General features: G+C 41.8%; 1 protein-coding gene, 1 long non-coding RNA gene and 2 other non-coding genes across 13 annotated transcripts; 2 read left to right on the top strand and 2 right to left on the bottom strand.

Moving 5' to 3' along the window:
* Positions 1-32,814: 32,814 nt before the first annotated feature.
* On the bottom strand, positions 32,815-100,645 carry ZFX (zinc finger protein X-linked). Of its 10 annotated transcripts, none has more exons than XM_077988319.1 (10): positions 99,924-100,338; positions 97,923-98,032; positions 96,892-97,002; positions 75,380-75,465; positions 68,752-69,330; positions 41,354-41,503; positions 40,978-41,121; positions 40,459-40,611; positions 39,792-39,932; positions 32,815-38,684 (listed from the first exon to the last, which is right to left on the bottom strand). In XM_077988319.1, the coding sequence occupies exons 4-10, from the start codon at positions 75,435-75,437 to the stop codon at positions 37,501-37,503; spliced, it is 2,409 nt and encodes an 802-aa protein (XP_077844445.1). In that variant the 5' UTR covers positions 75,438-75,465; positions 96,892-97,002; positions 97,923-98,032; positions 99,924-100,338; the 3' UTR covers positions 32,815-37,500. The 10 variants fall into 10 exon arrangements, with proteins under 10 accessions (XP_077844445.1, XP_077844450.1, XP_077844446.1 ...); XM_077988324.1 differs by lacking the exon at positions 97,923-98,032 and adding an exon at positions 74,453-74,569; XM_077988320.1 differs by lacking the exons at positions 97,923-98,032; positions 99,924-100,338 and adding an exon at positions 100,462-100,642.
* On the top strand, positions 100,064-103,516 carry LOC144338493 (uncharacterized). Its single transcript, XR_013412709.1, has 3 exons — positions 100,064-100,163; positions 100,894-100,984; positions 103,289-103,516. It is a non-coding gene; the product is annotated as an uncharacterized LOC144338493 (long non-coding RNA).
* A 15,453-nt stretch (positions 103,517-118,969) lies between these two features.
* On the bottom strand, positions 118,970-119,102 carry LOC114675219 (small nucleolar RNA SNORA68). The gene has a single exon (XR_003726308.1). It is a non-coding gene; the product is annotated as a small nucleolar RNA SNORA68 (small nucleolar RNA).
* Positions 119,103-130,994: 11,892 nt separating this feature from the next.
* LOC114675196 (U6 spliceosomal RNA) lies at positions 130,995-131,105 on the top strand. Its single transcript, XR_003726289.1, has one exon. It is a non-coding gene; the product is annotated as a U6 spliceosomal RNA (small nuclear RNA).
* Positions 131,106-144,179: the final 13,074 nt, after the last annotated feature.

Raw genomic sequence — 144,179 nt, 5'->3', positions numbered from 1 at the left:
TATACACAGACTCCCCAGGGAGGTAAAACTTAACTCCCCACACCTTAAGTACAGGTTGTGCTTAGAGTTTTACTTCCAATGAGGACAGTATTAAAAGACGGGTGGAAAATAACAGCGGAGAAACTTCATAAGCATCATCTTGGCCAGGTGATCAAGGTTAATGTAATCTGTGACAAGTCACATTGATAGCATGTGTCCTTGATGTGATGAGGGCCCATCGCCTCTACGGCCTCCTTCCTAAAAACCTGTAACCTTAGTCTAACCATGAGAAAAATATCAGACAAGCTTAATTTGAGGAAGAGTCTGTAAACTACATGACCAGTACTCCTCAAAACAGTCAAGGTCACGAAAAATAGGTGAAGTGTGAGGAACTGTTGCAGTCCAGAGGAGGCTAAGACGTGATGACTGTACATAACATATCTGGGAGGGATCCTGGAACAGAGAAAAGACGTTGAGGGAAGCTAATGAAATATGAATAAAGTCAAGAATTTAATAATATCAGTATTGGATTATTAGTTGCAACAAATGTACCATAATGTCAGATGTTAACAATAGGCAAGACTGAAGGCAGGGTATATGGGAACTCTCTGTACTATCTTTGCAGCTTGAACTTTCTGTACTATCTTTGCAATTTTTCTGTCAATCTGAAACTATTCTCTTTGGGAAGCCAAGGTGGGTGGATCACTTGAGGTCAGGACTTTGAGACTAGCCTGGCCAACATGATGAAACCCCCATCTCTACTGAAAATACAGAAATTAGCTGGGTGTAGGAGCACATGCCTGTAATCCCAGCTTCTTGGGAGGCTGAGGCAGGAGAATTGCTTGAACCCTGGAGGCAGAGGTTGCAGTGAGCCAAGATCATCCCACTGCACTCCAGCCTGGGCAACAGAGTGAGACTCCATCTCTTTTTTTTTCTTTTTTTTTTTTTTTTTTGAGACGGAGTCTTGCTCTGTCGCCCAGGCTGGAGTGCAGTGGCGGGATCTCGGCTCACTGCAAGCTCCGCCTCCCAGGTTCATGCCATTCTCCTGCCTCAGCCTCCCGAGTAGCTGGGACTACAGGCGCCCGCCACCTCGCCCGGCTAGTTTTTTTGTATTTTTTTAGTAGAGACGGGGTTTCACCGTGTTAGCCAGGATGGTCTCGATCTCCTGACCTCGTGATCCGCCCGTCTCGGCCTCCCAAAGTGCTGGGATTACAGGCTTGAGCCACCGCGCCCGGCCGAGACTCCATCTCAAAAGTAAAATAAACTCTTCTAAAATCAAAAGTTTACTTTATTTAAAAAAAAGATGACCCCAAATACTTGGAAAAACAAACATACTTTTGTATAAAAAGATGACCCCAAATACTTGGAAAAACAAAATAGAACTTCTAGAAATAAAAAAACAGTAAGCAAAACTGAAAATTCAATGGATAGGTTTAACAGTAAATAACACAGAGATGAAGAAAGAATAGCCAATTGGAAGATGGTTCAGAAAACATTATCCAGAATTTAGCATACAGACAAAATATGAAGGAGAAGTTAACATGGGAAATGATGTGAGAAGTCTAACATACATGTAGTTGGAGTTCCAGAAGGAAGAGAGAGCAAGAATTAGGTAGAGGCATATTTTCAAGTGATAGAAGCTGAGATAAAAGACATTGATCCGTATATTCCAAAAGCCCAATGCATCACAAATAGGACTTTCTAAAGGAAATCCATACCTAACACATCACATCAAAACTGAAGAAAAAAAATCTTTAAAAGTAAAAATTTAAAAACAGTCATGAAAGATATATTACCTACAAAGAAGAAACAGTGGACTTTTTGACAAAAATAATGAAAACATAATTTCAGTGAGCTCAAAGAAAATAACAATCTATACTTAGTGAAAATGTCCTTCAAGAATAAATGAGAAGGCCAGGCGTGGTGGCTCACGCCTGTAATCCCAGCACTTTGGGAGGCCGAGGTGGGTGGATCACCTGAGGTCAGGAGTTCAAGACCAGCCTGGCCAACATGGTGAAACCCCGTCTCTACTAAAAATATAAAAATTAGCCAGGGTGTGGTAGTGCCTGCCTGTAATCCCAGCTACTCGGGAGGCTGAGAATAAATGAGAAAAAGAAGAAAATTAGACAATAGAAGTAGAACCACAGAGATTCAGATGAGGTTATTAGATTTCAATTTAAAAAGTACTGTGGTTAATATGTTCAAAGACTTAAAATATTTAGGCTGGGCATGGTGGCTCACGCCTGTAATCCCAGCACTTTGGGAGGCCAAGGCAGGTGAATCACTTGAGGTCAGGAGTTCGAGACCAGCCTGGCCAACATGGTGAAACCTCCTGTCTATGAAAAACACAAAAATTATCCAGGCGTGGTGGCGAACGCACGTAGTCCCAGCTACTCGGGAGGCTGAGGCACGAGAATCACTTGAGCCCGGAAGGCAGTGGTTGCAATGAGCTGATATCACGCCACTGCACTTCAGCCTGGGCAACAGAGCAAGACTCCACCTCAAAAAAAATTTTTTGGCAAAAAATTAGAAACTGTTAAAAGAACCAAATGGAAATTGAGAACAAAAAAATACAGTAACTGAAATTAACTTGATCGATAGGTTTGACAGTATATTATACACAGCTAACGAAATAATTGATGAACTGGAAGATAGATGAAGAGAAAAAAAAATGCATGACAAAGTACAGAAGGAAAAAAAGAAGAAAACAGTGTAAGAAACATAGGTTACAATGACTAGATCTAACAAAGGGTAATTGGAGTTCCAGCGGGAAAGAAGAGATAAATTGGAACAAAGGCAATATTTTGGAGATATGGCTGACAATTTTCTAAAACAAATGAAAGATGAGCCATATATTTAAGAATCAATATTAATCTAAAGCAGGATAAATACAAATAAAGCCACAGCTAGGTGCATCACAGTCAAACTGCTAAAAATGAAGAAAAAATCTTAAGACACATACACACACACGCACACAATTACCTTCAAAGGAGCAATAGGACAGCTAGTTTCCCAACAGAACAAGTTCGAAGAAAATAAAATGAGATCTTCAAAGTGTTGAGAGAAAACAACTGCCTATCCCAAATTATATATTCACTGGAAATAACCTTCAAAATTGAAGGTGAGAGAAAAATATTTTCAGACAAAAGGCTGACAAAATTCCTTAAAGGAAATACTAAAAGGTATCCTTCAGGCAGAAAGAAGGTGATCCCAGATGAAAATTTGTATTTGCAGGAAGGAATGAAGAGAAACTGAAATTGTAAATATGTGGGCTGTTCTAAATTAATACTGACAGTATAATACAATAAAAATAATGTCAGCCAGGCGCAGTGGCTCACACCTGTAATCCCAGCACTTTGGGAGGCCGAGGCAGGCGGATCACAAAGTCAGGAGATCGAGACCATCTTGGCTAACATAGTGAAACCTCATCTCTACTAAAAATACAAAAAATTAGCCAGGCGTGGTGGTGGGTACCTGTAGTCCCAGCTACTCGGGAGGCTGAGGCAGGAGAATGGCGTGAACCCGGGAGGCGGAGCTTGCAGTGAGCTGAGATCGCGCCACTGCACTCCAGCCTGGGCGACAGAGCGAGACTCCGTCTCAAAAAAAGAAAATAATGTCTTGTGAGGCTTAATATACACTGCTATAATGGCATAAAGGTCAGGAGAGGGTATAAATGAAGTGTTCTAGAGTCCTTGCATTGTCTGGGAAGTAGGCAAAAATGCCAGTTAACATTAGACTTTAACGAATCAAAAATGCATGTTGCAATCTGTCTTACAACTACAGCCCATCAGTTTTACTCCTGGGTACATGACCAAGAAAAATGTGTGAGCATGTGCACCAAAAGAGAAGTGTAAGAATGTTCCTAGCAGCGGTATTCGACATACCCCCAGATGTCGACAGAGAAAAATAAGTTGTAGTAGATTCATCCAATGGAACAAAACAGAATCAGGGAGTTCCAGAAAGTCTCCATGGTTTGACAATCTTTCCCAGCACTGCCTCTGGAATGAATAGACTTGCTTCACTCCGTTTAGGATTAAAGGATTAAAAGTTCCGGAGGAGTGAGTCACCCTCACATACTTTCGGCAACATGCTGGCACCTTGGCTCTGTTGATGAGATTAGAGGAAGAATCTGGAAGATGTTGCCTTCAGGGGCCTCTTCATTTCTGTAGTGGGAGTTCTGCTAGATCCTCGATTTATCATTCCACCAAGATGGTGCACGCCTAGGGAACTGGCCAGAGGTAATCAGGCGTGCTGTCAGGAAGGATGAACGGATGTGGGTGGTACCGCCTTCCCCCACAAAACAGTCCATCCCTTCGGACGTAGCTTCCCATACATATACTTTCCAAAATTCTGTTGCCTCAAATAGTGTGATTTTTTTCCCCTTACAACATAAAATGGACTCAAATTTCCCAAAGAGAGACACACCAAAGTCTCCTCCATTTCTGCACCCAACTCCAAGATACAGATCTTTGGATCAGACCTGTGCCTCTTCTAATCCCATCACAATTCTGTAACCTATGGTCTAAATAGCAAGTTTATCCATATTGAGGAAAAAGGAGCCAAAGAGATGACAAATTCTTTAAAACGTATAAACATATATATTTGGCAAGGAAGAAAATTCGAGGATCAGCAACAGTCTTTATGTTTGCAAGCAGCTATGAGGCTCCTGTCCTCCCTCGTGCAATCCAAATTCCTCTTCCCTTGCTGGTGTGAGGTGTCCCAAGCTTTACTTCCTGAGGGTCTATGCCCTTGTTAGTCCTGCCTGTTTGGGTATTCAGTGGTATTCCATTAACTGTTACCTAGTGACGCCCCCTGAGTTCCAGCCATCCTCTGTCCTGCCCCCATGGTGCAACGGCAACCTATTTTGATTTTACACTGATTGGAGGCCATCAGTCCAGCCAATGTCCTAACCCTGTTGTCATTGCCTTCACACAGTGGTGTGAGCGAGCACTTTGTGGACTGCACAGCCCCAGTGGCTCTCTCTAGATTAGTGACCTTGCTGAAAGCAGTGACTCCTCCTCACCCCAGAGGGAGAGGCTGTATGTGATCTCAGTTTCTCACAGTCTTCCCCCAGTACCATCAACAATGGCAGCTTATGTTCTCAGAACTGGTATGCAACTCCCCCAGGTAGTTGGCACCAAGGCTAAAATCAATTCCCCATCCCCCTGTCCCCACACAGACACACACAACTCCTCTCATAAGAGCTCTGTAAAAAAGGGGAGGACCTGCCAATTAATATATGAAAAGATTGTCAACCTCACTAATAACCAGGGGAATGCAAACTAAAACAACAAGAAATCATTTTCACCTGCCAGACTGGAAAAATATGACATTTTGGCAAAGATTGGGGCAAACAGGCAATTTCATTACTGCAGGACGTATAAATTGGCACGGTTATTTTGGTGAGCAATTTGGGAGTGTCTCTAAGACTTAAAAATGTTCACGTGACTTCCTCTCCCCAACATTTCCTCTCTTCGGTGTCTTCCCTAGAAAAGGACACTCTGACATGGACAAGCAGGGGGTGTTCACTGTAGCATCGTGTAGAAAAATGAAAATCTGGAAACAACCTAGAAGTCATCAGTGGGAAAATAAGTTTTCATTTTTTATAGCTAAGAATTAACTAGATCCACATGTATCAACAGAGATTTCAAAACTGAATGAGATGGTTGAGTGGAAAAACGTGAGGAATGAAAAAAGTGAATGATATGGAAGGAGAGTATCATTGTTGCAAAAACAAACACGTGTGTTTATGTAATTTATTTTTTTTATGTCTGGAAAGACTTACTCCAAACTCATAACTGAGGGTGGGAGGAGAGGGACCTAGATCAAGTTATTGTCAAAGAGGACTCTATTTATAACATACTTATTTTCATAAGGAGAAGGTATTTATGTTATATTCTTGCAACAGAAAATTAATGATAAAAAATAATACATGTTACTCTGGAAAGTGTACCTAAACTTCAAACACTCACTCACATGGTATATGATTAAGATTTACCTTTTGTGACATCCCCTTTGCAGGACTACAGACTGAGTGGCCCCAGAAGCTTCCAGAAGTATTCCCCTGGGAACACAAGGTCTAACAGGCTAAACAGGCAAGCACAGTAGAAAGTTTTTACTGAGGCTTATGAAGCCAAATTCAAACAGGAAACTTCTAAAGCTTTTGAAAATCCATCAGAATTAGTTTGGGCCCCTGAATTAGTTACCTACTGCTGCATAACAAATTATCCTAAAACGTAATGGCTCAAAATGACACATTTCTTTTCTCACAGTTTCTATGCTGCAGGAATCAGGGTCTCTCCCAGGGCTGCAATCAGAATGTTCACTGGGGCTGCTGGCTCATCTGAGGGTTTCACAAGGGAAGGATCTGTTTGCAAATTCACTCACGTGGTTGTTGGCCAGATTCCGTTTCTCACAAGCTGTTGGACTAAGGGCCTTGGTTCCTCTGAGGAAGTCAGTTTCTTGCTGGTTGTTGGCCAGAAGCTGCTCTCAGTTCCCGGCCATGTGAACCTCTGCATGGGGTGGTTGACAGCATGGTAGCTGGCTTCCTCAGAACAAGCACGCAAGAGGCAGGCATCAGAGAGAGACAGTTTGCAATCAAGACAGAAGCCACAGTCTTGGCCAGGCACGGTGGCTCATGCCTGTAATCCCAGCACTTTGGAAAGCCGAGATGGGTGGATCACTTGAGGCCTGGAGTTCAAGACCAGCCTGGCCAACGTGGCAAAACCCTGTCTTTACAAAAAAAAAAAATACAAAAATGAACCGGGAGCGGTGGCATGTGCCTATAGTCCCAGCTATTAGGGAGGATGACTTGAGCCCAGGAGGTCGAGGCTGCAGTGAGCTGTGACCATGCCACTGCACTGCAGACTGGGCGACAGAGCACGACTGTGTCTCAAAAAAAAAAAAAAAAAAAAAAAAACCAGTCACAGTGTTTTGTAACCTAATCTCAGATGGGATATCCCATCGTTTTTGTCCTATTCTGTTCATTAGAAGCAAGTCACTAATGAGCCCGCACTCAGGGGATCCAGGTCAGAAGCTGCCTGTCATAGCCTCACGGGAATTGTGTTCCGTTGCAGCTGTTAACATGGGGCTAGTGGGATAGGGGGAAGGGAAGGGAGGGAATACTCCAAAAGAGTCCTGAAAGAGAATTTCTGTCGTTGTCAGAGAAAATATTAGTATATCCAGTAGGTGGCACCCATTGCTGTGAACAAGGGTCCCCATCCCCTTGAGAATAGCATCTAACACAACAGACTCTGGGAATAAAGATTTCAGCAGTCAATCAAATATTCTTGTTAATAGGGAATTTTTGCATATTATGCAATTGTTCTTTTAAAAGTTAATGATTCATTTCTGTTCTGTTACCATTCGAAGTGATTTATATGATTTTCTTTTTTACATTTTCTTGTGGATTTTGGCGCGTATGGTGGCAAATTCTATCATAAGGACATGTAAAGTTTTTGCATGGAAGCCAGGGTGTTTCACTAAGGGTCCCTTAAGTTAGCATCACAACTGATCGATTCAACATGTGATCATTTGTGCCTAACAAAATATACTTCCACAAGACATGGCTGTGCCATTCACGATGCACCAATTCATAACTTTTAAACCTTTCTTCATATGGTTAAAATATCTAGGTTGTTAGAAATATTAAAGATCATCTAGCAGTGCTTTTCTACCTATCGTATGTGACTTATTCGTGGATCAAAATAACTTGGAGGATTTTGATAAGTAAATTTATATCACAATTTTTCTTGGTAAATGGTAAAATGTACATAACCTAAAATATATCACTGTAATTGCTTTAAGTATACAATTCTGTAGCATTACGTATATTTAAAATGTTGTTTAGATCAGGCGCGGTGGCTCACGCCTGTAATCCCAGCACTTTGGGAGGCCAAGGCGGGCGGATCACCTGAGGTCAGGAGTTCAAGACCAGCCTGGCCAACATGGTGAAACCCCGTCTCTACAAAAATTAGCCAGGCATAATGGAGGGCGCCTGTAATCCCAGCTACTCAGGAGTCTGAGATGGGAGAATTGCTTGAACCTGGGAGGCAGAGGTTGCAGTGAGCCGAGATAGCGCCATTGTACTCCAGCCTGGGCAACAGAGTAAGACTTCATCTCAAAAAAAAAAAAAAAGTTGTTTAAATAGATACAACTATTTCCAGAGCTTTTTCATCATCCCAAGCAAAAACTGTAGCATAGGCAATAGCTTCCCATTCTTTCTTTCCTCAGCCCCTGGTAACCTCTGTCCTTCTCACTGTCTCTACGAATTTGCCTATTCCAGATGTTTCATATAAGTGGATAATATATTATTTGTCCTTTTACATCTGGTATGTTTCATTTAACACAGCATTTTCAAGGTTCATGTTGTAACGTGTATCAGAACTTTAGTTCCTGTTTTCAATTCTTTGGGGTATATACCTCAGAGTGGAAATATCGGATCATATGGTAATTTTTTTTTTTTTTTTTTTTAAACAGTCTTGCTCTGTCGCCTAGACTGGAGTGCAGTGGCACGATCTCAGCTCACTGCAACATCCACCTCCTGGGTTCAAGTGATTCTCCTGCCTCAGCCTCCCGAGTAGCTGGGACTACAGGCATGTGCCGCCACGCTTGGCTAATTTTTGTATTTTTAGTAGAGGCAGGATTTCACCATGTTGGTCAGGCTGGTCTCGAACTCCTGACCTCAAATGATCCACCCACCTTGGCCTCCCAAAGTGCTGGGATTACAGGTGTGAGCCACCGTGCCTGGCCGGATCATATGGTAATTCTATGTTTAACTTTTTAAAAACCACCATATTGTTTTCCATAGCTGCTACACCATTTTACATTCCTACCAGCAATATACAAGGGTTCCAATTTCTCCACATCCCCATAACACTTGTTATTTTCCGTTTTTTTAATAATAACCATCCTGGTGGGTATGAAGTAGCATCTCATTATGGTTTTAATTTGCATTTACCTAATGACTAATGATGTTGAGCATCTTTTCATGTGCTTTTGGTCCATGTGTAAGTCTTCTTTGGAGAAATGTCTATTTAAGTCCTTTGCCCATTTAAAAATTGGGTCATTTGCTTGTTCTTGAGTTGTAGGAGCTCTTTATATTTTTTGGATATTAAACCTTCATCATATGTATGATTTGCAAATACTTTCCCCCATTTCACGGGTCATCTTTTCACTTTCTTGATAGTGTCCTCTGAAACATGCAAGCTTTTAATTTCGTTGAAGTTCAATTTGTCTATTTTTTCTTCTGTTTCTTGTGCTTTTAGTGCCATATTTAGATAAATGAATGTCTTCATGAAATACAATAGAAAAATCACAATGTGGCCAGGCACAGTGGCTCATGCTTGTAATCCCAGAACTTGGAGAGGCCAAGGTGGGTGGGTCACTTGAGCTCAAGAGTTCGAGACCAGCCTGGGCAACATGGGGAAACCCTGTCTCTACAAAAAAATACAAAAATTAGAAAGGTGTGATGGTGTGCACCTGTAGTTCCAGCTACTCAGGAGGTTGAGGTGGCAGAGGTAGGAGGATCACTTGTGCCTGGGAGGCAGAGGCTGCGGTGAGCTATAATTACGCAACTGCACTCCAGCCTGGGCGACAGAGGAGACCCTGACTCAAAAACAAAATCAGACCGGGTGTGGTGGCTCACTGTGACTGTAATCCCAGCACTTTGGGAGGCCGAGGCGGGCATATCACCTGAGGTCAGGAGTTCAAGACCAGCTTGGCCAACATGGTGAAACCGTCTCTATTAAAAATAAAAAAATTAACTGGGCATAGTGGCAGGCGCCTGTAGTCCCAGCTACTCAGGAGGCTGAGGCAAGAGAATCACTTGAACCCAGGAGGCAGAGGCTGTAGTGAGCCGAGATTGTACCACTGCACTCCAGCCTGGGCAACAGAGTGGGACTCTATCTCAAAAAAAAAAAAAAAAAAAAAAAAAATTCACAATGCCTTACACATAGGGTAAACATTGTTTAATGAAACTCTTGTCTCAGTTACACGTGTGTATCATGAATGAACGTCTATGTAAAACGTATTTCTTCTTACAGGTCACAATGAACATGTTTTGAAATTCATCAGTGTAGAGTAATTTCCTATCACATACTTAAATATTCTCCATCTTCCTTCTACTTAAACATAGAAGCCTGTCACAGTGTGGAGCTTGCTCCCTTCCAAGGTAGCCTCCTGGCATTTAGATACAAATTTCAAATGGATCACAGGCACCTAAATCCCTTCCAAATGACTGAAATCACAGGAAAAAAACATTTTAAAATTATTTATGTATAATACCACTAGAAAGCCAAACACTGCAAACCAAAACATTTGAGGAACTCTTGAAGGAAAAATATAAGGTGAGAACAAACCCAAGAGGAAACTGAGGAGAGAGACTGGAAAAATTGGGGAGCAATAGATGGAGTGTGTGGGGGTCATGGGACAATCTTCCGGGTGGTTAATTTGAAGACTACATGTGGAATTCTTTCTCTCTCTCTCTCTCTCCCCCCCTGTCCCTTCTCCCCCTCCCATTTTCTCTAAGGGCTTGTGCTTACTCTTTGCCTAAAACTGTCCCCGGGGCCACCATTCCCCACTCTACTCAACCCCATAATCCTCAAAACAAGCTTTACCATCAGAGCCAGCATCCGTAGCCACACAAGCAGAAGTTCTCACACAGCAACACCAGCGCACAGACAAAAAACACAGAATACCCAAAGAAATCCATTGACATGAAAGACAGGCACCAAGCTGAACCAACACAAGACAGCTTATGGAGAGACAGTTTTGTGTGTTTTTTTTCTTTCCACTCCACCTTGAGGAGCCCGCCACATCTCAAGATAGAGGTGATAAGAGGGCTTTTTAAAAACGTTAACTGATCACACCTGTAATCCCAGCATTTTGGGAGGCCAAGATGGGAGGATCACTTGAGGCCAGGAGTTCAAAACAGCCTGGGCAGCATAGTGAGACCCCATCTCAAAAAAAAAGACTAAATGTTGAGAAGGAGACATGAACTCTTTCAGCATAATTAAGTTCAAAATATACACCAACAGGAAGTTTTCCTTCACAGAAATGTCTGATTGCTTTATAACTATTTCACCCACAAGTCACAGCATCACAATGAACTCTTCCACTGTCGACTTCCACCTTCAGGACCCTACAGGTTTCTCCCCCTCACCCCTATCCAAGAAGGAAAGTGGATGGAGTACAATGTAACCAACAGTCCATGACAGAAGAGGAGACAGGAAGATGAAAGAGGATAAAAGATAAAAAGACTAAGGAATATGGGGAAAGGGACAAAGATGGAAAGGAAATGGTTCAAGGAGGCCACTCTCAAATGGCTGAAGGACTGGACACAGGTACCTAAGATGAGTTGAATGCATGAGGGCAAACTTTCCAAGATCTTCTTTAGACTCCATATGGCACAGAAGATGAAGGAAAGAACCAACTTTGTGTGTTTCCTTGGCTGAGGATGTGGGCATGCTACACGTTTTACCCTCTAATCACCCAGAAAACTTTGCTTTTTCCCAAGTAGAAGACAAAGACAGGAAAAGGTCATGCAGGGGATAGTTATTGACTGTCCTGTCCCTTCTCCAACAAAGCAAGAGGCATAGGGCCTGGGTTACATTTGGAGTGCCGTAAACCATCTTTGGGATTTAAGGTCTGATACTCGGATGGACTTCAGATTAAAAGTTGCATGCTGGTTGGGTGTCGTGGCTCACTCCTATAATCCCAACACTTTGAGAGGCTGAGGAAGGAGGATCACTTGGGCCCAGGAGTTCAAGACCAGCCTGGGCAACATGGTGAAACTCCACCTCTACAAACAAAATAATAAAAAATTAGCTGGGCATGGTGGTGCACACCTGTAGTCCCAGCCACTCGGGAGGCTGAGGCAGGCAGATCGCTTGAACCCGGGAGGTCAACAAGGCTGTGGTTAGCTGTGATCTCACCACTGCACTGTAGCCTGGGCAACACAGTGGGACCCTGACTTATAAAAAAAAAAAAAAAAAAAAAAAAAAAAAAAAAAAAAACCTTTCACGCTAAACCTGCACCAGAAAACATTTTCACCATGTTTCACTAACAATGATGTCAAAAAACAGGAGCTGCCCAGCTCAAGCCATGATAATTCTGACATTAACCCCAGATAGCCCGAGAGAGAGACATTGTGAAGTCTGGTATCAGAGTGGTACATCTGGGGAGAATATGCTGTTTGAATTGTATATACCAGAGAGAAAATCAAACATATGTGATATTATGTAAGTCTACCAAATTGAGAAAATCCATTATCTTTTTAAAACCTAATCTTGGCCAGGCGTGGTGGCTCACGCCTGTAATCCTGGCTACAAGCGCCCGCCACCATGCCAGGCTAATTTTTTTGTATTTTTAGTAGAGACGGGGTTTCACCATGTTAGCCAGGATGATCTCAATCTCCTGACCTCGTGATCCACCCATCTCGGCCTCCCAAAGTGCTGGGATTACAGGTGTGAGCCACCACGCCTCGCCCCTTATTTATATTTTTTTGAGACAGAATATCATTCTGTCACCCGGGCTGGAGTGCAGTGGCATGATCCAGGCTCACTGCAGCCTTGACTTTCTGGGGTCAAGTGATCCTCCCACCTCAGCCTCCCAATTAGGTGGACCACAGGTGCAGACCACAGGTGCACACCACCACACCTGGCTAATTTTTGTATTTTTAGTAAAGACGGGGTTTCGCTATGTTGCCCAGGCTGGTCTCAAAATCCTGATATCAAGTGATCCACCCGCCTTGGCCTCCCAAAGTGCTGGGACTATAGTCGTGAGCCACTGCATTTGGCAAGAAGACCAGTTTAAGAAATTGAAGTTGCTTCTGGATGGGGGACAGGGGATCCATGACCAACATGCCTGCATATCACTCAGGGTCCTATTGGGCTCCACCAGTGCCATCAGCTCCCTGGGACTTAGCAGCCTCTGTGAGGCTTGTGACCACATAGGCTTACCAGAAACAAATTAGTAAGAAGTACCTCTTAAGGTACCAGATCGGAAGGCTTGATCTGTGATTAGAGGTGCCAATGAAATGGTAAACGGGTGAAAGCCCCAAGAAGTGAATATCAATTAAGTGACTCCCGTGTGAGAGTTGTTCATGAACCTTAGGTCACCAAAATTGGTTTTGGTTTTGATTTTTGAGGGCTGCCTTATACCCCCAGAGAGAATAGCAGAATGGACAACTGCTGAAATTCATAGGCCCAATTTATCAGCACAGGTTGGTGAGAAAGGAGAAAGGGCACCCCTATTCAGATTGGAAGAATGACCACAGCAGGCATCTACTGGGGAAGAAGCCAGCAAGGCTAGAAGAACCAGAGGCACCAGGAGCAGCAGCTCTCAACCTCGGCTGCACAGAGTCACCTGGGGAGCTTTTTATACTGATGCCTTCCCCTCAAGAGATTCACCTTCAGTTGGCCTGGCCTGAGTCCTGCAAAGAGGAACTTTGAAAGGATCCCAGGTGAGTCTAGCATGCAGCTAGAGCTGAGAACCTCTGATGTAGATGAAGGGCCTATAATCCTAATTTATACTCAAGATGTATTCAGTTATCTTGGACTTCATCATGATCTTCAGAATTCTCAGAGTTGGTACAGCTGATCTGAGGGAGAGGACAAGATTACCGTATCTGTTCTCCAAAAGCAAGCTTACATGATGTATTAGTCTGTTTTCCACTACTGATAAAGACATACCCAAGACTGGGTAGTTCATAAAGAAAAAGAGGTTTGATGGACTCACAGTGCCACAATCATGGCAGAAGGTGAAAGGCACGTCTTACATGGCAGCAGACGAGAGAAATAAGAGCCAAGCAAAAGGGGTTTCCCTTTGCAAAACCATCAGATCTCGGGAGACTTATTCACTACCACGAGAACAGTGTGGGGGAAACTGCCCCCATGATTCAATTATCTCCAATTATGTCCCTCCCACAACACGTGGCAATTATGGGAGCTACAAATCAAGATGAGATTTGGGTGGGGACACAGCCAAACCATATCACATGATAAAGCTCAGATGGAGGATTCTGGTAGAGATCTGTGTGAGAGAAGTGATTCCAAATACAAGATGTACCCAGGATGAGCAAGATCCTAGTGGTTTGCATGAGCAAGGTCTGAAACCTGAATAGGGCCTCCCTCCCAAAAGTTCATTTACAAGACTGCACCCACTAATTTACTTTCAGCTGAACAGAATGAGTTAGAAGTGGGGTAGCACAGGTCGGGTACGGTGGCTCACACCTGTAATCCCAGCACTTTGGGAGGCCGAGGCGGCCAGATCACGAGGTCAGGAATTTGAGACCAGCCTGGCCAACATGGTGAAACCCCACCTCTACTAAAAATACAAAAATTAGCCAGGCGTGGTGGCACGTGCCTGTAATCCCAGCTACTCAGGAGGCTGAGGCAGGAGAATTGCTTGAACCCAGGATGCGGAGGTTGCAGTGAGCTGAGATCACGCCACTGCACTCCAGTCTGGGCGACAGAACAAGACTCCGTCTCAAAAAAAAAAAAAAAAGTTGGGCAGCACTGAGTTTTTGGCTATTCATACCCTGGCATTTTGGAAACCCAGACACATGCAAAATGAAACCTAAAGGGCTAGCTCCAAACATTGGGAGGTTCTATGTGTCCTGGGTTTGCTTCAAGCCGCAAAGAAAGAAGGTCATGCAGCAGCAGTCTACAAACACGAAGATAATCGCTTGGTGAGCATATCCTCATTTTCGTATTACGTAGGGCAGAAACTGTGGCAGGTCTGCCACTCCCTGGCTCTGAAGTTTGTGAGAAGGAATCATGATGAATTCAGTCAAGCTCGACCTGGCAGGACCTCCAGGATTTCAAAAAAATAAGTAATTAAACTCACCCCAAAAGGAAAAGGATCAAGATTGAACTGGAAGAAAACTCATCTCTGGGTGCTTACCATCAAATACCAGGATTCCGTTTAGAGAGACTTTCAAATACTTCCTTGGGAAAAGCCTAACAGGGACAAAAATTCACAATCTTCCCTCACTATCTTCAGTTTCTAAGGGAGAAAAATTCTTCATGTTACAGCTCCTAGGTTTCCTTTGATGTGGAGAATCCACAAGGAGAAATTTTTTAAAAAGGAAATAAGGCCAGATGCGGTGGCTCCTGCCTGTAATACCAGCACTTTGGTTGGGAGGCTGAGGCAGGCAGATCGCTTGAGCCCAGGAGTTCGAGACCAGCCTAGGCAACATGGCAAAACCCCGTCTCTACAAAAAAAAAAAAAAAAAACAGATGTGGTCGTGCACACCTGTATTCCCAGCAACCCGGGAGGCTGAGGTGGGAGGATCACTTGAGCCCAGGAGGCAGAGGTTGCAGTGAGCCATGATCATGCCACTGCACTCCAGCCTTGGTGACAGAGCCAGACCCCGTCTCAAAAAAATAAATAAAAAGAACCTAGAGATTCCAAGTTGGAAAAAGATGGGCAAAAAGGAAAAAATAGAAGCTGTATGCACTAGATATTAGAGGGGACTTGGGGAGGGCTGAAAAGTGCTAGTGGGAGAGATTTTCAGAGCTCTGCTGCCAGAGGTGTAGGGTATATTTGGAGAGAAGAAATATTTAAGATGTTAGGCATTAAAAATACATTTCCTCTTTGGCTCTTCTCAAGAAACAAAATGCTGCAAATTACTTGTCATGAATTTTAGCTGCTGACCTAGATTTCTTTGGATGGATGCCTTGCAATAAATGGATTACATAAGGTCCTGATTTACATTAAAATTATTAGGGGTGTATATGGAAAACAGAAGATGACTTAAAATCCATTATAATTAATATCTGGAGAAAGATTAAAGAGGCGATCACATTCATAAAACAAGAACTGGCTGTGAAGAAACCAGTGAAAGATTAGAAAATTAAAAATTGAATACCAAAAAACGCTAGCTGGAGAACAAGTTTTTCTGAGTGATTTTTAAAAACACAGTGCAGGCTGAGCATGGTGGCTCATGCCTGTAATTGCAGAACTTTGGGAGGCTGAGATGGGTGGATCACCTGAGGTTATGGGGTTCAAGACCAGACTGACCAACATAGTGAAACCTCATCTCTACTAAATATATAAAATTAGCCAGGCATAGTGGCACATGCCTGTAATCCCAGCTACTTGGGAGGCTGAAGCAGAAGAATCACTCAAACCTGGGAGGCGGAGGTTGCAGTGAGCCAAGATCACGCCATCACACTCCTAGCCTGGGCAATAAGAACAAAACTCCATCTCAAAAAAGAGAAAAAAAAAAAAAACCACAGTGCAAAAGGGGAACAAAGGAGACAAAAATGTCCAAGAAAACTTAGAAAACAAAGATCCAGAAGTATCAACATTGATCTAATGCAAGTTTCAGAGGAGCTGAAGAGAGGGGAGAAAATCATTTTTTAAACAAGATGAAAATTATCCAGAGGTAAAAACAAGACACCAGTTTTCATATTTAAAGAATGCAAGGAAGGTCAAGTTTTAAAAATATATCTGGACCTATCATGGGGAAATATCAGGACACCAAGAATAAAGAATAAAATTTGTAAAGTTACCAAAGAGAAAAGACATACTGCTTCAAAATAAACAGAATAAGATTATGCTTAGAAGTCTCATCAGTGCCTCTAAATGTAGTAAGAAATGCACTAATATAGCTGCAACTGTCAAGAGTGAGAACGGAAGAAAGACGTATTCAGACATGCAAGGACTTAAAATTTATCTTCTTAAACCCTTTTCAGGAATTTAGAGGATGTGTTCCAGCATGTGACTATGTAAGCCTAGAAAGAGAAAGATATAATGTTAAAGAAATAGTAAATATAACTAGGAAAATAATAAGTAATTCAAGGATAGCAGCTGCACAAATCAACCTGGAGAGAAATCAAGTCAGTTGGAACAGGGGAAGGAGGATCCCAGAGAAAAATTTTTGTGAATAAAATCCAACCAACTAAATCCTGAATCAAAATAAACAGCTCAAAAACAGCACTGTAATGGTGAAATGGCTGGCGGTGAACAGTGTAACCATATACATTTAGAACTACCACTAAACAACTCTGTAAATTATGACTGTAGAATAGAATGCCAATTCCAAACACTTTGATGAAGTAAAATAACCAACAACAAAAAAAAATGAAAGGTAGGTTTTCTATTTCAGGCAGAAGTAGACTAACTTTTTGCATACCAACTCTCTCACTAAGTACAATCAGAAAAACTAGATAAGATGCTTAAGAGTGCAATGAGGACATGAGAGCGAAGATAGAAAATAGATGAGAAACATACAAAGATGAAACCAACATTCACTGCTGCTTTTCCCTCGAGACATCTACTGATTTAAAACACACACACGCAGCTGAAAAGCTGAGCAGAAAGCGATGACTCATATATACCGAGGAGCTGTGCAGTGCTTCCAACAGTCTCAAAGGGATAGGGAGGAAATTAGACTTTAGAGTCCACCAAGGAAGAGACCCTCATAAACACTCCATGCTTTCAGCTGGAATATCTGAAGGGCCAAATATTTGGAAAACTGGTGAATCAGAAGTGAAGAAGCCCTCAAAAAGACTTATTCCCAGATTCAAATCAGCTCAATCCCCGAGTAGATTAAGGAGAACTGGCCCACTTTCAACTGACAGCCAGAAGCTAAATTAAAACTATTCTACAAGAAAATAACACTGTAGGCAGGGCGTGGTGGCTCACACCTGTAATCCCAGCACTTTGGGAGACCAAGACAGGCAGATCACCTGAGGTCAGGAGTTCGAGACCAGCCTGACCAACATGGTGAAACCCCATGTCTACTAAAAATACCAAAAAAAAAAAAAAAAAAAAAAAAGCCAGGCAAGGTGGCATGTGCCTGTAGTCCCAGCTGCTCGTGAGGCTGAGGTAGGAGATAATCTGATAATTGCTTGAACCTGGGAGGCAGAGGTTGCAGTGAGCAGAGATCGCACCACTGAACTCCAACCTGGGTGATGGAGCAACACTGTCTCAAAAAGAAAAAAATACAGGGAATCAAATTATGTCTATAATTTTACATATGCAATATCAAACATTCAATGAAAAACTTTTAGGAGGATTCTGGCCAAGATCAACTAAAAGGATTACCTTTATCCTCCCATCCAAAACAACCAAACAGATGGGGGGGGGGGCGGGGAAATGAAACAATAGGTTACAAGACACTGAACGTTAAAGCAACAGTAACAGTCACGGAGAGAGCTTGGAAACAAACAAGGTAAGCCCTAAAACTGCCCCGCATTACTGCCTTGAAAGAGTTTCCAGGTCACGGTGTGGGGAAGGAGAACCCAAGCATAGCCTAACAAACAGCCTGAGTTGAGGAGACAGACTGAAAATCTGGGGTGACAAAGCAGCTAGAATCTGCAGGAACGAGTACCAGAGAGGAGGAAGCTGCAAAGACAGAAAACTCCAGATATCTGCAGAGGGTTCCCCTTGAGTATTCAACAGAGTACTAATCAGTGCAAGCATGTTTGGAAACTACCCAAGGCCAGGGAATGAACCAATTGAGATTAGAGGGAACGGTGCTGAGAATTTCACAGGGCCAAGTGGAAATGGACTGTTGCCACTAACGAGACTGGAAAACCTCAAAACGCACAGGGAATTTGGTAGAGTACGCAGAAGAGTCTTGGGTCAGTTGTGGGGATAATTAATCCTAGACTAAAGGATCCTGGTCCTGCCTAACAGATTTTAAAAGCAAGACTTGAAAGGATCAAACTGTTTCCAAGTAACTTAACTGTGTCCCAGAATAAAGCTCAAGAATGTTTATGGGAATAAAAATTATCAAACATTCAACAAGGTAAAATTCATAACGTCTGGTATCCAATCCAAAATTATTAGGCACAGGCCAGGTGTGCGCATTGCAATGAGCCACGACTGCGCCACTGCACTCCAGCCTGGGTGACAGAGCAAGACCTTGTCTCAAAAAAAAAAAAAAAAAATTACTAGGCATGGAAAGAAGGAAAATACAACCCAAAATAGGGGCGTGGGTGGGTAATAAATCAATCAAAACCAACCCCTAAATGAACGGATGTTAGAATTAGTAGACAGGAACATTAAGAGTATTTCATATGTTCAAAAAGTTAAGACATGGAAGATTTCTTTTAAAGACCCAAATCAAACTTCAAGAGATGAGAATTACAATGTCCAAGATGAAACATACTGGCTAGAATTAATAGCAGATTAATAATAGCCAAAACTTTTACAAGATAAAAACTAGAATATTTGCAAATCATATACCCAACAAAGGATTTGTCTCCAGATAATAAAGAAACTCATAACAGTAAAAAACCAACAAGCCTATTGAAAACGGGCAAAATGTATTAAACCAAAATGATATGTGATAGTAAGTGAGCATATGAAAAGATGCCCAGCATTACTAGTCATTAGGGAAATGCACATTAAAATGGCTAAAAAAGCCCAGGCACAGTGGCTCATGCCTGTAATCCCAGCACTTTGGGAGGTCAAGGCAGGTGGATCATCTGAGCTCAGGAGTTCGAGACCAGCCTGGGCAATATGGTGAAACCCTGTCTCTAAAAGAAATACAAAAAAATTAGCCAAGCATGGTGGCACATGCCTGTAGACCCAGCTACTCGGGAGGCTGAGGCAGGGAGGATCACTTGAACCCAGGAGGCAGAGATTTTGGTGAGCTGGATCATGCCACTGCACTCCAGCTTGGGTAACAGAGTGAGACCCTCTTTCCAAAAAAAAAAAGGCTAAGAAAGAAAACTGACAATACCAAGTGCTGACAAGGATGCAGAACCACTGGAACTCTTATGTATTTCTGATGAGAATACAATATGGTACAGCTGCTCTAGGAAATATTTTGACAGTTTCTTTGTGTGTGTGGTTTTTTTTTTTTTTTTTTTTTTTTTTTTTTTTTTTTTTTGAGGCGGAGTCTCACTCTGTCGCCCAGGTTGGAGTGCAGTGGCCAGATCTCAGCTCACTGCAAGCTCCACCTCCCGGGTTTACGCCATTCTTTTGCCTCAGCCTCCCGAGTAGCTGGGACTACAGGCACCCGCCACCTCGCCTGGCTAGTTTTTTGTATTTTTTAGTAGAGACGGGGTTTCACCAGGTTAGCCAGGATGGTCTCGATCTCCTGACCTCATGATCCGCCCGTCTCGGCCTCCCAAAGTGCTGGGATTACAGGCTTGAGTCACCGCGCCCAGCCCAACAGTTTCTTAAAAAGTTGAACATACACTTACCACACTACCCAGCCATCCCACTTCCATTTATTTACCCTGCATAAATGAAAACTTATGTGCACAAAAACCTTTACATGAATGTTTATAGTAGCTCAAACCATAATTGCGAAAAAATGGAAACCCAAATGCCTTTTTTTACTTTTTTAAAAAATGTTTTAATTTTTAATTTTTGTGGGTACACAGTAGGTGTATATATTTGTGGGGTACATGAGATGTCTTGATACAGGCATGCAATGTGAAATAAGCACATCATGGAGAATGGGGCATCCATCCCCTCAAGACTTTATCCTTTAAGTTACAGACAACCCAATTATACTCTTTTAATTATTTCAAAATGTACCATTAAGTTATTGTTAACTATAGTCACCCTGTTATGCAGTCAAATTGTATGTCTTATGCATTCCTTCTAACTATCTATTTTTCATACCTATTAACCATCCCACCTTCCTCCCAATCCCCCCACTTCCCATTCCCAGCCTCTGGTAACCATCCTTCTATTCTCTATGTCCATGAGTTCAATTGTTTTGATTTTTAGATCTTACAAATAAGTAAGAACATGCAATGTTTGTCTTTCTGTGCCTGGATTATTTCACTTAACATAGTGATCTCCACTTCCACCCATGTTGCTGCAAATGATTTCATTTCTTTTTTATGGCTGAATAGTACTCCATTGTCTATATGTACCACATTTTCTTCATCCATTCATCTGTTGATGGACACTTAGGTTGCTTCCAAATCTTAGCTGTTCTGAACAGTGCTGCAACAAACATTGGAGTGCAGATATCTCTTTGATGTACAGATTTCCTTTCTTTTGGGTATGTACCCAGCAGTGGGACTGCTGGATCATATGGTAGAGATCCATTGCTGGATCTCTATTTTTGGTCTTTTGAGGAACTTCCAAACTGTTCTCCATGGTGGTTGTACTAATTTACATTCCCACCAACAGTGTATGAGGGTTCCCTTTTCTCCGTGTCCTCACCAGCATGTGTTATTTTGCCTTTCTTTTGAATATAAGCTTTTTTTTTTTTTTTTTTTTTTTTTTTTTTTTTTTTTTTTGAGATGGAGTTTCACTCTTGTTGCCCTGGCTGGAGTGCAATGGCGTGATCTCGGCTAATCACAACCTCCACCTCCGGGTTCAAGTGATTCTCCTGCCTCAGCCTCCCGAGTAGTGAGGATTACAGGCGCCTGCCACTACGCCCGGCTAATTTTGTATTTTTAGTAGAGACAGGGTTTCTCCATGTTGGTCAGGCTCGTCTCAAACTCCTGACCTCAGGTGATCCACCCACCTCAGCATCCCAAAGTGCTGGGATTTCAGGCGTGAGCCACCGCATCTGGCCGAATATAAGCCATTTTAACTGGGGTGAGATAACATCTCATTGCAGTTTTTATTTGCATTTCTCTGATGATCAGTGATATTGAGCACCTTTTCATATGCCTGTCTGCCATTTGTATGTCTTCTTTTGAGAAATGTCTATTCAAATCTTTTGCCCATTTTTTGATAGGATTATTAGACTTTTTCCTATAGAGTTGTTTGAGCTCCTTATATATTCTGGCTATTAATCCCTTGTCACATGGGTAGTTTGCAAATATTTTCTCCCATTCTGTGGGTTGTCTCTTCACTTTGCTGATTGTTTCCTTTGCTGTGCAGAAGCTTTTTATGTGACCAAATGCCTTTCAATGGGTGAACGAATAAACAGTTGTGGTATAGCCTTATAATGGACTACTACTGAACAATAAGAAGGAACAGACTATTGATACATGCAACAGCATGAATGAATCTTAATGACACTACACTGAATGAAAGAAGCCACCCTCAAAGATTATATACTGCATGATTTCATTGATGTGACATTCTGGGAAAGGGAAAATGATTGTGATGAAGAATAGATGACTGTTTGCCAGGGCTTAAATGTGGGATGAGGGTATAATGACTAAGAGACAGCCTAAGAGAGATTTTGGGGATGATGGAATTCTGTATCCAGTTTGTGGTAAAGGTTATATAAATCTATACATTTGTTAAAACTCATAGAACTTTACACCAAAACAAGCATCAATTTTACTATGTGTTATCTTTTAAATACAGACCTGTACGCCAGATAGGTCAATTTTACTCTTCATTATTTAAAAGTAAAATAGAAACACAATGAGATATCACAACATACACCCTAAAATGGCGAAAATTTTTAAAAGACTGATCATAAAAAGTGCTGGTGAGGATGTAGAGCAACTGCAACTCTTAACACTGCTGGTGGAATTATAAAATAGTACAACTATGTAGGAAAGTTTGGCTATGTCTAAAATGTTAATTATATACCTACCACACAAACCAGTCATTCCACCTACTCCCAAAGAATTGAAAACATATGTCCACACAAATATATAAATGTTCATGGCAGTTTTATGTGTAATAGCCCAAAACTGTGAACAATCCAAATGGCTATCAAGAGGTGAATGGGAAGATTGTACTGTATCCATACAATGGAATAATACTCAGCAATTAAAAGGAATAAACTATTGATATATGCAGCAATAGAGATGAATCTCAAAATAATGGTTCTGAGTGCAAGAAACAAGACTGAGAAGGGAAAAAAAAGGAGTAGCAGAGTTAAGAGATGATATGTACCCCATAATGAAATTACTGAACTAGAAGGTAGGTCAAAAGAAACTATCCAGAATGAAGCATGGAGAGACCTAAAACATGGAAAATATGTTTTTGTTTGTTTGTTTTCTTTTGGGATGGAGTCTCGCTCTGTCGCCCAGGCTGGAGTGCAGTAGCATGATCTTGGCTCACTGCAAGCCCCGCCTCCCGGGTTCACGCCATTCTCCTGCCTCAGCCTCCCATGTCGCTGGGACTACAGGCGCCCGCCACCTCGCCCGGCTAATTTTTTGTATTTTTAGTAGAGACGGGATTTCACTGTGTTAGCCAGGATGGTCTCAATCTCCTGATCTCATGATCTGCCTGCCTCGGCCTCCCAAAGTGCTTGGATTACAGGCATGAGCCACCACGCCAGACCAGAAAATATGTTTTTAAAAGTGCAGAAGACATACAGGATACAATGTGAAGACCTAACAAATATTTGTCCTTTTTTTTTTCTTTTTTTGAGACAGGGTCTCACTCTGTCGCCCACGCTGGGGTGCAGTGATGCAATCACGGCTTACTGCAGACTTGATTTCCTGGGCTCAAGTGATCTTTCCATCCTCATACACTGCTGATGGGAATGTAAAATCATGCAACTGTTTTGGAAAATAGTTTGGCAATTGCTAAAAATGTTAAAAGTCAAGGTACCATATGAGTCAGCAACTTCACCTCTAGGTTCATGGCCAAGAGAAGTGAAAACATGTATACACAAAAACTTGTACACAAATACTTATAGCAGCACTATTCATAATAGCCAAAAGGTGAGACAACTCAAATGTCCATCAACTGATAGAAGAATGGATAAACAAAATATGGTATATCCATACAGTGGAATATTATTTAGCCATTAAAAGGAACAAAGCACTGAGACATGCTACAACATGGATGACACTTGAAAACATTGTGCTAAGTGAAAAAAGCCAGTCAAAAGCAGCATATATTGTATGATTCCATTTATATGAAGTGACCAGCATAGCAAACCTATAGAGACTAAAGGTAAACTAGTGGATGCCAGAGGCTGGGAGGAAGTGGGGAGTGGGAAGTGACTGCTTATGGGTATGAAATTTCTTTTTTTTTAAATTTTTTATTTTGAGATGGAGTTTTGCTCTTCTCACCCAGGCTGGAGTGCAGTGGCGCGATCTCGGCTCACTGCAACCTCCACCTCCCAGGTTCAAGTGATTCTCCTGCCTCAGCCTCCTGAGTAGCTGGGATTACAGATGCCTGCCACCACACCTGGCTAATTTTTTGTATTTTTAGTAGAGACGGGGTTTCGCCATGTTGGGCAGGCTGGTCTCCAACTCCTGACCTCAGGTGATTTGCCCGCCTCGGCATCCCAAAGTGCTGGGATTACAGATATGAGCCACTGCACCCGGCACTGGGTATGAAGTTTCTTTTGAGAGTGATGACATATTCTAAACTTAGATCATGTTGATGGTTGGACAATTCTGTGAATATACTAAAATTTGAATTGTATACCTTAAATGGTTGGATTTTATGGTGTGTGAATTATATCTCAGTAAAGATTGTTTTAAAAAGCCATGATGGGGCCAGGTGCACTAGCTCATGCCTGTAATCCCAGCACTTTGGGAGGCTGAAGCAGGCCGGGAGGCCGGGAGTTCGAGACCAGCCTGGCCAACATGATAAAACCCCGTCTCTACTAAAAACACAAAACTTAGCTGGGCCTGGCGGTGCGTGCCTGTAGTCCCAGCTACTCGGAAGGCTGAGGAAGGAGAATCACTTGAACCCGGGAAGTGGAGGTTGCAGTGAGCTGAGATTACACCACTGCACTCCAGCCTGGGGAACAGAGTGAGACTCCGTCCTCCCCTGCCTCCCAAAAAAAGTTATGGGGCACAGTTACAGAGAAAGACAAATGACAAATGGAACAAAACAGAGATCCTAGAAGCAGATTCACATACATAGGAATATTTTACATATCACAGAGCTGGCTCTGCAAATTAGTGGGCAAGTATTCACTTTTTTCAATAAAGAGTTGAACTGTATGAAGTTGAAGTTGAAAAAAGTTAAAGTGAATACTTAACTCACACTATATCCTAAAACTGATTCGATGTGGATTAAAGACACAAGTATGAAAAGTCAAACTACAGAGCTTTAAAAAACTGGTATCAGAGAATAACTTCATTACTATCAGGAAGAATTTCTTAAGACACACAAAGTATTAGTCATAAGGAAAAGATACCAATTTTACCATGTTATAATGATGAACTTATGTTAATCAAAAGACATAATACAGTAAAATGGCAAGCCATAGACCAAGAGAAGATATTTATAGGGATTTTAAAATTACATATATGGCCAGATGTGGTGGCTTATACCTATACAGCACTTTGGGAGGCCAAGGCGAGAGGATCACTTGAGCCCAGGAGTTTGAGACCAGCCGGGGCAACATGGTGAAACCCCATCTCTACCAAAAAAGAAAAAAATACAAAAATTAGCCAGGCGTAGTGGCATGCACCTGTGTTCCCAGCTACTCGGGAGGCTGAGGTGGGAGAGGTAGTTGAGCCCAGGAGGTAGATGTTGCAGTGAGCCGAGATTGCACCACCACACTCCATCCAGCCTGGGTGACAGAGCAAGGCCCTGTCTCAAAAACTAACTAAATAAAATTTACATATAACTGACAAAGGACTAATATCAAGACTATATAAAAGGGCCAGGCGTGGTGGCTCACACCTGTGATCCCAGCTCTTTGATTGAGCCTGGGAGTTCGAGATCAGCCTGGGCAACATAGTGAGACCTTGTCTCTTAAAATAGATGATTGATTGATAGATAGATAGATAGATAGATAGATAGATAGATAGATGTTTATGGATCAACAAGAAAAAGGTAAGCGATCCAATAGAAATGGGCCATTCATAGAAAATAGGCCAAAAAACTTACATAGGCTTGTCATAAAAGAGGAAACGTGAATAACCAATAAATATGTGAAAAGATGCTCAATAGTATTCATAATTAGGGATATGTTCATTAAAATCTCAATGTAAAATCTCAATGTAATATTCTTTTACATGCACAAAATTGGCAAAACTTAAAAGTGTGCCAATATTACAATGTTCTCATTGCTGCACATCCTCACCAAAACTCAATATTTTCCAATTTTACTGTAAAGAGTGTAAATTGGTCCATTTTGAAACAAAGCTTGGCATTGCACGTGTGAACAAAAGTTCTCTGGAAAGGAATTTGGAGGAAAGATACTTTATTTCAGTGAATGGTTTGCAAACTAAGGAGAGGAAGGCTTCCCTGTAAAACAAAGGTGCTTTCCAGAGAACAAAAAGAGGGTAGGGTCTCATAGCAAAAGTTCTTGACCAAGTTCCCAATCTAGTCTGTCCATACAAATAAAGGACTGAAACTTAGTTTTGATTGGTCAGTGAAGCTGATTTCTGATTGGTTGATACAGCTGAGTCCTGATAGAGGCAGGTAGGCTCTGATTCGTTGATTCAGGTGAGTTCTGGAGTCCCAAAGTTGAACAGAGGTGTGGATTTAGGGGTAATTCAGAGAATATGGGTGACCTCTAGTCAGCAAATGGCTGCTTGGCTCTGTTTTATTTTTATAATTTTTTTCCTTTTTTTTTTTTCCTATACCAGTTGGTTCACATCTATTTTAAATGTAGGCCCAGTTAGCCACTGGGGATCCATCTTGAATGATTGGCTCTCTCAGGTTCACATTTGTTCACACACGTTAAATTTGAATAAGATCAGGAATGACATTCAGGGACAATGGTGATGTCTGCTACAATAATGCTTTCATTCTTGCTCATTTAACAAAATGTGTAACGTACAGGGAAAGGAAGAGATGGAGAACTCTAATCCAGCACTGTGTACCTAGCATTAAGACTTTTTCACATGCTTCTTTATTTAAAGTTAAGGCAAAGAAAGTACTCAGAATGCTGTTACTCTTTGAAAGGAAATTTCTGGCTGAAGTTCCTTCTACTAGGGAGAAATAAATCAGGAGCACTGTTACTCCATCAGGACAGGCTGCACATTTACAGACTATCACTCTCTTCCTTCTTTTTTTCTTTCAGCAATCCCACCACTGGGGACATACCTTGCTTCTCTCTTCAAGAGATATCCGTTTCAAACATTTAAATTTTTTGGTACAATAATGATCACACGCTGGGGCACGGGATTAAAGGGATTCTTTCTTCTTGGTGCCATTTTATGATGACAAGACAAATCCAGGAGACATTATATTTGAAAAATAGGAATTCCCAAAGAAGCAAAATGCCAGTAGGAGAAGTAATAATTACACACAAGATGTAAGAAAACTTCTTTAGCTGAAGAGAGACTTAACAGAAAGAAAGAAATCAGCAAATAGCAAATCCCAGATGTGATTAGAAGTACACACAAACACACACGCACACACACACCCCTAGATAGATCCTAGTGACCTTTCTGAGTTCTAAAGACAAAGGAAAATTCATATGAACTTCAGGAAACAAGAGGCATCGGAGTTCTCATAACACTGAAGTTGGAAAACAATGAAACATCTATAAACTGTGAAAGAAAAGAGACTGTGAACAAAAGTTTATACCTACTATGATCATTTGTCAAGGCAAAAATAGATGTTTTGGGGTAGTCAAGGTTTTAGAATGTATACCCACATACCAAATATGAAGTAACAAACGAAGTGTACATCAACCAAACGAAAATTTATTCAGCACAGAGATGTCAAATGGGGAAAGATGAAATGGACAAGAAACAGCTGTAGCCAAAAATTCTGCAGTGTACACTTATGTCTAATTATAACATGAGAATTTTTAATATAAGAGATAAGAAAGGATTGAAATAGAAAACACATATCAAAGTAGAATTCAAGACCAAATACATTAAAGAGGACAAAAATATCCTGTAAAACACAGTCATGAATAAGATCTGTCAAACATCTATGAAACAAAAATCAATAGAAACCAAATACATAAAGCAAAACTTTAAGTACAAGGAAATTCCATAAAACTCCCTTATAGTGGTATATTTTGATATTTTTTCAAAAATTAAAAATCAAATAGTCGCCAGGCACGGTGACCCATGCCTGTAATCCCAGAACTTTGGGAGGTTTAGGTGGGAGGCTCGCTTGAGCCCAGGAGTTTGAGACCAGCCTGGGCAACACAGCGAGAACCTGTCTCAAAAAAAACAAAAGCAAAAACTCAAGTAGTCAAAAAATAGCAAGGATATAGGATATAAAGGATCTGAATAAACAAGCTCAGTTTTATCTATAAGTTTATACCTATAAATGTAAAGATACATGTTAAACTATATCTGTGTTGTATTTTCCAAAAAATTATGTCTTGCCTAAAAGGAAAACTTCAAAAATTCCAAAAAAAAAAAAAAATGTAGAGGTTATAGAGGCCATACTTTGAACTCAAACCAACAAAACTAGAGATCAAGGCTAAAGGGATTAATAAAAATGTTTACTATTTGAAAGTTAAACTCTACTGTAAATAGGAAATCAAAACAGATGTAAAACTATCTAGAATACAAAAAAGGACAACTCATATACAGTGGCCTATAGCTAAAGTTGTATACCAAAGGAAATACACAGGTTTCAAGGATTTCCTTTAAAAATAAATAAAAATTAATGAAATATGAAACAGACATTTGATTAGACAGTAAAATATACCAGAAGAAAATAGGAAAAGAAAATAAGCCAGGCACGGTGGCTCACACCTGTAATCCTAACACTTTGGGAGGGGGGGATGCAGGTGGATCGCTTGAGTTCAGGAGTTTGAGACCAGCCTGGGCAACATGATAAGACCCTGTCTCTACCAAAAAAATACAAAAATTAGCTGGGCATGCTGGTGTGTGCCTGTGGTCCCAGCTACTCAGGAGGCTAAGGTGGGAGGATCACTTGAGCCCAGGAGGTCAAGGCTGCAGTGAGCTGTGATCACACCACTGCACTGTAGCCTTGGCAACAGAGTGAGACATTGTCTTAAAAAAAAAAAAAACAATGAAAGATAAAATTAAGTAGAAAACCAAAAAATATAAAGAATAAAAGAGCAGTTTCTTTGACACTACCTATGAAATAGCAAAACCTCTGAAAGCCACTTAAAGAAATATGAGCCAGGCACAGTGGCTCACACCTGTAATCCCAGCACTTTAGGAGGCTGAGGCAGGCGGATCACCTGAGGTCAGGAGTTCGAGACCAGCCCGGCCAACATGATGAAACCTCATCTCTACTAAAAATACAAAAATTAGCCAAGCATGTTGGCATGTGCCTGTAATCCCAGCTACTCTGGAGGCTGAGGCAGGAGAATCGCTTGAAGCTGGGAGGCAGAGGTTGATTTAAGATGAGAAAGGAGATGCAACCAGAAATGCAAGAGAATAAAATGAGACTGTTAAATAATAAGAAAATATTGTATATCTATGGCAATAAACTGCAAATCTAGAAGAGTGGTTCAAATCTTGGCTACACATTGTAATCACCTGAGGAACTTGAAAAATTACTGTCTGAGACCCATTCCCACCTGACTCTGGGAAGTTCAAAGGCTGCCCCGTTTGATTTTATGACCGAAATTGAGAACCACTGAATTCTTAGAGGGCTTGGACTGCGTGGTCCATGGACCACAGCATCAGTATCACCAGGGAGCTTGCAGGAAATGCACAATCACAAGCCCCACTCTAGACTCACTGAATCAGAATGAGCATTTTCACAATATCCCCCAGATGATGCATATGCACATTAATACATGAGAAGTATTGATCTAGAGAAAATGGATGATTTTCAGAAATACCAGATCTTAAGAAGAAAAGCTGATGGGCTAATTAACGTACAAGAGATCAGAAAAGTCAAGGCCTCTCATTTTATTTCATTGATTGATTGAGACGAAGTTTCGCTCTTGTTGCCCAGGCTGGAGTGCAATGGCGTGATCTTGGCTCACTGCAATGCGGCCCAGGTTCCCAGGTTCAAACAATTCTCCTGCCTCAGCCTCTTGGAGAGTAGCCGGGACCACAGGCGCACCACCACGCCCAGCTAATTTTTGTATTTTTAGTAGAGGCAGCATTTCACCATGTTGGCCAGGCTGGTCTCCAACTCCTGACCTCAAGTGATCCGCCCTCTAAGTGCTGGGATTACAGGCGTGCGCCACGGCCGCCTGGCCCCAAGACCTACCGTTTATAAAGAGGCATCAGACCCAAATGCTTTCACAACTGAGTTCTATCTAATCTTCAGGGATTAGATAATGCTTCTAGTTTTTAAACTATTGGAGATTGTAGAAAAGTTTCCAAGTTTATTTTTTAGAGCTAAATTAATATGCAAACTAATTTGTATTAGTCTTGGCCAGGGGTGGTGGCTCACGCCTGTAATCCCAGCACTTTGGGAGGCCGAAGCAGGCAGATACCTGAGGTCAGGAGTTCAAGACCACCCTGGCCAACATGGTGAAACCCCGTCTCTACTAAAAATACAAAAATCAGCTGGGTGTGGTGGAGCATGCCTGTAATCCCAGCTATTCGGGAGGCTGAGGCAGGAGAATCGTCTGAGTCCAGGAGGTGGAGGTTGCAGTGAGCCGAGATCTCGCCACTGCACTCAAGCCTGGGCAACAGAGTGAGACTCCGTCTCAAAAAAACAAACAAAAAAATGCATGTGTTCTGAATTAAAAATCCCAATGAGGCTTTTAACGGAAACTGGGTAAAATGATTTTCATGTTCCTATGGAATAAGGGTCAAGAAAACTATGAAAAAGAACTAAAGAGGGACTTGCCTTCTGGTTCACCAGGGTACTGTGAGAAAAACAATATGGCATTGGCACAAGAATGACAGACCAGTAAAACAAAATAGACTTCAGAAATAAATCCAAGGATATATATGATGACCACATAAAGTGTCATTTCAGCTCATGAGGGTAAAGGGTGACTTACTTAACAAACAGTACTAGAATAGGTGGCTCTCTATCCAAGAGAAAACAGAAATTAGATGCCCTACCAAACAATATATTTTTAAAAAATTTTTTTGAGATGGGGCCTCACTCTGTCACCTAGGCTGGAGTGCAGTGGCACGATCATAGTTCACCATAGCCTTGAATTCCTGGGCTCAAGCTATCTTCCCACTTCAGTCTCTAGAGTAGCTGGGACAACAGGTGCATGCCACCTTGCCCAGGTATTTTTTTCTTTTTCAAAATAATTTTTAAAATCACCGTTGGATCTGCTAAACTAAATAATTTTAATTACATAAAAATCCAAACAAAACAATAAAAATATAGGAAGAAAATCTAGGCATATATTTGTAGAACCTTGCAGTAGAAAATAACTTTTTAAGCAGAACAAGAAACACCAGGAATCACAAAGGGGAAAAAAAAACATTTGATTACACAAATATTAAAGATTTTTATATATGAAAAGATTACATAAGCAATAACAAGATAAATCATGGACTACAAAAATGTGCAGCAAATGTATTAGAGAGTTAATAGGCTTAATGTACAAAGAACTCCAAATAGAAAATGGGGCACAGGATTTGAACAGTCAATTTATCAGAGCGACAACTTAAAGTGCTATTATATATATAAAAGTATTAAACTCCGCTAGGAGTCACGTCAAAGCAAATTGAAACAGCGATGACATAGTCTTTATTTTTTTAACCTGTGAGATTAGCTGTAACACTCACTGTTTGAAAGGCTGAGGGGAACAAACTCTCCCATATACTGGTGTAGACACATGAATTACATTTGATGTTTGAAAAGAAAATCCCTGAACTCAGAATAGAATTGATATTGTGGTTACAAGACAGATCAAAGATTTATGTGTATGGACTAAGATTAGAAGAGAACAAAGACAAGCAATCCCTTTAATAAAGGTGGCCTTGTGGATTATGATTTTCCCAATTTTTGTTACAAAAGCATGCAATAAAAATAACTTGCAAGATTTCCATCTTTGTATAGTAAGTACATTTGCCCTTTAAAAATTAATTTTCTGAAGAACAACCAAAGCATACTGCCTTGAGAGAGAAAGGAACTTTAGAAGGTCTGCCACAACCACCACTTCAAGGGGGAACAGTAAAAATCAATAAAAGTGGACATAAACATGCAAGGCTAATGGGGAAAACCTCACATGTTGCTAGTGTGCCAGTGCCAGAGGGCAATCCAGAATTGGACTAACCTTTATTAGGATGACATAAGGGAACTCTTCTCCCCCTTTTCCTGTGTCCTAGCCTGGGAGGGCTGGAGTAGATGCTCCCTTTCTCTGATGAGAGAACTAGTCTCTTGATAGCTCACAAAGGAGTGGAAGGTAGGCCCCATACCTTCAAATGACTGGCTACATCAGTCAAGGCCTACATTGGAGGGAAATAGATTGGAAACAAGCTCATTTCAGCCTCTGGGTCTCCCAGTCCAGCCTTACTAGAATAAATCACACACCTAATGGGTGGTTTCTGGTCTATTTTCAATGTGGTTGGAACTCAAGAGGGGAGGACAGGTGACTAGAACCTTCAAAACCCCAACAGATGGCTTTACAATACCTCTCATTTCAAATAATCTCAGACAAAAGGAAATGAGTTCTGCATTTAAAAGCAGAAACTGGCCTCTTAAAAAGCAAAATAATATAGGTCTAGTTAACTATTCTATAATTTTAGTCGACATGTTTAGATACTTCTGTGGTAGTTCACATAGCCAAACAACATCGAGAAGTCCTGAGCAAGTTTTCAGTAGCCAAGTCTCCTAGTGGCTTTACAGTCTCAACAGGTCACTGTAATGCCAGATCCTTTGTGTCCACCAATACCAGCAATACAAGTAACATGGGAGACCAACTGAATAGGAAAAACCAAGTAAAGGAAAGTAATTCTTGATTTTGACCTCAAACTTGATGGACTGAGTATTTCCATCAGAGGTCAGAACATGATTTTGAAATCCAAGTTGGTACAGATGCTACGCCTATATGCACCAGTGATATGTTCCTTGGTGCTATTATTAGTGTTGAACTACTGAAGGGAGTCGAATCACCTCTAGCAAGTTGGGAATTCATTAACTGTGTAATTTAAATCTCCTCATTTCGAGTGTATACCTTGTCTATAGCCAACACTCCACTAGGGTAACTTAAAACAAAATAGTAATTTATTTACAATAGCAAAGATGTCAAAAATAACAGAAACAATATATAACAAATCCAAGATTTTTATGAAAAAGGCAAACAATATATACACGAAACCAAAGATGAAACAAAATCCATAGGGTAAACTTAATTTGACCTTAACTAAACAGTTACAGAATGTGGCAAAATGGTTTTTTTTTTTAATTATGATTTACTTAAGTAACCCTGGGCCAATTACACACACACACCCACACCCACACACACCCACACACACCCACACACAATCTTTTTCAGCCCTTCTCTTTTAAATGCTGAATCTTCCTCTGAACTCAATTTACCTTTGAGGAATGTAACTATGGGAAGCCACACAAGATTTAGGAAGTGCAGGCTATTTACATGTGCGCTAAAGGTATACTTGTTGACTTGGCAGGCTTACACTTTTAAAACAGCAAACGGAAGGTATCAACTGTCTGGGTCCTATTTTTCTCTCACTGTTCATTTCTGATTTTTTGTCATTTTCTTATCTACCACACAAAATGTTGAACCAGTCATCTTTTAGGTTCCTCAAGTGCTCTAAAAGTGTTTCCCAAGTTTGAACAGGCATCAGAATCACCTGGAGAACACGTTAAAACAAAGATCGCTGGGTCCCACACCAGTTTCCCAATTCAGTACGACTAGGGTGGGGCTGAGAATTTGCATCTTTAACAAAGTCCCAGGAAATTAAGATGCTGCCAATGCTGCCCGGCCACACTTTGAAAACCACTGCTCTGAAAGACTGTCCCTTTAAGATACTGATTGGCCATGTTTTTCCTTACATGAATGCTAGAATTTGTGGGAAATGAAATTGTTAATACTGGGATTCCCAGAGAATACAGCAGCACATTATCTGACTTGTTGGATCACAGACAGGTTAGGTGTCATTTGTTAGGTGTTCCATTACAAGTTTTTCAGTATGCTATGGTTTTGTCTGATTTATGGCTCTGGACAGTGACATTCTTCACATTCCCTTCGTCATTTACTTAAAATTTTGATTTATTGTTTCAACTATTAGGCAAACATTTGTTTGTTCATACAGTCGGAAGAACTGCAGAATCTTGTCTATAAAATCAAAGATGGCACAACTCTCTTTTGACTCCTGACATTTACTTAACTGCCGATTTTTAACTGTGGCAATGACCATTCTCTAGTATGTTAGCATCTACTAGAGTCCTCTAAACTGGGCACCAAGTGGTAACTCGAGGGCACGATTTCTGCTGTGGAGGTGGTAACAGTACCCACTGATTAAATATGCTGTAAATTAATACTGAAATGAACTTTATTTAAAGTGCTCTCAAAAACCACTTTATGCATGGGTAATTTATCTCGGGGAACTGGAGATGCTAATAAAACAAATCCTTTATAAAGATAAAAGAAAAACTGAATTCCAAGGACATGCTCATCAAAGGACTCACCAATCACCTCTTAACTTCTCTGAAATATTACTTGCAAATTCACAGAACTGAAATGTTACCAGTATTTGCATCCAAGTCACAAAATTCAAAGCAATCAAGCACTTTGCATTCCACTGCTGTGAAAAAGGAATTAAGAAATGGGGGGATGAAAATAATCCACTGCTTTTGATGTTTATTAGGTTTACAAAAACTGTACATTTTTTTTTCCTTAAGAAAAAGCATTAACTTAGTACTGGTATCAAATAGACTAAACATTCAATAACAGGAAAATATTCTGATTTTTATTTTTGCACGTTATTCTCAAGTACACAATTACAATAATGTCACACATCCCTATATGATTTTCTTTTTATGTATTTTACTTTCTTTACAAAGTGTACAGAGGGAGGGACATACAATATTTAATAGGATATTTCTACAGAACAATAACTTATATTATGTCCTTGTAAAAATCTGTACCTCTTTAAAACATTTAACTGAAACATCCATTTTTTTTTAGCTTTGCTAATCAAAATTGTTTTAAGAATTAAAACTAGGTTGTAACTAATGTCAGTACATAACAGTGACTACGATTTCATTTTCTCTTTATACAGACAAATGTTTTATCATATTCACTTGACCAAACCCTTAAATACCTTTTAAAGGTTTTAATATTGTGCTTTAAAAAGAAAAGAACTGTGTATGATTCCAGAGTATGTAAGAGAAATATAAAATGTGTGAAGTGTTGTGTTCTTTATCTTTCAGTTTATTTAAAAAAAAAAAGACCCAATCATTTATATTTTCTGTATTAATTTTATAGGATTTAAAATTAATACATTTCCACTTTCATTTAAGTGTTTTTACATTATTTCTGGGAAAATAAAAATTAAGGGAGATTTTAAAGGTTCTCACAAAAAAACAGACAGAGCTTTCAAGAATCGCAGGGCAATGAATCACGGATCACAAAATTGTAAGTTACTTTAAAAAAAAAAAAACACACACATTATAGGGGCCAAGAAGGTACAGGAATTTCCTATAAGATAGGCTAGGAAAACCCATGCCTTGACTTTGACTGGCATTTGGGCTAGAGTTCACACCTGCCTAAAGCACTTGATTTAAAACTAGACTAAATCAGTCTAGCACTTCAGGTTTGCCAAACACCAAATATTTTTATTTCTAACCCTAAAAATGTAACTCTTGAATACAAACATCAATGGCAAAGAGAAAGATGAAAGGTAAAAACCTAAGTACACAGGGGACAGAGCACCATAATGAGGTGGCAAGGCAGCTATAGGGTGGGAAGACAATTTCTAAATATCCTACAATGTGCTAGATGCAGATGGACCAATAGCCAACTGAAGGGACCCCAAAACTGTTTTCTGTTCTCCAAGATTCGTCTTAACACAACCAAGTTCTAATTAACTGAGTTTCTTTTATGACTGTATGACACTGATTCAGACCTATGTGGTGTCTAAGCATGGTGGCTCACGCCTGTAATCCCAGCACTTTGGAAGGCCGAGGCAGGTGGATCACGAGGTCAGGGTTCAAGACCAGCCTGGCCAAGATAGTGAAACCCCATCTCTACTAAAAATACAAAAAATTAGCCAGGCGTGGTGGCAGGCGCCTGTAATCCCAGCTACTTGAGAGGCTGAGGCAGATAATTGCTTGACCCCAGGAAGCAGAGGTTGCAGTGAGCCAAGATCATGCCACTGCAGTCCAGCCTGGGCAACAGAGCGAGACTCCATCTTAAAAAAAAAAAAAAAAACAAAAAACCTTTGGAAGACTTAGTGATGTTCCAAATAAGGCCTCAGACTTTCCTTATCTACTTAAAACACATCTTTACATTTTAATCAAAGCCAACTTGAGTGTTAAGTTTTTAAAGTTTGCTAACTGTAACTGTCTGAGAAATACCAGATCGGCCTGAACTTGCCGAGTGTGATGCCATAATTAGCACCTGTTCTCTGGTCCACAGAGCCATCACTTCTTTTCCATCCCTCTCACTAGGTAAGACAGAGTTCCCTCTCGGGCTTCTCAAAGAGAACTGTGGGAGTCATGTCTGGATACTCATTTGCTTTTCAGAAAAATATAAAGACATGGAGCTGAAACTGTATGAAAACATTCTACCTAGAAACATCTTAACCTCTATTTTTCAATTACCAAAGATATTTAAAAGAAAATATCTTTACTCTTCAAAAATACTAGTGTCCTTATTTTCCTTCTAATTCTTCACCTGAGTAATCTCTCTGAAGAGCATGACTTACAAAATGCTCTCTCATGCATCCCTGGATCTTTCATGTTATTGTAAATTTAATACTTTTCATTATAGATTTTAAACAACTACTGTAACTTGGGGTTGTGTGTATAAATATATAAAATAAGCAATACACACAGGTACATGATATATATGTGTATATATATAATTCAGGGTACATTTACATACATAAAGTTGCAAAAGATCCTATAAGCCATGAGTTACCTCTAGGAGATTCCAAAATGCAGTCCTCAGTAAATGTCATTTGTAGCACAAAACCATTCCAAGACGAAGCCGCACAGACAGAATAATCAAAATACAACATGATCAAGCATAATTTTTCAATAAGGTTTTCTAAAAGTTTGCTATGCTGACAAAAGATGTAAATAATCCAAAGAAAACCAAAAGTAATATATTTGAAAAGTAAACACGAACCCAGCCACTGCTCTTAAGCAAAGCCAGGGACGCAAAAGCTCAAATGGAAACTTTCACTGTCAAGTGGTCTGAAAATATTAAGTAAATGACTTCCATGTTATGATAATTAGACCTGACTGTAAAATCTCCCATCTATATTAGTAGATGTCTCTGACAATTTTATTGTGAGAAATGTATGGGGAAGGAAAATGAGTCAACATGAATACTTTCAGAGTTACCAATATAAAGTTACCTTAAGTTAATGGTCTTAGAAGAGTACCATCAAGGTAAGCAAGGTAAATATTTAAATAAATATAAAATTCTAAGATATAAAAATTCGGTATAGAATCAGGGATTACTTTATTAAAAGTAACTAGCATGTTGCCAGTTTTCCCCATTTATTAAACAAACTGAATAGAATTCAGAACACACTACTGAACAAAATGTATATTAAAAAAAGTCAACTAGAAGCAGTAATTCTATTTGTACACAGCATAAATCAATATACAGTATTGTATGTGAACGAGACTGATTGGCTTTAAAATGAATTTTCTGCTTCAAGGCCAATATCTCTACAAACGTCTGTAGAAGTATTGTTAGGGCAGGCCAACTTCTTTATGATGTCTCATTATGTGCTGGTTCTTTTCTGAAGGTCTTCGGAAGCCTTTCTTGCAGTACTCACACCGGTGAGGATAGTCTTTCGTGTGAATGGAAATAACGTGCCGTTTAAAGCCTGAGGCATCTGTAGTGCTATACTCACAGTACTCACACTGATACACTTTCCTGCCACTGTGTGTCTTCATATGCTTTTTAAGCTCATTCTGTTGCCTAAATCCCTTTCTACATCTCTTGCACCTAAATGGAAGATCCTTTGTGTGAACTGAGAGAATATGGCGACTTAGAACAAACGGATCTGCAATCTTAAAGTCACAATGTCTACACTGGTGCATTTTTTTGCCCTTGTGGGCAGCCACGTGTTTCTTGAGTTCTGAAGGCCTATGAAAGCCTTTATCACACATGTCACACTTATGGGGGTAGTCTTTCGTGTGAACTGAAATTATGTGTCGTTTCAAATCACTTGAGTTCGAACTCTTGTGGTCGCAATGCAAACACTGGTGTGTTTTGCTTTCTTGGTGGATAAGAGCATGTTGCTGCACCTCTTTGGTATCCGAGAAAGTCAGAAGACAAATGTCACACTTGAATGGCATCTCTTTACTATGCTTAGTTTTGACATGCGTTTTCAAGTTAGAAGAGTCTGCAGACCTATATTCGCAGTACTGGCATTGGTACGGCTTCTCCCCAGTATGGATTCTCATGTGCTTTTTGAGCTCTGAGGGGTGACGAAAACCCTTACCACACTCCACACAAATATGAGGAAAGTTCTTGCTGTGGACCGCCAAGAGGTGGCGATTCAGTAACCCTTGTTCAGCTGTCTCGTATTCACAAAATTTACACTTGTGCATTTTGTTGGCTCCTTTTTCCTTATGCACCATTTTGTGAGTAAACAAAGCCCCTGCATGAGAGAAATGCTTCCCACACTCATCGCATTCTATGGCCTTCTCTGCTTTGCTGGTCAGCTTGTGGCTCTCCAGGTGGTTGTGTAAACTTATCTTCTTGTTGGTAGTGTAATCACAGTCAGTACAGCGGTATTTCTTCTTGGCAAGGTGTTCGGGATGGTTTTTCATGTGCCTTTTCAAAAAACCTCTCGACTTAAACTTCTTCCCACAAATCATGCAAGGATAGACAGTCAAAGGATGTCCATCAGGGCCAATAATTATTGCTAAGAAAGGAAAAGAAAGGAGTATGAGTGCTCAAACCAAGTTCTGTTCCAGTTTCTTTGCGAATGTAAAGCGTGGGTTCTGACCACTGTTGGCCAAGGACTCCTAAATTGGACTATTTGCTACTTAACATTCCTTTTACTGTTTTTCAACACAAGAGATATAGCAACCTAGTCATAGAGAAAATGGTCTGGAAACTTCATTCATGAGGACTGTACCACCTTCACTCCCTCTAGTTTAATAAAATTAATGAATATGTAACTTTTATCAATTAGTGATTAAACCTACAGCAATTTAGAAATTGGTGGAAAATTGGCTGGGCATGGTGGCTCATGCCTGTAATCCCAGCACTTTGGGAGGCCGAGGCAGGCAGATCCCCTGAACTCAGGAGTTCGAGACCAGCCTGACCAACATAACATGCTGAAAACCCATCTCTATTAAAAATATGAAAATGAGTGGGGCACAGTGGCACACATCTGTAATCCCAGCCACTTGGAAGGCTGAGGCAGGAGAATCACTTGTACCCAGGAGGCAGAGGTTGCAGTGTGAGTTGAGATCACGCCACTGCACTCCAGCCTGGGTAAGAGAGCAAGATTCTGCCTCAAAAAAAAATAAACAAACTGGTGGAAAATTATTCATAAAAATAAACTTTGGTGACAAAAATTTCCACTGTTTATTCCAAAAAACATAACTTACATTAACTTACAGCAAAGTTTAAACCCATATCATCATATAAGAATAGGAATGTTGTATGAACTAAAGTACTTATCCTGCTGCTCTGTAAATTATACCTGCTTTATGCTGACATAGATTCTCTATATTTACAAAGTTAATGCTTATAACATATTTGAGGGATTTCATTCCATGTACACATAAAAATCATCCAAGTTTTGAATTTTTCTCATCCATGTTTCTCAGTCATGTACTGTTTCTTTTTATCTAAGGAAATCATTCATGAATATCACTGAATTCTGAAAATTATATTTTCAAGTTCAATAGACAAAGCTACATATGGTCTAGCAGCTAAAATGCCATTGTGACACCCCTGTGGATACATACTAGAGCTTCCTCTGAGAGCACGCTGCGCCATGGAACTCGTGCGCCCTCACCTGTTTGGTACTGCCTGGAATCAGGTCTTCTCCTTTTCTTTGGTTTTTGTTTAGCCAGTCTGCCGAGGCCAGCAGACTCATCTATGTGCAAGAGGGCACTTGCAGTGCCATTCCGGTTTTCAATTCCATCAGAATTATTACCTAACAATGTGTATTAAAAAACAAAATTATACAGTATTATAAATTTTAAAGAATTAGGAATTCTTTATTAACTACAACAACGAAAAGTAAGCCATGATACTCATGAATGACAGAAATTCCCCATTCTAGGTCATGGGTTTTATGAGCACATTTATTATCGTGAGACCGTAGGAAACGCCTAGCTTCCAAAGCTAAAAAACGCATGTCAGCAGTTTTGCCCCATGGACTCCCTTGTCTCCCAAAATGAAAAAGTCATGGGCCAAATATAATCAAGATGAAAACTTTCAGCTTGAAAGCCTGTGTACTTCTTGCAGTACTTCCTTCTACGTAATATACACATGAAAGAAATTCCTGTTAAAAATAAACACAAAATGTAGACTTTATACTCTAATTCAATTCAAATAATCCTTACAGGACACTGGTATTTCAGACTTCTGAAACCTAAGACTACAGAAACCATTTTTCAATCATGGATTCATGTTCAAGAACCAACTTCTTCAATGCTAAGAGGTGCTGGGCAACTTACCATAAGCTGCTGCCCATGCGATCGGCATGAAGGTTTTGATTTCATTGTCGTCCATTTGCTGCTCATGCACAGCAGCGGCTGCCGCTGCTGCCGCAGCATCCTCCTCTCCTACAATCACTTCCATATAAACTTCGTCAGCGATTTCAGCAACATCTAAGTAAAGTAGAAAGTTACAAAAACTTCTGTGACCAGGTTTACAGAAATTACAGGAAACATGTTTTTATTTGAATTCAGTTAATAGACAAATGGAAAGAAGGTCCAAATATTACATACCTAGAACATAGCTTTCACGTAGTAAGCACTCAATAAATATTTGTTGAATGAATCATTCACTTCTTGGCTTTCACCATAACTTGGTTTTAAAGCAACATTATAAGCATACATAAAAGAGTCACTGATGTTTCCCTTGGAATGTAGTAGCATAATCATCTCTAAAATAATGCTACTTATTTCAAACGCTGGTCACTTAAAAGCTCCAGAAACATAAAAGTTTCTCCCACAAAAAGGCCACCTACTTACTTAAATCTTCATCTTCTGGCTGAGAGTCATTGACAGTCATATAAACCATCTTTTCCCTGGGCACACGAATACTGCTGTTCTGATCAAGCAGTTCAACTCCATGATCATTCTCAGGCTCACTCTCCACAATGTCTACAGTTCCACCTATCCGAGAAGAAGACAGCTTCAATAATTTATTTGAAAACTTCATTTCCATCTATTTCTTTTTACATACTTTTCTTATTACTTTTTACAAACTTTGCTATTACGACATTGGAATTCTTATACAAAAGTTACTTCAGAAAAGATTCCAAATGTTCTCAATCTAAATAACCCAAAAGTAATCAGGCTGAAACATTTGGATGAGGATGTACAATGTCTAAACACTTCTTCTTACCTAAGTCATCTTCTCCAGGGTCAGCTTTAAAAATGTACACCTTGATGACTTCAGGGCAAGTGCCATCCACTTTACAAGGATCAATTTCCGACTCTGTGTCCATGGTCATTCCGGAAGAACCGTCGTGTTCTATTTTGCCAGCATCATCCACTAAAAAGGAAGGAAATAAATCACAAATAATAATAGATATTTAAATAAAATGTTACTCTTTGCAAAAAAAAAAATTTTTTTTTTGAGATGGAGTCTCACTCTGTCACCCAGGCTGGAGTGCAGTGGTGCGATCTCAGCTCACTGCAACCTCCGCCTCCCGTGTTCAAGCGATTCTCCTGCCTCAGCCTCCTCAGTAGCTGGGACTACACGCGCCCACCACCACGCCTGGCTAATTTTTTGTATTTTTAGTAGAGACGGGGTTTCACCGTGTTTTCCTAATCCACCCGCCTCGGCCTCCCAAAATGCTGGGTTACAGGCATGAGCCACTGCGCCCGGCAAAAGTTCTTTTACAAATATAATCTCTAACTTGATTCACATAAAATTGGATTTTACCTATACAAGTAAAAGATTCAATAAATACATTTCTAAAGACTTCTAAAAACAGAAGAAGATATTAAAGCAAAAAATACTATACATAGAGAAAACTCCTGGTAGCCTAGAAAACTGTAAATACAAAAGAATATACTTATAGCCTTTGCTAAGCCATAAGGTAAAAGTACTCCTATATTAAAGATATTCTTCTAATACTAAAACCTTCAAAGAACTGGCCAGGTGCAGTGGCTCATGCCTGTAATCCCAGCACTTTGGGAGGCCAAGGTGGGTGGATCACTTGAGGCCAGGAGTTTGAGACCAGGCTGGGCACCATGGCAAGACCCCCATCTTTACCAATTTTATATATATATTAAAATTTTATATATATATAAAATTTTTTTTTAAAAAAACACATACAGGCTATTATACCTTCTTTAATGAGAGCAATGGGTGTATGAGAATATGTTTAAATTCACATATTGCTGCATTTGCCACCAAGGACCTAGACTCACTATTGTCATAAACTAAAATTGTGTGTGTACGTTATACGTATTTACATTTAAGCAGATTGAAGTTGAATTTCCGTTGGCCATCTCATTGCGGTGTACCTTTCTGGCAATCATGTTTTGATTATTTTCAAATGTATCATTCTATTGGCGACAGATCATATCAAATGATACTCAAGAATATATATGTGTGTGTGTGTGTGTGTGTGTGCATATATATACATATGTGTGTACATATATATACACACACACACACAAAAATTAACTGGGCATGGTGGCACGTGCCTGTAGTCCCAGCTACTCAGGAGGCTGAGGTGGGAGAATCACACAAGCCTGGGAGGTCAAGGTTACAGTGAGCCAAGATAATGCCACTGCACTCCAGCCTGGGTTACAGAGTGAGACCCTGTCTCAAAACAACAACAACAAAAAAAACTTAGAAGAATGTCCTAGAAGTAAAATCAAGAAATAGTCTTCATATATAAATATTTTATAAGCAGTACTTCATGGTCACTATTCTTGAGTATCATTCGATATGATCTATCTCCAATAGAACAATACATTTGAAAATAATCAAAACATGATTGCCAGAAAGGTACACCGCAATGAGATGGCCAACGGAAATTCAGCTTCAATCTGCTTAAATGTAAATACGCATAACGTACACACACAACTTTAGTTTATGACAATAGTGAGTCTAGGTCCTTGGTGGCAAATGCAGCAATATGTGAATTTAAACATATTCTCATACACCCATTGCTCTCATTAATGAAGGTATAATAGCCTGTATGTGTTAAAAAAAAAAAATGAACAAATGAAAGAGAGACACAGAGGGGGATAAAAAGAGAGAGAAAAAAAAAGAGATACATATGACTTCCAATAGTAGAGACTCGGGGGATATACAACAAACATCACATTTATTTATTTATATTTTTATTTATTTATTTATTTATTTATTTATTTTGAAACAGAGTCTCTGTCATCCAGGCTGGAGTGCAGTAGCACAATCTTGGTTAATTCTGCCTCCTGGGTTTAAGCGATTCTCCTGCCTCAGCCTCCCAAGAAGCTGGGATTACAGACGCCGGCCACCACACCCAGCTAATTTTTGTATTTTTAGTAGAGATGGGGTTTCACCATGTTGGTCAGGCTGGTCTCAAATTCCTGACCTCAAGTGATCCACCCACCTCGGCCTCCCAAAGTGCTGGGATTATAGGCATGAGCCACCGCGCCCAGTCAAACATCACATTTTTTAAAACTTTACAAAGTAGCCAAGAAAGTAAGTGTCCTGTTCTTCCCAGGACCTGCAAAATAAAGCCGCAAAAAATGGTGTCTTCAAATAACAGACTCTGGATTTGAATAAATACCAACCAAAAGCATAATCCCCATATAATGTAGCCTTACATTACACGTCACTTATGGGCACTGACTGCTATCTCTAGCTCAACAAAAAGTGTAGCAAAGACTAATGAAAAGTTAGCACCCAATACAATTTAATTTATCACAAAAGTTGGGTTTTTCAATGTTGAGTCCATTAGTGAAACTCTCAAGGAATGTTCTCTCTGCTCTAGGCCCAGCTGGTCTATCTGGCATAGTGGAAGACCAACTAGAGGGGAGCAGGACCGAGGCCCAGAAAAGAAGGCTCATTGAGCTTGTTTGTAATACCTGCAACAAGCCTTTTCATTTCCCCTTTGCCCTTTTAGTTCCCTTTCTGGTGTTCCTCTGCTAGATCTATCTGTTTTCCTTTTGGATGGACATTGTTTTATTCAGTTCAGCAAACAGTGAATCACAACTACATTAGACTCTAGGCAGGTATTGGAGATGCAAATATGAAAAAGTCAAGGGCTCCAGAAATTTACAGTCTTGTGGCAAAGTGAACAAGTAAACAGGTGGGTATTTTTAAATGTAATAATAATAATGCAGCTACCATTTACTAAGTGATTATGGTAAGTACTACTTAATACTTACAACAACCCTGTGAGGCAGATGGTACAATATTCTCTACATTTTACAGTAGAGTAAACTGAAGTTTAGAGAGGTTGAGTAAATTATCTGGAGTCACACAATTCACATCTCAAGCTACGCTGGTCCCAGTCAGGGCTCGTCAACTTCTGGAATTTGGAGCATGGGGTTTAAATTGGTAGAGGCAACTGTGATTTTTGAAAAATCAAAAAATAGTGTAACTATCTAAACATGCTTTCTTTTCGTGGAAAACGAATGAATGTGCTCATGACTCAGGCAGGCATAATTAGTATTGCAACCAAGGCTAGGTGGTGGTGATTCTGACCACTATAACTTTTAACACTCACAGTCATCCCTTGTGTAATTTACACCCGTTATACCAAGACAGAACTCAGATTCTGACATCTTTGAAATGATACTTCTGCAAAGTTCTGTCACAATCTCCAGCTCCAAAAACTGTGTTTACCTAATCAAAATTCTTACTCAGAACATCAAGATGAATCTACTATCTCAAAAGCCAACATTAAAAAACAAAAATACAGTGACAAATTATCAACTTAACTTCTGACTTATTGAGAATCAATACCATCCACATCCCAAATTACGTGCAAAGAAAAGCTTGAAAATGGCAGCCCCAAACCTTTGTCATTTACAAACATAAAAATTATAAAATGTAATCAGCTTGTTTCAAATGCAAAGTTCAAGAATCCCAAACTCTGGGTCACTGAAAGCAGTTGTTGTTTTGGTCTATTTTTGATATCATTAATCACCAAACTACATTCTAATATATCTTCAGTTTCAAAACCAAACAAGTCACTTAAAAATGCACTTGTTGATAAATTATACTTTTTCTTACATAAATTGAAATGAAAGTCATTTAAGAGAAAAAAGCAAAAGCTTGTTTATGTACGTTGTAAGATGACAGTGTTGAACCCTCTAATGCAATCTTTAATAAATTGATACAGAAAAATGAGAGGATGAGAGTCAGAAATGACTGGCAAACATCATTGTGCACTGATCTCTGCCATGGGAACAAAAGAAAGATACCTCACCCAGGTTAAGAGAAAGAGAAGGGCAATTACGTAAAGGGACAAATGAAGGGAGACACAAAATGGTGTGATGGTAAGGGAATGCATGGTTCAATATTGCTGGAATGTGAGGGTCAAGTGTGGCAAAGGATGTGACAGGAAATGCAGCCGACTGCGAAGCTGAAGCCAGGTCACAAAGGGCCTTGTGCACAGGCAGAGGGACTCAGACTTTATCCTTGCAGGCCAAGGGTTTCTCAGTCTGGTCAGGTGTCAAAATCTCTTAGGGAATTTAAAAACAAAGCATCCAGTCCAGCAGCTCTACAGAATCAGAATCTGCAGCACTCGGACCTGCTATATAGAGACAGATTTAGGGGCGCCCTGCCTCTCGGACTCTGATGAGAGGCTGGAGAATATCTGCTGCAGGACTGAGAGACTTTCACACAAAGCAGTGACTAAGTCAGGTGCCCGTTTCCGCTGGCCTTGGAAAGGTAGATCCAACGAGATCAAAGCATGGAGCTGACTTGCGTCTACTGCAGTAATGCAGGTGACAGATGGCGAGGCCTTGAATCAGGACAGAGGTAGTACAACTGGCGGAGTGGGCTGGACTTGAGGCCTATCTTGGGACTGAAATGAGTAGAACTTGGTGTCTGACTGAAAACCTAACATGACAAAGAAGCCAAGGATAACTGGGTTTTTAAAATTTAGGTGACTGAGTGACTGAGGTAAGAAATGTGAGAAATGAGGAAAAGAATCTCTCTTCCTGCATGTTTGATTAACTTAAGGTCCCAAGGATAACGTCCTGAAAAGCCCTCAGAACCAGTGATTGTCGCTATTGCTTTGTGCTCACGGCACCCTTTGCTTGCTTCTCTCGGAATACATGATTCACTGTGTGGCCACTGTCTGGTTTTTCTCCCCGTCTTTCCCATTGACACAGCAGAACCTGTATTTTCATTACTCAGTCTTTTAAGACCCAGTCTGGTGATGGTAGATGATCAGAATATTGATGAATCAACAATTCACTGAATGAATGAGATGTGAAGCCAGCTGCTTAATATTCAAGTCTGAAAGTGGAAGGCTGACACAGTTTGGGGAGCCCTCAACTGTGTTAACTAAGCTTTGTCATCATGCAGTGAGAATCTGCAGTGTGAGGACAGAGTCCCAGGGAATGCCATAGTTAAAGGGAGGGGCAAGAATAGTTCAAAAAGAAACCAGAGAAGGGAAAGCTGGAGAGGGTGGTAGAAGGGTATGAAGGAAGCTAGGGAGTTAAAAGATGCAGGAAGCCTAGTAAGTAAGGCCCTAGTAAGTAAGTAATGCAGCACCACACAAGAAGGAACGTGGAGAAAGAATGTCCACTGTGTAGTAGCATGAGGTCGCTGTTCTTGGTTAAAATCAGTGGAGTGAAGGCTGTAAAGGGTCAGACTAGAGTGGGCTGAGTCGTCAATGGAACATGTGAATTTCTTCGAGTCTAGTTTGAAAAAGGCAAACAGAAGGACAATAACTAAAATGGGTTGCAGAGTCAAGGACTTTTCCATTTAGTATTGGTAGATAAAAATACTCAAGCATGCTCGGTCTGTAGGAGAAAACAGAATAGAAAGTGAGAGACTGAAGCCAGAGGATGTGAAATTTGGGGATCCAGATCTCAGAGGAAAAGAAACTAGGAGCAAAGATGAAGGAATTTTCCTTAAATAGAAGGAGAAACACGCTATCCTTCTGAGACTTGAATGATAATGTAGCTATGCTGTGTTTAGGGAAGCAGGGAAGGTGATGATGCAGAAAGTTGTAGTTTATGGCTGGTGGCTTCAATCATAGGTATGAAACAAGAGGCAAGAACTTGGGTAATCAGTGAGAAAACAAAAGACTGGGTTAAGAGCTTGAGAAACTAGAGAAAATGAGTGCTCCAGGACAAGCTTAATGATACGAAGGTTCAAAGAGTCCAACTGGTTAAAGTCTTTGCAGTTAAAAAAACAACTACAGGTTCTCTAAACACTGGACATAACTATCTAAATTAAAGTATCTTGATTATGCTTTATAAAAATGGTTTGTAGGGAGAAAGAGTCAGCATTAATGCTCTTACTTCTGGACTGATACATACTTACCCTTTTTCAAAGCTATTTTTATGACATACCTGGCTAACTGGGCCAAGGTTATTTTCTTAAAGGTGGTTTGGAATTTCAAACCGAGGTAGCAATGGAGGGATAAAGTTATCACCAAACTAGGAGAAAATTTGTAACATCTTCGGATAACTCAACTCAAAACAGTTTGATGATGTTGATAAAGCTGGCCTCTTTTGAGAAGGCTTGTCAAAACTGATTCCAGCAAGTACTGGAAAATCCAATGTCCCTATGTTTACAAATAACAGGGCCAGGCTTCTTGTTTTTGCATGTCAGTTTGTCTGTACCCTTCAGGTTAAACCTTTGATGACTAGAAAATCCAATCATTTTAGAGCTTGCAAAATGTCATGGTTTTACCTGTAACTTGGAGTAAAAGACCTCTCTGTTTGCTTTCACAAATGTGTGGGAAAACACATTCCAAATATATGAGCTTACCTGGTAGCAAAGCTATTCTATTACATAAGTATAATTCACCTTCAGATTTTCACCTTGAACATTTATCCCACTAAATCTATAAAATTATTCTGAATATGAAATGTTACAGGAATGATTTATCTTTTAAAAAGACACTTTGATGGTCCTGTTAAGTACTCAAAATTTCACTATGATTTTAAAGCTACCATTATTAAAAATGAATTTCTAAAAACAGACAAAGAAGGCTTTGATAAAATTGAGTCATCCTACCTAGGATTCCTGCATAAGTGCCTTCTCCTAATGTAGTAATGAAGAACTAGAGCTTTAGAATAAGGCCTCTCCAAAACAGAAGAGCACAGTTTCTGGAAATTAAGACTACTTCTAATAATAACTGCCATTTGCATGGCATTTTGCAATTTCCTTAGCATTTCTACATTTTTTTAATTACATTTGATTCTCATCTTTTCCAGATAAAGAAATACAGGCTCTGAAATGGCATGTGATTTGCCCAAAGTCAGTGAGCTACTAAGTGAGAGGTGGAAGAGAAAGTGAGGTGCCTGACTTTAGAACTCAGACCTTTATCTTCATCTTCTGAAAGAAATGAAAATGTGCTCAAAATCCTGCCACTGGGAACCATCAACAGAATTTACAGATCATTAGACATTTCTCCAGGCATACTACAAATAAAAGGATGGAAGAAAGAACAGAGAACTTTTTGTGAAAATGAGATGTTGTAACATGCTCTTTTTAAACAAAAGTTACAACATGAGAATTTAAACTCAACAACAAAACAATTTTAACTCCAAAGTCAATCCCATTCCCTCGCCCACGATCTCAATTCCCTTACCCTACCCCTTCTTTTGTTTCATCACACAGGCTTGGCACAATCACACACTTTACAATTTGCCTCTTTGCCTCTGCACCAGCACCTAGGTAGCTAAATATGGCTGGAAACACACAGAAACACAAACACACCCAGCGGATGGTTTCACTTTAAATTCAGAACCCTGAACCTGAAGTGAGCCCTTTCTGCTACTTTCTGTCCTCTCCTCTTTTCCCTATTCTCCTCACCCCTCAAATCTCTAATACCACCTCCCCATCCTCTCTCAGTGGCTGACCTTCTTACTTCACCTAGAAATCAACCAGAAGAGAAGATTCACTACCGCCATCTAATCCACCTGCCAGCAACTAAGCCCACATACACTGTCTTCAGCCTGTTCCCACAAACCATTTGTGTTCCTACCTAATGCCTATCCCCTCTTTTTGAAGCCCCTTCTTCAATGCTTGAGCACCTCTCCCCTCTCTTTCCCTGCATCCTCTACTGGATCATTCTCATCAGGATACAAACAAGCCATTCTTTCTCCCCTGCTTAAAATGAGCAAAACCTCCTTTTTTTTTTTTTTTTTTTGAGATGGAGTTTTGCTCTTGTTGCCGAGGCTGGAGTGCAATGGTGTGTCTCAGCTCACTGCAACCGCCACCTCCTGGGTTCAAGCGATTCTCCTGCCTCAGCCTCCCAAGTAGCTGGGATTATAGGCGTGCGCCACATCTGGCTAATTTTGTATTTTTAATAGAGATGGGGTTTCACCATGTTGGTCAGGCAGGTCTTGAACTCCTTACTTCAGATGATCCACCCACCTCGGCCTCCCAAAATGCTGGGATTACAGGCGTGAGCCACCGTGCCCGGCCAAGCAAAAACTCTTGATCCCATTTCTCCACCACCTCCATTTCTCAAATTTGCCTCATTTCATATCCTTTAAAGTAACTTCAAGGTTGGGTGCAGTGGTGCACACCTATAATCCCAGCTCTTTGGGAGGCCAAGGCAGGAGAATTGCTTAAGCCCAGTACTTAGAGACCAGCCTGGGCAACACAGCGAGACCCTCATCTCTACAAAAAAATTAAAAAATTAGCCAGGCATGGTTGCATGCGCCTGTAGTCCCAGCTACCCAGGAGGCTGAGGTGGGAGGATCAGCTCAACCTAGGAGGTCGAGGCTGCAGTGAGCTGTGACTGCACCACTGCAGTTCGGCCTGGGCGACAGTGAGACCCTGCCTCCAAAAAAAAAAAAAAAAAAAGTTCATTTCAATCAGGTCATTCTTTGCCCACAACTTCACCAAAACTGTCCATCAAGGTCACTTATGACCAATTCTCGGCCCTCAAGTGACTTGCAGCGGCAGCATCTGACAGATACGCACTCTCTGTGATTCACTTTCCTCACTTGGCTCCCATGACCCAATCTCTTGGTTTCCTCTCACCTCACTGACCATGCCTCCTCACTCTTGTGCTGGAGCCTCCTTTTACCACCTAATGCTGCAAACCCCAGGGCTTAGTCCTTAGTCTTAAGTTTGTCTACAATCATTCCTTTGGTTATCTCACTCTGTCTCATGACTTAAATTTCATTTATATACCAACAACTCCCAAATTTACATCTCCACTCTAGACCTGTCTCCATAACTCAGATTTGTACATGTATCTCCTCTTTGATGTCTAACCAGATGTCTCAAAAGTAAGTGTCTGCTCAAATGTTACCTTCTCAGCAAAACCCTGACCGTACTTGTAACCCAAATCCTCCTTATACCTCTTTTTACCTCCCCAAGTACGTATCACCTTATAATACGCTGTACCACTCACCTATGTCTGTGTACCTCTGCTAGAATGTAATGTCTATGAGGGAAAGAAACTTTCCTGTGTTTTGTTCACTAATGTATATCCCAAGTGCCTACAATACTGCCCGGCGTATAGAGTAAGCACACAACATTCATTTGTTAAATATATGAATGCTAATCTTCAAGTAAATGTTTGGTCATTAAGACATTAGTTCTTAACTGTCTAACAAAACAAGGCAGGTGCAGTGGCTCATGCCTATAATCACAACACTTTGGGAGGCCAAGGTGGGAGGATTGCCTCGGCCTGGGCAACATAGTGAGACCATCTCTAAAAAATTTTTACATTAGCCGGGCATGGTGGTATGGGGCTGTGGTCCCAGCTGCTCGGGAAGCTGAGGCAGGAGGATCACTTCAGCCCAGGAGGTCAAGGCTACAGTGAGTCATGATCACGCCACTGCACTCCAGCCTGGGCTACAAAGCAAGACCCCGCTTCAAAAAATAAATAAAAGAAAGAAAAAATATTATAAAAGCATCCATATTTTGCCTATAATACACAAATAAGTTTTAGACCCAGCATCTACTGTCACTTTACTGTGAAAGATATGGAAGTTAACATTTCAACTTCTCCACTCCCCCAAATATTTTATAGCTAGTTTTATATTAAATGAACTCAATGCTCATTTCTAGTTTTTTTAAAAATCAGTTTCTCCATTCTAGGGTTCTTTCTATTGATCGATCCTTTAATCTGCTGGATTCAATACCAAATAGTTCCCCCATCCAAGAAAGGCCAATGGGTGCTACAGTCCCTGAATTTCTGCATACTTGAAAATGTTGGTCCACGGCCTTTACTTGAAGAATGAATTGGCTGAATATAAAACTCTTAGGTTACAATTTCCTCAGAACTTTGCAGACATTGTTTCACTGTCTCCTAGCACTGAGCATTTCTGTGTGGATGTCCCTATAATTCTTGATCCTTAAAGTTCACTAAATAACAGTATGATTATGATTTGGTTGTTTTACCATTTTGACAATTTCTTGGAACAAAAAAGATTCTAATCTTTATTTCAGGAAAAAAATCTTCCATTATAAATATTTTTCTAGTTCATTAGTTGTTCTCTTCTGGAATTTCACTTATGTGTATTTGTATCCTTTATCTTTCTCCATATCTATCCTTCTTCTCCATAAGCATTTTCACAATTTTATTTTCTTAACATTTCATTTTGTGATTTCCTAAAGCCCAATCCCTCTGTCCTTGGCTATATGCTAAGACACATTTTTTCTTATTGTTGCTTCTATGATGGCTTTTACCTCATATTTTTTTCTCTTCAGCTTCTTTCTGGATTTTGTCAGTTTATAGTCTAACTGTCCCTATTGCCTTGTAATATATAATAAATAATTTTTTTTGTTTTGGTAGAGATGGGATCTCACTGTGTTGCCCAGGCTGGCCTCAAACTCCTGGCCTCAAGCAATCCTTCCACTTCCATTTCCTACAGTGCTGGGATTACAGGTACGAGCCACCACACCTGGCCTGTCTCAAGTTTTTAAAAAGATATCATATTGTTTGCAATTTCACTGAGCCTGCAGACCAGTGCTAACCAACAGAACTTTCTTTGATGAAGGAAATGTTCTGCACTAGCCACATGTAGCTATTGAGTACTTGAAATGTGACTGGTGCAATGTAGGAACTGTATGTTTAATTCATTTTAACAACTTTAGCCAAATATGTGGCTAGTGGCTACTATAGAGGAAATCTCCAAATTCAAAGGGCTCCCATGCATGAAAATACAATGCATAAACAAACAAACAAACAACAAAAAACCTACGGCCAAACATGGTGGCTCACACCTGTAATCCCAACACTTTGGAAGGCCAAGGTGGGAGGATCACTTAAGCGAGAAGTTTGAGACCAGCCTGGACAACACAGTGAGACCCCATCTCTACAAATAAATTATCTGGATGTGGTAGCACGTGCCTGCAGTCCCAGCTCCACAGGAGGCTGAGACAGGAGGAATGTTTGAGCCCAGGAGTCCAAGGTTGCAGCAGTGAGCCATGATCACACCATTGCACTCTAGTCTGGGCAACAGAGCAAGATCCTGTCTCAAGAAAAAAAAAAAAAAGAGAAAAAGGAATACAAGGGGGAAAGGGGACAATAACAATTTCTAGGGGAAAAAAGCTGTATGCAAAAATGTAATCAAAGTGATCAATGGTTATGCTGCGAATGATATTTTCACAATCAAAATAATGTAAGCACTGAGTACTGATTTTCTACTTTATTGGAAGGCTGACTAATGGTTATAGAACATACATGGATTGGCTGGGCGTGGTGGCTCATGCCTGTAATCCCAGCACTTTGGGAGGCCAAGGCAGGCGGATCACCTGAGGTCAGGAGTTCAAGACCAGCCTCATGGAGACCAACATGGAGAAACCCCGTCTCTACTAAAAATAGAAAAATTAGCCAGGAGTGTTGGCGCATTCCTGTAAGCCCAGCTACTCGGGAGGCTGAGGCAGGAGAATTGCCTGAACCTCAGAGCCAGAGGTTGTGGTAAGCCGAGATCACGCCATTGCACTCCAACCTGGGTAACAAGAACGAAACTCCATCTCAAAAAAATAAAAATAAAAGAGAACTTAAAATGGATCAGCCTCAACAATACAAAGTAAACATAGATTGGAAGGTAGGCTGAACAGCTTAAAGAAAGTGGAGGGCAAAGGCACTGATATCCTCATCTTAAAAAGCAGGAGTCAAAAGATACTGTCCACATTTGATGGAACAAGAAATAAAGATATTAATGTATTACTTAAATTTTGAAAAGTAAAAGAACCAAAAATTGAAACACACCTACCGTGAAAAGTCATGGGAAAGGGATGTGAGAACAAAAGTGAGCAAAATTGTCAGCTATCACAGCAGGACATGAAGAAAGAACGTATGAAACAGAAGTAATAAAAATCAAGAAAGCGGCCGGGCGTGGTGGCTCACGCCTGTAATCTCACCACTTTGGGAGGCCAAGGTGGGCAGATCACAAGAGACTAGCCTGGCCAACACAGCGAAACATCGTGAAACATCGTCTCTACTAAAACTACAAAAATTAGCCAGGCAAGGTGGCAGACGCCTGTAATCCCAGGTACTCAGGAGGCTGAGGCAGGGAGAATCGCTTGAACCTGGGAGGCGGAGGTTCAGTGAGCCGAGATCACGCCACTGCACTCCAGCCTGGATGATAGAGCGAAACTGTCTCAAAAAAAAAGTCAAGAAAGTATATTATTTAAAATCATATAGATAAGTACCATTAGAAATAGCTGAAAGAGAAAGTATAAGTCCTCACGTAATGTCATTGGTAGGTTCTCAGAAATTGTGACTTTCAGCCAAACAACGTAGTATAACAAAAGCAATTTTTTGGCCAGGCGCAGTGGCTCACGCCTGTAATCCTAGCCCTTTGGGAGGCTAATGCGGGAGGATCACTTGAGGTCAGGAGTTCGAGATCAGCCTGGCCAACATGGTGAAACCCCGTCTCTACTAAAAATACAAAAATTAGCTGGGCAGGGTGGTGCACACGTGTAGTCCCAGCTACTTGGGGGGCTGTGGCACGAGAACTGCTTGCACTAGGGAGGCGGAGGTTGCAGTAAGTCAAGATAGCGCCACTGCACTCCAGCCTGGGTGGCAGAGTGAGACATGGCCTCAAAAAAAAAAAAAATTACTGTAGGCTAATTGATATAAACAAGAGTTAAGTTCCTATGGCATATTTCTGGTCACAAAAACATCACCAAACTTCTAAGTATAGTCTAAAACACTTCTAGCATTAAACGTGGAAATAAATGTGGGCTATACATGTATTTAAGAAAGATTAGTAAAAACAAGATGATAATTTGCCCAATGATTCTAGATCAGGGTCGTGGGTGTAGAAGCCTCTCCAGCAGCTCAGGGTATCAGGCAGGAACCATCACAGGGCATGCTCAGTCACACTGGGACAGTGTAGACATGCCAATTAACCTAATGTGCACAGCTTTGGGATGTGGGAGGAAACCCACACAGACATGAGGATAATGTGCAAACGCCACAGGGACAGTGTCCCCAGCAGAAAGTCAATTTTCTTTCTCATCAACATTATAAGCAAATAACATGTTATTCCAGGACCTGCTACAAGGGGGGATGAGCCAGGAAGAACAAAGGGTAGGTAAGGCAAAGCATTACTGCTTTAAAATAGTTTTTCCATGAATAAACACAGTATGGTCTATCCATACAATGGAATCCTATTTAGCCTTAAAAAGGAAGGAAATTCTGACACAAGCTACGACATGAATAAATCTTGAAAAATCATGCTAGGTGAAATAAGTTAGCCACAAAAGTAAAAATACTGTATGATCCCACTTTTAAGAGGTAACCAGGGTAGTCGAATTCCTAAGAGAAAGTAGGAGGGTGGCTGCCAGGGGCTGGGAGGAGGGGATCAGGGAGTTGGTGTTTAATGGGTATGGAGTTTGTTTTGCAAGATGAAGAGTTCTGGGGATGGATGATACTGATGGTCGCTCAACAGTGTGAATGCACTTAATGCCACTGAACTGTATAATTAAAAAATTGTTAAGATGGTAAATTTTATGTGTATTTTATAATTAAAAACTAATTTTAAAAACTAAATTAAAAGCTTTTGGCACAATTCCATAACTATCACCTCTCCTTTTTTAAACATCCCTCATGATACTGGAAGATATTTTATTGAAAAAAGTAATTGCTTAAAGAGGAAAGGCTAATTTGGGGCCTTTAGTAAACAGAAAAGCTAATAATAAAGGCTCTAGGGGATTGTTGCTTGGCCCATTTGGCTTTTATCATTATTGAGATACAGTTTACATAACAAAATTCTCCATTTTAAAGTGTACAATTAAGTGATTTTTAGTACATTCACTGTGGTGCAACCATCACCACCCTTTTAATTCCCCATAAAGAAACACCATACCCATTAGCAGTCAGGCCCAACTCATTCTTCCCCCAATCTCCTGGAAACCACTCATCTACTTTCTCTATGGATCTGCCTCTTCTAGACATTTCACATAGATGGAATCATACAACATGTGGTCTTTTTCGCCTGGCTGCTTTCACTAAGCATAATGCTTGAAAGATAAGAAATGATCTCTTAAACCCAGAAAAGAGAAGTCATTAAACAGTCATTAAAATAAGCTCAAATAAAATCTTTTTTGGGTTTTTTTTTTTTTTTTTTTTTTTGAGACAAGGTCTCGCTCTGTCACCCAGGCTGGAATGCAGCACACAATCATGGCTCACTGTGGCCCTGACTTGGGCTCAAGCAATCCTTCCACCTCATACTCCTAGGCAAGCGCCACCATACCTGGTGTTTTCTTTTTTTAATTGTTTCTAGAGATGGGGTCTCCCGATGTTGTCAAGTCTAGTTTGAATTCCTGGGCTCATGTGATCCTCCCGCCTCAGCCTCCAAAAACGCTGGGATTACAGGTGTGAGCCATTGTGCCAGGCCTCAAAATCTTAACACTGCAACTCTGATTGCCACATTTCAATAAAGATTGAAAAGACCTTGTACTCATCTTGAGAACAACTGAAATTATCTAGGAGGCACAGACAAGAGGGAAAATCTATGCCATGAGGACACAATCAGTCTCAAACTCTAATTAAACTTGAAGTCGATAAACCTATGGCCAATACTCACAAGGTAGACATAAATTCATTCACTAAATCCCAGCCTCCCAGACACCTAATAAATCTTTAAACAGGCTAATTTGAGAGAAAAATAAAGATGATTTTACTTCCTAAGTAAGTTACCTCAAGGGGCAGTATGAATACACAAATCTTTTCTAAAGTTTTAACAAGATTCACACCTGTGATCTTGGGACTGATGTCAAGGAAGGAAACCAGGCCTTTCCTTACCATACACTTCACTATTGCTAAGATAAAATTAGGTTCTGTAAACAATAAGCCTATTCTAACTTACCATGACAAGTCTAATAGTCTTACTACATAATTACCAGAATGTTTTTTAAACCTCGAACCCCAAAATCCAATCAAAAGAGAAACTGTAGGATAGACCTGGTATTATTCAACATCCTCAGGGTCCCTGTGTGGATGGCTACTTAATACTCAACGAAGGCCGGGCTCGGTGGCTCACGCCTGTAATCCCAGCACTTTGGGAGGTCAAGACAGGAGAATCACCTGAGATCAGGAGTTTGAGACCAGCCTGGCCAACATGGCGAAACCCCATCTCTACTAAAAATACAAAAATTAGCTGGGTGTGGTGGCGCACACTTGTAATCCCAGCTACTCCGGAGGCTGAGGTAGGAGAATCGCTTGAACCCAGGAGATGGAGGTTGCAGTGAGTCAAGATCGCACCACTGCACTCCAGCCTGGGGGGACAGAGCAAGACCCCATTTCAAAAAAAAAAAAAATCCAATGAAGATATCAAAGATGGGTATTTCCTCCTAAAAGGATATCTGAGCAACTATTATGTCCCAGGCACTATGGTAGTTTCCCTGTATTTTATTATGAAATCAACGACAACAACCCCAGAACTTAGATGTTTTGTCTCTACTTGACATATGTGAAAACAGAGCACCTAAAAGACTGAGTAACTTGCAGGAAGTATTCTGTCAAGAAGGCAAATGCTTTAGTAGATAAATACATTTAAATTTCACTCTTAGACCTTCCTCTCTTAACTTCCTCCTCAGGAACCCTCTTTGTGGGGTTAAAATTCCACCTTATTTTTATTATATAGCCTATAAGAGACTTGAAAGAATTGGGGATCTGATCTCCTTTAATTCTTGAAACTTTCCTGGAGTGGTTCAAAGGTTTAGTGAAATTAGCCTCATTCTGTAGACCAGGAATTAAAGGAACAGTACCAGTCAGGTCCCTGTCCTAAGTTACAGTGATCTGTAGCATGGTGTCAGAGACATAAGTAATGAAAAATAGTTGAATAGGTCTAAAACTAGTAAAACAATAACTGATTTCTTTATACATTCAGGGGGAAGAGAAAGGAATAACTGTTACAATCCCACCCTGTACCTGCCCTTACCCAAGAAGAATTCCCTAATGGGACAACAGAAACGTCATAATGAAGCTAATCGACATTGAGCCTTGCTAGCCCAATGGATGCCACTGACTGAAAGCCTCTGGATAACGACAGCAATGGCTAGCAGTGACTGACAGGATCTCTCATTCTCACAACCACCCTGGAAGTCAAGCAGTATTACTGGCATTTCACAAATAAGGAAGCTAATACAAAAAGGTTAGTTAACTTGCCCGAATTCATTCAGCTAATGAGTAGCAGAGCTGGTATCCAAATCCAAGGCTGTCTGACTCAGCTGCAAGCTAAGTTTCCATACACCAGATGTTGCTTCTCTAAGATAGGCAAGGAGAGGTATGTTCTCTCTCTCCCTCTCTCCTTTTCTTTTCCCTCCCCAGACCCATTACCTCACAAAGTAATCATATATCTGTTCAAAGGGCAAGGTGACATTTTTGTCTAGGTTTCAGTAGATAAACAATAAATATTAACCAAAAGGCCAGTCTGAAGCTCCAATTGCTTGTAATGCTTTCAAAATAGAGACCTTTTCCCAACCTTGTTTTTGGCAGGGGGAGAAACTAAAACATCTTTGCCTATTTGAGTGCTTTATTCTTGTTATAAAGCTAGCCAATACCTAGATTGAACATTATACTGAAAACTCTTAAGTCATTAATTGTAGTGTTGATTTCTAAATAAATTTCAGTGTCTACAGTAAAGACACAATTTTAGATGGATTAAAATAACCTCTTTTTGAATTTTATCCGAAAAAGCTTTAAAAAGATGCTCGAGGTGATTATAGTCAATAACAATGCACTGTATACTTGAAAATCACTGAGAATAGATTTTAAGTGTTCTCACCACAAAAAAGTAAGAATGTGAGGTAATGTACGTTAATTAGCTCTACTCAGCCATTCCACAACACATACATATTTCAAAACATCATGTTGTACACCATAAATATATACCATTTTTATTGGGCAACTAAATTAATTTAAAAAATGAAATAAAATTTAAGAATGTTCAATACACTTTCTCCAAAATATCCTTAGTTCAGTAAATAACACTTCTCAGAAATATTCCCATGTAGAGACATATTTTTCAAATTCCAAACTTTCTCCTGTTTTATCAAATGGTTTTTTAAAAAGTGGTAGGGTACATACATAAAAATAATAAAATACATATACCTAGCCAATAATTAACCCATGGAACAAAGGAGTAAAATATTTTACTATCTCTTCTGTGCTAATAGTCCCTAGAATCAATCAATAAACTATTTGATTGTGTTGACCCTCAGAGTTTATACGTTAAAGATAGGGGTTTGGACTTTATGTATTTATTTGCTCCCTGGTTTAAAAAAACTGGCAGGGTACATACATAAAAATAATGGTAAAATACATACCTAGCCAATAATTAGCCCATGGAACGAAAGAGTAAATATTTCACTATCTCTTCTGTGCTAACAGTCCCTAGAATCAATCAATAAACTATCAGATTGTGTTGACCCACAGGGTTTATACATTAAACACACGGGTTTGGACTTTATGTATTTATTCGCTCCCTGAACCACGTTTTATTGGATGTCTACTATGACCAAAGTCATGCTTAATTAGGAGCTAATATTAGAATGACTGGTCAAAATACCTAAACTAGATGACCAGGCAAACCAGGGCCACCTCATTACATATTTGCAGGAGTCCCTTTACATTGTAGTTGTATGCAGCAACCCTGTAAATAAATCTTTAGCATGTCCATCTGCTCCTCTTCTAGTAACAGTTTTGCCAGGTGCCCAGCTGCATAAGCCAGAAACCAAGAAGTGAGCTGCAAACCCTCCCCTCTTCCTCAACCCTAAATTTAATCCAAATTCTACTTCCTAAGTATGTCATGAATCAGTTTCTGCTGAATTCTACTAATAAAACCTTATTTCAGGCCAGGCGCGGTGGCTCACGCCTGTAATCCCAGCAATTTGGGAGGCCAAAGCAGGTGGATCACGAGATCAGGAGATCGAGACCATCCTGGTTAACACAGTGAAACCCCACCTCTACTAAAAATAAAAAAATTAGTCGGGCATGGTGGCACATGCCTGTAGTCCCAGCTACTCGGGAGGCTGAAGCAGGAGAATCGCTTGAACCCAGGAGGTGGAGGTTGCAGTGAGCCGAGATCGCACTGCTGCACTCCAGCCTGGGCGACAGAGCGAGACTCCATCTCAAAAAAACAAAACACACACTTATTTCAAACTATTATCAACTTTTTCTTACCTGAACTACCACAATAACCTTCCGAAATGTACTTTTTGTTTCTGAATTCACTCTTAACTTGCGCCTGCCCTGAACATGCCATTATCTAAACTATAAATCTAAACATGTTATTATTAATCTGTCTAAAACCCTTTAACAGCTTCCCACGTCCAAAAAGTAAAGCAGGCGTCTATGTTCAAGAGCCTTTGTGTTTTGGGCCCTATTTGCCAATCTTCTTTCTCACCACTTCCCCCACACACCTCACCAGACATTATTAGCACCCAAAGAATAGGTCTGTGAACCCTCAATGATCTCTCACATCTCTCTGCCTTTCTTCCCTCCTCAGCCACCTAATGAACATTTTATTTTATACGCCCTTCACATTGAGTTCATGTCAAATTATTTTTTAAAGCTTTGAAAACGGGTTTTTTTAAATCCTTGTCTTTGAGAAGTAAATACTGAAATACTTATGAAAAAAACGTTATGTGGAATTTGCTTCAAATACAGGAGGGAGGAAAATGAATAGGAGATGAAATAAACTTGGTCAATATCTTCAAGTGAGCTTCCACAGAACTTCAGTTTATAATGCTTTTATAGCATTCATCTCCCTCAAGCGTACCAAAAATGTTCCTTTATTTAAAATTTTCCTTTATTTATTTATTTTGAGACAGTCTCACTTTATCACCGGAGTGCAGTGGCACGTGATCTCAGTTCACTGCAACATCTGCCTCCCGGATTCACGCGATTCTCCTGCCTCAGCCTCCTGAGTAGCTGGGATTACAGGTGCGTGCCACCATGCCCGGCTAATTTTTGTATTTTTAGTAGAGACAGGGTTTCACCATGCTGGTCAGGCTGGTCTCGAACTCCTGACCTCGTGATCTGCCTGCCTCAGCCTCCCGACTGGGATTACAGGTGTGAGTCACCACGCCCGGCCCCATTTTCTTAGTGCTTCTAAAGTACTTTGTATATCTATTTATATACCTTCCTACACTCAACTGTAATTGCCTGTTTCTGTTTCTCTTCCCTCCGAGTCTGTGAATTCTTAAAAAGCCAGAGACTTTGCTATTTATCTCCAACCCCTAGTGAGGTTTGCAGCTCATTATCACTAATCAATAAATGTTTTCTGAATGAATGAAGGCAAAAGAAAAATCAACACTGGCAAGAGTAAAAATAATAGCTTATATATGACTCCTTTTTCTCATGTAAACACAAATTTGAAAAAAATTAACACTTTTCAGTTAGAAAAACAACAGGATGGGGTTTGGAAGCTGTCTGGGCTTCTGCTAGAATGAGTTAAATAAGAAAATGCTTAACCCCTCCCAACAAATTATTTTTTAACATTGTTGAAATTTGGTATTCATTAATATTGTAAATTGTAGTTATCTTTGGAATTCTATTTGCCTCCCCTTCTACCAATAAGCACTATTTATCATGAACTCTACTGCTGTGTAGTATTAAGTTATACACACATACATACAAACATACATACACAGAGAGAGAGAGAGAGGAAGCGGGGGCAATAAGAGAATTAAGAGTGGACACTTTGGAATAAAACATAACTGGTTTCAAAGCTCACCCTAATGCTGCTGGGTGTGACCTTGGAGAAGCTATTATTCGAGGGTGCAGTGCACTATGATCAGGCCTGCAGATAGCCACTGTACATCTACAGGCATATATGTATGTATGTATGCCAGGCATGTATGTATGCCTGGGCAACACGGTGAGATCTCATCTCAAAAACTAACTATATTTTCAATTCCGGCACATAGATATTATTTATTGAAGATTTACTATTACCTATTTTTATTGTTATCAAGAGACAATAGCTACGGGTAAGGAAGAAATGTTATTGTTAATGCCTTGGATAAGGCATGATGTACAGACTTTCAGCTATAACATTCATATATTCATTTATTCAACAAATATTTATTTCATACCTAATACACACATAGTGTGATAAGCAGCAAAGATGCAGTAAATAGTTCCTGTCCTCAAGAAACATGTAAGTAACTTAGAAGCCAATCATAAAATCTAGATTGCAAAGACTAAAGAAGTCAGTCATCCTGACCTCAAAGGTAGTTATATACTGTGACAATGAACATCTGTGTCTATATACACAACCATATTATAAAGAATGAGGACTGCTTCATCATCATTTATTGTTGTTTTGTGTGGTTTTTTGGTTTTTGGTTTAAAGATGGGGTCTCGCTGTCACCCAGGCTGAAGTGCAATGGTATGATTATAGCTCACTGCAACCTCCTGTGCTCAAGGGATCCTCCTGCCTCTGCCTCCTGAGCAGCTGGGACTATAGGCACACGCCACCATACCAGCTAATCTTTTTTTCGGGGGGGAGGGGCAGGGGTAGAGATGGGGGTCTCACCATGTTGCCCAGGCTGGTCTCGAACTCCTTACCCTCAAGAGATCCTCCCACCTCAGCCTCCCAAAATGCTGGGATTACAGGTGTGAGCCACCTTACCTGGCCCATCATCATTTTAAATGAGACCTGCAGAGGGAAGAAACCTGCCAAGATGGATACTAAAGACATTATAAAAGCTGTTTATTAGACACTCAAATCCAGTAACTTACTGAAACTTTTAAAGAAAAGAGAGTACTTGGACATCTGGCCACATTTCTGACCTAAAGATAAAGAGTGTTTAATAAATATAAGAATTCAGAGATACTACCATCTCTCATCACAATATGAAAAAGCATAAAAGTTGACTACCGATAATGGTATCTCCACATTCTCTATCATGGATTAAAGTAGCCCATAGTTCCTCTATATACTTATGACAAAACCTTTGTTAATCCTTAACTTCTGAAATCAATATAGGTGTTTTAGGGGGGCTTTGGGAGGGTTTTTTTTTTTAAGAAACAGGGTCTCTTTCTGTCACCCGGGCTGGAATACAGTGGCGCAATCAAGGGTCACTGTAACCTCTGAACTCCTGGGCTCAAGCGACCCTCCCATCTAGGCTTCCCAAAGTGTTGCGATTACAGGCATAAGCCATTGTGCCCGACCTCAATATAGGTTTTAAGTTAAAATGCATCATTAAGGCCAGATGCGGTGGCTCACGCCTGTAATCCCAGCACTTTGGGAGGCCGAGGCAGGCAGATTGTTTGAGGCCAGAGTTTGAGACCAGCCTGGCCAACATGACGAAACCCTGTCCCTACTAAAAATACAAAAATTAGCCAGGCATGGTGGCACACACCTGTAATCACAGCTACTCAGGAGGCTGAGGCAGGAGAATTGCTTGAACCCAGGAGGTGGAGGCTGCAGTGAACCAAGATCGTGCCACTGCACTCCAGCCTGGGCAACAGAGCAAGATTCTGTCTCAAAAATAAATAATTAATTAAAATAAAATTCATCGTTAAGTATCTTTGCTGGGAGGCGCAGCCAAGAGAAATATTAATTAATTCTAAAGTGTTCAATTGGTTTGATCCCAAAGCCAGTAGTAAATTAAATTTTAAAATATGACCATTACTTTGAAAGGAAAGGGGATGATGAAGTAGAGGGAAGTAAGAGCGCAAAAGTGCCTGTATAGGCCGGGCAAGGTGGCTCATACCTGAATTGCAGAATTTAGGGAGGCTGAAGTGGGCGAACTGCTTGAGCCCAGGCTGGTTCAAGACTAGGTTCAAGACCAGCCTGAACAATGTGGCAAAACCCCCTCTCTACAAAAAATACAAAAATTAGGCGGGTGTGGTGGCGCCTGCCTGTCATCCTAGCTACTCAGGAGGCTGAGGTGGAAAGATTGCTTGAGCCCAGGAGGCAGAGGTGGTAGTGAGCCGCGATGGCACCACTGCACTCCAGCCTGGGTAAGGGAGCGAGACTTCATTTCAAAATAAATAATAATGGAGAAGACAAAAGATACTACTAAGGGCCACCATCTCTAAACCCAACTTAAAAACAACCATTTCATTATAGTGAAATACAGGAATATCACATGTGTGCATGCAAATGCTCATGTGTGTATGTATTTGTTTAAATGTATCTCTGCATTACTTGAGTTTGGATATGTTTTATTTTAAAAGGAAAAATTATATTACTAAAATATATACTCATACATAAAACATATTAAAATACACTAACAACAGCCATTTATGTTCACCCATATTTACTTTTTCAGGAACATTAAAATCTATATAAATTAGAAGAAACCCAGGGCCTAAAGATGACTACAAATAAGATTTTTAATGAAAATTTTACAAGTTTGTAAAATTTTACATGTCTTGTATTAGATTCTGTATATAGAATCTATACATCTCATCTTGTATACAGAATCTGTAATACAAGAACCTGATATGCTGAGTCAATTGTTACTAAAGCAACTCTGGGTTTTTTTCAATGACTTCCTTGGAGAGCTGAACTTCCTAAAAGAGGAGAAAGTAAAGGCAAGAGATAGTGTGCAGTTAAAGGGCAAAACAATACCATGCATTTTACTCCTTAGCAAAAAAGCTGAGGAAGACAGAAAGGGCAGAAAGTGCAGAGAGAAGTCAAGGAGAAGCGAGAGTGCTTTCTCCTCTTCAGTGTTTCACCAGGCCCTCTTCCCCTCACAAACTGGGATGAACTCAACTCTCTGCTTTCTCTAGCCTTGGTCCTGGTTTGCCCAGTCTTGTAACAGAAAATCTGGCAGTTGTAAGGGTTGAGTAACCCTTAACCAAAATACTTGGACCAGAACTGTTTCAGACTTCGGTGGATTTTGCAATATTTGCATATACGTAACGAGATTATCTTAGGGATGAGACCCAAGTCTAAACATGAAATTTATCTGTGTTTCGGCCGGACGCAGTGGCTCACGCCTGTAATCCCAGCACTTTGGGAGGCCGAGGCAGATGGATCACTTGAGGTCAGGAGTTTGAGACCAGCCTGGCCAACATGGCGAAACTCCGTCTCTACTAAAAATACAAAAAAATTAGCTAGGCATGGTGGCACGTGCCTATAATCGCAGCTACTCGGGAGGCTGAGGCAGGAGAATCGCTTGAACCCAGGGGGTGGAGGTTGCAGTGAGCCGAGGTGGAGCCACTGCACTCCAGCCTGGGAGACAGAACAAGACTGTCTCAAAAAAAAAAAAAAAATTAATCTGTGTTTCATATACACCTTATACACATAGCCTGAAGGTAATTTTATACAATATTTTTTAACAATTTTGTGCTTGAAATAAAGTTTATACGCATTGAACCCTCAGAAAGCAAGTGTCAGGTGTGGAATTTTCCACTTGAGGTGTCATGTCTGTACTTAGAAAGTTCTGGATTCTGGAGCATTTCAGATATTGGATTTTTGGATAAAGGATGCTCAATCTGCATTTTAAAATAGCATTTTTGGCTGGGCGTGGTAGCTCACGCCCATAATCCCAGCACTTTGGGAGGCCAAGGCGGGTGGATCACCTGTGGTCAGGAATTCAAGACCAGCCTGGGCAACATGGTGAAAACCCGTCTCTACTAAAAAATACAAAAATTAGCTGGGCTTGGTGGCAAGTGCCTGTTATCCCAGCTACTCGGGAGGCCAAGGCACGAGAATCGCTTGAACCCGGGAGGTGGAGGCTGCAGTAAGCCAAGATGGCCCCATTGCACGCCAACCTGGGCAACACAGCGAAACTCCATTTAAAAAATAAAATAGACCCCTAACCTTAGCTGGCCCCTCAATGCAGTTCAGTAATCTATCTCATGAATTCTTGGCTTCCTACACTGGCCCATCCCCAAAAGACTAAAGCTCTTCAACCCTTTGCCACTATCCTTCAGCTTTCCACCCAACCTCTGCAGTCCTTTCATATGTGCAGATGAACCTGCTACACAGACAAAATAGCTCCCAACATTCAAGCACTCCTTTTACCTTCTGTCCCTGGAAAGGGGCCTCATCCTTAACTGCCTTCCTGTCTCAGAGAAGGGGACTCACTTTCTCTCTCCAGGACTCACCTAACAGCCATCTCCTGCAGCCCTGGACCCCAGTCCCTTTCCCCTTCTCTGGAACCTGCTCCACTAGCCCTTCCTTTATCTTCAGGCTCTCTCTGTTCAGTGATTTTTTTTTTTTCCCTTAAGTCTATAAACATGTTCAACTTGCTTTCGCCATCCAGGCAACCATCAAAAGCTATACTCCCACCTCTTCAGTCCCTTTGCTGACCAAAATGGCAATTTTTCCAAACCGCTTCACGTAACTCCACTTCCACTAACTTCTTAATCCATCACAGCTCCTCTCTTTCATCTCCTCTCCACTAGCCCATACCTTACTGAACCTACTCTAATTTAGATACCAATGACCTCCTAAATGCCAAACCAAAAAGCCTGCTTTCTCCTCAGTGGCTGATACTTATAGAAACTCTATCCTTAACAGTGTTGGAAACACTTTTTCTCCTCCTTCTCTTCCCAAAACCTCCTGGTTTTTCAAGGATTCTTCTCTGCCTACTTCTTAAATACCTAAAGGAGCTATACTTGACACTCTTACTCGACAAGCATGCTCTGGGGACTACCATCAATTTCCATATACGATACTGCCTATATTCTGTTGTCCTAAATTTCTTCCTCTAGCAACAAACTCTCTCAAAAGCACCAAAGTCATATTTTCAACTGGCTAGAGAAAACATCCACCAGCAAGCAACTCAAACTATAACAGATCCCAAATATTTCCCCTGCCCCCACCTTCCCCCACCAAACCTACTCCTTTCAGGTAATGGTATGACCAGGCATCCAATCTCCCAAGGTGGAACACTTAGGGTCATCCTTGAATTATCTTTCTTCCTCAAACCCCTAGCCTTTTTTATCTATCATCAGATCTCATCCATTTTTCTTCCTAATCTCTTTTGAATGCAGCTAATCTCTGTCCCCTTCACTATTATTAATGTACTTCATATCATCTTATATATGAACCATTTCAGCAGCTCACTGCCACGAATCTCTCCCTCACTTAGTCTTATTCCACATACAAGGATTATCATCCTAAAATAAATTCAAAACTGAAACAGGATACTGTATTTTTCCCTATCAGACTGGCAAAAACTAAAAAGAAAAATAATACTGTGTTGGTTCGAGTGTAAGGAAATGAACATTCTCATAAATTTGGTGAAGGGAATATTAAGGCAAAATACCAACGGAATTTAACCAAACTTCAAGCATAACCAAACTTGTAAATGTGTATACCCTTTGATCTATCAATTCTATTTCTACAAATTTATTCTAAGGAATAAAACAGAACATACACAAAGATATATAAGTGTATCCTAAAGTTCCCATCATTATCAGCAAAACGCAGAACCTTTTTTTCTTTTTTAACATACTACACTATATGCCTGGAATGTCTTTCTGCCACCCATGCCCTTCATCCTGTAAAACTAGAATTCATCCTTGATTTTAAAGGTCAGCTACTCCATCCCATCTCCACAGCAGTTTAGCCACACCTCTGCATCACACTACAAACTTTCTCTCCCACAGATGATCAAAAGCTCTCCAGAGATAAGTTTTATGTATGTATTTCTTTAGCACATATCTGTATCTATACGACCTACAACAATGTCTCACACATTAAGAGTCCAATAAACGTGTTGAATAAAGGCATTTTGTCCCCCTTTCCACAAATAATTCTTTGATTTTCAAAATCTCAAGAAGTTTTCAAAGGAGTTTCAAAATCTCAAAGAAGTTTCCTAAAATGCTGGTGGACTCCAATATACTAATATTAAATTCCTGTATTAAAACAGGTATTCGAGCAAAGCAAACATTCTTGTAAATTTATAAATAGCCTATGAATCCTTTATATTTTAAGTTTAGTTCCTTAAGGCATAAGAATTTCCATACTGGGTCAGAACTGTGGCCTAGCCAATCTAGAATTGTATCTCCGAAATCGGTACCAAGAAGTATGTTTTAAGAAGATAACGGCTGTCCTTCCAGATGCTAAGATAAACATGTAAAGGTGTGTTTCAAAATACTTTACTTCTCTCCAATAACCTAGTATGAATCCATCATACTTGATACCATGTTTTGGAATCATGTTTCATACTATACCAGAACTCTTTTTCATGTTATCTGTTATGTAGTGTTTTACATATTATATTAGTACATAAGTATTACATAAACAGTACTGTGTATCCATATTCAAGAAAATAAGTAGCAGCATGGTATCTCACACCTGTAATCCTCCCACTTTGGAAGGCCAAGGCAGGTGGATTGCCTGAGCTCAAGAGTTCGAGATCAGACTGGACAACACGGCAAAACCCCATCTCTACTAAAAATACAAAAAATTAGCCAGGCGTGGTGGTGCGTGCCTACAATCCCAGCTACTCGAGAGGCTGAGGCACGAGAATCACTTGAACTCGAAAGGAAGAGGTTACAGTGAGCTGAGCTCGTGCCACTGCAATCCAGCCTGGGCGACAGAGCAAACAAGACTCTCCCTCCAAAAAAAAAAAAACAAGATTGTAAGTAGCTTGGTTACACTTTTTTTTTCCCAACTCCTTTTAGGTTTCAAGAGCGTTCATAATTCTAATAAAGGCTGGTAACAGCCTAATCACATCCTTCATGATTCCAAAGTTCAGTTCTATTCCTTTCAGTTTTTTCTTTTTTCTTTTTTTTTTTTTTGAGAAGGAGTCTTGCTCTGTCACCCAGGCTGGAGTGCAGTGGCACAATCTTGGCTAACTACAACCTCCAGCTCCCCAGTTCAAGCGATTCTCCTGCCTCAGCCTCCCGAGTAGCTGGGATTACAGGTGCCCACCACCACACCTGGTTAATTTTTGTATTTTTAGTAGAGACGGGGCTTCACCATGTTCGTTGGTCAGGCTGGTCTCGAACTCCTGACCTCAGGTGATCCACCTGCCTTGGCCTCCCAAAGTGCTGGGATTACAGGCGTGAGCCACCACGCCCGGCCTCACTTTTCTTAATTTTCAGTTATCTTGTAGGCTGCAAATGGAAACAACAATGCAGGTAAGTCTATGAGATTTACTTTAACTCTACAGACATTTAAGTCAGGAAAATTTCTCCCCTGATGTAAATTAGGAGAGGCAGCCTTCAAAAACACCTTTGACAATTACTGTACCCCAAGACTTACAGGAAATCATAAGGTAGTCCTCACAGTTGCCTTTGTCATCATCCTGCTGGTCCACAGGGATCCCATTGGCATCTATGACTGCTTCAGAGGCACAGTCTGCTACCAATACTTCTTCTGAAACTACGTCGGTAGTCAGAGGATCAGTGACAATTTCTGCTTCCACTACACTATCATGAACCACATGTTCAACATGTCCAACATGTCCAACGTCAGACACATGTATAGAATCACCCGTCAAGACGTGTTCAGGCATAGACATTGAGGCTGAAGTAATGTCAGAAGCTAAAACATCATCTGGGACTGTGCAATGTGCTAAAGAAACTTCTTCAGTTACATCTGAGTCCAGCACTTGCTCAGGAATGATGACCGTTTCAGATACATCTGCTTCTTCCATGATATCTGGGCACTGAACATCTTCTATAACAACGTCCTCAATAACATCTTGGATTACAACCGAATCTGGGTCATCAGGAACAAAGTTATGCACAGTTATGTCTGAATCCACAACATCTGAAACAAAAACAGTTTCTTGTACTTCCACAACAATTTGATCACCATCCATGTGTGTACCATCAGCTCCTTAAAAAAAAATTAAAATGACAAATTTCAGGTAAGTATGCATGACTACAATTAACGTAAATGTTATTTAATTTCTACTGGGAAAACAGACTAGCTCCTCAGTTTTCTTAAACGTTAAGATAGATTAAAGAAATAAAGAGGGAATCTATTTTTGAATCAGATGTTTTTAACCCAAGAACTTTTGTGATCAAATCAATAGATTTTTAAAAATTAGGAGAACAAAGCAATTGAGGCAGTCACAGAAGAAATATATACATGAAAGTAAAATTCTAGGCACACTAATAAAATCCATATACAGCCAGGTGCAATGGCTCACGCCTGTATTCCCACCACTTTGGGAAGCCAAGGTGGGGGGATCACTTGAAGCCAAGAGTTTGAGACCAGCCTGGGTAACACCACCGCGAAACCCTATCTCTACTAAAATTACAAAAATTAGCCGGGCGTGGTGGCACAAGCCTATAATCCCAACTTCCTGGGAGGCTGAAGCAGAACTGCTTGAACCCGGGAGGCCGACGTTGTAGCGAGCCAAGGTGGTGCTGCTGCACTCCACCCTGGGTGACAAAGCAAGACTTTAAAAAAAAAGAAAAGGCCGGGCATGGTGGCTCACGCCTGTAATCCCAGCACTTTGGGAGGCCGAGGCGGGTGGATCACGAGGTCAGGAGATCGAGACCATCCTGGCTAACAAGGTGAAACCCCGTCTCTACTAAAAATACAAAAATTAGCCGGGCGTGGTGGCAGGCGCCTGTAGTCCCAGCTACTCAGGAGGCTGAGGCAGGCGAATGGCGTGAACCCAGGAGGCGGAGCTTGCAGTGAGCCAAGATGGCGCCACTGCACTCCAGCCTGGGTGACAGAGCGAGACTCTGTCTCTAAAAAAAAAAAACAAAAATTAAATAAGTAATGCAACTTCAGGTGACAAACATACAATATTCCTTCATTATATGTGTTTCACCTTTTTGCTCCATCTCCCTCTCCTCAACTCATAGTTGTTCTTCTTTCCATCTCTCCCATGTGTTTCTTTTACTTCTATTTTTTTTTCCTTTTTCCCTTCACATGCTTCCCTTTTTGTTCCGGTGCAATATACCACCCATATGCTCCATCTATGGCTATAGGAATTTAGAAATCATCCTCTGAATCTAGGACATACAAGGATCAGAGGATAAATTAAAAGAGGGACAAAAGGCCACAGTTGAGGAGGAAAGACAACTGGGTTGAGGAGGCTCTGGAGACAGATAGGATAAATACAAGTGCAGCTGCGCTGGAGTGGTGGAGGGTAAGAGTAGTTCCAGCGGGAGCTGCCCCAACTTCACCAGGGTACACTGCCTCCATCTAGCCTCCTCCCGTCCCCCTAGACCCCAACTCCCAAGGCAGTTCCTCAGAACATAGTCCTACTCTAGTCCATTTTGCAGTTAAGGAATGAAGGTAGAGGATTCAATCAATTGAAGCCCAGTGAGATTAAATGACTTAACCAAGATCACACAGTTCGCACAGTGTATGGTGCTCAGAAAATATCATTCTGAATGAATGTCACAAATGGAAATAGAAATCAAATATCCTTATCAAAAATATAAGATAAAATAAAAGAAGGCTGGGCATGGTGGCTCACACCTGTAATCCCAGCACTTTGGGAGGCCAAGGTGGACAGATCACAAGGTCAGGAGATCGAGACCATTCTGGCTAACACGGGTGAAACCCTGTCTCTACTAAAAATACAAAAAAATTAGCTGGGTGTGGTGGCACATGCCTGTGGTCCCAGCTAATAGGGAAGCTGAGGCAGGAGAATCACTTGAACCCAAGAGGCGGAGGTTGCAGTGAGCCCAGATTGCGCCACTGCACTCCAGCCTGGGCGACAGACCAAGACTCCGTCTCAATAATTAATAAATAAATAAATAAATAAAATATCTTAGCTTCTGTTCCAGAGAAAAGCAAAGAAAGTTTAAAAAAAAGTCTTACCTAAATAGCTATTCAGTAGATTAGTGCCTCTGGTTGACTCAGAACAGGCTGAGTCCAACCAGGTGCCTAACTCAATGACTATGTGTCACTGGCCAGGCCCTCAGAGAAATACACAGCTTAATCAACAATCAAAAATGATCAGGCCTGGCACAGTGGCTCACGCCTTGTAATCCCAGAACTTAGGGAGGCCAAGGCGGGCAGATTACCTGAGGTCAAGGGCTCGAGACCAGCCTGGCCAACATGGTGAAACCCTGTCTCTACTAAAAATACAAAAATTAACCAGGCGTGGTAGTGCATGCCTGTAACCCCAGCTACTCAGGAGGCTGAGGCAGGAGAATCGCTTGAACCCAGGAGGCGGAGGTTGCAGTGAGCCAAGATTACACCACTGCACTCCAGCCTGGGCAACAAACAGAGTAAGATTCTGTCTCAAAAAAAAAATTCAAAGGCCAAAGAATATTAAACATTGTAGGAAGCCAACTAATATCTATTTTAATTACATCTAGAAATAATAAAAAGAATGTGTTCACTTTAGGCTGGGCAAGGTGGCTCACACCCGTAATCCCAGCACTCTGGGAGGCCAAGGTGGGAGAATCACCTGAGGTCAGGAGTTCGAGACCAGCCTGACCAACACGGAGAAATCCCATCTCTACTAAAAATACAAAATTAGCCGGACACGGTGGCACATGTCTGTAATCCCAGCTACTTGGGAGGCTGAGGCAGGAGAATCGTTTGAACCCGGGAGGCGGAGGTTGTGGTGAGCAAAGATTGCAACATTGCACTCCAACCTAAGCAACAAGAGCAAAACTCCATCTCGAAAAATTAAAAAAAGAGTATGTTCACTTTAATTTCTATAGAACTTCTACAAAATGCTTTATACTTGTTTTCAATGTCCACAATATTATCATTAAGTAATAGATCACTAATTTCCATTTTGCATACATAAAGATGAAAGCATCTAGTGGCAAGAACACTGGTTATAAAATGTAAATCAGCCGGGCACAGTGGCTCACGCCTGTAATCCCAGCACTTTGGGAGGCCGAGGCAGGCGGATCACTTGACGTTGGGAGTTCAAGACCAGCCTGGTCAACATGGCAAAACCCCATCTCTACTAAAAATACAAAAAAAGGAGCCGGGCATGATGGTCTGCACCAGTAATCCCAGCTACTTGGAAGGCTGAGATAGGAGAATCACCGGAACGAACCAGGGAGGTGGAGGTTGCAGTGAGCAGAGATCATGGCCAATGTACTCTAGCCTGGGCAGCAGAGCAATTCTCCATCTCAAAAACAAAACCAAAAAAAAAAAAAACACACACACAAAAAAACAAAATCTAAATCAGAGAGTAGAGCAGGGTAGGACACTTATTTTGTGACCTTGGGCAAGTCATTTAACCTCTGAGTTTCAGTTTCCTCATCAGTAAAATGAGGACAGTAGTATCTGCCATGCATACCTCACAGGACTGTGGTGATGATCAAATGGGAATGTATGGGAAGTGTTCTGAAAAACTGTAATGAGAGGTTTTATTATTATTATGACATATGAAAACGGAGGCCCTGGCAGATTAAGTGACTTGCTCAAAGATGAACAAATACCATTAAGTGTCATCAATCAAGACTAAAATGCAATAGCCCTTCAATCTACCACTTAGCCCATGACCTAGGTTTGCCTGTGGCAAGATTAAGTGAACAAACACTGCACATTTTTCTCCAAAGAGTTTAGTCTCTTTCAAGTACATCACTTATATTTCATGTTCCAAGGAAGAAAGAATTATAAACTTTACGTTTATCATTATCAAATTGAAATTACCAAACGAGTTAAAAGATTATCCTAAGTTGTTAAGAAACCCGCACACATCCCCACTAGATTTAGAGATTTAAAGAAAATTTTAAAATTTGACTGAGCATAGTGGCTCACACCTGTAATCCCAGCACTATGGGAGACCAAGGTGGGAGGATCACTTGAGCCCAGGAGTTCAAGACCAGCCTGGGGAACAGAGCAAGACCCCGTCTCCACAAAAAATAAAATTAGCTGGGCTTGATGGCGCACACCTGTAGTCCAAGTGACTCAGAAGGCTGAGGTAGGAGGATCCCTTGAGCACTGGAGTCTGAGGTTACAATGAGCTATAATCATGCCACCGTACTCTAGCCCAGGCAACAGGGTGAGATCCTGTCTCTAAAAGAAAAATAAAATAATAATAAAAAGTAAATTTTAGGGTCGGGTGCGGTAGCTCACGCCTGTAATCCCAGCACTTTGGGAGGCCGAGGCGGGCAGATCACGAGGTCAAGAGATCGAGACCATCCTGGCCAACATGGTGAAACCCCATTCTACTAAAAATACAAAAAAATTAGCTGGGCATGGTGGCCACACCTGTAGTCCCAGCTACTCGGGAGGCTGAGGCAGGAGAATCACTTGAACTCAGGAGGCAGAGGTTGCAGTGAGCCGAGATCGTGCCACTGCACTCCAGCCTGGCGACAGAGTAAGACTCCATCTCAAAAAAAAAAAAAAAATTTAAAATTTAAAATCACTGACATTTAATTTCCTGATAAAGTTCATTGCTATTTCTTTACTATACTACAATCTGATCATTTACAGTCCAATGGAAAACTTACTAGTATTTTATTTACAGTAAGGGTAGCTACCTGGTGTGATATAAAACCCTTTTATATTTTTTTTCTTTTTTTATTCTCTTTCGAGACCGAGTCTCACTCTATCACCCAGACTGGAGTGCAGTGGCACAATCTCAGCTCACTGTAACTTCTGCCTCCCAGATTCAACCGATTCTCATGCCTCAGCCTCTCAAGTAAGCTGGGATTACAGGCATGCACCACCACACCCAGATAATTTTTTGTATTTTTAGTAGAGATGGGGTTTCACCATGTTGGCCAGGTTGGTCTCGATCTCTTGACCTTGTGATCCGCCCGCCTTGGTCTCCCAAAGTGCTGGGATTACATGCACAAGCCACCGCGTCTGGCCTCAAATCCCTTTTACATTATAAAACCAAGTATAGGCCAGGCACAGTGGCTCACGCCTGTAATCCCAATACTTATAGAGGGCTGAGGCAGGCAGATCACATGAGCCCACGAGTTCAAGACCAGCCTGGGCAACATGGCAAAACCCTGTCTCTACCCAAAAAAAAAAAGGAATACAAATATTAGCCAGGCATTGTGACACACACCTGTAGCCCCAGTTACTCTGGAAGCTGAGCAGATCACTTGAGCCTGGGAGGCGGAGGTTGCAGTGGACCCAGATGGCGCCACTGTACTCCAGCCTGGGTGACAGAACAAGACCCTATCTGAAAACAAAAAAAACCCAAAACACAAGTGTAACCACTTTACAACGTTATATAATTATAACCACAGGTAATCTGAAATACATTTTTTCTAATACTGTTTTCTTCCTATTTTTAGAACTTCCTGAGTATAATTTTTCCTTGTACACTATGGGGAGTGAAGACTCCATCTTCCTGAAGCAGAAGTCTCTTTTTGGGAATTTGTGAGAGAGATGGTTATAAAAATAGGACAGGGTCAATGTGGGGGACCTTCTTTATCTGCTGGGTATTGGAGAACAGAGAAATGACAGGATCCACATGTTATTTTACAGTGAGTACTCTGATCAGCAGGCTAGATAAGAGAGACTAAGGGTAAGGAAAACAATGCAAAAGTTATTCCAGACTAAGAATGAGACGATAGAGCCTGTCTCTGTGGTAGGCACTAGGATGAAGAAGAGCAGATGTAAACAAGGAATATTTTTTCTTTTTCTTTTTTTAAACAAAGGTCCAAACAAAACTAACAAGGAATATTTTCAAAGGGAAAAACAACAGGAATTAGGGAAATAACTGGGGAAGATATTATCTTCATAAGTGAAGATAAAACTAAGGTTTGATATCGCTGCTGTTACTGACAAGAATATGAGAGTTGGTTGTGAGGGAGCCACATCTTTGAGGAGGGTAATAATAATGTGCTCACCGTAACATCTGTGAATTTTGACAGGATAACAAGATAACCTAAGTGTGAATGATCAATGTGAGAGTTCTAGCAATTCATTGATGACAACCAACTCCAAATCTGGTAGATGGGAAGTGGAACAATTCAAGTAGTTATACCTGTTGCATCAAAAAATGAGTTTGGCTCTTGTTGTAATTCAAGCCCATCTTCATCCATGGCCTTTAATTCTCATCAGTCACAGCTCCTAAATCAGGGAAAAAAGTAAACCAAAGCCATTAGTTTTTTCGTATCACGTACTGAACGCCACCATGATAGTTTCATTTCTGAGACACTCAAATTATGTGAAAGATAAATGTGTATCAAAAACATATCTATCTAAAGTAAAATATAACTTAATTGATTTACAATGATAAATGGGCATCTATATGACAAGGCAGGGCAGATAAATCAAACAAGTCAGCTTTGCCTGGACTTCTTTTTAAGTTGAAGCAATAAATGTATTGCTTATGTCCATCAAGTGCACATATTTTGATGAATTCTGATACATACATAAACCTTTGTAATCACTACCTTGATCAAAATATAGAACATTTTTAAGACCCCAGCACTCCCGTGTCCTCAGTCTGTAACACCCCATGTTCCCACAAAGGTAACCAGTTTTGTTAAGGTTCAACTTAAAATACATTCTGTAGCTTATTGGGGGAAATTTTTGCACAGTTTTCATATTCTGTATATTTAATTAGTCAAACAACTTCCAACCAGATTAAACAACGATAAAAATTCAAAGTGCATAACTGTAGTAAACAACCTTTGGGATTCTGCCTAACCTCTCTTAACTAACCCTCTCATCTAGAAAAGTAAATTCCCACAGTGTATTTACACTCTCCTGGCCACAGTTGATTGGCACTAGCTATAAAGCAGTTAAAAAATAAGTTCATCTTTAAGCACAATAAAATCAAAGTCCTATCCCTGAGAATCCAAAACCATGAGCAAGAATCAGTGTTTGTGTGTGTGTGTGTGTGTGTGTGTGTGTCTCTCTCTCTCTCTCTCTCTCTCTCTCTCCTGGTGGCTGGAACTTAAGAGCTAAGGAAAGTCATTTTGTAACTCTGGCTTAGACTAGTGAATAAAAAATAAAAATAATCCTGTGAGTGCCTTGAGTAACAGAATAGGGTAAGCAGGGAGGGGAGACAGCTTTTTAGTTCCTGGTTCTAGACCTATCTGAGGTACAGCTATATTCCTGCCTTGAATTTTTATAAGACATTCCAATGGCCTTAATTCTCCCTTTTCTACTTAAGCCAAAAACTTATGACAAAAAGAACTCTAACCAATAATTTCACCTTTATCGTTTTTTGGTTTTTTTTTTTTGCTGATAAGTACTACATGGTTATTAAAATTTCAAATAACAGAAACACAAGTCATTTTTCTAAAGCTAGGTGACATCATTCCTCTTTTTCAAAAATGTTTAATGGCTTCTTGCTCCCTCTAAATAAGTTCAAACACCTGTCATCTTCTAATTTCTGGCCCCAAACTACATTCCCATCATCATCTCCCCTAACTTTCCTTTAAGCACTTCCCTCTACCACTGTCAGCATGTACACAAACACACGGCCCCCACCCACACGAAGTTCAGCCAAACAAAAATGCTCAACATCCCCATAAAACCCCAACTTCATATTTGATTCAGGGTTCCTTCTACCTGGAACACCTTTCCCCCATTATCTCTGCTTTGATCTTTCCCCCTAAATCTCCTTCCCTACAAAAAAAGAGAAAGCTGGAAATAATTTTTCCCTCTGAAATTTCCACAGCACTCTATTCTTCTCTTATTGTACTGGTTTGTCATATTATAATTATTTATATATGTCTTTATTTACAGATACCAAATTACATATATAGTCCTTAAAAAATCCATTAACATGGAATAGTAATGGAAATATCCATTAAACGTTAATTGAGAAAAATTAACATTCATAAAAGGGATTCTCAGCCGGGCGCAGTGGCTCAAGCCTGTAATCCCAGCATTTTGGGAGGCCAAGATGGGCGGATCACGAGGTCAGGAGATCGAGACCATCCTGGCTAACACGGTGAAACCCCGTCTCTCCTAAAAAATACAAAAAACTAGCCGGGCGAGGTGGCGGGCGCCTGTAGTCCCAGCTACTCGGGAGGCTGAGGCAGGAGAATGGCATAAACCCGGGAAGCAGAGCTTGCAGTGAGCTGAGATCCGGCGACTGCACTCCAGCCTGGGCGACAGAGCGAGACTCCGTCTCAAAAAAAAAAAAAAAAGGGATTCTCAACATATCAACTCTGAGATACGGTCTACTCATTTTTAAGAAATAGCATGTTTCATGTTGTTTATTCAAACTGTTTCAAATTAAAGTAAATGGGTTGGGCGCAGTGGCTAACGCCTGTAATGCCAACACTGTGGGAGGCCGAGGTGGGTAGATCACCTGAGGTCAGGCGTTCGAGACCAGCCTGGCCAACATGGCAAAACCCCTCCTCTACTAAAATACAAAAAAATTAGCAGGGTATGGTGGTGCATGCCTGTAATCCCAGCTACTTGGGAGGCTGAGGCAGAAGAATTGCTTGAACCCGGGAGGCGGATGTTGCAATGAGCCAAGATCATGTCATCGCACTCCAGCCTAGGCGATAGAGCAAGACTCCGTCTCAAAAAAAAAAAAAAAAAAAAAGGAAAGAAAGAAAGAAAAAAAAGTTAAAGCAAATGAAAAACAGAAAGTGTACATGCTCTGAAAAAGTTATTACTGCCCTACTCCCGCAAAACCACCTCTGGCTATGAAATAGCTTTTCCCCCTTTTAAAAATGATAAACGTGCCGGGCGCGGTGGCTCAAGCCTGTAATCCCAGCACTTTGGGAGGCCGAGACGGGCAGATCACAAGGTCAGGAGATCGAGACCATCCTGGCTAACACGGTGAAACCCCGTCTCTACTAAAAAAATACAAAAAACTAGCCGGGCGAGGTGGCGGGCGCCTGTAGTCCCAGCTACTCGGGAAGCTGAGGCAGGAGAATGGCATAAACCCGGGAGGTGGAGCTTGCAGTGAGCTGAGATCCGGCCACTGCACTCCAGCCTGGGCGATAGAGCGAGACTCCGTCTCAAAAAAAAAAAAAAAAAAAAAAAAAAAAAAGATAAACGTAAATTAATCTTCTAAGCATTGGCCAGATGTGGTGGCTCACACCTCTAATCCCAGCACTTTGGGAGGCTGAGGTGGGCCGATCACCTGAGGTCAGGAGTTCTAGACCAGCCTGGCCAACATGGCGCAACCCCATCACTACTAAAAATACAAAAATTAGCTGGGCGTGGCAGCGGGTACCTGTAATCCCAGCTACTCGGGAGGGTGAGGCAGGGAGAACTGCTTGAATCCGGGAGGTGGAGGTTGCAGTGAGCCGAGATTGCGCCACTGCACTCCAGCCTGGGCGACAGAGCGAAACTCCATCTCAAAAAAAAAAAAAATCTTCTAAGCATTATGAAACACTATGACATTAAAGCAAGCCAATTAAGAAGGCAATAAAGGAGATACATTAAGGTATTTAAGCCCCTCACCACACAAATTTCCCTACATAAACCCAATCCCATCAGCTCTATGAATTCTCAACCTGCAGAACAACTTTTCTTGGCATTCGTCCTCTTTGGCATTTCTATTAGAGTTTAACAATCAACTCCCTAATTTGTGAAGTGCTCTCCTTCCTCCGTTGCTTTAAGTGACTTCTAGTTCTCTTCCCTTCTTCTTAAATGCTGGCTGCCATGCCTTCCCTCACCCCGTACTGCAGTGCTCAACCCTCTTCTCTTCTGCTTTCTCTTTATTCCCATGGTTTCAACTACTATTTCCACAACAATTATTCCTAATATCATCCTAACATGTCCAACAGACTGTGGAATATTGTCATCCGGATAAAACCCAGCCTTCTGATATGACCACTATGGCCTTTTTCTTCTTCCCTGCTCACAGTCAGATTGCCAGATATTGTCAATTCTCCTCAACTTCTCAAGAATCCATCCTTTTTTTTTCTTATTCCTAGTTACCATTCCCACTCGGCTTCATATTTCCTGATCCCTGGGGGATGAAAATAGCCTCTGGACTGGCCTTACTCCTTTCTGCCACTCCCACAACAAATGACTAGAAACCCTATTATCACACGTAAGGGCTGGTGCCAAGTATTGAGGCATTTCTGCAATCTGTAGGCAGATTAACCCTCCTGAAGCACTGCTTTGATCATAGCACTTCACTGCTCTGAACACTTCAGCAGTTCCTCAATACTCAGGGGCTCTACAATATTAACCCAAGCTACCATTAACAGACTGATTTGCTTTCTTCCCATCCTTTTATATCATGTGCATTTCCTAACAGATATTCTGGCCTACATGGGGGTGCCTACTCATCTCAAGTGAGCAGTAATTATTCAACACTATTGTTTTGCCTGGTCATTTTCCCTTGTTTTGTCATTACAAAAATTCAAACATTCTAAACAGAGATGACTATACCTCAACTTTGTAACCCCTCTGGAGTTAGAATACTAATTCCCTTTGACAATCAGAATGAAACTGTGTTCTCAGAACAGAAGCTACTCAGGAGTTCTCAGATGTGACAAAGGAAGGGTGGAAGAAGGTAGGTGATAACGTAACTGACGGTATCCATGCCTCTGTAGTACAAACCAAATCCAGAGATCAGTGGAACCTAAAGACAAATAAGCAGGATGGTTCAGAGAACCAAGAATCTCAGAATTTGGGTGAACAAGTACTAACATTTAGTCTTACTATCAAACACCCTCAAGGTATTTCTGGGACTCTACTAACACCTCAAATTCAGTAAGACATTCCCTTCCAGTTACAAGAATCATGATCCTGAAAATGCTTCTGAAATAATTCACAGTGGAAAAACATAGTTTTTGGGAACACACTGTGAGGGCAGAAAGTAAGAAAAAAAAAAGAAAAGAAAAACGTATAGTTTTAAGGGAAATAATGGGCTCGGAGAACCCAGGAAATTCACAAAAATTTCCTTCCATTCTTTAAAATAAAGCAATATCATCCTAGAAGAAGGGAATTATAAATAAAATATATAATAAAGCAATAAAAGTTAACGGGTATAGCAATGGCATTTTCTCTATCTTAAATTAGGGATCACGGATATAATCTATTTGTTTTATATTTTGATGCTTAGACACTTCTGTGATCTCCCTCTTGGGCAAGTTAACAGGATTCTTATTTATTCACTTTGCTTTTTGCAGCTAACATGCATATAAAAATCACTTTTCTGCTTCTGGTCTCCCAAAACCTCAATGCCTGTTAATTCTGTGACTCAACTCTAATTCTTCTCACTAAGTCACACTCAGAGAACCAAATTTTATTATACATGGTAGAAGGAATGCTTAAGCTGCAGCAAAGGCAAACAAAGGCAAATGTGTTATAACAATTTTTCTTAGAGGGAAATTAGAACTGGTGAAAACCTGTATTTAAGACCTAATTAACATCTTCTCTCTTAAGCTACATTTCTTTCCTAATTTTTCCCCCATGTTGTTCAGTGTTAGCCATCATTTCTCTAGATATCTCATTTTCAAATCTGGAGTCATATTTCACTTCTCTGACTATATCAGCCTTTAAATTAAATTCATCTCAAAGCCAGTAACTCTTACATTTATCACTTCCTCTTTATTCTCACTACACCACTCTAATAAGTTCTCCTCTTCACACATGCAGACCATGTGGGGCCTTTCAATCAAAAGACTTGAGCCCTTCTTGAACTCAGGAAAGTTTCTCGTTTCTATAACTTTCCTCCATTTTCTCTATCTGTTCTTATTAGCATTTTTATTACAGGACTTTTAAAGGCTACTAAATCTAGCTTCTGTATTGCTTTAACTTTTCTCTCATATTTTTTATCTTTGTCTTTCTGCTATACTCTCAGAGAATCCCTGAATTTTTTCTTCTAAGCTAGCTAATTTGATCTCTACTCCATCTACTGAATTTTTAAAAGATCATATGTTAATTCCAGTAGTTTCTTTTCCATAGCAATCTTATCCTTTTTGGGTGGACATGATATCTTCCCAAATCTCTCTGTGGATTTAAAGTTTATTCTGTACCCTATATAAACTGTCTCCTCTGGTGTTTCATTATTCAGTTAGTTGAATTTGGTGCCTCTCTTTCAAACTGCTGGTTTTCCTGAAAAGCATGGCTCTTCCTGGTTGTCTATTCCTATTTGTAGATGAGGGTCTAAACTAGAGTTATATTCTGACTGCTGGGGTGAACTTGTTCAGCCCAAGTGAGAATTCCTGTTTGCCCAACAATAAACTTAAATTCAGATCACAGGAGTCCTATCTAGAATGAGTCCATAAGCGAGAAAGAAACCATGTAACCAGCCAGGTTCTCCTTTAATGGTGGAAGAGTATCCCATCTTCCAGGTGCTGGAGGGTCAATATCCTTCAGGATAGCTGCAAGTTACCTAAACTACTGCCCCTATCTTTCTTGCTATACAGCACTCACTTTGGCATTTCCTATGGACAAACAAGCAATTCAGAGAGCTGAATTTTGGGCATTATCCCAGCAGGAAAACCATTACAGGCACCTATACTAATAGGTAAATGGTTTAGTTTTCCATGGCTTCAATTATCTGGCTGTACTCATGGCTTGTTCAATCTCCAAGTGCCTCCCTGCTTTTGATGTTGGTGGTACTGCAGGATGCCAATTCTTGGCTGGTGCTTTCTACTTTCTGAATAAGGTCACACGTTCACTAAGCTCTCTTAGGTTTTGCCATTGATTGATTTCCAATTGCTTTATTCAACCAGAAATTCATCATGTTCTGATTCATACCGCTGAGGTTTTCTTGTTTCTCTGGATTTCTTTTTACATTCTTCATGTGATTTTAGAAGGAAGGAAAAAATAGGCCAGGCACAGTGGCTCATGCCTGCAATCCCAGCACTTTGGGAGGCCAAGGCGGGTGGATCACAAGGTCAGGAGATCGAGACCACCCTGGCTAACACGGTGAAACCCTGTCTCTACTAAAAAAAAAATAGAAAAACTTAGCCGGGCGTGGTGGCAGGCACCTGCAGTCCCAGCTACTCGGGAGGCTGAAGCAGGAGAATGGCGTAAACCCGGGAGGCAGAGCTTGCATTGAGCCAAGATGCGCCACTGTACTCCAGCCTGGGCGATAGAGCGAGACTCCGTCTCAAAAAAAAAAAGGGGGGGGGCAAATGTGTGTGTTCTCTAGTCTATGTTGAATTTGAAGTCATTATGAATTTTTATGTGCCAAATAAAACAGCATGGAAATATGTAAATATAAAAAAAGCAAAAGAACCTATGAGGCAGCAATAAAAAAAAAATCAATAGTAGTGGAAGGTTACAACTCTATCAACACTTAACAGATCAACTACTCTAAAAGGAAAGAGAAAATGTATATAATCAGTATTAATCTAATAACTGTAATTCAAATTCCATTCTCTAAGAAAAGAATATTTTATTTTCAAACAGTCCTGCCTACTCCATGTCAAGAAGTGGAAAAGAAAATATCTACTATTGTAAACAGAGCCCCATCCTTCCTTGCCCTGTCCCATTTGGAACTTTTGTAGGCTTTGCTCAAATATTCAAGGCCCAGTTTTTGTATTAGTTTTTCCATAAAACCATGTTGAGCCAATCAGTAATTTCAAGGTTTTGTTTGTTTAAAATCTAAGAGTCCAAACTTTCACAATCTATTAAAACTTGGCCCTAAAATGATAAACCTTCTTAAAGCCTGATTTTCTCAAAGCCCCTATTCCTGCTCAGATTAAGAGTTGACACACTACTCTCTGAACTCACTTGTACCAATGAGCTACAAACACTACACTGTTTTAAATGCTTTTGTTTTTAAGACTTAGCTTGATGGGAGGAAATGCACACACTTTCTAACTAGTTTTCAGATATTTAAAGCAGTAGAGCCTCCTTAATAAAGTATTGCCATTTAATGCATTCAATAATTTAGCAATATCCATGTTCATTACATAACATTCTACCATATATCATAATGGAATGAGTAAAACAACTCTTTGGATCACTCATTTATTTCATAGTGAAAAACTTTAAAGTAGCTTACTAGCTTACTAGTTTTTGTTGAAATTCTGAAAAGAAATTCTATTCACATTTCCTCTACTGAAGTATTCTACCTTTAGGTGCAGATTTAGTTCGAGCAGTGTGAGAAACACTTAATGTAATCGAAGGATGAAGACAGTATTTTGACACAGTATCAAGTGGAGATTTAGACTACGCTGTACATGGAATAAATGAAATAAAACCATCCTAGGTAAAATTTTTAAAAGATTAATTTCTGTCAAATGCAGCACATGATGAAGAGAAGTTTAAGTATCAGAAACTGTTTTCTTACCCATTTCCTTTTTCTTGCACCTGCTACTTTTCCCAAAATTGGGCATTTAATTTATCTCTGAACTAGTCATTAACATAGTTGTTAACTTAGTAAGTTCTTTTCTCACCAAACCCCTTCTCAATGAGCAATGTCTCCTTGTATTAGAAAATCTTTCTGGCCGGGTGCGGTGGCTCACACCTATAATCCCAGCATTTTGGGAGGCTGAGGCGGGCGGATCACAAGGTCAGGATATTGAGAACATCCTGGCCAACATGGTGAAACCCTGTCTCTACTAAAATACAAAAACTTAGCCAGGCATGGTGGTGCACGCCTGTAGTCCCAGCTACTCAGGAGGCTGAGGCAGGGGAATTGCTTGAACTCAGGAGGCAAAGGTTGCAGTGAGCCAAGATCGTGCCACTGCACTCCAGCCTGGCGACAGAGCGAGACTCCGTCTCAAAAAAATGAAAGAAAGAAAAGAAAACCTTTCTGATACCATATTAGGATTTGGGGTTTTTTTAAATTAGTGCATTCTCGCTTTCATGTTACTTTATTCAAGCTAATTAAGTGCTTTCCTTCATTTTCTGGTAAATTGTTATAAAAATCATGCCTTGCAGGTTTACAGTTTTTAAAACGTTCTAAATTTTCTTTTTCTTTTTGAGACGGAGTTTCACTCTTGTTGCCCAGGTTAACACTTACAGTATTCTCTGTACACCTTAAACACCGGCGAGAATATAATACTAGGCCTTTCAACAACTAGAACAAATATTTTAAATGGACAGTTCCAGAATTGTGGGGTATTTTTACATTGATCTTTTGCCAATGCAATTAGCAATGTGTTTTGCACATGGAATTTAGTCCTTTAATCATTAAAAAAAATAATAAAAGAAAAGAACAAGCTGGGCAATGCGGGGGCAGGTTTGAAATACACCTGCTTCTCACAAGACCAACAATAGGCATGCTCCAGGTTGAGTATCAGCAACCATTAATTTCATGACCATTCTCTGGAGCAAAGCTAGGGAGCCAGCTAATTTTTACCCCCAAAAAATCTCCAAACTAGGCTTTTTCCAGGGAGTTGGGAAGACAATAAAATACAAGATAATAATCTAAAAGAGGGGAAGAAACTGGGAGAAAGCACAAACATATATAATTTGAGATAAGAAAAAAAACATAGATACAGAAAAAAAGAAAACGACTTGTATGAAAATGGTCTAGAATTCTACACTAGCACATTGAGGGAAAATGTAAATTACCAGCATTAACTCAATAAAAGAAAATCCAATCATGAATATTTAAAAGGGGGGAGGGGCCTGAGCACAGTGGCTCACACCTGTAATCCCAGTGCTTTGGAAAGCCAAGGCAGATCACTTGTAGCCAGGAGTTCAAGACCAACCTGGACAAAATAGCTAGACTCCATCTTGACAAAATAATTTTAAAAATTAGCTAGGCAGCTGGGCGTGGTGACTAATGCCTGTAATCCCAGCACTTTGGGAGGCCGAGGTGGGTGGATCACCTGAGGTCAGAAGTTCGAGACCAGCCTGGCCAACATGGTGAAACCCCATCTCTATTAAAAATACAAAAATTAGGTGGGCGTGGTTGCTCGCGCCTGTAGTCCCAGCTACTCGGGAGGCTGAGGCACGAGAATCACTTGAACCCAGGAGGCAGAGGTTGCAGAGAGCCGAGATCACACCACTGCACTCCGGCCTGGGCAACAGAGTGAGACTCAGTCTCAAAAAAAAAAAAAATGAGCTAGCCATGGTGGTACATGTCTGTAGTCCTAGCTACTCAGGACGCTGAGGTGGGAGGATCACCTGAGCCCAAGAGTTCAACACTAGAGTGAGCTATGATTGTCCCACTCCACTCCAGTCAGGGCAACAGGGTGAGACCCCCGTATCTTTTACAAACGAAAAGAAAAAAGTTGTCTAATGTTACCCCTTTCAAAAAGCTCCAGTCTTTCCCCAAAGCTTTTTTTTTTTTTTAAATAGAGAAGCAGTCTCTCTATGTTGCCCAGGCTGGTCTCGAACTCCTGAGCTCAAGTGATCCTCCCACCTCAGCCTCCTAAAGTGCTAGGATTATAGGCATGAGCCCCATACCCCACCTTTTGAGAAAACTATCTGAATTGAGGAAGAAAGCTTTCTCAACTCCTCTTACAAAACTAATTTACCATTTAAAACAAAACCTAGGCTGGGCACGGTGGCTCACACCTGTAACCCCAGCACTTTGGGAGGCCAAGGCAGGAGGATGACCTGAGGTCAGGAGTTCAAGAGCAGCATGACTAATATGGTGAAACCCCATCTCTACTAAAAATACAAAAATTAGCCCGGCTTAGTGGCGGGTGCCTGTAGTCCCAGCTACTCAGGAGGCTGATGCAGGAGAATCACTTGAACCCGGGAGGCAGAGGTTGCAGTGAGCCGAGATCGTGCCACTGCACTCCAGCCTGGGCGACAGAGTGAGACTCTGTCTCAAAAAAAAAAAAAAAAAAAAAAAACCCTAACAAAAATAACTTAACCAAACTACAAACTTGGTTAATTATGAATCCCAAGTCAAGTATCTACAAATGTGATCCATAACGTAAATTTAAAAAAAAAAAACAGGCCGGGCGCGGTGGCTCAAGCCTGTAATCCCAGCACTTTGGGAGGCCGAGACGGGCGGATCACGAGGTCAGGAGATCGAGACCATCCTGGCTAACACCGTGAAACCCCGTCTCTACTAAAAATACAAAAAACTAGCCGGGCGAGGTGGCGGGCGCCTGTAGTCCCAGCTACTCCGGAGGCTGAGGCAGGAGAATGGCGTAAACCCGGGAGGCGGAGCTTGCAGTGAGCTGAGATCCGGCCACTGCACTCCAGCCCGGGCTACAGAGCAAGACTCCGTCTCAAAAAAAAAAAAAAAAAAAAAAAAACAAATCTATGTACATGTATGCATGCGCGCGCGCACACACACACGCACACAGACCTTGGCACACTATGGGTACTCTAAAATTCACGGATGGAGCCAAATAATGGCCCAAATTAATAGGTCAAAAAATAAACCGCCTGATATTCTCAATACATGCTGAAAAGTTGAAACTGAACATCTACTTTTGATTTAAAGCAAACTTCTGAGTCAAATTGGGATAGATATTTAACAGTTAAAAGATTAAATAAACAGGATACATGCTAAAACATGGATGACCTCGAAAACAATATGCTAAGTGAAAGGAGCCAGACACGAAAGACCACGTTATACGATTCCATTTATATGAAACGTCAAGAACAAGCAAATCCATGCAGACAGAAGGTAGATTAATGGTTGCTAGGGGATGAAGGCAGCAGGGAGAGGAGAGTGATTACCAATAGGTATAGGGTTTCTTTTTGGGGTGACGAAAATGTTCTAATTAATGGTAATAGTTACAGAACTCTGCATCTACTAAAAAACCACTGAAATGTACATTTTAAAGGGTAGATTTAATAATAGCTTTATCTCAATAAAGCTGTTTAAAAAATACTCGAGTATATGCAATCTTAAACCAGTTCATGTCAGAATGTGTGTTTTGGGATATGAGAATGATGTCAGTCATCACTTTATAACAAAGACATCTATTAAACCTAAGGTAAAACATTAGAAGTATTCCCTCTAAAGTCAAAATTAAGACAAGAATGGCCATTAATACTATTATTATAGGATTGTGTGAGAAATGCCAGCCAGCGCAATTAGGTAAGATGATGAAATACAATACAAGACATAATTATTATTTGAAGGAAATTAAACTTATTTGCATATGCTGTATCTAGGAAATCCAAGAGAATCAACTGAAAAACTATTATCAGTATAAATTCATAAGGTGTGCTGGTACAAAATTAATATATTTGAAGACAAAAGCTTTCTTATGTAAACACTTAAGAATGAAAAAATCCCACTGATAAGAGTAATTAAAAACTCTACTGTGTGGGAATTTTTTTTTTTTTTTTTAGACAGAGTTTCACTCTTGTTGCCCAGGCTGGAGTGCAATGGTGCGATCTCAGTTCACCGCAACCTCCACCTCCCGGGTTCAAGCGATTCTCCTGCCTCAGCCTTCCGAGTAGCTAGAACTATAGGCATGCGCCACCACGCCCAGCTAGGGATTTCTTTTTTTTTCTTTTCTTTTAAGACAAATAAATAGAGAAAGCAATCTTGCTTTTGAATATGTTACATTAGGGCCAGGTGCAATGGCTCACACCTGTAATCCCAGCACTTTGGGAGGCTGAGACAGGTAGATCACTTGAGGTCAGGAGTTTGAGACCAGGTTGGCCAACATGGTGAAACTCCGTCTCCATTAAAAATACAAAAGCCTCAGGAGGCTGAGGCAGAAAAATCACTTGAACACAGAAGGCAGAGGTTGCAGTGAGCCGAATTTGCACCACTGCACTACATTCCAGCCTGGGCGACAGAGGGAGACTGTCTTCAAAGAAAAAAAAAAACAATATGTTAGATTAGTAGTATCAATTCTCCCTTAATTAACCTCTACATTCAATCAAAATCCCAATATACCTATCTTTAAATCAACTGACCTTGTATGTGTAGGTCAACTTTTGGACTCTATCCTGTGCCATTGGTCAATCTGGCTTTGCGCCCACTAATTTAATCACTGTAGCTTTATAATCAGTGTTGATATATGTTAGTGTAAGTCTTCCAACTTTTTCTCAAGATTGCCTTTGCCATTCTTGGCCCTGTGCCTTTCCATATAAATTTGAGAACCAGCCTATCCAAATGAAAAAAAACCAGCAGCAGCAGCAGCAACAGCCCTATTGAGATATTTACTGCGATTGCACTGAACTTCTGTATATATCAATTTAGAGAGAACTGACATCTTTACAATACTGACACTTCCAATCCAATGAACATGGTTATCTCTTTCCATTAATTTAGGTCTTCTTTCATTTATTTTAGTAAGGTTTTTATTGAAAGCCTTGGTACACTTTGTTGGATTTATTTCAAGGTATCAGATGTTCTTTGACCTTACTATAAATTATATTAGTTTTCAAATTTGATTTTCAAATTGTTTGCTGCTGGTATAGAGAAACAGAGTTGATTTTTGCATCTCAGTGTTCCCCAAGTATAATACAATAAAATTAGAAACAAATCACAGAGATAACAGTAATACAAAAAGAAAATCCTATAAATACAAAGTTCTAAATAATTTTAATGGGCAACAGGAAAATTATGGAGATCACGAAATATTTAGAAGTAAATAATAAAAACCAATTCATGTCAAAAATCATAGTATCCAGAGATAGGGAAAGGCTGGTTAACAGATACAACATTATAGCTAAATAGGGGGAATAAGTTCTAGTGTTCTATAGCACTGTAGGGTAATTATAGTTAAAAGTAATTCATTGTGTATTTTCAAATATCTAGAAGAAAGGATGCTGAATGTTCCCAACACAGAGAAATTATAAATGCTGAAGTGACAGATATGCTAATTACCCTGATTTGACCATTACATTGTATACATGTACATAATGACTCTACCCCATAAATATGTACATTTTGGCTGGGCTCAGTGGCTCACGCCTGTAATCCCAGCACTTTGTGAGGCCGAGGCGGGTGGATAACCTGAGGTCAGGAGTTTGAAACCAGCCTGGCTAACACGGTGAAACCCTGTCTCTACTAAAAATACAAAAATTAGCCGGGTATGCTGGTGCACGTCTGTAATCCCAGCTACTCAGGAGGCTGAGGCAAGAGAATCACTTGAATTCGGGAGGCGGAGGTTACAGTGAGCCGAGAGCACACCACTGTACCCCACCCTGGGCGACAGAGCGAGACCCACTCTCAACAAAAAAAAAAAAAAAATTCAATTTTTTTAAATAGCATCCAATTATAGTCTAGAGAAAATTTCATAGTTTTTAGTGTATATATTATAAAAATAGATTAAATATGAATGAGCTAAGCCTCTAAATTTTTAAATGTCAGAATGAATGCAAATAAATCAGAAGGAAAATATTAACCACAGGAGTAGAAATAGAAAGGATCAATAAAAATAACTATGTTAAGGCCGGGCGCGGTGGCTCAAGCCTGTAATCCCAGCACTTTGGGAGGCCGAGACGGGCGGATCACGAGGTCAGGAGATCGAGACCATCCTGGCTAACACGGTGAAACCCCGTCTCTACTAAAAAATACAAAAATCTAGCCGGGCGAGGTGGCGAGCGCCTGTAGTCCCAGCTACTCAGCAGGCTGAGGCAGGAGAATGGCGTGAACCCGGGAGGCGGAGGTTGCAGTGAGCTGAGATCCGGCCACTGCAGTCCAGCCTGGGTAACAGAGCGAGACTCCGTCTCAAAAAAAAAAAAAAAAAAAAAAAAAAACTATGTTAAAAGTCTAATAATAAAGGCAGCTACTGGCAATACTGATCAGAAGAAAAGGAACAAACTAACAAAATTAGGTTTTCAAAAGTCATCAGGGAAATCTGTATTTTATAATAATGCATCTGAAATTTAATATTTTTCTATAAAATTGTTCACTTTGTATAAATGACCAAAAAAACCTCAAGAACAGCTAAAAAAAAAAAAGACTTATCATCATGAAAGAAACAATTATCAGAAACTACAAATTTACACTCAGAAGACACCAAGCACAGATAATTTCACAGATGGGTTCTTACTTTTAAGAAACAGATCGTCTTGCTTGTTCAAGGTGGCTCACGTCTGTAATCCCAGCACTTAGGGAGGTCACGGTAGGCCCATCACCTGAGGTCAGGAGTTCGAGACCAGCCTGGCCAACATGGTGAAACCCGCCTCTACTAAAAACTGCAAAAATTAGCCGGGCATGGTGGCGGGCACCTGTAATCCCAGCTACTCAGGAGGCTGAGGCAGGAGAATCACTTGAACCAGGGAGGTAGAGATTGCAGTAAGCCGAGATCATGCCACTGCACTCCAACCTGGGCGACAGAGAAAGATTCTGTCTCCAAAAAAAGAAAAGAAACAGATTGTCTCTATTAAATAGCAACTGTTTTAAAAAAGAAAGAAAGAAAGAAAGAAAGAAAGAAAGAAAGAAAGAAAGAAAGAAAGAAAGAAAGAAAGAAATACTCCCCAATTTATCTTATGAGGTTAATATAACTTTGTTATCCAAACAAGATTACATAAAAAAGGAAAAGTACATGGCAATAACAAAGATATGCAAATATCCAGGAATCCAAAAACAGTTTAAAATAGAAAATGTAGGACCCACACTGTAGCTCACGCCTATAATCCCAGCTCTTTTGGAGGCCCAGACAGGACAATTGCTTGAGACCAGGAGTTCAAGACTAGCCTGTGCAACATGGCAAGACCGTCTCTACAAAAAAATTTAAAAAATCAGTCCAGCATGGTGGCACATGCCTATGGTCCCAGCTACTTGGGAGGCTGAGGTGGGAGGATGGCTTGAGCCCAGAAGGTCAAGACTGCAGTGAGCCATGCACTCCCACCTGGGCAACAGAGCAAGACCCCATCTCAAAATGAAAAATAAAAAAACTAAAAATAAAACAGAAGAGTAATGAACTTCATCACACCAATAGATGTAGCAAAAGCATTAGCAAAATTAAAATCCTGCTCACGGTAGAAACTATAAAATGATAAGTAAAAGAGAACTGCAACTAAAAAATATCATCCAGCCTGGCCAGGATGGTGAAACCCCATCTCCACTAAAAATACAAAAAAAAAAGAAAAGAAATTAGCTGGGCACGGTGGCACATGCCTGTAGTTCCAGCTACCTGGGAGGCTGAGGCAGGAAAATGGCTTGAACCCCGTAGGCGGAGGTTGCAGTGAGCGGAGATCACACCATTGCACTCCAGCCTGGGCGACAGAACAAGACCCTAGTTCAAAATAAATAAATAAATAAAAATATCATCAGCACCCCCTCTCAAAAAAGCCCACTACAATATCATATTTAATGACAAAACATTAGAAGCACTCCATTAAACTAGGGAAGGATGCCCATTATCAATGCTTCTACTGAACACTTCAATAGAGGAATTAGTCAATGCAGTAAAACCAGAACAAGAAATAGGAGGCAAGAAGGAATGGAAAAGAAGAAAAAAAACTGTATTATTCACAGACATGAAAACTACTTAGAAAATACAAAAGAATTATGAACTGTGTTTCTGTTTGTCTGTTTTGTTTTGAGACGAAGTCTGCCTGTCTTGGCCTCCCAAAGTGCTGGGATTACAGGCGTGAACCACCACACCCAGCCATGAACTGTTATTACGACTACATTTCTCTGACTCTGAAGATACTGATTGTAAGCTGTACCCTTATTTTACACACGACTAAGAAAAAAAATTGCCAATTAAACTGATACAGTATTTTCTTATTATCTAGGATTTTCACTCTAGATTTATCAAGACAATTCAGACTTAGACAGACTTTTATCACATCTTGTGCATAAGAAGCAAAAGAAATTGGCCAGGCGCAGTGGCTCATGCCTGTAATCCTAGCACTTTGGGAGGCTGAGGCGGGCGGATTGCCTGAGTTCAGGAGTTCAAAAACAGCCTGGGCAACACGGTAAAACCCTGTCTCGAGTAAAATATAAAAAATTAGCTGGGCATGGCGGCGTGCGCCTGTAGTCCCAGCTACTTGGGACGCTGAAGCAGGAGAATTGCTTGAACCTGGGAGGTGGAAGTTGCAGTGAGCCGAGATCGTGCCACTGCACCCCACCTTGGGCGACAGAGCAAGACTCCATCTCCAAAAAGAAAAAGCAGCAAAATAAACTGTTAAGGTATTCCTACAACTTCACATTCAAGGTCCTACTATGGATTGCTTTTCCACTTAAAACTGTTCAACTGTTGCTAACAATATTGTGCTCTGCCAATAAGAGTGTTGGTGATGCAGCACTTCTTAAAATGATCCATTATTATTTATGGGATTTTCTTTCAAGGCAGACACACACTTCGCAATTTCTTCCACCTCCAGTTTTATTGTTTGGCATGAAATAACAATACAACAATGCACATACTCATTTAAAGTGATGACAAAATGAAGAGCCCTGACCAAGTTTGTGCATGTGCAGGCAATGATAACTACATCATGACTGCTGCCTAGATAACAGTGATTATAGGACACCATCAAAGATCTATTTTGATTTCAGATATGTGAAGATGTAGGGGGGAAAAGTGTACCTCAGAATCTATGTAATATGATGCGAGTTCAGCAAGGTTACTTGATTAATACATGTAAGTCAACAGTGATCCTTATACATCAGCAATAATAGAAATTATAACTAAAAGAAAATCCTATTCACAATGACAACAAAATTACACAGTATCTAACAAAAATATATAATAAAAGTTGTGCGAGAGCTTTATGAAAAGTAGTAGCACATACCCAGAATTCAAATCCCAGCTCTATTAGCATTTATCTACATGAATCTATGTATTTATTCTATAAATTTGAGGCAAATATAAAAATCCAACAGTTTTCACAGAAATTGACAAACTAACCCCAAAATAAGCAAAGGGAGGAAAACAGCTAAAATAATCCTGAAGGAAAAGAATATATATTAAGTTTTAATTATAAAGTCATTATTATTAAATCAGGATAATATAGATATTGAGATAGGCAAACAGGTCAATGAAACTAAAAGAGAGAAACTAAAAACAGATACATATGCGGGAATATGATATACCTCAGGAGTTGCATTACAAATCAGTGGGGAGATATGCTGAACTATTTGATAAATCCACATGAAAAAGACATGATTCCTATGTCACACAATACAGAAAAAACTCCGGTGAATTAATGACTTAATATGAAAAAGCACAGTATCACTACAACCTTGGGGTAAAGGAAGAATTTATTGAAGACATAATAAAACACAAGCCATAAATGAAAAAAATTGAGAACTGGCTACCATCATATTAAGAAGTCCTACATAAAAAATTTTCCACAGAGTTAAAAGCCAAGCCACAGACCAGAAAAAGATATTTTCAGTGTATATAATCACAAATTAGTATCCAGAATATAAAACCCATAAACCAGCCAGCCACAGTGGCTCACACCTGTAATCCCAGCACTTTTGGAGGCCAAGGAGGGCCGATCACTTGAGGTCAGGAGTTCAAGACAAGCCTGGCCAACATGGTGAAACCCTGTCTCTACTAAAAACACAAAAATTAACTGGGCGTGGTGGCAGGTGTCTGTTATTCCAGCTACTCAGGAGGCTGAGGCAAGACAATTGCTTGAACCTGGGAGGCAGAGGCTACAGTGAGCCCAGACCATATGCCACTGCTCCAGCCTGGACAACAGAGCAAGACTCCATCTCAAAAAAATAAAAATAAATAAATAAAACCCATATACCAATAAGGAGGAGGCAACAATCCAACAGAAAAATGGACCAAAGGTATATATGCACAAGCAATTCATAGAATACTCTGATGGCCAATAAATATATGGAGGAAAAAAAGGTCAACCTCACTAGTAATCTTAGAAATGCAAAATGCAAATAGCAAGGAGATGCCATTTATACCCAACAGATTGGGGAAAAATTGCAAAATCTAATCCTTTGGCAGTGATTTGGAGAAACGGGATCAAACACAGCTGGCGGGAGTGTCAAACAGAAGACAATCTGCCACTTTGGCAATTCCCAGTAAAGTTGACAATGCACAGACTTCCTAAATGAAGCAATTCTACTTCTACTATATGTATATAATCCCAAGAAAGACAAACCATGTATAAGGATGTTCATAGCAGTAGTGTTTGAAATTCAGAAACTGCAAAGAGCCTATCGGTCCCTCCAAAAATAGATAAATAAACCACAGTATATTTATACACTGAAATACAAATAAAATGAATGAACCAGACCAGCAGTTTTCAAACTTCGTGGTCTCAGGACTCCTTTGCATTCTTAAAAATTAAGGAGCACAATAAAATTTAAAAAACAAAACAAAAAACAAAAATTAAGGACCACGAAGAGTTTTTATGTGGGTCGTATCTATAGATGTTCATCATACTAGAAATTAAAACTGAGACCTTTAAAAGCACTTATTAACCCATAAAAATACTTTTTTTTATTCTTTTTATCCCTTTTGTTGAGATATCTTTTATAACTTTTATTTTAGGTTGAGGAGTACATGTGAAGGTTTGTTACACAGGTAAACTTGTGTCACGGGGGTTTGTGGTACAGATTATTTCACCACCCAGGTATTTAAGCCCAGTACCCAATAGTTATCTCTTCTGATCCTCTCCCTCCTCCCTCCCTTCACCCTCTAATAGACCCCCAGTGTCTGTTGTTTCCTTCTTTATCTTCATCAGTTAGCTCCCACTTGTAAGTGAGAATATTCAGTATTTGGTTTTCTGTTCCTGTTAGTTTGCTAAGGATAACAGCCTCTAGCTCCATCTATGTTTCAGCAAAAGACATGATCTCGTTCTTTTTTATGGATGCATATTTATTTTAAAATAACTATTTTTCTAAACAAAAAATAATAATAAAACGAGTGGCACTGTTTTACATTTTTGCAAATCTCTTTCATGTCTGGCTTAATAGAAGCCGGCTGGATTCCCATAAGTGTTTCTGCATTCCATCCATTATGATACCATATGTCATGCAGCCTCTGTACAGTATTCCTATAGTATACACGAAAATGTGGGTGAAAAGGGCAAATAAAAAGTATTACAAAAATAGTTTTGACTTCATGGACCCCCTGAAACAATCTTAGGGATCCCCAGGAATCCCTGGAGCACACTTTGAAAACTGCTGGACTAGATAAACACATTGCATGGATAAATCTCAAAAACACACTGTTAAGTGAAAATAATATATAAGGTATGGTTATGATCCTGTTTATGTAAAGTCGAACACACAAGCGATACCTGATATTGTTTTGGTACATACATATTGGTACAAGTGGTTACTTCTGGTGAAAAGAAGACAGAAAGAGGATGGGGAGGGACCCTTTCAATCTGTGAGATTTTATTTCTTTAAACAACAAAAAGATATGAATCAAATATGTAGCAAAACATTAAGAGCTCTTAAATCTGGGTGATTCTGATTTTCAGTAATTTTAAAATATTCCATAACACTTTTTAAATATATTTTTTAAATGCCTAATGGCTGTGTACTCAAGGCCACACAATTTCCTTAGAGTATACTTCTTTTGAATAAAATACAATTACAAGATACCTGGGTTTTATAAAATGTTGTCTGGAAAAATAATTTGGCAGGAATAAGAATAGGCTGGCCATATTCCAATCAGATAAGGGGTGGCGGGAGGGGGTTACTCCTTGACCTGGTGCCCTAATAAGTGTGCCTTAATATGTATATCCCTTAGTCAAAAAACACACTGACTAGATACCTGATTTTGAACAGCTGAAAACTATTCAACTACATAAAATTCTCTGCACCCAATAACTGAAATGATTGCTTTTAGAGATAATGGTCCATATGCCAGGTACTGCTTGGAGACAAAGATAAATGAGAACTTGTCTCTATATTCACAGTGTAGAAGAGAAAAACATAAACACACAGTTCAAATATAATACATTAAATGCTAAATTAAGAGGAATCCCACCATAGAAGACAGAGAAGGCACAGAGTTTCTGAAACACAGAGCACTTTTATATAATACACCTGTTAACATGCTGTGCAAGTTTCCCAATTCGGGAAATACTGGGTTTAAGAATAAGTGGGATGAAAAGAAAGTGAAGATAGGTGAGGTTTTTGTAAGATGAGCAAACCTAGGAATATTTGTAAAGAGAGGATAATGATGCAAGAGACGGCATCACGGACAGAGCTCCGTCCCTAAGGAGGCAGCCACGGTGAAGAGCACGCGCAGAGCAGCAGTGGGCCTGTGAGAGAGCAATCCCTCCTGCAATCCCCCCTGCGGCAAAAGGAGGAAGGCCTAGGTGAAGACAGAGGAAAGGCACGAAGCGGAAGGGAGGGAGACTTGGCTCTTTATCAGATGGCCATCTACCCTTCTCAGTGAAGTAAAAGATTGGGTAATCTTTGCTGAAGGTGAGAGATTTCAAGGACCAGTTGAGTAGTTTCAAGAGTGAAAAAAAGTTTGGAATTGCCAGTGTACACAAGAATAAATAATACAAAGAAGATTATCAGTGACAGTTATCAGTCTAGATGGGTTAAGTGAGAGGAAGCATTTGCAATGAGAGTAAGCATTTACAAAAAGCAATGTGGAAAAAACATTGTAACACATTCTTGAGCATGTTTTCTTAAAAAAAGAAATCTGCATCTATCTGAAAAATACACAGAAATTAAAAACTAACACCTTATTTATCCAGGGTGGTTGGATTCGAAGGTGTTCCACCAGTCAATTTTCCAAAGTTTCCCAAAGTTTCAAGGTCTACCCTTTCAGGCAGAAATAATTTTATATTTAACCATTTCTAATTGAAACTAAACTACACACTTACCTGTCTTAATCACACAACTTGACTCTAATCTTAATCTTGAACATCCACTGTTGCTGTACTGGGCAGCAAAACAATTCTATCTTCTTAATAGTTCTTCTATGTCTTTCCCAGCTGTCAAAATATAAAAGCACCTGGTTCTTCTAAGTTTATGTTTACCCTTAACACCTCAACAACCACAGCCCGCCTTCGCAACTTACTTCTAGTCAGCCTCATGCAATGCACTGTTTCTCGAACTTTTCTAAACCACAGCCCTTTATAATAAACATGAGACTCGCATTCCCTCCAGCCCTTTCATGGAGCACTGCTGCTCATGACCTGTTACAGTCTAGAAAAACGGAAAAACTGAAAACGGGTATCTATGCCACCTAAAGGTTTACATCATAAAATTCTAGGAAACAGGCAGGGCACGGTGGTTCATGCCTGTAATCCCAGCACTTTGGGAGTTCAAGGCAGGCAGATAACTTGAGGTCAGGAGTTCGAGACCAGCCTGGCCAACATGAAACCCCGCCTCGTGGCAGGATCCTGTAGTCCCAGCTACTCGGGAGGCTGAGGCAGGAGAATCACTTGAACCCGGGAGGCAGAGGTTGCAATGAGCCAAGATCACACCACTGCACTCCAGCCTGAGCGAGACTCGGTCTCAAAAAAAAAAAAAAAAAAAAAAATTACCACGGGAATACTCATTTCTCATTTTCGTCAAATAATCCACAGCACTAGTCCTGTACTTTCCAACTATGGTAAATCAAATGTTAGAAACTCCTCCCTATTTGTGTACCACAGAAATTCTGACAACTCTGAGCAAAAGATTATTTCGGATGAGAAATCACGACAGAAAAAAGGAGCAGATGTCTTAACAGAGACGCATCGTTCCAAAAGTAGCAAAATTTGCTTAACTTCTGAACATTCTTGTAATCGTTCTGATAAAAAAAAAAAAAAAAAAAAAAAAAAAAAAAAAAAAAAACACTGATCAACGTACTACTCTCATTATTTTTCAACTCTGAAACTTTTCCTAGTCCAATGGAACTACTAAGTACCGTAAAGCACAGCTCAGGGAACAGACAGCAGTGGGAGGCGGGCAGTGGGAGGCGGGAGAACGGCTTGAGCCCAGGAGTTCGAGACCAGCCTGGGGCAATATAGCAAGAACCTGTCTCAAAATAAAAAATAAATAAGTAAATAACCAGGTGCAGCTCAGGTGTGCCATCACTCTTCTAGTTGAGGGCACCCCTGCTGCCTCCCCCATTGAGTATAAGACCCTTCACCTGGCAAGCAAGCTCTTCTGCAATCTAACTTTTCTAGCCTGAATTCCCACCACTCCCCTACCAATACCATCCACTTTTGCCAAACTGTAAATACTTACTGTTTACTGAAGAAGCTTCACCCTTGAAACGTCCTTTCTCCACCTCCACCTCTACCTAACAAAGTCCTACCCATCCCTCGGTAACCTTCTCAAAATGCCACCTATTAATACTTCAGGAACCCGTCCCTCCCTGATCCTCCAATGGGAATCTTGCTTCCCTCGGAAATCCCAGTAATTAGTTGTACCTCTCACTTTACTGCATTTCACCTTGCCCCACCTACCTCTAAACATAAGACTTCTTGCAGCCACCGTCTGCATTACAAGAACCTTTTTAATGTTTCTTAGCATCTAGCACGGTGCATCGCTAACAGTAGACTCCCAGTTTATCAAGAAAGTTGTACAGTGTGCAATAAAAAAAGTACGTTAGGGAATGAAACTCCGCCTTAAAACTTCACAAATGAAAAATCGAAATAACATGACAGACAAATGCACAATATGCACCACACTAAGTTGTCCACCAATACGAAAATAGAAAACGTCTGCCCTTCTTATTCCTCAATCAAAAAATACCACTAACAGATCACTAATTGCTTAAATCGTGTTTCAAGAAAGTTGTTTCCACATGAGTACGAATGATTCAAAATTTCATTCCTCCGCTTTCGTGTTGTGTAATTTTTTTTCCTATAGGACAAAAGAATGGCAAAAACTTTCCCATCAATCTTTATTTTTCTTTATTCAGATACTCGGGGCGGTAAAGATTGTTGGGAAAACAACCGCATCGAAAACACCTTAGCACCCACACAGATTTGACTTAAGCAAAAATAACATTTCCTGGGGTCCCGTATGCCCTGTAAGCTCAGGTGTCCGGACTGCCACCTGCCCCGACTGCCCTCGGGTGGCTACAGGCGCGGGGTAAAGGCGCAGGGCCGGGGGCTCTGAGGGTGAAATAGTCCCGGCGCCCGGGAGGCGGCGGTCGCCGCCTGCGGCAGCTCAGCTGAAACGCAGCGGAAACTGCAGCCAGTCACGGGGCTGCGGAAGGCAAGGCAGGAAGGTGGCGCTGCCGCCGAGCGCCTGGAGCCCGAGCGCTCATCATGGCGGCAAGGGCAATGGCCGCCACGGGGAGCGAGCACGCCCCTCCGCGCGCACACGCCAACGCGCCGGGCCTCCGGGGCCCGTCACCGGCGCCGCTGCTGCCGCCGCCCGCTCTCCCACCCCCCCTCACGGGCTGTAGCGGAATTTTCTCTCCAGACACCGCCTCCAAGATGGCGGCTCCCCCTCCCGGCAACCCCCTCTATCGTCCCCTGCAGCAAGCGCCGAGCCGCCGCCATCTTGTCCCCCGTCCCTCCCCCCCTCACCGATATTTACATAGCGAAAATCGGCCCGGCCGGCCTGCGGCCTTCACCTCACGCCTGCAGCCTTCGCCTCCTCGCCAGGCCTCACACCGGCGCGGTGCCCCGGGTCGGCCGCGGAGCCGACTCGGGGCCCCTCGGCCGCCTCCGGCACAACCGGGCGACCCTCCCCCAACCCCCGCCCGCTTACGGAGCGCGCCTCCGCCGCCGCTCGGGGCAGCCGGGCTCCTCCCCGGGCCTAACTGCGGCCTCCTCGGGGCCTGCTCGGCGCCGCACGCCACGCCGCCCGGCCTAGCGCGGGAGGGCGCCTTGCGGGCCGCCGACCAGGCCAAGACCAGGCCGCTGTGCGCACACTAGGCCCCGCGGCCGCGGCGGCACCCGGGACTCACCGGACGGGCGTGCGGGCGGCCGGCGACGGTGGCGGGTGCTGCAGGCCGGCCTTTCTCTGGAGCACTGGGCCGGGCTCCGGCTGGTGGGGCGGGCGGAGGGAGGGAGGAGGGGCCGAGCTCGGAGCTGACAAAAAGCGGCCCAGCTCCCCGGCACGGGCCCGCCGTCAGCACGTCACGTCACCGCCCGGGAGAGAGACCCAGGAAAATGCGGAAGGGTAGACAGGCCCCCTCCTCCGCCCGGTGGGTCCCTCTGGCGCCCCGGGTCGGCGCCGTTCCCGCCCCGCGACCGGGGAGCCCAGTGGCCTCGCTGCGGCGGGGTCTCCGGCGGCCGGAGTCTCAGTGACAGCGCCCCCCTTCTTTCCACCTCCTCCGCGCTCCCGCCCGCCGCCGCCACACACGCGCCGCTGCCGCCGCCTCGGCCGTAAAGCCCGCGCGGGGCCGCGGTCGGCGGACCCCGCGGAGAGGCAGACGGCCCGGCCGCCCCCCACCATGTCCCGTGGGCCGCGGCCGCCCCCCGGGGGCCTCCCCGGAGACCTACCGCCTCTCGCGCCAGTCCTGGCCGAGGCTCCAGCTCGAGTTGTTTGCAGGCCCTCAGACCCCCGCCCGCAGTAAATGTGTTTTCTTCATCCCCGTGGCTGGGGAGGAAGATAAATTTAGCAACCCCCGCCGTCCCCTGCCTTCGCTTTAAAAAAAAAAAAAAAAAAAAAAAAAAAAAATCTTTGAAATAAAATGAAAACGGGCTTGCCAGTCTAAAAGGGTGTGCGGGAAGGGGGGTGGAATGGGGGGAGAAGGGTTATCCCTAGAGCACCTACCAGGCCGTCTACTTTTTAAAAATAAGCAGTCAGAGAGCCAAACTGATTTTATTAGTTTGTACGGGGGAGGGAGATGAGCAAAGTTGCATTTTGAAACGTTTCGCACGTTGCAAAGAACAGGAATTTTCTGTGTATTTTCCTATGTACCCGTGTTTCAGAGCTTGGGGAGCCTGTGAAATATAAGACTGGTGTCATCGTTTCATAAATCATGAATTTTCCACATTCCTTAATAGAGAGGAGCCCAATTGGGTATGGATTTTTTTTTTTTAAACTGCTTAAACAAGCCTTTTGAAGTTTCAAAAGACTTGGGAGAGAAGAGGAAAATGATTAAACAGCACTTAACAACTTCAAAAATGTGCATTTTGCACTTTACTTAGTTTAAATGTTTATGCTATCTTTCCATGCTGAACTTGGAACCCAAACTCTTAAAGTTACTAGGGAAAAGTTAAATAGTGGAGTCTTTACATTAATCTGGAATCTGGCATGCTATCCTTCCACACAGCACTAAATGTTAAAAGACATTTGTAAACAATAAGAAACACAAAAATTATAAAGCAAATAGTATACTGGTGTGAAATCTCTAAATACAGAGGCCACGTATTTTAGTTGCCTGACATAACTCTTTAAAACTCCCAGAATGCAATTTGTCCCTTCCCTCAGACATCTCTCAATCACAAATGCTTTCAAAAAGGAAAAACAAAAGTAGAGTAAGAAGAAATCTCTGAGCATGCACTGGATGGTAATTTTCCTCGCGGGGCTTTAGTCTGAATTTTTCCGAGCGATTAAATTTCCTTTCAAAAATAGTAACAGCATGTATTCATTGTTTATAAAAATTACATCAGGCTGTGATACACACTTTCACAGAAACTTTACAGAAAGGTAAGTGAAACTAAGCAATGTTGTGTCAATCAAAAAAAAAAAAAAACGAGAAATAGCTTGTGTGCCCACATTAATACTTCTTGCGCTCCCAGGCTGGAGTGCAGTGGCGCCATCTCGGCTCACCGAACCTCCGCCTTCCGGGTTCAAGCGATTCTCCTGACTCAGCCTCCCAAATAGCTGGGATTACAGGCGCGTGCCACCACACCTGGCTAATTTTTCTATTTTTTTAGTAGAGACGGGGTTTCACCATGTTGGCCAGGCTGGTCTCGAACTCCTGACCCCAGGTAATTCACCCGCCTCGGCCTCCCAAAGTGCTGGGATTACAGGTGTGAGCCACTGTGCCCGGCCACCCACATTAATATTTCAAAACACTGATAACCAGCGTTTAAGTACTTTCCAAAGGCCTCAGTTTGATGCTACGGAATGGCAAGAATGGAAGCCAGGTTCCCTGGCTCACTCCTGTAATCACAGCATTTTGGGAGGCTGAGGCGGGAGGATCACTTGAGCCCAGGAGTTCAAGATTAGCCTGGGTAACATGGTGAGACCTCGTCTCTATTAAAAAAAAAAAAAAGAATAGAGCCTCACTTCATCATCCATGCAACTGTAAGCAGCATGTTCAAGACAGAAAAACCTAATGTCACCATTATTGTTAGTTTTTCCATAATTACCATCAAATACTTATACATCCACCAGTGTAAAGCACTTAAGAAAACAGTGTCCAAGGCAAGCATAAAAGAAAAAGATGTTTTCTCAGTTTAAAAGATCACAAGTAGTTTAGGGATTGATAACTTTCAAAAAGCCCTTTGTCATTACTTTTCATACAGGAAGAGACTGTTAACTTGGGTGGGAAACAAAGAAAGGATGGTCTAGTTCTATTAGATTAGATAAACCTTTATGAAAGTCCAGCAAACTTTATAAAGTCCGGTTATTTTATAGATGACTATACAGATAAGGTCAACTATATTTTCTTAAGTTTAAAAAAAAAGTAAAGTAATTTGTACTTTAAGCCCATTTATGGAAGTCTGTAAAGAACATTGTTAAACTGGTAAAAGAACAATGATAAAAATCATTTCACTAGAAGTACACTTAGTATTATACTCATGATAAAGTGAAGATGAAAAGGAAGTGTAAACAGCAGAGATCAGAAATTGTTTGATGTGATAAAATACAAAATGCATTTTATGAAAGTACTCACAATAGGACCTTGAGGACACCTAAGATCCTTGAAAGCATTTGGTAATTAAGCACCAGACATCTTGCACTTAAAGGACCTACTGCAGCCTATCTTGCCTTGATAATTTTGATAATTGTTTTCGTATTAGGCACCTTTAGAATTCTGGGCGCAGGAAGTAACAAAGATGTGCTTGCCCTTGGGGAACTCGAATAAGGAGGCTGTGTAAGGCAAAATAAAAACATTCCTAAGTACTTTCATTTTCTCAAGTAAACATAATAAAAGGAAATTTTATCTAGGGAGGTCGAGAGCAGAACATTTCAAAAGAGAATGCTATGAATACAAAATAGCTAGTTTCAAAGCAGTAAAAGGAATTTTGATTACGTGCTAAAATGTATTTGTTCCTTCGGAGCTGTTAATGTACATCAGATAGTTAAAAGCATTTACTCACGGTTTTGACAGTGTTTTAATAACTTAACTAAAAATCTCTGACATGTTTATAGGTCCTTGAGCCAGAAACGATAGAAGGCCTTTCAATCATTTTCCCGGAGAAAGATTAGTCAAAAAAGAAGCTGTTGATTTTCACTCCACATCAGAGACTGATGGGAATTCAAATAAGAAGTAATACATTATTGGCTTATGAAAATATGTACACCTTCTTGAATAAAGTTGTGGTCATTCTTTTTTTTTTTTTTTCGTATCCCAAACATTAAAAAATATTTATCTTCCCCCAGAAAGGCCCTAGTTTTATTGAACTAAGCATGCCCTATAAAAATTAACCATTTATCTGATACCTGATACTTAGGTTATACTTAGCGTGAGCAAGTCGCATCTTCTGTTGGAATTCAGTTGGCCATAATTAATGCCAATTAATAATTTTTCATCTGAGCCCGTAAGCCACACACTCTCCCCAAGGAGAATAATTTTAAAATAAACAATGACTGGCAAATAGGTGATTTTCAAGCAGTGCTTTTTACATGAGTCATTAGTTGAACAAGACATTGTTTAATTCCTGAATATAATAATCAAATTCTTCATGGATTATAAATCACAGGGCACAGCAAACAAACTAGCTCCACTAAAGAGATAAAAAAAAATCAATATAGAGACCTAGAAACAATGAGCAGTAGCAGTGAGCACCTCTGGTGTCAAAGTTGGGGCCTCTACAGTTTTCCACCAAAGGAAAGGGAGAAGTGATTGATTCCAGGGCTGCAGCAGGAAAGTATAAGATAAGCCAGGAACAACTCCTTATAGCAGAAAGCGAAAGAAGAAAGTATCTAAGCTTACTAGGAGTGTGTGAAAGTTTTCAGGAGCCAGTTTAAGAAGGCTCCAGTTGTCTAACGTTAAGAAAATTTGAATGTCAAAAAAATAATTGCTATGGATTGAAACACAGTGGATATATTAATGAATTTATGAGACTTTAAAAATGATCAACTAGTGGTGATGGTTGCACAACGTTGTAAATGTACTAGAAATTAGTGAATTGTATGTATGCTTTAAAAGGGCGAATTTGATAGTATGAGAGTCATATTTCAATTTTTTAAAATGATCACTTTTGGAGAATGCTAGGGAACCAATATTTTGAAAACCAGTAAAGGCAAAGAGATGAAGCCTGTAAGATCTACTCCTCAGAGTAACCAAATAGTTGATGAAGGGACCTTCCTTTTAATAGAAGTATTACAACTAATACATGAAGAAGTCCTGATGAAATTAGAATATCACCATTTTGCAACACCTAATGAATTAATGGACCTTGGCAATGATCATTGATGGCTGCTAAGCAGAGAGAAAACCAGAAATATGCCTCAAGACAGAAGGACAAAATGCTACTAGACAAAAAAAAAAAAAAAAAAAAAAATCAAACCTGAGTTTGATCCTAAGTTTGATTAACCTTCTAGCTCTAACTACCAGTTTACAGGAAATAGAGGAAACAGAGAAACATATCAATTAAACCACAGGGATGCGGTCAACAAAATCCAGTTGATGAGAAACTCTAAAGGACAAATGAAAGATAAGAATAAACAAATAAATTATAAGAAAACAAATTATAAGAAAAATTCAACATTTAAAAAATTTCTTCAATGAATAAATTATTAGAAAAAAATAGGAGGGGAAATCAATAGATTAGAAAAGACTTAAAAGACATGTTAATCAATGGCAGCGTATGAACTTCATTTCATTTTTTTTTTTCTTGTGGCAAGGTCTCTCTCTGTTGCCCAGGCTGGAGTGTAGTAGTGCAATCACAGCTCGCTGCAGCCTCGACATCCCAAGCTCAAGTGATCCTTCCACCTCAGCCTCTTGAGTAGCTGGAACCGCAGGTGCACACCAGCACAGCCAGGTAATTTTCGTATTTTTCATAGAGACAGGGTTTTGCCATATTGCCCAGGCTGGTCTTGAACTGGACTCAAGTGATCCACCTGCCTCAGCCTCCCAAAGTCGGGGGATTACAGGCACAAGCCACGGCACCTGGCTCATTTCAATCTTGATTCAAACAAACTGTAGGTAAGGTGTGGTGGCGCATGCTGTAATCCTAGCACTTTGGGAGGCCAGTGAGCTCAGGAGTTCGAGACCAGCCTGGACAACATGATGGAACCCCCACCTCTACGAATACAAAATAATTAGCCAGGCACAGTGGGGCTCCTGTAGTCCCAGCTACTCAAGAAGCAGAGGTTGGGAGGATAGCTTGAGCCCAGGAGGTTGAGGCTGCAGTGAGATGAGATCATGCCCCTGCACTCCAGCCTGGGAGACAGAATGAGACCCTGTCTCAAAAAAATAAATAAAAAAAAAAAAAAACTAAAAATGTGAGACAATTGGAGAAATATGAACACTGAATTTTGTCAATACTGACTGGATATATGCTCATATAAACAAATTATTGTATTGTTAATTCATTTAGATGTAATGATGGTGTGATTATGTCTAAAAACTAGTCCTTATCGGTCAGGCACAGTGGCTCATGCCTGTTATCCTAGCACTTTGGAAGGCCGAGGTGGGCAGATCACGAGGTCAGGAGTTCAAGACCAGCCTGGCCAACATGGTGAAACCCCCATCTCTACTAAAAATACAAAAAATTAGCCAGGCGTGGTGATGCATGCCTGTAATCCCAGCTACTCGGGAGGCTGAGGCAGGAGAATTGCTTGAACCCAGGAGGCAGAGGTTGCAGTGAGCTGAGATCATCCCACTGGACTCCGGCCTGGGTGACAGAGCTACACTCTGTCTTGAGGAAAAAAAAAAACTAGTCCTTATCTCTTAGAGATACATGAACAAAATATCTACAGATAAAATGATACGATATGATATCAGAAACAGCACTGAAAATAACATGGGGGGTTCAGGGTGAAGTGTGTGAGGGAATATACATGAAACAAGATTGAAGTTGGATGATGGACATAGTTGGATGATGGACATATGGGGGTTTGTTGCATTATTCTCTTTGTATATGTATTTGAAATGTTCCATAACAAGTTTAAAATATGTATAATATATACCCATAATATATATACACGCAGAAAAAATTACCTTCAAATTTCAAAGAATCTTTGGAGTAGGGCAAGCATTACAGATATTAGTGGCCTCCTTTCTCACACTTTTCTGTGAACCATATAACACTACTCATTTGCAAAACAATTAGCAGAATTATGCAATGAAATATATAAAAACTAGACCACTTATGATTAAGAAAACAGCAATAGTTTTCGAATTTACAAGGGAACACCTTGGTAAAGATGCAGATTCCCAGGCCCCAACTCCTGGAAATTCTGACCTAGTCGATGTGATGGTTAATTTTAATGTGTCCACTTGAATGGGCTACAGGATGCCCAGATAGCTGGTAAAACATTATTTCTAAGTGTGTCTGTGAGTGTGTTTCCAGAAAAGATTCGCATTTGAATCAGTAGCCTAAGTAAAGAAGGTCAGGCCGGGTGCAGTGGCTCATGCCTGTAATCCCAGCAATTTGGGAGGCCGAGGAGAGCAGATCACTTGAGGCCAGGGGTTCAAGACCAGCCTGGCCAACATGGTGAAACCCCATCTCTTCTAAAAATACAAAAAGTTTGCCAGGCGTGGTGGTGAGTGCCTGTAACCCCAGCTACTCGGGAGGCTGAGGCAGGAGGGTCACTTGAGCCCGCGAGGCAGAGGTTGCAGTGAGCTGAGATTGCACCACTGTACTCCAGCCTGGGTGACAGAGTGAGACTCCATCTCAAAAAAAAAAAAAGGATCTGCTGTTACCAACGCGGGTGAACATCATCCAATCTGTTGAGGCCCTAAATAGAACAAAAATTCAGAGGAAAGGTGTATTCTCTTCTTGAGCTGCCCTGGGACATTGGATTTCCTGGTTTTCAGGGCTTTGGACTCAGATCAAATTACACCACCAGTTTGCCTTGTTCTCCAGCTTGCATTAGGCAGATCGTAAGACTGCTTGGCCTCCATAATCACATAAGACAATTTTCATAATAAATCTCCTCTTATATATCTATGTACATATCTTATTGGCTCTGTTTCTCTCTGGAGAACCCTGACTGATACAGTAGGTATGGGATAGGGCCAGTTTAACCAGGAGTCCTGGTGATGCACAGACAAGTCATCCACACACCAATGACACTTTAAGAAATGTTAGTACATCCTTGTAAATGCCTCCTTGCCCACATGTATAAGAGTTTTTCTTGGAGTATAAATAAGTAAAATTTTCAGAATATGGCACATTTTCAATATGACTCTCCAAAATGGCTATCCTAATATACATTCCCTCCAGCAGAATATGAGAATTCCCAACTCCCTATTCCTTCATAACTCTTGATGTGCTCATCCTTTTTGACAATCTAATAAGTGAGAAATGGTAAAATTGTTTTAATTGACATTTCCTTGATAACAAGTAAGTTCAAGGTATCTGACTCTTTATTAGCTATAGTTTTCCTCATCTGAAAATTGCCTTGGAATAAACTGTCTGCTTTTCTATTCTTATTCATTTCTAGAAATACTTTCTACATTCTGAATATAATTATTTGCTAATTATGTATGTTACAAATATCATTTCCTTGTCTGCTGCTTGTCTTTTAACTTACTTTGTCTAAGGTAGTTTTTCTTTTTTTTTTTTTTTTTTGAGACGGAGTCTCGCTCTGTCGCCCAGGCTGGAATGCAGTGACACGATCTCGGCTCACTGCAATCTCTGCCTCCCAGGTTCACGCCATTCTCCTGCCTCAGCCTCCACAGTAGCTGGGACTACGGGCACCTGCCACCACGCCCGGCTAATTTTTTGTATTTTTAGTACACACAGGGTTTCACTGTGTTAGCCAGGATGGTCTCGATCTCCTGACCTCGTGATCTGCCCGCCTCAGCCTCCCAAAGTGCTGGGATTATAGGCGTGAGCCACCACGCCCAGCCCAAGGTAGTTTTTCTAGTTGCACATCTTAAAGTCAATTAAAATCCTGGGGAACTTTTTCTTTTAAATGAAACAGGGTCTCACTATGTTGCCCAGGCTGGTCTCAAACTCCTGGCCTCAAAAGAGATCCACCCACCTCGGCCTCCCAAAGTGCTGGGATTACAGGCATGAGCCACAACACCCAGCCAAATTAATGTCTTTATATTTATTTATTTAGTTAGTTTGAGATGGAGTTTCACCCTTTTGCCCAGGCTGGAGTGAAGTGGCTGGATCACACCTCACTGCAACCTCTCGTTCCCAGGTTCAAGCGATCACGCCTCAGCCTCCTGAGTAGCTGGGATTACAGGTGCGCACCCCCACACCCAGGTAATTTTTGTATTTTTAGTAAAGACGGGGTTTCTCCATATTGGCCAGGTTGGTCTCGAACTCCTGACCTCAGATGATCCTCAGCCTCCCAAAGTTCTAGGATTACAGGCGTGAGCCACCAAACCCAGCCCCAAATTAATGTCTTTAAATTCACCAATACCACTATACATTTTGTGGAATTAAGAAATTTGCTGTAGGCACATGACCAGTGAGTACTTTAATGCTGGTACATGCTTGGACTTTCTGGTTTTCTTGGTTGGTTTTTTTTTTTTTTTTTTTTTTTAAGACAAAGTCTCAATCTGTTGTCCAGGCTGGAGTGCAGTGGCGCGATATCAGCTCACTGCAAGCTCCGCCTCCCGGGTTCACGCCATTCTTCTGCCTCAGCCTCCCAAGTAACTGGGACTACAGGCGCAAGTCCCCATGCCCGGCTAATTTTTTGTACTTTTAGTAGAGATGGGATTTCACCATGTTAGCCAGGATGGTCTTGATCTCCTGACCTCCTGATCCACCTGCCTCGGCCTCCAAAGTGCTGGGATTACAGGTATGAGCCACTGCGCACTGCCGACTTTGTTTTTGTCCTAAATTTTCTTTTCTTTAAAACCTTCCTTACCAAAAATACATCTTTATAACTTTCTTCACATCTCTCCTCTACTTCCTGGTTCCTTTCTACCTTGTTTCCTGAATAACATTTTAAAGTCTGTAATTTGAATTAATCTTCAGATAACTTCTGAATTAGATAAAATTATTCTTTCTCTCAATAAAAACACATCTTCTTGGGTACATATTACATACAGAATTATATCTTAACTAGAATTCTTTTCCTTAGTAACTTTAAATTTTGAAAACCTAGGAAGCAAGAAATCCTGAGCTGCCTATCACATATTAGCTTTTTATAAATGAGAACCATTCCACGATTTTTAGAAACATGTTTCCCCATATCATAATCTTTTCTTAACTGGAAATGACCCAGACATCCAATGACCGGCAAAAATAACTTTAAGATTTTAAGTTACACAAAAAGTTCACCTATAGCACTTACTCATTGATATTTTATTTGTTTTTAGCAGTTTATCTAGATTATTTATAAATCATTTCCTTGTTATCTATTTTACAAACTGTGAATATCAGGTGTTCACCTTTTAAGAACCTTAAGGGTAACTACATGGGCATTTTCACCAATAACTCAGAATATTCTGCTGTTTTTTTCATTAAACCAATAATATTAAATTAGTCTTACTTGTTTAAAAATGTGCATAAAGATCATTTCGTTTTGGCTGGGTTTATAGTTTTATAACCTTCTGTGCCAAACCCTGATACCTCAAGATATGTAGCAGAGACAAATATAAAACCCAAACAAAAATGTATACTGACAACTCTGAAGACATTTCTATTTTTATTTTACCAATAATTGTATTTATTTATATGTATTTGTTTGTTTTTTGAGACAGAGTCTCCATCTGTTACCCAGGCTGGAGTACAGTGGCGCCATCTCGGCTCACTGCAACCTCCACCTCCTGGGTTCAAGTGATTCTCCTGCCTCAGCCTCCTGAGCAGCTGGGACTACAGGCACCCACCACCATGCCTGGCTAATTTTTGCATTTTTAGTAGAGACGGGGTTTCACCATGTTGGCCAGGCTGGTCTCGAACTCCTGACCTCCAATGATCTGCCCGCCTCGGCCTCCCAAAGTGCTGGGATTACAGGTGTGACCCACCGTGTCCAGCCTCAGTTGGGCTTGTTCAACCTACAAATGGGAATTCCTTTACAAATTTCCCAAACTGAAAGGAGCAGATCCTGCTGTCTGCTGTCTGGGCCCACAAAGTGCACTCATCCTATCTGGATGCAGTTGTCAAATTTCAAAGGCTTGGCCGGGCGCGGTGGCTCAAGCCTGTAATCCCAGCACTTTGGGAGGCCGAGACGGGCGGATCACGAGGTCAGGAGATCGAGACCATCCTGGCTAACAAGGTGAAACCCCATCTCAACTAAAAAATACAAAAAAAAAACTAGCCGGGCGAGGTGGCGGGCGCCTGTAGTCCCAGCTACTCGGGAGGCTGAGGCAGGAGAATGGCGTAAACCCGGGAGGCGGAGCTTGCAGTGAGCTGAGATCCGGCCACTGCATCCCAGCCTGGGCGACAGAGCGAGACTCCCTCTCAAAAAAAAAAAAAAAAAAAAAATTTCAAAGGCTGTTCTTCCGAGGCAATCAGAACACTGTTGAGGCTGGCTGCAGAGGGGCCAGAGAGAAGGAAACTCACCTCCAGCCAAAATTGCGTGGGCAGCTGCTCAGGAGGGCTTCTGAGACTCCCGGCAGCCCATCGCAGCCAAGCCACAAGCAAAGCATGCTGGGTCAGAGAACCAAAATCTGTTACTAAAACACAAGGGGCTCCATCTAGGTTCTGCTGCTCGCAGCACAGAAAGACAAATCACTGAGACAACAATGATTGCCAGGGAAGAAGGTTTTAATCAGATGCAGCAGCCAAGGAGATGGAAGATCAGTCTCAAATCCATCTCCCTGACCAACTAAAATTAGGGGTTTATATAGCAGGAAAGAAATGTAACTATGTATGGGAAAACAGAGGAAGCAATCATGATGAATGAGGGGTCTGGTGTCTTAATGTCTGGATGCAATGATCTGGTGAGTTTCAGTTATTTGATACCTTTTGAGAGGCCTGGTATCTCCTTGTCTGGATCTGGTGAGTTTCAAGTTTTAAGACCAGAAGGGTCAATTTCTATGTTTATCAAAAAAAAAAAAAAAAAAAAAAAAAAAAAAAAACCTGTTTTGGCCAGATGCAGTGGCTCATGCCTGTAATCCCAGCACTTTGGGAGGCCAAGGCAGGCAGATCACCTGAGGTCAGGAGTTCGAGACCAGCCTGGCCAACATGTTGAAACCCGGTCTCTACCCAAAATACAAAAATTAGCAGGGCGTGGTGGCAGACACCTGTATTCCCAACTACGTGGGAGAATGAGGCAGGAGAATTGCTTGAAGCTGGGAGGTAGAGGTTGCAGTGAGCCAAGATGGCGCCACTGCACTCCAGGCTGAGTGACAGAGGGAGACTCCAACCCAAAAAAACAAACAACCAAAAAAACTGTCTATGGGGGCCGGGCGCGGTGGCTCACGCCTGTAATCCCAGCACTTTGGGAGGCCAAGACAGGCGGATCACGAGGTCAGGAGATCGAGACCATCCTGGCTAACACGGTGAAACCCCGTCTCTACTAAAAATACAAAAAATTAGCCAGGCGTGGTGGCGGGCGCCTGTAGTCCCAGCTACTCGGGAGGCTGAGGCAGGAGAATGGCGTAAACCCGGGAGGCGGAGCTTGCAGGGAGCCGAGACCGCGCCACTGCACTCCAGCCTGGGCAACAAAGTGAGACTCCGTCTCAAAAAAAAAAAAAAAAAACTGTCTATGGGACTGTTAGGTTGATTTCAATATTAGCTTATAATTTTCTTTCCATGTGAGATCTTTTTCCAGTTTTTTGGTTTTTGGTTTTTGTTGTTGTTGTTTTTTGAGACAGAGTCTTGCTCTGTAGCCCAGGCTGGAGTGTAGTGGCACAGTCTCAGCTCACTGCAGCCCTGAGCTTCCCAGGCTCAAGCAATCCTCCTACCTCAGCCTCCAGAGTAGCTGGGACTACAGGAGTGCACCACCACACCTGACAAATTTTTGTATTTTTTGTAGAGATGCATTTTGCCGTGTTGCCCAGGCTGGTCTTGAACCAGTGGACTCAAACGATCCGCCCACCTCGGCCTCCCAAAGTGCTGGGATTACAGGTATGAGCCTCTGGACCTGGCCTTTTTCCAGTTTTCATATTAAGGTGAATGTCGCTTCTTAAATGAGTTGGATAGCACTCTCTTTTATTATTGTTATTTAAATAATTAAGAGTTCTCTGTTTTCTTGTGGGTTGAGCAGCACTCTCCTATAGAACCCTCTGGGCCTGGTTGTATTTTCTTTATGTGTGTGACTATTTTAGGTGACTAGGTATCTTCACTATTGTATCAGTTCATTAATGGTCTCTGTCTGAATTCTATTACCTCTTGAATTCATTTAGAAAATTTATATTTTTCTAGAAAAGTGTCTATTTCATTGTGAGTTTTCTAATGCATTTCTATAGAGGAGATCATAATAATCTGTGAGTTTTGGAAACTTTACTGTTTCTATCATAGTGTGCCCTTTTTCCTTTGTACTATTGTCTATTATGCCTCTTATTTTTCTCAATTAGTTTTCCAAGTGATTAACCTGTTTTAAATTCTCTTAAATTAATTGACTTTCAGTTTTGTTGATCACCTATTGTTCCTTGTTTTCCTTGTTTATAACATTCTGCTTTTATACTTACTGTTTTCTTCCTTCAATTGTCTTTGAGTTTACTAATATGGTTGCTTATGGCAGTTTGGTCATCATCCCCCAATATATTTTTCCCTTTCCTTCAGAGATACAGAATTGTAATTGGACTCAGGACTTCTTATCTAAACTCCACAGTTCTTAATCCCCTTTGCCGCTACCTGTCATCATATGACCAAGCTCTGACCAAAGGAATGGAGGACCCCTTCAGGGTCTTGCTTTTTTTCTTTCTCTTTTTTTTTTTTTTTTTTTTTTTTTTTTGAGACAGTGTCTCCTTCTTGTCATCCAGGCTGGAGTGCATTGGCACCATGAATCATGACTCATTGCAGCCTGTACCTCCTGGGCTCAAGCGATCCTCCCACCTCAGCCTCCCAAGTAGCTGGATCCACAGGTTTGCTGCCATACCCAGCTAATTTTTTTATTTTTTTGTAGAGACGGGGTCTCACTATGTTGCCCAGGCTGCTCTTGAACTCTTGGGCCTCTTGAACTCCACATCGGCCTCCCAAAGTGCTGAGTTTACAGGCAGGAGCCATCTCACCCAGCCCAGGTCTTGCATTTAAAAAAAAAATGTGTGTGCACTCTCTTAAGCTGATTTCCACTGTCTGATTACTGAAAGGTGATGACAACCAGATAGTGCTACTTTTGACATGTAAATGAAAGGCTTATGTTGCGTTTGACATAAATGCCTGCCAACCCTGGACCTGCCACCTACCACAAGACTATCTTATGAGAAGAAAATAGTGGTCTATCTTATTTAAGTTTCTATATTTTTGGGACTCATTGATAAAAGTACTGAGCCTGGCCAGGTGTGGTGGCTCACGCCTGTAATCCCAGCACTTTGGGAGGCCGAGGTGGGTGGATCACCTGAGGTCGGGAGTTCGAGACCAGCCTGGTCAACACAGTGAAATTCCATCTCTACTAAAAATACAAAAATCAGCCAGGTGTGATGGTGCGCCCCTGTAATTCCAGCTACTCAGGAGGCTGATGTGGGAGAATTGCTTGAACCGGGAGGCAGAGGCTGCAGTGAGCTGAGATTCTGCCACTGCACTGCAGCCTGGGCAACAGAGCGATACCTCATCTCAAAAAAAAAGTACTGAGTACTGATTCTCTACCTTTTCTGAACATTCTGATCATTAAGTGTAAATTTTTGTGTGTAATATATGCATTAAAAACTTTAATTTCTGTCTAAATACCATCTTTCATCACCCAAGTTTTTTTTTTGTTTTGTTTTGTTTTTTAAGACAGGGTCTCACTCTGATGTCCAGGCTGCAGTGCAGTGGCGCAGACATGGCTCACTGCAGTCTCCTCCTCGGCTCAAGTCATCCTCTCACCTCAGCCTCCCAAACTGCTGGGATTACAGGCATGAGCTACCACACCCAGCCCACACAACCTTTCATGGATTCTGTTCTGTTGCTGTTCAGCTCTAAATATTTTGTAATTTTCTTTTCAGTTTCTTTTTTTTAACCTAGTCATTATTTAGAAATGTTTTTAAATGCCCCTACTAGGGGCAGGGGAAAGTTATACTCTCATTCTATTACTTATACCAAATTTGATTTCTTGAAGCCAGAGAGTATGCTCTGTATCAGTGCTGTTCAAACCATCTGCAGTGAAAAACCAACTTAAAAAAATTTTCCAATCTGTTGCACACTGATATTTCTGTAAGATATAATAAGAATAAATCACTAGAAAAATAGAATTTTAAAATGATATATAAAGTACAAAGCCAAATTTTTACTGTTAAAGGCAGCAGACATAAAAATATGTTATAAAAGTTTCTAAACAGGCCGGGCGCGGTGGCTCAAGCCTGTAATCCCAGCACTTTGGGAGGCCGAGACGGGCGGATCACGAGGTCAGGAGATCGAGACCATCCTGGCTAACATGGTGAAACCCCGTTTCTACTAAAATATACAAAAAACTAGCCGGGCGAGGTGGCGGGCGCCTGTAGTCCCAGCTACTCGGGAGGCTGAGGCAGGAGAATGGCGTGAACCCGGGAGGCGGAGCTTGCAGTGAGCTGAGATCCGGCCACTGCACTCCAGCCTGGGCGGCAGAGCAAGACTCCGTCTCAACAAAAAAAAAAAAAAAAAAAAAAAAGTTTCTAAACACTCTCAATTTCTGTATTTATCTCATTACAGATGGGTAACAAAGAGTTCACTGACTGGCACCACTCTACAAACTATATTCGTAATGGCACTGGGGTTTATACAATATATATAACATATAACATAATACACAACTACCTTACATAATGACCCTTCAGTTAACATTTGCCAAAGCAGCTCTTGAAAATTATATCACCCTTTTGAACAAAGACTCCTTTTTTTTTTTTTTGAGATGGAGTCTCGCTCTGTCGCCCAGGCTGGAGTGCAGTGGCCAGATCTCAGCTCACTGCAAGCTCCACCTCCCGGGTTTACGCCATTCTCCTGCCTCAGCCTCCCGAGTAGCTGGGACTACAGGCGCCCGCCACCTCGCCCGGCTAAGTTTTTTTTGTATTTTTTTTTAGTAGAGACGGGGTTTCACCGTGTCAGCCAGGATGGTCTCGATCTCCTGACCTCGTGATCCGCCCGTCTCGGCCTCCCAAAGTGCTGGGATTACAGGCTTGAGCCACCGCGCCCGGCCTAAGACTCCTTTTTTTAATGACATAATGACTTTTCACCCCCAACATACATTTAAATAAATATGCTAAAAGAAGTGATAATTCAACATTACAGCTTAATGCAAAAATACACTCACCAATTATAGGACATAAGAATTCCTAGTCAGAGACTATCATATGGAACTAATTTGGATCGTGCCCTGTACTTGAATGAACCGCAATGTGTTCTATTTCTTTTAGCATACAGACATCAAGCAAAAGAAATAAACATCCCAAATTGAGAACAAAACAGGAAGAAGCAGCTGGTAGAACTGTGGAAAGTTTTGTAATTCCCGAAAAGGTGAGGCAGGCCAAGGACACAGTAAAAGTAAAGTTTCAATGAAGTCTGAATTGTGCATACAAAACTTCAAAGGGCCCTGGCAACAGAGCTCCCACTTTATGGTAATAACATTACATTGTTCTTAAGAATTTCTGAGTTTGAAAAAATAAAAAATAATAAAATAAAATCATTATATTGAGGGAAAATATCACATAAAAATGAAGTAGGTATTAATAGTAAAGAGAGTCAGTATTACACGACCTGGTCTGGTGAGGAGTTGGGGGTTTTCACTGTAAAGAATGACTTTGTGGGTAGACAAAAAATGGCTTATGAAAAAGGTTAAACTGAGCCTGCACCCTGGAGCAGAGCTTCTGAAACTTTGATGTGCACACAAATCACCCACGGATGTGGTGGAAATGCTCGTTCTGGTTCAGGGGTCCAGGCGGGGGCCTGAGAGTCTGCGTTTCCAACAGGATCTCAGGTGCGGCCTTTGGAGCTGCTGGGCTGCACAGCAGGGGTCTCTGGCATCCTGTAGAGCTGTTGCATTTCCCGCTGGCTTTGCAGAAAGTCTGTGTCACCAAGTCCTATATCGCACACACCTGCCAGCACCACTGCTAGAAAAACAATGGGGGACCCGGACGAGGCAGAAACCCATTCCCCAGGGTGACCCGTGGGAAGGGGCTGAGGCAGGTGGTGGCTTAAGATTCCTCCCCTGTCCCCTGGATGGCCCTTGGATGGAAGGTTGGGGTGGAACAAGGAGTCAACTGCTCTCATAATTAATACTTTCACCAAGGCCAAGCCCTGAGGAATTCCCACATTCTGAGGTGGAGGAGAGAGAAGATTATGAGAGAGATGACAGATATGGAGAACAGAGAATGCGGCATCAACACACAGATAGTTACCATTCCTGGCCAAGAGATGCAATCATGAAAGAGCTTTGGAAACAATTTTCCTAAACTTAAGAAAGATCAGTATCTGCAGACTGAAGGAATTTACCACGTTTCAGGAGAATCAGCTATCTACACGTACATACATTTGGCAACAATTCTTTTTTACTTTTTCATTTTTGAGCAGAGTCTTTCTCTGTGGCCCAGGCTGGAGTGCATTGGCGCCATCTCAGCTCCCTGCAACCTCCGCCTCCCAGGTTCAAGCAATTCTCCTGCCTCAGCCTCCCAAGTAGCTGGGACTACAGGCACATGCCACCACGGCTGGCTAATTTTTGTAGTTTTAGCAAGAGACGGGGTTTCACCATATTGGCCAGTCTGGGTTCATACTCCTGGCCTCAAGTAATCCTCCTACCTTGGCCTCCCAAAGTGCTGGGATTACAGGCATGAGCCACTGCTCCTGGCCCGACAATTTTTAACTACAAGGAAAAAAACTCCTGCAATCATGATGACAGGAGGAAACAGATCGTCTTTTCTTGAGGACTTGCCTTGTGTCTGACACATACTTGGTGCTTTACACGAATTCTCTTATTTAAACCACACAGCATCCCAATAAAGGGGCGGCGCTGGCCCGGAAGTTGGCTGGATGCAGGAACTCAATCGATGTTGTCGGGGTCCCTCTGCTCTCCAGCTGCTCAGCCCCGGTTGGTTCTGTGTGGTAGCCTGAGCCTCTCCTACTGCAGACAGGCTTCCAGGTGAGGCCCGGGCAGCTCCAGGTTCACATAATCCTAGCTCAGGAACCCCAGAAGGGAGAAAGAGTCTCCCTCCTGGTTTGCCCATAGCAGGACTCCTGTTGTCTTCAGGGTACACGCTCAACACTTAGATCCAGCACAGTGGCCAACAGAGTTCAGTGAGATATTGGTCAGGGGGTGAAGCTACTATGATTGCAAATCCCACCTGAATCAAAAGGTGGGAGTGAAAAAAACCCAAACAACTAAAAGGGAGGAAGGATGGTTTGGCCAACAAATGCAAAGGGTCCACGAAAGGGAGGGTCTATGAGTGGCCCCACATTACGGGAGAGATCAACTTGTCCAAGGTCACACATCCAGTAAAATGGGAAAGCCAGGACTCAAACCAAGGCAGTCCAACCCCAGATTCTTAACCACCCTGCTCTAAGGAAACAAAGCCTATTGGTTTCAGAATTCTCTGCAACATTAGCTTTCAGAAGAAAATGGAGCAACAGCTGGACTTTCTGGAGAAAAAGATTGTAACTGAAGATTCATACACTCTGCCAAATTGTCTTTCACAATTTCAGGATCGCTAAAAAGCATTAAACACACACCATGTGACAGGCACTGTTCTAAGTGCTTTATATGTATATTGAGCCATTCACTCCATGAACAACTCTATAATACAGGACTTCTTATCCTTATTTCACAAATGAGAAAACCAAAGCCCAAATAAGTTAGGTAACTTACCTAAGAGTCTGGATTGTGTCTAGGCAGTCTGATCTTCTGAGCTATGCTGTAAACTTCTCTGATCTCAGAATATGGGATGTCTCCTTTTATTAAAACTTCTTTAATTTATTTCAGCAATGTTTTGTGGTTTTCAATCATTCTTCAAATATTTTCTCTTCTCCTTTCTCCTTTTCTTTTTCTAGTATTCCCATTACATGTATATTGGTGTGTGGTTAATGGTGTCCCAGATTTCTGTGAAGCTGTTAATTTTTCTTCATTCTTTTTCTTACTCTGTTCTTAAGATTGCATAATCTCTATAGATCTTCAAATTTTCTTTCTTTTCTTCCTTCCTTCCTTCCTTTCTTCCTTTCTTCCTTTTTTCCTTCTTTCTCTGCCTCTCTCTCTCTTTCTTTCTCTCTCTCTTTCTTCCTTCCTTTCTTTTTTTCTTTCTTGGCATACCCGAGTGTATTTGGGGCACACTGGGGTGAGAGGGCCCTGCAACTAGCAGAAGGTGTTGGGCCTCTTGGTAGTGAAGCATGGCTTGTGCTGATGGCGCAGGACGCGGCGGAGCAGCAGGAACTTGATGTTGGAGTCGTGGAACTGCACTTGCTAGCTGTAATCTCCTCCAGTGGGCCAGGGTGTGGTGCTGGGCACCCATGTCCAGATCTATAAAAAGGAGGAGGGGGCAGGGTAACCGCATTTCCTGGGCTCTAGGCATTTGGCAGACCTCCTATCGAGTACCTGTCCAGTGACCTGGTACATTCTGTCAGGCACAGCCATTGCCTGGGGGCCGTGACCGTGACTTGGGGCTGACTGGGGGGCCAGATGGCCACAGCCTCTGGTCCCAGCAGGCACTGGCCACCAGGGAGGTAAGCCTCTAAGTTCACTTTAAGGAGCATGGCCACAGCCACCAAAGATAATGAGATTCGCTTGCTGTTTGCAGCTCTATTTAAACCATCACTTCAAGAAACAGTGATTCTTCAGGTTTAGGTGCAACTGATTCTTTTTTTCTTTTTTTTTAAGGGACAGCTGTCCCAGAGGGTAACACCAATTAATTTTGATGCTTTTTTCTTTAGTGCATTATTATTATTATTTATTTATTTATTTATTTATGACAGGGTCTCACTCTGTCACCCAGGCTGGAGTGCAGTGGCACAGTCATAGCTCACTGCAGTCTCAACCTCCTGGGCTCAAGTAATCCTCCCACCTCAGGCCCCTGATTAACTGTGACTGCAGGTATATGCCACCACACCCTGCTAATTTGCTGCTTTTTTTTTTTGTAGAGGCAGGGTTTTGCCATGGGTTTTGCCCAGGCTGGTCTCAAACTCCTGGGCTCAAGCGATCTGCCTGCCTCGGCCTACCAAAGTGCTGGGATTACAGGTGTGAGCCACTTTGCCTGGCCTCCTTTAACCCTTTAAACATGGTTTCCCCTGGTTTTTTGAATATATTTGTAATAGCTGCTTTGAGGTTTTGCTAAGTTCAACCCATTGACCCCTCAAAAGCAATTTCTATTGCCTGCTTTTTCCTTATGTATTGGTTACACTTTCCTTTTTCTTGCATGTCTTGTAATTTTTTTTTGTTGTCGAAAACGACATTTTAGAGACTATGGTAGCAACTCTGGATACTGATTCCCCCTTACCTACCTACAGGACCTATTGTATTTGCTTGTTATTTGTTTAGTGACTTGATTGGACTAGTTTGGTGAAGTCTAGGTTCCCATGCAATGTGGAGCTGCTAGTGTTTTCCTCAGAGGCCACAGCCTTGGGCACACACAGTCTCCATGACCACCAGGGATGACCGACTCTAGGCTCTCTATTTCCCTGATCACCTTGTTAAGCTTTTGGCTGGTCTACTTCACACCCACTTGTTAGCCTCTTCTAATTTCTAGGTGATTGTTCTATGGATTTTTTTTTTTTTTTTTTTTTTTGACAGAATCTCCTTCTGTTGCCCAGGTTGGAGTATAATGGTGTGATCTTGGCTCACTGCAACCTCCACCTTCCCAGTTCAAGTGATTCTCCTGCCTCAGCTTCCTGACTAGCTGGGATTACAGGCGTCCACCAACATGCTTGGCTAATTTTTGTATTTTTAGTAGAGACAGGGTTTCCCCATGTTGGCCAGGCTGGTCTCGAACTCCTGACCTCAAATGATCTGCCCGCCTCGGCCTCCCGAAGTGCTGGAATTACAGGCGTGAGCCACCACACCTGGCCAGCAATCTGTTCTTTTGGTTTGCCTCTCCTGCTGGACAGAACCTCTGTACCACTACGCCTGAGCTGGAAAGGGGGAGGAAGATGGTGGCCTGCTTTTCCCAGAGTGACACACTTGCTCTTCAGGAGGGGCACTGGACAAAGACAGTAGCCCCTGGTCTTCTCATCTCCCTCCTCCTGGTGTGGAAACTCTACCCAGTGAGCAAGCAAGGCACAGTACTGCAGCCTGCCTCCATGCAGTAGAACTTCTGCTCTAAGGTGGAGGCTGGAAGGAGGAGGGAGCTCCAATCCTCTGCCCTGCAGTTGCCTGGAATACAACTTCTGTAACACAGAACTGGTGGTGATGAAAGATGCTGATGGCCTGCCCTTCCTGGAGTAAAACCATAGCCCTACTCTGGGATCTGGGAAGAAAGGGTGTCCCATCTTCCTGGCTGTGTTTTCCCAGAGTAGAGCTTCTAACACACTGAGCTTGAGGTGGGAGGACAGGAAGCATTTTGGGGTTCAAATGCCACAGACTCCCATTGTTCTTCCCAAGGTTTAGTAGGTAGATTTTCTTGAATAAGTTTCTCCACTTGAGCAGTTCAAGACCAGCCTGGGAGGTTGAGGCTGCAGTGAACCATGATCATGCCACTATACTCTGTCCTGGGCAACAGAGCAAGATCCTATTCCCCCCCCCAAAAAATATGAAGACAAAAAGACAAAAACAATAATAATTTTCACCAGTGAAAGTTTGTTCCATTTGGGAGTATATCTACTGATCTCCTCATCCCACTATTTTGGAAGTCCTCTACCTCAATCAGGTTTTTTTAAAGGTAAAAATAAGTTTGTTTGGTAATATTATAAATTCATGGGCTCAAACTTATTTGATGTGTTTCAATCAACTGCAATTATTTCTATTGATACTCAAATTATTTTAATTTTGGCTAGTAGGAACTTCTTTAAGTTGGCTCCTTAGTCCTTTTGATGGGAACCTAGCAATTATTGATAACTTTCTTGCTATTAAAATACCTTATACAGGCCAGGCACGGTGGCTCATGCCTGTAATCCCAGCATTTTGGGAGGCCGAGGCAGGAGGATCACCTGAGATTGGGAGTTCGAGACCAGTCTGACCAACATGGAGAAACCCCATCTCAACTAAAATACAAAAATTAACCGAGCATGCTGGCCTATAATCCCAGCTACACGGGAGGCTGAAGCAGGAGAATTGCTTGAACCTGGGAGGTGGAGGCTGCAGTGAGCTGAGATGGTGCCATTGCACTCCAGCCTGGGTGACAAGAGCGGAACTCCGTCTCACAAAAAAAAAACAAAAACAGGCCGGGCGCGGTGGCTCAAGCCTGTAATCCCAGCACTTTGGGAGGCCGAGGCGGGCGGATCACAAGGTCAGGAGATCGAGACCACAGTGAAACCCCGTCTCTACTAAAAATACAAAAAATTAGCCGGGCGCGGTGGTGGGCGCCTGTAGTCCCAGCTACTCAGGAGGCTGAGGCAGGAGAATGGCGGGAACCCGGGAGGCGGAGCTTGCAGTGAGCCGAGATCGCGCCACTGCACTCCAGCCTGGGCAACAGCGTGAGACTCCGTCTCAAAAAAAAAAAAAAAAAAAAAAAAAAAAAAAAAAAAAACAAAAACAAAAACAAAAAAAAACACCTTATACATTACTTTCCCAATACCCACAGAATGCTTTTGGAAAACTGAAAGGTTGCATTCGCCAGTATCAAAAGGAGTGTATATGCCTTCCAAGGAACTGAAGAAGATAAAAAGCAAACACTCAAAAGGGAGAAGAAAAAAAAACAATAGAAAAACCGTAAGGCTGGGCGCGGTGGCTCACGCCTGTAATCCCAGCACTTTGGGAGACCGAGGAGGGCAAATCACTTGAGGTCAGGAGTTCGAGACCAGCCTGGTCAACATGGCGAAACCCCCACATCTACTAAAAATACAAAAAAAATTAGCCAGGTGTAGTGGCACGCGCCTGTAGTCCCAGCTCAGGAGTCTGAGGCACAAGAATTGCTTCAACCCAGGCGGCAGATGTTGGCAGTGAGCTGAGATCGCGCCACTGCACTCCAACCTGGGGCAACAGAGCAAGACTCCAGCTCAATAAAAAAATTTTCAAAAAAGAAAAATCATAAAAGAAAACAATGACAAGGAAACATTAAAAATAGCATAGGAAAATATGGCAGGTGCAGTGGCTCACACCTGTAATCCCAGTACTTTGAAAGGCCGAGGCAGGATTGCTTGAGCCCAGGAATTTGAGACAAGCCTGGGCAATATAGTGAGACATTGTCTTTACAAAAAATTTTAAAAATTAGCTGGGAGTGGTGAGGGGTGCCTGTAGTCCCAGCTGCTTAGGAGGCTGAGGTGGGAGGATCACTTGAGTCCAGGAAATGGAAATTGCAGTGATCCAAGATCACCCCACTGCACTCCAGCTATGGAGAAGGTCCCTGTCTTAAAAACAAAAACAAGAAAAGAAAAATATGACCTGTATAATAAAACAGACGAGGCCGGGCGCGGTGGCTCACGCCTGTAATCCCAGCACTTTGGGAGGCTGAGGCGGGTGGATCATGAGGTCAGGAGATCAAGACCATCCTGCTAACATGGTGAAACCTGTCTCTACTAAAAATACAAAAAATTAGCCAGGCGTCGTGGCGGGCCCCTGTAGTCCCAGCTACTCAGGAGGCTGAGGCAGGAGAATGGTGTGAACCTGGGAGGCAGAACTCGCAGGGAGCCGAAATCGTGCCACTGCACTCCAGCCTGGGCGATGTATTAGCAATGATAAATGCAAATGGACTCTACTCCTCTATTAACAATTAAGATCCCCAAATTGAATTCAGATTTCAATTTTATGTTATTTAAAATAAGCACAAAATGCAACAAAAAGATTAAAATAAGAGAAGGGGACATATATAAAACAAATGCAAATTAGGAGAAATCAAAGATGAAAATACTTACATTAATAGAATTTGACACTCCATAAATAAATAAATGGCATTGAAATGAATGAAGTGAATTTATTAAGGATAAAGAATCACTTAATAATAAGTCTCAACAGCTTCCTGGAAAGAAACACATACAGCAGACAATACACCTATTTTTCCTAGTGCCTGTGCAATGTTTAAAAAAACTGAATATACAGTATAGCTGGACTAACAGTGGCACTTAAATAGGGTTCAGTTGCTAAAGAAGACTCACAGGACCCCAAATGACAAAGCTTACAAGTCTACACTTGATTACAGGGAGGGGGACCCACTATAGCAAGAGCATGAAAGTCAGGCTATCCACCAAGCAGACGACTCCACAAGGGGCCTGGAGAGGCCAGGTGCAGGCTCTTCCTGTCTTTTCTTTCCGGTACTACCACGTGTTCCATGCGCAAATTGTATTTTTCCTGCCCTAGACCTAGAGGCAGCCATTTCTTCAAGGAGCTCTGGTTTCCTTTATTGGAGACTGGTATTTGGAAACGAAGATCTGGGTGCTAAGTGTGCTCAGTGCTGCTGGGATCTCACTGCTTCCAGCCCATCTCAACAGTCAAAGCTAGGAAATATATCTATGTATACTAACCTATATATACGTATACATCTATATTTCTGTATCCATCTCCTGTTACATAAAAATTATATCAGGCCATTGTTTTGGACTAAGCTCCTACACTAGGCCCCAACAGAGCAGACTATAAACCAGAATGGAGTCGTTCATACTAAAGATCTGCATCATGGCTGGGCGCGGTGGCTCACGCCTGTAATCCCAGCACTTTGGGAGGCCGAGGCAGGCGGATCACCTGAGGTCAGGAGTTCAAGACCAGCCTGGCCAGCATGGTGAAACCCCATCTCTACTAAAAATACAAAAATTAGCTGGGAGTGGTGGTGGTGCGTGCCTGTAATCCCAGCTACTAGAGAGGCTGAGGCAGGAGAATTGCTTGAACCCTGGAGGCAGAGGTTGCAGTGAGCCAAGATCGTGCCACTGCACTCCAGCCTGGGCGACAGAGCGAGACTCTGTCTCAAAAAAAAAAAAAAAAAAATCTACATCATCAGACTAAAACTGAGTTGTTAGCTGGCCTTCTGAGAAATCAGGAGACAGACAAAGCCCAATTTCCCAAGCAGGCCAGTTTCCATCGGCATGATAATGAAGTTCCCTTTGCCTTTAGTCCTTACAACAAAAAGTAATCTGAAGTAACCTCATGTTAACCAATCAATTATTTGTCTATTGTTCTGTTTCCCTGTTCCCACTTTACAAGGAAAGTAACTTTGAAATGACCAGTCCACTTTTTGTTCTTTGTTTCTGCTTTCTTTAGCCCTTTCTGTCTATAAAATCAACCTCCTCTGTGCAGTCCGTTGGAACATTTACTCTATTTTACAGAATAAAATGTTGCCCAATTCTAGAATCACACACAAAAAAGCAAACTAAGATCTTAAAACTACATTGTTGTGATTTTGCTCTTTGATGCTCCCAACTAAAGTACAGTGTTTATATACAGTTGTTTTTGTTTTTTTGTTTTTTTTGACACAGTTTCACTCTGTCATCCAGGCTGGAGTACAGTGGCGGGGTCTCAGTTCACCACAACCTCCATCTCCCAGGTTCAAGCAATTCTCCTGCCTGAGTCTCTCTAGTAGCTGGGATTACAGGCGCCCACCACCAAACCTGGCTAATTTTTATATTTTTAGTAGAGATGGGGTTTCACCATGTTGGCCAGGCTGGTCTTGAACTCCTCACCTCAGGTGATCCGCCCGCCTCGGCCTCCCAAAGTGCTGGGGTTACAGGCGTGAGCCACCTCGCCCAGCCTACATACAGTCTTTTTTGTCTTTAGCCTTACACTATCTAGTCAAAACACTTTTTTGCAAACGTTGCTTAATCAGCAACTTCTTCCCCACCATCTTCAGTAATGTCATACATTTTTCATAAAATTATTTTTATTATTTTTTAATTGACAAATAAAAATTGTACATTAACCCTGTACAAAATGTTGTTTTGAAATATGTATACATTGTGTGAAATGACTAAATCAAGCTAATTAACATATGCATTTCTTCTCACACTTATTATGTTTCATGGTGAGAACACCGAAAATATACTCTCTTAGCAATTTTCAAGTATGCAATATATTGTTATTAACTACATGCAGCACGATGTACAGTAGCTCTCTTGCACTTATTCCTCCTGTCTAACTGAAATTTTCGATCCTTTGATCAATATCTCCCCAACACCAGCACCCCTCCCCTTCCCCAGCCCCTGGTAACCACCTTTCTACTCTCTGCTTCTTTATTTCTTATGTTTTCAACTTTTTTTTTTTTTTTTTTTTTGAGACGGAGTCTCGCTCTGTCGCCCAGGCTGGAGTGCAGTGGCGCGATCTCAGCTCACTGCAAGCTCCGCCTCCCGGGTTCACGCCATTCTCCTGCCTCAGCCTCCCGAGTAGCTGGGACTACAGGCGCCCGCCACCGCGCCCGGCTAATTTTTTGTATTTTTAGTAGAGACGGGGTTTCACCGTGGTCTCGATCTCCTGACCTTGTGATCCGCCCGCCTCGGCTTCCCAAAGTGCTGGGATTACAGGCGTGAGCCACCGCGCCCGGCCAACTTTTTTTTTTTTCTTGAGATGGAGTTTCGCTCTTGTTGCCCAGGCTGGAGTACAATGGCGCCATCTCGGCTCACAGCAACCTCCACCTCCCGGATTCAAGCAATTCTCCTGCCTCAGCCTCCCGAGTAGCTAGGATTATAGGCATGTGCCACCACGCCCGCTAATTTTGTTATTTTAGTAGAGATGTGGTTTCTCCAAGTTGGTCAGGCTGGTCTCGATCTCCCAATCTCAGGTGGTCCGCCCACCTTGGCCTCCCAAAGTGCTGGAATTACAGGCGTGAGCCACCACGCCCGGCCAATTTTTTCAACTTTTTTAGATTCCACATATAAGTGAGATCATGCAGTATTTGTCATTCTGTGCCTGGTTTAATTCACTTAACAGTTTTCTCCAGGTACAATTAATTTCTTTTGTCATCCTCTGCATTTCATCCTGGAATCACTGAAAACCAGGTTGATTCTTTTTTCAATTTGCATACAGTAATGTTCACTCTTGGTGGTGGTGTACCATTCCACAGGTTTCGACAATTGTAGAATCGTATATCCACCACCACCCTCATGTACTCAACCCTTCCTTCTCCCCTACCCCTGGCAACCACTGATCTGTTTTCAGTCCCGTTCTAGACTGAAGAATGACCCCGGAAAGATATCCATGTCCTAATCCCCAAAACCTGTGAATGTTACCTTAATATGGCAAAGGGACTTGGCAAATGTGATTATATTAAGGATCTCAAGATGAGATTATCCTAGATTATCCAGGTGGGCCCTAAATGTATTAATAATAACAAGGGTCCTTAAAAGAGGGTGGCAAGAAGGTCAAAGGAGGTCATAGGAGAGGTGAGGATAGAAGCAAGAGGTTGAAGTGATGTGAGGAAGGGGTCAACAACTAATGTATGCAGATGGCCTCCAGAAGCTAGAAAAGGCAAGGAAATGAATTTCCCCCCAGAGCCTTGTATTAGTCTGCTCTCACGCTGCTGATAAAGACTTAGCAGAGACTGGGTAATTTTTTTTTTTTTTCTAGACAGTGTCTTCCTCTGTCGCCCAGGCTGGAGTGCAGTGACGCGATCCTGGCTCGCTGCCACGTCCGCTTCCCGGGTTCAAGTGATTCTCCTGCCACAGCCTCCCGAGTAGCTGGGATTACAGGCGCGCTGACCACCACACCTGGCTAATTTTTGTATTTTTAGTACAGACCGGGTTTCACCATGTTGGCCAGGCTGGTCTAGAACTCCTGACCTCGTGATCCACACCCCTCAGCCTCCCAAAGTGCTGGGATTACAGGCATGAGCCACCTCGCCCAGCAAGACTCTGTTTCAAAAAAAAAAGATTCATCTATGTTTGTTATATATATTTTACCACAAAAAAAACAAGATTTGACCGGGCATGGTGGCTCACGCCTGTAATTCCAACACTTTGGGAGACCGAGGCAGGTGGATCACGAGGTCAGGAAATCGAGACCATCCTGGCTAATACGGTGAAACCCCGTCTCTACTAAAAATACAAAAAAATTAGCCGGGTGTGGTGGCGGGCGCCTGTAGTCCCAGATACTCGGGAGGCTGAGGCAGGAGAATGGCGTGAACCCGGGAGGCAGAGCTTGCAGTGAGCCGAGATCGTGCCACTGCTCTCCAGCCTGGGCAACAGAGCAAGACTCTGTCTCAAAAAAATAAAACAAGATTCACACGTATTGTTGAGTGAGTCAATAGACTTTTCCTTTTTTTCATTGATGAGTATTCCACTGTACACATATACCACAGTTTGTTTACCCATTCACTTGCTAAAGGACATCTTCATTGTTCCCAGTTATTAATAAAACTGCTGTGAGGCCAGGCGCAGTGGCTCACACCTATAATCCCAGCACTTTGGGAGGCCGAGGTGGGTGGTCAGGAGTTTGAGACCAGATGGCTAACATGGTGAAACTCCATCTCTCCTAAAAATACAAAAATGAGCTAGGTGTGGTGGAACGCACCTGTAATCCCAGGTACTCAAGAGGCTGAGGCAGGAGAATTGTTTGAACCTGGGAGGCAGAGGTTGCAGTGAGCCGAGATCACGCCATTACACTCCAGCCTGGGTGACAGAGTAAGACTCTGTCTCAAAATAAATAAATAAATAAATAAAACTGCTATAGGCCAGGTGCAGTGGCTCATGCCTGTAATCCTAGCACTTTGGGAGGCTGAGGCAGGTGGATTGCCTGAGATCAGGACTTGGAGACCAGCCTGGTCAACATGGTGAAACCCCGTCTCTACTAAAATACAAAAAAATTAGCTGGACGTAGCGTCATGCACCTGTAATCCCAGTTACTTGGGAGGCTAAGGCAGGAGAATTGCTTGAACCTGGCAGGCGGAGGTTGCAAGTGAGCCTAGATCACGCCATTGCACTCCAGCCTGGGTGACAGAGTGAGACTCCGTCTCAAAAATAAATAAATAATAAATAATAAAAGTGCTATAAACATTTACATACAGGGTTTTGTCTGCACAAAAATTTTCAATTCACTTAGCTATTAAAGAAAACTTGGCCGGGCATGGTAGCTCACGCCTGTAATCCCAGCACTTTGGGAGGCCAAGGCGGGTGGATTGCCTGAGGTCAGGAATTCGAGACCAGTCTGGCCAACATGGTGAAACCCTGCCTCTACTGAAACTACAAAAAAATTAGCCGGGTGTGGTGGTGTGCACCTGTAGTCCAGCTACTCAGGAGGCTGAGGCAGGGGAATTGTAGTCCAGCTACTCAGGAGGCTGAGGCAGGGGAATTGCTCGAACCAGGGAGGTGGAGGTTGCAGTGAGCCGAGATCGCACCACTGCACTCCAGCCTGGGAGACAGAGGGAGACTCTGTCTCAAAAAAAAAAAAAAAAAAAGAAAGAAAGAAAAAAGAAAACTCATAGGTATTCACAGCTTTTAGGACATGGAGAAGTCAATTTAAATATTATTACTAGGGGAACAGATTATTAAATGACACAAACCAAAAGAATTACAGGCTTTTTTTCTTTTTTCTTTTCTTTTCTTTTCTTGTGGAGACGAAGTCTCCTCTGTTGCCCAGGTTGGAGTGGAGTTGGCAAGATCTTGTCTCACTGTAACCTCTGCCTCCCGGGTTCAAGCAATTCTCCTGCCTCAGTCTCCGGAGTAGCTGGGATTACATGGGTGCACCACCACGCCCGGCTAATTTTTGTATTAGTAGAGATGAGGTTTTACTATGTTGGCCAGGCTGGTCTCAAACTCCTGACCTCAGGTGATCCGCCCACCTCAGCCTCCCAAAGTGCTGGGATTATAGGCGTGAGCCACTGAGCCTGGCCAAGAATTTCAAGTTTTTTAAGGCCAAGGTAATATTCATAGATCAAGTCACAAGCTCAGAGTTCTAGATGTCTTACAAGAGCCCTTTGTTAGAAATAACATTTTCAAGGGTATTTTAAGAGACCAGAATAATCACTTTTTCCTTATTCCGTTGCTAGGATTTATTATACCAGCAGTCAGGAGGGCCTGTGGTGTTGCAGATGAAATCCTGGAATTCCATTATTTAGAACTGAAAAAAGTAAAAACAGATCTGAGAAGCTTAAAAGTTACTATGGAAAAGAAAGGGACAAAATAATATTATAAACAATTGGAATTTGAGGCATGTGATGTTATCCATCTACAGGATGAATAGACAAAAATGACAGTATTTAAATTTCTGGTTTATTATATCGGCAATCCAGTCACCCTTAGTCCTTAGTACTGTTTGCTATGAAACTTTGTCAAACACTTTCATGAAGTCATTAAAAGTGACCTGTTTTTTCCAACAGATGTGCAGTGATACCTTTGCCAGTAGAGTTTTGCCTGAATAACAACAACAAAAAAATCATTCAAACACAAAAGTGACCAAGTTTTTCCCTTAGGGACCAAAACTACAGAGAAATAATTGAGTTGTACCCTTCAATGGGAAATCACGTACAAGTCACATGATGTTCAAAAGCTTGTAAAACCAACTGCAATGTTTCTAACGAATATTTGCCAGGGTCTGGGAATTCCCCCTATTTACATGTTAGCCTTTTGTGGATCCACATATCCATTTCATGGATGTCAGCAGCACGAGCTAGCAGCATGAGGATCAGCATATTTGTGTCAGTTCTCTAAGTCTCCCACGGGATCATGCGGTTCCCTGAGTCTCCAAGTCCCACAGGACCTTGCGAAGGGGCCCAGGTGGATACACTGTGTACACAGTGCAGGTTTGCATCACAGCCAAGGAATACCGGCCTTGGGGAAAGCAAGCCTGCTCTCTGTCCCAGAAGGAGATATCACCTCATCCCCCAAGGCAGCTCCTTGCAATAGAGCCCTGAGAAACGGCCCAGCTAAAGAGCAGTCAGGACCTTGCATTCTTGGCATGCCCAACAAGAACTAGCAGGAACTCTCTAGGCCATGGGGGATCGCCTCTCCCAACAATATGCCCATAGAGAAAATAGGCCATCTCTCCTTCCACATGAAAGGGACAACAAGAAGTACTGCCCAAAATGTTGCCCCTTCACCACTGTCTTTCAGGGCCTAGAATGCAGCTACCACCCACTTTTAGGTGGTGCTGGGAAACTGTGCATCATAAACCTTGCTCTTTCTCTGCTATCCAGTCATAAGGAACTCTCTGGGAAGTCACAGATCTGGGTTAAAGGAGAAGTAAAGCAGTAGCCACAAGCATCGTGAGGGTCTGAGCCACCTCTTCGTGCAGTTTGCTTTTGCCCTCCAACCAGCTTGGACCCGAACTTACATAGTACATTTTCATTTTCTAATGGAATATGGCTTTGCACATTCAACCTAGCCTTGATGGTCATTTCGAATGGCACACCTCACTCTCCTCCCACCTTCCAGATCTCCTGCCAATGCTTCGCACTGAGTGAACCCGCCCAGAAGCTGGAAGGCAAGGAAACCTGTTGCTACAGCCCCTTTGCTGGGCACAGAGCAGGTAAAGAAGGGTGGAGTGAGTCTGGAAAGGCAAATGGAAGATATCCAGCACAGCCCATAAATGACATTGATGTCATTGGTGTGATTTTCTAAAACATTAAGCTATTCTTGGAAAAGTTCCAAACAAAACAACACACACTCCTTTCAATTTACATAGTAGTTCCGTTCCTGGAAAATTCCACATATATTAAAACCGTGCAGAAAATCCTTTGAGTTATTGCTTGCTTCAGCAGCAATATACTAACATTGGAATTATATTGATACAAAGAAAATAAGCATGGCCCCCGTGCTAGATGACATGCACATTTGTGAAAGCATTTCATATTTTTTTAAATAAATTTCATTTAAAAATAGTGCTTTGAGTTTACAGGTAAAACAAGGTTAGGTTTAGGCTCAGATAATCACAAATAGGTTCTCATATACACAAATGTCTAGGGAGACAATTTGAAAATTATGTTAGACGTAGGAAAATTCTTCCTTGCAGGAATGTCACATGCATTGAAGGACATATGACATTCTTGGCTCCTGCCCACTCAATGGAAGAAATGACTTCTCAATTTCTGGGTCCCCGTTCCATCTAACACACAGAAGTTTCTGACCTAGCGACAAAACACTTGCTGCCGTTTCTGACAACATAAAATTATGAATTGGAATTTTCTGATTTAGCATGAAGTAATAACTGGCTACATATGAAACTGAAGCTTCAGGACGGGCAAGGTGCCTCATGCCTGTAATCCCAGCACTTTGGGAGGCCAAGGTGGGCAGATCACTTGAGGTCAGGAGTTTGAGACCAGCCTGGCCAACATGGCGAAACCCCACCTCTACTAAAAATACAAAAATTAGCCGAGCGTGGTGGTGCACGCCTGTAGTCCCAGCTACTCAGGAGCCTGAGGCAGAAGAATGGCGTGAACCCGAGAGGCGGAGCTTGCAGTGAGCTGAGATCATGCCACTGCACTCCAGCTTGGGCCACAGAGCAAGACTCCGTCTCAAAAGAAAAAAAAAGGTAATAGACAGTTAATAAAAGATAAATAACCACATTTCATGTCACTTGAAAATAAACTATAACATTGTTCTATTTTTAACATATGCACTTTAAGTAATTCATGCACATTACATAAAATTAGAAAATGCATACACAAAACTAAAAACGAAAACGCACATTCTGTAGTAGACGGAATAATGGCCCCTTAAAGATATCCATAATCTAGTTTCTGGAACATTTTACATGGCAAAAAGGACTATACGGATGCCACTAAATTAAGGATCTTGGGATGGGGAGATTATCCAGGATTATCCAAGCAGGGCCAATGTAATCTCAAAGATCCTGATAAAAGGGGAAGTGGACCCGGTGCAGTGGCTCATGCCTGTAATCCCAGTGCTTTGGGAGGCCGAGGTGAGAGGATCACTTGAGGCCAGGATTTTGAAACCAGCTTGGACAACATAGTGAGACCTCGTCTCTACAAAAAAGAGAAAAGAAAAATTAGCCAGGAGTCTGTTGTTCCAGCTACCTGGAAGGCTGAGGTAGGAGGACTGCTTGAACCCGGGAGGTCATGGCTGCAGTGAGCCGTGATCGCACCACTGCACTCCAGCCTGGGCAACAGAGCAAGACCTTGTCTCAAAAAAGAAAAAAAAATCATGGACTTTCATAGATTCCATCTGTTTCCACCATTAGCCTTTATAATGTTCTAAATGTCATGACTGCGACCAATGGTATATGACCCAAATGATACTTGAGAACTTGACTGATTTCTAGCACAATCAAATAGACTTGGCTTTCCTTGTACTTTCCCGGCCACAGACCTGGAATAAGACATTGCTTCAAAGAGCCCAGATTCCCTTTAATGGGGGGGATGGTTTGGTTTGTTGTTGTTGTCGTTGTTGTTGTTGTTTGAGATGGAGTTTTGTTCTTGTTGCCCAGGCTGGAGTGCAATGGCGCAATCTCGGCTCACCGCAACCTCCGCCTCCTGGGTTCCAGCGATTCTCCTGCTTCAGCCTCTCGAGTAGCTAGGATTACAGCCGCCCACCGCCACGTCCAGCTAATTTTGTATTTTTAGTAGAGACGGGGTTTCTCCATGTTGGTCAGGCTGGTCTCAAACTCCCGACCTCAGGTGATCCGCCCACCTCAGCCTCCAAAAGTGCTGAGATTACAGGTGTGAGTCACCACGCCAGACCGGGGGAATGGTTTTTAAGGACCACAACCTGAGCACTAGGGATGTTCATTATTACAGCGTGAAGTTACTTTTAGGCTACTTCAATGGACACAGCTAGAAAAAAAATGTATGAATATTTGTGACACACAGACTCTAGAGTGGCACCCATGATCCCTGCCTCCTGCTGTTCATGCTCCTGTGTGATCCCGTCCTCTTGAAAGTGGGAGGAACCATGACTTGCTTCTAATCAGTAGTATATGGCTAAGGTGACAGAATGTACATGGTTGCATATACATGAGTACATTACGTTCAGAATGATTACATGATGATTGTAATGCCCCCTTGCAAAGACACTCTCTCCTTGCTGGCATAAAAGAAGCAAGCTGTGTATGGAGAGGGCCATACGGCAAGGAGCTGAGGACAGCCTCTGGCTAACAGCCAGCGAGAAACTGAGGACATCAGTGCAGCAGCCTTCTAGAAACTAAAGGTTGCTAACAACCATGTGAGCTTGCAAGCAGATGATGAGACTGCAGTCCCTCTGACACCTTGATTGAAGCTTTGTGAGCCATAAGCAGAGCATCTAGCTAAACCATGCTTAATCTCCTGACTCACTGACAGTGTGAGATAATAAAAGTGTCTTGTGTTTTTTGTTGCTGTTTTTTTTTGTTTTTGTTTGAGAAGGAGTTTTGCTCTGTCACACAGGCTGGAGTGTGCGTTCTCGGTTCACTGCAAACTCCACCTCCAAGGTTCAAGCGATTCTCCTGCCTCAGCCTCCCAAGTAGCTGGGATTAGAGGCACCCCCCACCACGACCGGCCAATTTCTGTATTTTTAGTAGAGACAGGGTTTCACCATGTTGACCAGGCTGGTCTCGAATTCCTGACCTTGTGCTCTGCCCACCTCGGCCTCCCAGAGTGCTAGGATAACAGGCGTGAGCCACTGAGCCTGGTCTAATTTTTTGTATTTTTTGTAGATACGGGGTTTCACCATATTTCCCAGGCTGGTTTCTAACTCCTGGGCTCAAATGATCCTCCTGCCTTGGCCTCCCAAAATGTTAGAATTATGGGTATGAGCTGCCGTGCCTGGCCAATAGATTAACTTAAATCAAAGACTTTTCTAGCACAACTTCACAAGTTCTTTACAATTCTGTTCTATGTCATGAAATTGTTTTCTCTGGATTAACAATGCTTTATTTATTTATTTGTTACTTTTTTAATTTTTATTTTTTTGAGATGCAGTCTCGATCTGTTGCCCAGGCTGGAATGCAGTGGCATGATCTCGGCTCACCGCAACCTCTGCCTCCTGGGTTCAAGCAATCCTCCTGCCTCAGCCTTCTGAGTAGCTGGGATTACAGGCATGCACCAACATGCTTGGGTAATTTTTGTATTTTTAGTAGAGACGGGGTTTTACCATGTTGGCTAGGCAGTCTCGAACTCCTGACCTCAAGAGATCCACCCGCCACGGCCTCCCAAAGTGCTGGGATTACAGGCGTGAGCCACCAAGCCCAGCCTGGATTAATGCATTGAAGAGGCTGAGGAATCCTGAGGAAAGGGTCTGAGTTTTATTTCTCTCTCTATCCCTGGACCTAGTATAGAACGTGGCATATGAATTCAATTAATGTTAAGTAAATGACTGGATAATTGGAGGGATGGAGGAAAGAAGGAAGAAAGGAAGAAAAGAAGGAGGGAAGGAAGGAAAGAAGGAAAGAAGGAAAGAAGGAAGGAGGGAAGGAAGGAAAGAAGGAAGGAAGGAGGAAAGGAAGGAAGGAAGGAGGAAAGGAAGGAAGGAAGGAGGAAGGGAGGGAGGGAGGGAGGGAGGAAGGAAGGAAGGAAGGAAGGAAGGAAGGAAGGAAGGAAGGAAGGAAGGAAGGAAGGAAGGAAGGAAGGAAGGAAGGAAATAAGATTCATGAGATGGCCTTAAGTGGCTTTAAAGTTACTCTGAAACATATTTAAGGCCGGGTGCAGTGGCTCATGCCTGTAATCCCAGCACTTTGGGAGGCCGAGGTGGGCGGATCACCTGAGTTCAGGAGTTTGAAACCAGCCTGACCAACATGGTGAAACCCCGTTTTTATTAAAACACAAAAATTAGCCGGGCATGGTGGCACATGTCTGTAATTCCAGCTATTCGGTAGGCTGAGGCAGGAGAATTGCTTGAACCCAGGAGGCGGAGGTTGCAGTGAGTTAAAATCGCACCACTGCACTCCAGCCTGGGCGACAGAGTAGGACTCTGTCTCAAAAACAAAAACAAAACAAAACAAGAAACAAACAAAAAAAAGATATATATTTAAATATCTTAAAAGGAATAAAGAAATGCAAAGCAATGAAGTAGTGAAGGAAGTTAGCTAGTGAAGGAAGTAATCTTCATGAAAGCTGCAGATTTCCATGAACCAGTGAAAGAAATAGGTACTGGTAGGATATAAGCCCAGAAATGAGAACTATGTGGACTGTGGGAACAACCCGTATCTAAAAGTTTTGGAATCCATGTCATTTTGTCTATAAAAAGGGGATTAGTCTAGCCTTTGAACTCATGAGAAACTGGAGATCTACAGCCCACATCTTCTCACAACCCAGCCAGTTTCTGGCCAAAGAAGCAACCTCAGTCCAAAGAGAGAGTAGGCTGTGTGAAGTGGCTCACGCTTGTAATCCCAGCACTTTGGGAGGCCGAGGTAGGAGGACTGCTTGAGCCCAGGAGTTTGAGACCCGCCTAGGCAACATGGCAAAAGCCCATCCCTACAAAAAAATACAAAAAAAATTAGCCACGCATGGTGACGTACACCTGTAGTCTCAGCTACTCAGGAGGCTGAGGTGGAAGGGTGGCTTGAGCCCAGGAGTTCCAGGCTGCAGTAAGCCACAATCGTGCCACTGCACTCCAACCTGGGTGACAGAGTGAGACCCTGTTTCAAAACAACAACCAAAAAAAAAAAAAAAACTGCAAAAGAGGCCAGCTGTGTCTCACACCTGTAATCCTAGCATTTTGGGAGTCTGAGGCAGGAGGAGAGCTTGAGCTCAGGAGTTCTAGACCAGGTGGAGCAACATGGCGAGACCCCTATCTCTACAAAAAAAAAAAAAAAAAAAAATTTTTTTTTTTTTTAATTAGCCAGGCATGGTGGCACATGCCTGTGGTCCCAGCTACTCAAAAGGCTAAGGCAGAGGATTGCTTAAGCCCAGGAGGAGGAGGCTGCCGTGCGCCATGATCAGGCCACTGCACTCCAGCCTGGGTGTCAGAGTGAACAGAAAACCTGTCTGGACCAAAAAACGAAAGAGAAAAAAAAGGCATTAGCACTAAGAAATGAAAATTAAATCATTAGCCGACTTTGCATCTGCCAACAACTGATACCAGAAGACAGCAGAATGATAGTTTCAAAGTGAAAAAGGAAATAATTAGCCACCTAGGATTTTATACCTAGATAAATAATCTTTCTAGAGTAAAGGCAAAATAGAGACGTTTATACACATATAAAAAAGTATGGTTTACCACTCACAAACTCACTAAAAGTAATATTATGGGCTGGGTGCGATGGCTCACGCCTGTAATCCCAGCACTTTGGGAGGCCGAGGCGGGTGGATCACTTGAGGTCAGCCTGGCCAACATGATGAAACCCCGTCTCTACTAAATATACAAAAAAAAGGCCGGGCACGGTGGCTCACACCTGTAATCCCAGCACTTTGGGAGGCTGAGGCAGGCAGATCACAAGGTCAGGAGTTTGAGACCAGCCTGGCCAACATGGTGAAACCCTGCCTCTAATAAAAATACAAAAGTTAGCTGGGCGTGGTGGCACATGCCTGTAATCCCAGTTACTTAGAAGGCTGAGGCAAGAGAATCGCTTGAACCTGGGAGTCGGAGATTGCAGTGAGCCAAGTTCACGCCATTGCACTCCAGCCTGGTGACACAGCGAGACTCTGTCCCCCCAAACAAATAAAAATAAAAATAATAAAAATACAAAAAAAGAATTAGCCAGGTGTGATGGCACGCGCCTGTAATCCCAGCTACCCAGGAGGCTGAGGCAGGAGAATTGCTTGAACCTGGGAGGCGAAGGTTGCAGTGAGCCGAGATCGTGCCAATACACTCAAGCCCAGGTGACAGAGCAAGACTTCATTTCAAAAAAAAAAAAAGAAAAAGAAAAAGAAATATTATGGATGTATTGATTTCTGTTGCCAGCCAAGATGGAGTAAGCCCATTGTAGTCTCTCTCTCCCACTTATGACAACTAAAATTTCTATAGAAAATACAAAAAGCAACTACCTGGGAACTCTGAAAAGTAAGCAAGACTGGGTAAATTGGGAAGAAAAGCCAAAACTTGAAACAGTGCTCATACAGGGATGAGCTACTTGTATTTTTTTTCCCCACCTTCTCTTCCAACATTTATCAGTGAGGAAGTCTCCAGCAAAGCTGCTGCAGGCAGTGCAGGGAAGAAAACTCCAAGGAGCCCCATTTTACTGGCCAGAAGACTGAGAAAATGGGCCCCTGAAAACTGGACAGTGTGGAGGGAATCACAGAGGAGAGAACTGGAGAGAGGATCCTTAAATCGTGTGTGTGTATGAACATGGCACAAATCCCAGACTCAACCCTGAGCTGAGCATGCGTGGGTCAGACCCAAATAAACAGCAGACTTTGAGAACTGAGCTACGATTTAAAACACCAGACTAACCCCTGAGGAGGCCATATGTGAAATAAGCCCAAAATAGCATGGCAAAGGCTTTGAAAATTGAACTGACACTGAACCAACTGCACACAGAAGGTAAGATAGAACTTGTAGTCTGAGCCTAACCAGGTTGATTGCCTGATTTAAAAAAAAAAAAATCACATTCACCAGAGGACTTGAATAGGACCCAGATTCTTACAATATAGTATTTTAAAATGTCCAGGATCTAATCCAAAATTACTTTGCATACAAATAACCATGAAACTGTAATTCTCAAGAGGAAAGACATTCAACGATGCAAAATCCAAGATGATTTAGATGTTGAAATTAAAAGACAGACTTCAAAGCAGTGATTATAATTATGCTCTGTGAGGTGAGGTAAAGGTAAAGGTGAACACTCTTCTTTATTTTTAAATTTTTTAATTTTTTTTGAGACAGGGTCTTGCTCTGTCATACAAGCTGGAGTTCAGTGGTGTGATCTCAGCTCCCGGCAGCCTCGCCCTTTGGGGGCTCAAGCAAGTCTCCAGCCTCAGCCTCCCAAAGTGCTGGAATTACAGGAGTGAGCCACCACAGCTGGCTTGAACATTCTTTAAATAAATGAAAATATAGTACTCAGCAGAATAGAAAGAAACTATAAAAAATAACCAAATGGAAATTTTAGAGAGTAAAAATACAATATATTTTAGGGCAGTGAAAATACTCTGTATGATACTATGAGGACGGATTCATGTCATTATATATTTGTCCAAACCCATAGAATATACAACACCAAGAGTGAATCCTAATGTAAACTATGGACTTTGGGTGATTATGGTTGTTGATGTAGGTTCATCAGCTGTAACAAAAGTACCACTCTGGTGGGGGATGTTGATCATGTGGGAGGCTATACATGTGTGGAGCAAGGGATATATGGGAAAACTCTGTACCTTCCTCTTAATTTTGCTGTGACCCTAAAACTGCTCTAAAAATGAAGTCTTGGCCGGGTGCAGTGGCTCATACCTGTAATCCCAGAACTTTGGGATGCCGAAGCAGGTGGATCACTTGAGGTCAGGAATTCGAAACCAGCCTGACCAACATGGTGAAACCCCATCTCAAATAGAAATACAAAATTAGCTGGGCGTGGTGGCAGGCGCCTGTAATCCCAGCTACTCGGGAGGCTGAGGCAGGAGACTCCCTTGAACCTGGGAGGCAGAGGTTGCAGTGAGCCAAGATCGTGCCATTGCACTCCAGCCTGGGCAATAAGAGCTAAACTTCATCTAAAAAAATAAAAAATAAATAAATAAGAAGTCTTTACAAAATACCAATGCACTAAAAATAATAAGAATACAATATATCAAATTAAAAGCTCACTACATGGGTTCAATAGCAGAAATACATGTACATTAGTCAGGGTTCTCCAGAGGAACAGAACGAATATATATATATATATAGAGAGAGAGAGAGAGAGAGAGAGAGAGAGAGAGTGTGTGTGTGTGTGTGTGTGTGTGTGTGTGTGTGTGTGTGTGTGTGTGTCTGTGTGTGTGTTTAGAGGCAAGTCCAGGTTCTTTAAGGCAGGCCAGCAGGCTGGAGACCCAGGGAAAAGTGTATGCTACAATCTTGAGTCTGAAGGCATTCTGGAGGCAGAATTCTTTCTTCCTCTTTACTTTTACGGTCTCCCACTGATTGCATGAGGCTTACTCAAATTATAGAGGATAATCTACTCTACTCAAAGTTCACGGATTTAAATGCTAATCACACCTTAAAAAATATACCAGACGGACTGGGCGTGGTGGCTCATGCCTGTAATCCCAGCACTTTGAGAGGCTGAGGCAGGCAGATCACAAGGTCAGGAGTTCGAGACCAGCCTGACCAACATAGTGAAACCCTGTCTCTACTAAAAATACAAAAATTAACCAGGTGTGGTGGTGAGTACCTAATAATCCCAGTTACTCAAGAGGCTGAGGCAGGAGAATTGCTTGAATCTGGGAGGCAGAGGTAGTAGGTAGCTGAGATCGTACCATTGCACTCCAGCCTGCGTGACAGAGCAAGACTCCTTATCTCAAAAAAAAATAAATAAATAAATAAATAAATAAATTTTAAAAATAAAAAAGATAAAGAATGGAAAGAAGATTGAAAAAAATTTAACAGATCCTTAGTCCTGTGGAAACATATCAAAAGATCTAACTTTTGTGGCTCTGGAGTCCTAGCAGATTAGAAAGAGATTGGTGCAGAAAAAATATTTGAAGAAATAATGGCTGAAAACTTCCCAAATTTGGAGAAAGACAAGTTTTTCTTGTTGTTGTTGTTGTTGTTTTGTTTTGTTTTGTTGTTGAGACAGAGTCTCCCTCTCTCACCCAGACTGGAGTGCCATGGTATGATCTCGGCTCACTGCAGCCTCTACCTCCTGAGTTCCAGCGATTCTCCTGCCTCAGCCTCCTGGGTAGCTGGGATTACAGGTGTGTGCCACCACACCTGGCTAAGTTTTGTATTTTTAGTAGAGATGGGGTTTCACCATGTTGGCCAGGCTGGTCTCAAACTCCTGACCTCAGGTGATCCACCTGCCTAGGCCTCCCAAAGTGCTAGAATTATAGGTGTGAGCCACCGCATCCAGCCAAGAAAGACAAGTTTTTTATTCAAGATAAGCAAACCCAAAAACTCACCAACCAGAAAAATGTGTTCATTCTCCTTAATTACATATGAAGCATTTAGGAAAAAATGATCAGATATAAATGATGGACTGGGTGCGGTGGCTCACACCTGTAATTCCAGCACTTTGGGAAGCCAAGGTGAGTGGATCACCTGAGTCAGGAGCTCAAGACCAGCCTGACTAACATGTGAAACCCCATCTCTACTAAAAATACAAAAATTGGCCAGCTGTGGTGGCAAGCACCTGTAATCCAAACTACTTGAGAGGCTGAGGCAGGAGAATTGCTTGAATCAGGGAAGTGGAGGTTGCAGTGAGCTGAGGTCGTGCCACTGTACTAGCCTGGGTGACAGAGCGAGACTCTGTTTCAAAAAAAAAAAAAAGGTATAAATGACGAGGGAAGTCTCAACAAATTGGAAAGAATTAATATTAAATAGACCTCACTCTCTATTATTTATTATTTTAATTTTAGAGACAGAGTCTCACTCTGTTGCCCAGGCTGGCCTCAAACTCCTGGGCCCAAGCCATCCTCCCATCTCAGCCTCCCAGGTAGCTGGGACTACAGGCATGCACCACCACGCTCAGTCAGACCTTACTTTCAAAAAGGAAAGAACAATAAGGGTAAGTTTTAAAAATAAATGTATACAACACTAAAATGTTACTAAATAATAACTCATGGGCTTAAGAGTAAGTCACAATTTGGCAAAGGATTCTTAGATATGACACAAAAGCACTAGGAATAAAAGAAAACATGGAGAAATTGGTCTTCATCAAAATTAAAAACTTTTCTTTCTCTCTCTCTCTGTCTCTTTTTTTGTTTTTTTTTTTTTTTGTTTTTGTTTTTTGTTTTTTTTCTTTTTCTGAGACAGGGTCTCACTCTGTCATCCAGGCTAGAGTGCAGTGGCCTGATCTCAGCTCACTGCAGCCTCATCCTCCTGGCTCAAGCAATCCTCCCACTTCAGCCTCCCGAGTAGCTGGGTCTACAGGCACATGCCACCATACTCAGCTAACTTTTGTATTTTTTGTAGAAACAGGGTTTCACCATGTTGGCCAAGGCGGTCTTGAACTCCTGGGCTCAAGCAATCCACCCTCATCAGCCTCCCAAAGTGCTGGGATTACAGGCATGAGCCACTGCGCCCCACAATTAAAAACTTTTCTTTCAAAGAACATCATCAAGAAAGTGCACAGGGGCCAGGCGCGGTGGCTCACGCCTGTAATCCCAGAAGTATGGGAGGCCGAGGAGGGCAGATCACGAGGTCAAGAGATCGAGACCATCCTGGCCAACATGGTGAAACCCCGTCTCTACTAAAAAACATAAAAAATTAGCTGGGCATGGCGGCGGGCACTTGTAATCCCAGCTACCCGGGAGGCTGAAGCAGGAGAATCACTTGAACCCGGGAGATGGAGGCTGCAGTGAGCCGAGACTGCACCACTGCACTCCACTCCAGCCTGGCGACAGAGCAAGACTCCATCTCAAAAAAAAAAAAAAGAAGAAGAAATTGCACAGAAAACCCATGGAATGGGAGACCATATTTGCAAATCATAAATCCATTAAGGGATTTGTATCTAGAATTAAAAACTCTTGGCCGGGCGCGGTGGCTCAAGCCTGTAATCCCAGCACTTTGGGAGGCCGAGACGGGCGGATCACGAGGTCAGGAGATCGAGACCATCCTGGCTAACACGGTGAAACCCCGTCTCTACTAAAAAATACAAAAAACTAGCCGGGCGAGGTGGCGGGCGCCTGTAGTCCCAGCTACTCGGGAGGCTGAGGCAGGAGAATGGTCTAAACCCGGGAGGCGGAGCTTGCAGTGAGCTGAGATCCGGCCACTGCACCCCAGCCTGGGCGACAGAGCAAGACTCTGTCTCAAAAAAAAAAAAAAAAAAACTCTTAAAATTCAATAATAAGAAGGCAGGCCAACATTTTTTAAATGGGCAAAGGATCTGAATAGACATGATCAGTATTTTTTCAAGGAATATATAAATGGCCAATAAGCACATGAAAAGATGCTCAATATCATTACCCATCGGAGGAATTCAAATCAAAATGAGAATGAGATACCACTTTGTAGCCAGTAGGATGGCTAGAATCAGAAAGTCATAATAAGCAACAGGAGCTCTCATTCATTGTGGGTGGGAATGCAAAATGGTACAGCCACTTTGGAAGACAGCTTGGCAGTTTCTTACAAAACTAAACATACTCTTACCATATGATCCAGCAATCGCACTTTTTGGTATTTACACAAATGAATTGAAAACTTATGTCCACATAAAAAACCTGCACATGAATGTTTATAACAGCTTTATTCATAATTGCCAAAAGTGGAAGCAACCAAGATGTCCTACAATAGGTGAATAGATAAACAAACTGTGGTACATTCATACAATGGAATGTTATTGAGTGATAAAAAAGAAATGAGCTATAAAACCAGAAAAAGACATGGAGGAACTTTAAATGCATATTGCTGAGTAAAAGAAGCCAAACTAAAAAGTCTACATATTGTTTGACTCCAACTATATGACATTCTGGAAAAGGCAAAACTATGGAAATATAATGGTTGCCAAGGGTTAGAAGAGAGGGAAGGAAAGAGGGATAAGTAGGTGGAACATGGGGAATTTCTAGGGCATCAAAACTATTCTGTGTGAAACTGTAATGGTGGATACATGTCATCATATATTTGTCCAAACCCACAGAATGTACAACGCAAAGAGTGAACCTTAATGTAAGCTACAGGCCAGGCGCGGTGGCTCAAGCCTGTAATCCCAGCACTTTGGGAGGCCGAGGCGGGTGGATCACGAGGTCAGGAGATCGAGACTATCCTGGCTAACATGGTGAAACCCCGTCTCTACTAAAAATACAAAAAACTAGCCGGGCGTGGTGGCGGGCACCTGTAGTCTCAGCTACTTGGGAGGCTGAGGCGGGAGAATGGCGTGAACCCGGGAGGCGGAGCTTGCAGTGAGCCGAGATGACGCCACTGCACTCCAGCCTGGGAGACACAGCGAGACTCCGTCTCAAAAAAAAAAAAAAAAAAAAAAAAAGGAATGAAGTACTAATAGATACTACAGTTCGGATGGACCTTGAAAACATTATGCTAAATGAAAGAAGCCACATATAAAGGAAAAGATCACATATTATATGATTCTAGTAATACGAAAATTTGCAACTTAGAAATCTATAGACACAGAAAGTAGAGCAGCGGCTGCTTAGGGCTGGGAGTGGAGAAGGGCGCTAAGGAGTAGGGGGATGATGGCTAGAGGGCACAGAGCTTCTTTTTGAGGGGATAAAAAGGTTCTCTTTTTTGTGTGTGTGGGGGACAGAGTTTTGTTCTTGTCCCCCAGGCTGGAGTGGCATGATCTCGGCTCACTGTAACCTCTGCCTTCTGGGTTCAAGTGATTCTCCTGCCTCAGCCCCCCGAGTAGCTGGAATTACAGGAGCCTGCCACCACACCCGACTAATTTTTGTATTTTTAGTAGAGACAGGGTTTCACTATGTTGGGCAGGCTGGTCTTGAACACTTGAACACTCAGGTGATCCACCCGCCTCAGTCTCCCAAAGTGCTGGGATTACAGGCATGAGCCACGGCGCCTGTCCCCAGGCAGAACCCCAAGGTTGCTAGGTAATTAATGGAGAATACTTTGTCTCCATCAAAGAATGCCAGACAAAAAAGTACGGAAAGAATGAGAGAATTAGAAAATCAACATTTTGCCACTGCAGCCTCTGCCTTCCGGGCTTCAAGCAATTCTCGTGCCTCATCCTCTGGAGTAGCTGGGATTACAGGCATGAGCCACCACACCCGGCTAATTTTTGTATTTTTAGTACAGATAGGGGTCTCGCCATGTTGGCCAGGTTGGTCTTGAACTCCCGACCTCAGGTGATCCACCTGCCTCAGCATCCCAAAGTGCTGGGATTACAGGCGTGAGCCACCGTGCCTGGCTGGATAAAAAAGTTCTAACATTGACTGTGGTGATGGTTGCACAACTTTATGAATACACTA

The sequence above is a fragment of the Macaca mulatta genome, chromosome X, assembly GCF_049350105.2.
Source record: "Macaca mulatta isolate MMU2019108-1 chromosome X, T2T-MMU8v2.0, whole genome shotgun sequence".
Lineage (NCBI taxonomy): Eukaryota > Metazoa > Chordata > Mammalia > Primates > Cercopithecidae > Macaca > Macaca mulatta.
This window is presented reverse-complemented; position numbering and strand designations above follow the sequence as displayed.

What these genes read in the sequence shown, in the direction of transcription:
- ZFX (XM_077988324.1), bottom strand. Translation starts at nt 75,437, where the DNA reads ATGGATGAAGATGGGCTTGAATTACAACAAGAGCCAAACTCATTTTTT. An exon ending in GGACTACCTTATGATTTCCT is followed by an intron (nt 41,504 to 68,751) that starts GTAAGTCTTGGG and finishes CTTCCTTTTTAG; the next exon opens with TGGATGATGCTGGCAAAATA. An exon ending in GCCAGAAGATGAAGATTTAA is followed by an intron (nt 40,612 to 40,977) that starts GTAAGTAGGTGG and finishes TACTTTACTTAG; the next exon opens with ATGTTGCTGAAATCGCTGAC.